This window comes from Carcharodon carcharias, chromosome 3, assembly GCF_017639515.1.
Source record: "Carcharodon carcharias isolate sCarCar2 chromosome 3, sCarCar2.pri, whole genome shotgun sequence".
NCBI classification, from domain to species: domain Eukaryota; kingdom Metazoa; phylum Chordata; class Chondrichthyes; order Lamniformes; family Lamnidae; genus Carcharodon; species Carcharodon carcharias.
This window is the reverse complement of record NC_054469.1, coordinates 110,051,276-110,195,454: the sequence shown is the minus strand read 5'-3', so window position 1 is coordinate 110,195,454 and position 144,179 is coordinate 110,051,276. Positions and strand designations below refer to the sequence as shown.

Below are 144,179 nucleotides of genomic sequence, written 5' to 3'. Positions count from 1 at the left end.
TACACCCTCTGCTTCTTTCTTCTATCTGGAATATTTATGAAATAATTTACTTCACTCAATTTCTTTTCAATCCTGTAAGGTCCACTAAATCTTGCATTTAATGAATCACCTAGTACCAGTAACAAAATGAATACTTTCCGGAAACAAAACTGCAAGCTTTAGCTTTCCTATCTGCCTTCACTTTCAGCACTTGCTGTGATATCTTTAAATGTTCCCTAGCCAACTCACATGCTCTGTTCAATCTTTCTCTGAAATTTGATACGGAATCCAAGAGAATAGTTTCTGAATTTTGATCCACCAATTTCTCATTAATTAATTTCAGTGGTCCCCTTACCACATGACCATAAACTAGTTCAAAAGGGTTAAAACTAGTTGATGCATTAGGAGCGTCCCTAATTGCAAATTATGTATCCCAATCCTGTGGATAATCCTGACAGTATGCTCTCATCATAGTTTTTAAAGTTTGACACCATCTTTCCAAAGTTCCTTGTGACTCCGGATGATAAGCTGTTGACTTCAACTGTTTTATCCTCAAACTGTACATTACTTCCTTAAACAGCTGCGACATGAAATTTGACCCTTGATCTGATTGTATTTCCTTAGGTAAATCATATCTTGTAAAAAAAAATAACTCCTCCATAATCTTCTTAGTTGTAATATTTCTTAAAGGCTTTGCTTCAAGAAACCTAGTAGACACATCCATTATTGTTAGTAAGTACTGATTTCCGTTTTTAGTCTTAGGGAGGGGTATCAATCAATCATGACCCTAGTAAAAGGTGCTTCAAATGCTGGTATTGGGATTAAAGGCCCACTGCTTGTGGTTTCCCTGTTACTTGACATGTATGACAGATTCTACAGAATTTGACTATATCCCTTTGCAATCTTGGCCAAAAAACCCTCTATCTTTTCCTATGTTTTCCTAATGTCTAAATGTCCCCCCATTGGAATTTCATGAGCATTCCCCAGTACCTCATTTCTATCCCTAATGGGATAACAATCTGATGCACCTCACTCCAGCTTTCATTTGCTGAGACATGATCCGGCCTCCATTTTCTCATTAAAATATCTCCCTTAAGATAATAACATACTGGAATACATTTTGCTTCTGTTTCTGAATAAACTTTCTGATATAATTGCTTTAATTACAAATCATTTTTCTGTAACTCAATTAACCTCCTTGAGTTAAACACTTCAGCTGAATTGTCCTGTGGTCTTTCCTCCTGAACAATGTTATCAAACACATTGCCAGCTAATTGGATTTTGACACCTTTTTCTTGCCTCTGTTTCAACCTGTGTGCCTGTGATTTTATTATCACACAATCTGGAAACAATCTAGGATGCTCTCTCTGTAACACCTCTGTTGAAAACACTTCTACAGGCTGCTCAACTACCCTAGGCATCACCCACATTTGTGATCCAGCTATATCATTACCCAGGATAAGTTGAACCCCTGCAATGGGCAATTTTTCCACTACCCCAACAATAACTTCACCTATTTGATCTTTAAATTTACCTTCCACAATAGAATAGATTTAGCATCTTCATGCACCCTACTTTATTATCACCTTCTCCTGCAATATTCCGTTTGAACAACAAATATCACTATCCCACAACATTAAAAATTGACTAGCTCCTGTGTCTCTTAAAGTTTTAACATATTTACCTACTCCATCCCGTACACAAGGAAAAACTTTCCCTTCACACAGCAAGTCTTTAAGCCTTTCTGCAACCTGCTCCCCAGAATTTTCTTCGGTAAATTGTGAACATATTCTCACTTCTTTACCTATCATTGATTTGCTCTGTTTTACCTGTACACAAACCATTGGTTTTTCCTGTGCCGGAACCTCAGAACCCACAGTACTTTTACTTCCAAAACTTTTCTGTACCTCAATAATTCCAACAGATTTTTCCTGAAATTTCCAACACACTGACTTTGTGTGCCCCACTTTATTACAATGAAAACACCTCAATTTTCAAATGTCACACCTTAGCACTCTCCTTTTTATTATGAGAAAAAAAAACTTTCTGGGAATTCTCAGCTGCTCCTGCTCATCCCTGACTACCTTCCTTTCACTTTCCCATTTTCTATCCTTTTCCGATTTGAAAGGGTGATGAAAAAATGGTTTAGCTCCATGAACTAACTCATAATGATCATCTATCTCCGCTACTTGTCTTACAGTTTGAACCCTCTGTTCCTCCACATGAGTTCCCACTACTGAAGGGACTGAATCTTTAAATTCTTCCAAAATAATTACTTCCCTGCATATGTTGTCTCTATTTTTAACGCCCGTATCCGCTGGGCAAAATTACTTTGTTTTACTCTCTCAAGCTCAATATAAGTTTGCCCAGGCTGTTTTCTCATATTCCTAAATTTCTGCCTGTGTGCCTCAGGAACAAACTCATATGCACTCAGAATAACCTTTTTAACCACATCATAATTCACTGATACTTCTTCAGACAGTGAAACATATAGCTCATGCGCTCGACCCAGCAACTTAGACTAATAATAACATCCAGTATTCCCGTGGCCATTTCATCTATTTAGCTATCTTCTCAATTGAAATAATGCTTCAACACCTTTTTCCACAAACTTTGGAAGAACTTGTACAAATCTAAACATCTCCCAATGGGTTTTAGGTTAAAGGTTTCTTCATCATCAGAACTATCCTGAGAATCCGAGATATATTTTTTTAACTTCCAGCCTTTTAAGCAGGTATTCTCTTTCTCTTTCTCACTTGCCTGCAATTCCAGTTCCAGTTTCCTTTCTTTTTCCGACCTTTCTGCTTACTTCCTTTTAAATATCATTTCTCTTTCCTTTGCTTCTAATTCAAGTTTTTCAGTTCCTTTGCTTGTTCAAATTCAAGCTTCTTCATTTCAAACTGAAGTCTCACTACCTCCAGCTGTGATTCACTAGTGCCAACTGTAGATGCTGTGCTATACTTTTAATTATATCTGATTTCCTAGCCCCCTACAGGCAATCCCAATTTTTACTTATCTGCCAACTCTGTTAACTTGGTTATTTTTTGCAACCAAATCAGAGTTATATCTTCTACTCCCAGACAAGTCTTAGCAATTTCCAAAGCCATCTTGCAGTCTCACCACTTCTAAAATACCTCACCAACTCCTGAATTCAAAATGCTTCTCGCACTGGTAACCTTAAGATTCACCAATTTCAAACCAAATGAGGAGTTACAAATATTATCCCACCAAGAGCCCCCAATTGTTATGACACAGCAGTTGGTAAAGGCTGAGTTATTTAAAATCCCAGAGGGAAACTTTAAACAACAATCATAACCCATATTTTCAATTGGTATGTTTGAGATGCAGCTCTGAATTCAGAAATAGAAACCACCAAGCCTCCAGAGTTTTTTAAAATATAAATTAAATTAAACATTTATTAATTTAATGAGGAATTAAACACATACACATGTCTACAAATTACTACCATAATAACTTTAAAACAAATCCCCAAATTAATCATTCCCAGGTAATCTTCCCCAAGGCAACAATAACCCATAGACTTTAAACAGACACCAGGCAAAGCACATTTCATCTTACAAATTCAAAATGAGATTCCTTTCAATTTGTTTCCTTAGCAGACAGTTGTAGGCTTACAGGCTGCTTAGATCTTACATGTCTCTGACTCACACAGGAACCTCTTTTCTGTATACACCTAGCCTTCCCTTTGAATGTAAATTCTCATTGTATCACCAGGCCCTTTGAACTCCACCTCTTCTAACAATAAAACCCTTTTCATAGTACCAATTTTATTAATAATATAAACATATTGCTTGGTGTCTCCTAGTTGGGTGCAAAGTTCACCCATAGTCTTTGAATGGTTTATTCAACAAAATGCAAACGTATCCTCTACCTTACTGTTTAACATCTTAAAACTACTGTACACCAAAGCACCCAGAATAGCTGGCTTTAGTCCAATTAAGACACACACGCTCACACCCACAGACATAGACCCTACAAGTCTAATTGAAATTAATTTCCAATAACATTATATACATTAATATCTTCATGATGCACTAAAGGTGAGATTATTACACAAGTAATCTTCCTTCTGCCATTCCATTTTTCCCTCATCCCTCTACCTCCTCTGGTTTACAATCTGCAAATGGTATAAGTATGTACTTCTTACTTTCTCCTCTCCATTTACCACAACCTTATCCATTGTCTCTTTTTCATTTCAGATATGAAAGAACTGAAAACTGCCCAGGCAGTGATTGAAGAACAGGAAGACAGTAATGATGAAGCCACATAATTACGCAGATTCACAATTGCAGGCATTGGCTCAGATACACCGGGCATAATTTAAAGGATAACATAGAGGCAGAATCTGCATGTGGGGGTCGGAAGCAAGGACAGGAGGAGGCTTTCAGCTGCTGGAGAGAGGGGGTTGGAAGTAAGAGCAGGGGTTGACTTTCAGCGACCACCCCCTCCCACCCCATGCTGATTCTCCTAACCCTCCATAATGCCTGCTCTGGTGGGCTCTGTTAAATTGTGCCATTTCTGTGGGTATTTCCTCTTGTTGAGAGCCCTCTTCTGCTTCTCTCTTCAAGTAAACAAGCCTACTCTGTGTGCTGTCTGTCTGAAGAAGAGTCATACGGACTCAAAACGTTAACTCTGTTTCTCTCTCCACAGTTGCTGTCAGACCTGCTGAGTTTTTCCAGCATTTTCTATTTTTATTTCAGCATTGTACACTGATTGATGTTATGATCTTCCTGCTCTACATGTTGCCTGCAATTATTAGGCATGTGTGTGCAAACCCCTTCATGAAGTTGGTTCCAATGCACTTCCCACCAGGATCTTGTGCACCCGTCACAGATTTTGTTTTGTTAGTTTCAGAGGCCCCATAATACCTAAAAATTGGGAGCTACAGAGTCCAATTTCACCCTCTTGGAAAAGAGATATCTGAGAAGTGATCTTATGGAAGTTTATAAAATAATTCAGAGAATGGAATAAGATTAATCTGGAATACTGTGGGAGTGCAATCCCAGGATCCAGGTCAAACGACTGAAAGCAAATTTTTGGATTAATATCAAAAAATTCTTCATGCAGAGAGTGGACTTCCTGGAATCATTTAAGAAACAATTAGATACAGAAATTGTGGAAATGTAGAGCCTTTCTGGATGGATCAATCAAGATGACCAAAATGGCCTTAATTAATTTTAAGTATATTGTGACCTGCTGAATTTGAAACAACATCAGATTTCTGACGGTAGAGCCACCATCATCAAAATTAGTGTCAAATATGGACCTACTGATTTTAGCTTGCTTGCATATGGCAGTGCCACAAAAAGTTGCAAATCCACTGTTGTGTGTACAACTGAATGAGCGTGGCCTCTTCGGTTACTCTCATGATGTTACTGTCCATTTTCATAGTTCTTTTATTCATTTTTTACAGAAATAAAATAAAAGCCACAGTGATATGATTGGGGTCTGGCCTCCTTACCTTACTTACCCCCACCCCTCCCAGCACAGACTTCGAGTCCACCACCATGTTATTGGACCGCGGAGCAGTTGGACTGCACACATTGTACAATCTCCTCACCAAGGTTTGCCATGTAGCAGATCCTGCTGGAGGCGCTCACAGTCCCTTGCACTCACAGCATCCTGATTTGGACCAGTGTCCCCCATGTTGCAGGTTGACAGGGCATACATGCAGTGCTACGTACAGCCATGACAACCATGTCTCTTTCTCTTTCATGCTGCTGGAGGACTGTGTCAGGATCATGGATCCTGGTGACCTTGCTGTATGCCTCATGGCCTACAGATACCATAGAATATGGGGGAGAGAGTGGCTGAAGCACCTGGCATCGCAAAGGCAGGAGCAGCAATGTCATGAAGAAGGGGCAGCAGGGGTTCCCGCACATGCTGCCACGAGCGACAGTGAGCCATGGTTGGTCGGTGCTTAGCAACACCCAGGGTCTATAGACACTGCCTGCCATTCCTGCAGATGACTGAGAACCAATGTTGCCGTTGACTGCGCATGTCTAGGGTTCTGGTGGATCATATCTGCCACTTGCTGTAAGAGTTGGCGCCAAGGGGACATGGAGGGTATCCACTGCCAGTGGCTGTGAAAGTGACCATGGTGCTCAATTTCTATGCCAGTGGCTCCTTTAAGGGCTCCACAGGTGACCTCTGTGGGATTTCACAATCTGCCACCCACAAATGCATCCATGAGGTCACGGATACCATCTTCTCCATGGCACACAACTTTGTGTATTTCACCCAGAACCAGGACAGCCAGGATGCAAAGGTCATTGGATTCACCCTGATGTCGGGATTCCCACAGGTGAGGGTACGATTAACTGCACTCGTGGTGCTCAGGTCTCCATTGCTACAGTCAGTCGACTTCATCAACTGCAAGGGCTTCCACTCACTGAATGTGCAGCTGGTATGACTGGTGCAACTGCAGGTATGCGCACGGTTTCCAGGGAGTGTGCATGACGCCTACATCCTGAGTCACTCGCAGATCTCTGCAGTCTTCCAGGGTCCACAGAGGCTGCAGTGTTAACTCCTTGGGTACATCCATGTGGCGGCCTCAGAGTGCAACAGAGTGATGGTATAATGAGGCTCATGCAACAGCTTGCAACTTGGTGGAGCAGACCATTGGGATGCTGAAGATGTGGTTCTGGTGCCTAGACCGGTCTGGTGGAGCCCTGCAATGTAGTCCACAGAGGATGTCACACATCGTCATCGTCTGCTGCACCCTTTACAAACTGGCACTTCAAGGAGGAGAGGAACTGGCTGAGGAGGAGATGGAGGAGCTGCATGTCTCCTCCGATGAGGATGCCAACAGGGATGAGGGTGAGGGGGTCCTCGGTGGTGACAACGACGGGGATAAGGGTCTTGCACTGGCTAGACGAGGCAGACGCACTTGGGAAGCCCTCATAGCTGCCAGATTTGTGGAGGATGATGACGACATGCAGTGAGGATCCCCCTGGATCCTCACATCGCAATTGTGAATGTTTGACTCCAGTCTGGATTACGGCAGCACCAATACCTTCTGAGAGAATGCTCCTGACATGGAGATGCTGTGGAGGCCTTAGTCACTCCATCGCAGGAGGATGATGACAACATGCAGTGAGGACACTCCATAGATCTTCACATAGCCTCTGGGAATGTCTGACTCCTGTCTGGCTGAGGGCAGCTCGCTTGCGCTTTGTGATCTCAGAGACGCAGCCCTGAAACTTTAGATGCATCTGATGCTGTGTCTGCCTTCAGCACCTCAGCCCTTCAGGAGGTTGTGCACGGCATCACTGGTCGCAGATGCTAGTGTGTTGGTGGCCAGCCTCACCTTAAAGGTTCTGAACACACAGAGAGTATGAGAGAACTCTGAGGCACCTGCCCACTACATTCTGGCAGCAATGACCAGCACTGCTGAAGTGCAAGCATCAGTAATGTTTCCAGGGAGTGTGGGGCTGGACCATTACTGTGGTCTGAAGGCTGCATAGAGCACAGGGAAGAGGCCCTGGACTGAGACACCTGCCTTTTATCAGCTGCACAAAAGTTTCACATCTGAGTGACCAGAACACTGTTCATCGGAACAAGGAGCCATAGGCAGGGAGACATTCTTGGGAGTTTATTGACAATAGTGAACATTATGTACAAGTGATTAGTGCCCGTGCCCAGGCTGTGCAACTAATTCTCCTTAACTGTCCTAACCCTGCCACTACATCTTGGTACTCCCTGGACATCCACAGTGGAGGTGAAGGCAGCCTGCTGACTGTGACACTCTGTCTGTGATGACTTCGGCGGTTGTCCTCTGGAGGGCCGAGACTTGGAGGACACCGGCCTGCTTTCAGGGTCCTGCTGCATGGCACTTGCACCCTCCTCGGCCTGTGAAACTGGATCTGCAGAGGCCACAGGAAGAGGAGAGTCAGATGGGTTGGTCACTCCCAGAGTCACCTGGGTAGATGGCCCAGGAGTGTGCACCTGCTGATCCTCCTCCCTATGGGTGCCTGAGGACCCCTGCCTAACTCTGTGAGTGGAAGGGTTAACTGGAGTGAGATCGAGCTGCCCAGCCGTCTCTCCCATACACACTTTTGGAGGCCAACTATGGCATCAGCAATTGAGTTAAGCCCACGCAGTAGTGCAGGAGTTACGTACTGGACCAAGGTCTCCATGGCAGCCGCCATCCTGCCGGTATTAACCTCGGTGCGTCGCAATGCCGGCACTATCACCTCAGCCTGAAGATGGACGGACTCCTCCATCGTGCCTTGCAATCTGAGGAGTGCAGCCAACATCCTTTCCTGATGTTCCCGAACTTGCCTTTGCAGCTCCAGCAACTGTGTCATGATCGAGTCCAGAGGCTTGTCATCTGACTCGGACTCAGCAACATTCTGGCCTCCAGCAGTTCTCTGAGTTCTGGGGACTTGGGAAGTCCCTGCCGCTGCCTGCTGAGGACCAGAAAGTGCAATGTGCTCACCAGATTGTGGTCCCAAGGCTACTCTAAAGCTAGGTCCACCAAGGTGTGTGCATCTGCGCTGGTGAAGGGTGTGGGTGAGCGCTGTGAAGGGATTTCAGGGAGATTGCCTTCAGATTTCTCTTCGGAGGTTTCCTCGGAGCTTTCTTGGAGGCTCGCGGCTGTGAACTCTGTCTGCTGCTTCCCAGATGTGCTTGCAAAAGCAAGGGGGGATAATGAGTGCATGGCAGTGGCCTGTGAAAGGGGACACATCACTCACAGCATGGTTGTCTGATGGATGTTGCACTGCTGGATCCTCACTTGGTAGAGCAGCGTCGACCTCACCGTCAGCACAGGACCGGCCCCGGTCATTGCCGGCCAGCTGGATGGCTCTGTTTTCAAATTCTGTCAGAATTTGATTTCCGGCGTCCCTCCACCTATCTGCAACCTTTCTCTCCTGTTGTGAGCCAGTTTGTCCTACATGGATAGAGATGGGGAGAGTGGATCAGGATGCCTGCTGGGCCAGATGATAAGTATGCCTGGCCTCTGTGGGTGGTGAGTGGTCCCATCGATAGGATAAGGATAATAATGGTGTGTGTGAAAGAGTGAATGGTGATGTTCCTTGCACTGGCAGTGAGTGAGGGCCCTGTGGGTGTGTAATGGATTTGTGAGTGTGAGAGTTGGGAGTGAAGGAAAGAGTGACTTACCCTCGCGGAACGGAGGAGATCATTCATCATTTTGCGGCACTGGGTGGCTGTCCTCTTCTGAAAGGCGTTGACGCTGACCACTGCTGCCACTGCTGCCCAAACCGGGTTGGTGACATTGCTACCCATTCTGTGGCCAGATTGGGGGTCGAGCACATCCCAACGGGCCTCCACAGCATCCAGCAGCTGCTTGAGGGACCCATTGTTGAAGCGGGGGGCTGCAGTCCTTTTGCCTTTGCTGGCCATGTCTCCCAGGCAGCAGTGGTGAGCTGATGGCGATGAGCACTTTGTCTTTTAAAGATGGCAGCTGGCTTCATGCAATAGTGGGTCGATGGCGAGCTGGCGAATGAGAGCCAGCCCACCATGGAAATGGCATTTTTTGCAGGAGTGAATAAATAATAAGGCAGGCTCGGGATGATATGATGTGAAAGCCCGCCATTTTCACAGCAGGTAGGATTCCATTTTACCCACCCAATACCGCACTTAGTGTAATTCTGGGAAAATTCAGTCCTTTGACTTCAATAAACCTACACAGTGGAAGCATAAGCTCTTCTTCACTGTGGTAGATAATGTGGTAGATAATGAGTACCATAGTCACAGTTAGCAAGACAAACTATCACAAAGTAAACACCTCTTTCAGTAGCAATGAAAAACTCTATCAGATCACTTGTTTCAGCAAAGTAATGAGTCAAGCTTTAGAGTAACAGTTCCAACTCTTCACAGTAACCCATTCTTATTGGAGGCAGCTTATTGTGCACAGCTTGTGACTGCAACTGTTCATTGTATTTTCACTGGGGCCTTTCAGTAAATTCAGTACTTTTGAGTTTGTTGGTCTCCATGAGGATTTTAACAAAATCCACAACATTAGAAATATCACTGGCAATGTCCTACCGGTAAAACAATACTGGTGCATTTCTATATGTATGTACTTAGCCATTTCTCCAACTGTGCCAGAATTGGGGAGGCCTCTCTGTACAGACCCTACCCTTCTCTGACTTAACTGAGGAATCGCAGGACAGAATCTGGGACCTTGCTGAGCTGTATGACTCAGTTATGCATCACATAAATTCACTGAGTTCTCAGTGATGGCTATAGGATCTTTCTGATATGGCCACTGCTTGTAACTAAGGAAAAGTCTCACTGTGACCTAAGTCTTAACAGAATACGGTAAATATGTCACAGTGAAAAATGTTTGCACACTTTCCATTTTATCTCTTTTTAAGCAATAGAACACGGGGATGCTACAAAGACACAAAAAGGAATGAAACGGAAGGACTACCGACATCGGCCTAGGCACCGGAAATGACAATAGCAATTGCAGCCCTGTCGACCCTGTAAAGTTCTCCTTACTAACATCTGGGGGCTAGTACCAAAATTGGGAGAGCTGTCTCACAGACTAGTCAAGCAACAGCCTGACATAGTCATCCTCATGGAATCATACCTTACAGATAATGTACAGAATCCACCATCACCATCCTTGTATGTCCTGTCCCACTGGCAGGACAGACCCAGCAGAGGTGGCGACACAGTGGTACACACTCGGGAGGGAGTTGCCTTGGGAGTCCTCAACATTGTCTCTGGATTCCATGATGTCTCATGGCATCAGATCAAACATGGGCAAGGAAACTCCCTGCTAATTACCACTTATCGCCCTCCCTCAAATGATGAATCAGTGCTCATCCATGTTGAACATCACTTGGAGGCAGTGAGGGTGGCAAAGGTGCAGAATGTACCGTGGTTGGGGGACCTCAATGCCCATCACCAAGAGTGGCTCAGTAGCACCATTACTGACCAAATGACACAGCTGCTAGACTGGGTCTGCAGCAGGTAGTGAGGGAACCAACAATAAGTAAGAACACACCTGACCTCATCATCACCAACCCGCCTGCCGCAGATGCATCTGTCCATGACAGTAGCAGTAGGAGTGACCACCGCACAGTCATTGTGGAGACGAAGTCCCGCCTTCACATTGAGGATACCCTCCATTGTGTTGTGTGGCATGACCACCATGCTAAATGGGATAGATTTTGAACAAATCTAACAACTCAAGACTGGGCATCCATGAGGCGCTGTGGGCCATCAGCAGAATTGTACTCGCGCAAAATCTGTAACCTCATGGCCCGGTATATATCCCACTCTACCATTACCATCAAGCGAGGGGATCAACCTTGGTTCAATGAAGAGTGCAGGAGGGCATGCCAGGAGCAACACCAGCATACCTAAAAATGAGGTCTCAACCTGGTGAAGCTATAAAACAGGACTACTTGCATGCCAAATAGCATAAGCAGCAAGCGATAGACAGAGCTGAGCGATCCCACAACCAAAGGTTCAGATCCAAGATCTGCAGTCCTGGCACATTCAGTCGTGAATGGTGGTGGACAATTAAACAACTCACTGGAGGAAGTGGCTCCACAAATATCCCCATCCTCAATGATGGAGGAGCCCAGCACACCAGTGCAAAAGATAAGGCTGAAGCATTCACAACAATCTTCAGCCAGAAGTGCCAAGTGGATGATCCATTTCAACCTCCTCCGGAGGCCCCCAGCATCACAAATGCCAGTCTTCAGCCAATTCAATTCACTCCACGTGATATCAAGAAATGGCTGAAAGCACTGGATACTGCAAAAGCTATGGGCCCTGACAACATTCTGGCAAGAGTATTGAAGACTGGTGCTCCAGAACATGTTACGCCCTGAGCCAAGCTGTTCCAGTATAGCGACAACACTGGCATCTACCCGGCTATGTGGAAAATCACCCAGGTATGTCCTATACATAAAAAGCAGGGCAAATCCAACCAAGTCAATTACTGCCCCATCAGTCTACTCTCGATAATCATTAAAGAAAATAATGGGAGGGGTTATTAACAGTGCTATCACGCGGCACTTGCTTATCAATAACCTGCTCACTGATGCCCAGTTTGGGTTCTGCCAGGACCACTCAGCTCCTGACCTCATTACAGCCTTGGTTCAAATGTGGACAAAAGATCTAAACTCCCGAGATGAAGTGAGAGTGACTGCCCTTGACACCAAGGCAGCATTTGACAGAGTATGCCATCAAGGATCCCCAGCCAAACTGGAGTCAATGGGAAAAACACTCCGCTGGTTGGAGTCATACCTAGCACAAAGGAAGATGGTTGTGCTTGTTGGAGGTCAGTCATCTCAGCTCCAGGACATCACTGCGGGTTTCTCAGGGTAGTGTCCTTGGCCCAACCACCTTCAGCTGCTTCATCAATGGCCTTCCTTCATCATGAGGTCAGAAGTGGGAATGTTTGCTGATCATCGCACAATGTTCAGCACCATTCATGACTCTTCAGATACTGAAGTAGTCCATGTCCAAATGCAGCAAGACCTGGACAATATCCAGGCTTGGACTGACAAGTGGCAAGTAACATTCATGCCACACAAGTGTCAGGCAATGACCATCTCCAACAAGAGAGAATCCAACCATCGCCTCTTGATGTTCAATGGCATTACCATCACCAAATCCTCCACTATCAACATACTGGGGGTTACCATTGACCAGAAACTGAACTGGACTAGCCATATAAATACTGTGGCTACAGGAGCAGGTGAGAGGCTAGGAATCGTGTGACGAGTAACTCGTGTCCTGACTCCCCAAAGCCTGTCCACCATCTACAAGGCACAAGTCAGGAATGTGATGGAATATGCCCCTCTTGCCTGGATGATTGCAGCTCCTACACACTGAAGAAGCTTGATACCATCCAGAACAAAGCAGCCCACTTGATTGGCACCACATCAACAAACATTCACTCCCTCCACTACTGACACACAGTAGCAGCAGTGTATACCATCTACAAGATGCACTGCAGGAATTCGCCAAGACTCCTTAGACAGCACCTTCCAAACCCACAAACACAACCACCTAGAAGGACAAGGGCAGCAGATGAGTGGGAACACCACCACCTGGAAGTTCCCTTCCAAGCCACTCACTATCCTGACTTGGAAATATATTGCCGTTCCTTCACTGTCACTGGGTCAAAATCCTGGAACTCCCTTCCTAACAGCACTGTGGGTGTATCTGCACTACATGGACTGCAGCGGTTCAAGAAGGCAGCTCACAGTACCTTCTCAAGGGCAACTAGGGATGCTGGCAATAAATGCTGGCCCACACCCTGTGAATTAATAAAAAAAAATATTCCTAGTAGTCTTAGCCTCGTCAGATCACCTGTTGAGAATGCATGTCATCGAGGGATGGATTTTTGCTACCGTTTTGCATGATCAAGTTCATTTAAATAATTAGCACAAGCTCAGAACACAGTTTTGGCCTTGAGTCAGCAATTTGACTAATCGAGCAGGCAGAAAATCTATCCAAACGCTCAAGTTGAGTGGTATGTGACTGCATGGTGGGATTGCCTGACTGCTTACCCATACTGTACCATAACCTCCCCTTTCTGCGCTGACAGTGCATCAGAACATCAGGTAACCCCTCGTGGGCTAGTACTCAAAAATCTACCTACTATTCCTCCCTTTATAAAAGTCCGAATAGATTAGAAATATTTGTCAGCTTTTGCTAAGGCTGAAATGCAGGAGGGAACGAAACACCAGCCGAAGGTGAAGTGAAAGGAAAACAAGTATGGAGGCACGGAACAGAATCTGCTGGCAAGTGCCAGAATGAGGTAGCACCTGATAGTTTGTCTGATAGCTGACAAAGTGATTGTGTAATTGCATGAAGTAGGCGGGATGAATAGTGTTCTGTTTGGCGGCACAAGCCACCCTCTTTAGAGGGCAGCAATGCAACCTAAATGTCAGCTGGTTGGGGCTACATTCGATAATCTGTACTGTACATGGATACCATCTGCCATACTGTATTCTCAGTGCAAACTATTCGACACAATGTAAAGCTAATGATTCTAGTTCACAGGGAATGTGATGAATATGTAGCCCTTTGCCAGAAAGATACATGTGGACTGATTTGGCATATCTCACCTTGAAGTAAGAGTTTAATGTAGTAAGGATTCCATATCTACAGGAAGAGTTGTCCCTATGGTGTAAGTTGGCTCCAGGTCTGCCTCCAAGTATGGTATAGATTTATGGTAACGTCTATTTGCGACAGAGGCACTGAAAATAAATCTCTGAAATGCCCAAGAAAGATTTCCTGGGATAAAGACTGATGTCTACATAACACATGAGACACAGTCAAGTAGTATGTTAGTCATTATCCCCTTAATTTGCTCTTCCTCCTCCAAATCTAGGAACATCATTAGAACCTCCAAAGGAATTCTTACCCTACCCACTTTGGTTTGTGTAAGTGAAATGGCTTCTGGAAACAAGATTCTTAAATAAAAGTCTTACAATACAAAATTGTCAAGCATAGAAGCAACACAAGTTAATGAGAAAATAAAGTAACAGTGATGAGTTAAAATGATATTCAGTCATTGATCTTTTAATTCAAGACACATACCAGCCTAAAGTTAAAAGAGTGATATGATACATGGCTTTGATGAAAGATGCAAATTCTGATGAGCCAAACCATTCACACACCCTGCACCTCTCAACTGAGTGAGCAGTGCTGCCAACAGGCATGTAGTAAGTAGTAAGCCCCACTGTGGGTGCCATTACACAGATTGCACTTGACAATCTTGGAATGCACCGTGAAGCAAGCATGCCAGAATGTACACAGATAAGCCCATCAGAAAAAGAAAGTAACAGCACTGTTTTGAATGGGAGAAGACCCTTGGGTGATAAATAGTGTACATTTCCAAGCCACCTATCTTCTTTACTGTTATTCTGAATTTAATGCCTCTATCTAAAAGAAAATCACGCTTTCCTTTTTAACTTCTGCTATAGGTTTCTGTTGGAATGCATTGACTCCCAGTCTCCATAAACCTTAAGTTTACAATTCTCATCATTGTGTTTAACTCCATCCATGGCTTCGCTGCTTCCCATCTTTGTAACTTTGTTCAACACTAAATCCCACACTGCAAACTCTGCATTCCTCTCTTTCTGCCTCTTGTGCTGTAGCTGTAGTTTGTGGGAACTGGTGGACCTGTCTGATCAACAGCAACCACATCTGCAGTGAGTATCTGCATCTTTGACTAAGAGTTGTTGAGCTGGAGTATGAGCTTTGGACACTGTGATACATCAGGCAGGGGGAAAGTTACCTGAACACTTTGGTCCAGGAGACAGTGACACCTCTTAAGGTGGAAACTTCAGATTTGGTCAGGTTCAGAGACAGGAGAAGGTGACTATGAATGAGGCAGATATGGGGATTCAGAACATAGTACCTGAGACCTGAGGAACCCCAATCCTTGCACTTGTTCAACAGGTTTGAGGTTGTTGCAGCCTGTGTGGATAAGTGCAGGGACTGTAGGGAAGATGAGCAAACTGATAATTGCACTGAGGTCCAGGGGGCCATTCAACCAGAGGGAGTAAAAAAGAATATCACAATAACAGAGGTCAGTATAGTTAGGGGGGTAGATATCATTCTCTGCAGCTGAGAGCATGAGTCCCAAAGGCTGTGTTGCCTGCCTGGTGCCATGGTTAAGGACATCTCCTCAGGGCAGGAGAGGAACTTGGAGTGGGAGGGGAAGGATCCAGTTGTTGTAGTCCATGTGGGTACCAACAACATAGGTAAGACAAAGACATTCTGCTAAGGGAGTATGAGTAGTTAGGAGCTAAATTCAAAAGTAGAACCACAAAAATAATCTCCACATTGCCACCTGATCCATGAGCAAATTGACAAGGGTACATAAGGTCAAAAAGTAGAATACATGGCTCAAAGATTAGTGAGGGTGAAATGGGTTTTAATTCATGGGGCACTGGCTTTAGTACTGGGGAAAGAGGGAGCTGTACCATTGAGCCAGACTTCATTTGAACTGCAATGGGATCAGTGTCTTTATGAATTGTATAACTAGGGCTGTGGATAGGGCATCAAACTAAATATTGGGGTGTGAGGATCCAGTTGAGGGGAGAGTTAAAACATTAAAGGGAAAGGACAAGGCAATAGTGCAGGGTAGGAATACAAGCCATTATAACCAGAGTATGACAGGAAGTCATAGAGCATAAAAACATGAGTACACCAGCAAATAGGTTAAGAATAAGGGAAAATGGTAAAATGAATTAAAGGCTGTTTATCTGATTGCACACAGCATTTGTAATAAGATAGATGAATTGATAGAACAAATAAAAATAAATGGGCATGATTTGATAGTCATTACAGAGACATGGTTGTAAATTAATCAAGGCTGGGAACTGAATATTCAAGGGTATTTGACATTTTGGAAATATAAGAAGGAACGAAAAGGATGTGGAGTAGCTCTGCTAATAAAGTATGAGATCAGTACAGTAGTGAGAACTGATCGTGACTTGGATGATCAAGGTATAGAAGCAGTTTGAGGTAAGAAATAACAAGGAAAAAAGTAATGTGGGATTAGTTTATAGGTTCCCTAACAATAGCTACATTGTAGGATAGACTGAGTAAAGAAATAATGGAGGATCTTAAGAAAGCTATTGCAATAAGTGTGGGTGATTTTAATCTTCATATAGATAGGACAAATCAAATTGGCAAAGATAGCCTTGAGGATGAGTTAATAGAGTATATTTGTTTCTTAGAACAATGCATTCTACACCCAATCTAGGAACAAGCTAATTTAAACCTGTTGATGTGTGCTAAGACTGGATTGTATGGGATCCTCTGGGCAAGAATGATCATAAAATGAAAGAATTCCATATTCAGTTTGAGGGTGAGAAACTTGGGGCAGAAACTAGTGGCTTAAAGTTAAACAAAGGTAATTATAAAAAAATGAAGGCAAAGTTGGCGACAGTGTGCTGGGAAAATAGATTAAAAGGTAAGACAATAGATAAACAGTATTTACGATCAGTTGAGAAGGGGTAGAATGGCTCCCCTCTTTCCCCACTAACTGCAACATTTTTTAAAGGACATACTTGCCAATCTCATGAGTATTTAAGTATTTATGTGGTGTGATTGTCAAAGAAACATACAGACAGGGTTTCTTGTAAGTTCTTTTTTTAAAAGAAAAGAGAATAGTGCTTATTGCATTCAACACCTGATCTAAATAAAATATCATAAAAACATTCCAACTCTCACACACACACAAGTTACAAGGTGTGAGGATAGATCAAGTGGCCTTTAAAAGTCCAAAAGAAGTCAGTTCTATATGGATTTGATAGATTGATACCTTGGGTGGTTTCAGACTGGGCCCAGGGGTCTTTCTGAATTCTATGACTGGCAATTCAAAGATATTGATGGATGATTTCTATTTGGTCTCCTGGGGTCAGCAGCTGCTGGATTGATTCTTAAAACACTGCCTGCAATGTGCAGATAGTCAAACAACAGGCTTCTGTTTTCTTCTTCTGTTCTCTGGTCTGGAGAAAAACAGTTTCTTAAGACACAAAAGAGAGTTTATGGGCTCACCACATGATTCCCTCTCATCAAATGACCAGTTACCCAAACATGGTCATAGCAAATTGATTCCAGATCCATGGTTTAGATATGATTAGGGTTCCCTTCTCTGCCAGGGCTCATTGTTCGAAGTGTCTAATGGCTTGTTCCCAGTTCAACACACAGGTGATTGCCTGAATGTTTTGTGAATGTTTCAGGAGATGGGCTATTCACATTCCTCTAAGGTGATTGTCTCTCATGGGTTCTTCTAGACAGTCTGGCTCCATTACAGCAGCTTTGTAATTTGCAGGGTACAGCAATATTAATGTTTGACCATCTTAGAAGATGCTCTTTTAAAACACTGAAATGCTGAAGTTCAGTTTCTTAAAACTTAAACAGCGGTTTCAGGCCAATAAATACATCACACCATTTTTCAATATAGCATGGCTTTATGACAAAAGACAGACTTGAAAGGAGATTTTTCATAACTTTCAGAAAGTTATGTTCCATTGAGAAAGGAAGTTTGTGTAAGAAGGATGCACCATTCATGTCTAACTATGGATGGTATCAACTTGAAAAAGGCATACGATGTTGTGAAGGTTGGTGGTAGGCCAGAAGATTGGGACAATTTTAGAAACCAGCAAAGTTTGATTTAAAAAAAAAGAGGGAGAAATTAGAATATGAAAGTAAACTTGCAAAAATATAAAAACAGACAGTAAGAGCTTCTTGAAGCATTGACAAAGGAACAGAGTAGCTAAAGTAATCATTGGTCTCTCAAAGAATGAGTCTGGGGAATTAATAATGGGAAATAAATAAATGGCAGGGACTTTGAAAAAGTAATTTATAACTGCCTTCATAGTAGAAGGCAAAAAAGTACCCCAAGAAGAAAATCAAAGGCAAAAGGGAGGGAGGAATTTAAAATAATCACTATCACTAGAGAAAACTGGGAAACCTAATGAAGCTAAAGGCCACCAGGCCCATTGGACCTGATCACCTGCATCCTAGGGTCTTAAAAGAAGTTGCTGCAGAGTTGATTGGTTGTAATCTTCCAACGTTACCCAGATTCCCATGGAAAGGTTCCAGCAGATTGGAAAAATGCAAATGTACACTTCTATTGCAAAAAGGGGGGAGACATAAATTAGGAGACTATAGGCCAGTTAACTTGTCTGTTATTAGGCAAATGTTGGAATCCATTATTAAGGAAGTAGTTGCAGAGCATTTAGAACATCATAATTCAGTTAGAGTCAACATGACTTATGTAGGGGAAATTGTTTGACAAATTTATTAGAGCCCTTTGAGGATATAAACAAGCAAGTGGATAAAAGGGAACCAGTAGTGTATTTGGATTTCCAAAAGACTTTCAATAAGTTACCACATAAAAGGTTACTACACAAGATAAAAGTTCATAATGTTGGAGGTATTACATTAGCATGGATACAGAATTGGCTAACTAACAGGAGATTCGGGATAAACAGGTCATTTTCAGGTTGGCAAACTGTGGCTAGTGGTGTGCCACATTGACCAGTGCTGAGGCCTCAATTATTTACAGTCTATATTAATGGCTTGCATGTAGGGACTGAGTATATTGCTGCCAAATTTTCTGATGATACAAAAATGATAGGAAAATAAGTTATGAGGAGGACACAAAGATCTGCAAAGGGACATAGGTTAAGTGAATGGGAAAAAAAATGGCAGATGGGAGTATAATGTGGAAAAATGTGAAGTTGTCCACTTATGTGGGAAGAATAGATAAGGAGATTATTATTTAAATAGAAAGTGACTGCAGAATGCTATGTTAGATGTCCTTGTACATGAATCACAAAATATCAGCACACATGTGAAGCAAGTAATTAGGGAGGCAAGTAGAATTTTAGTGTTTATTGCAAGGGGGATGAAATATAAAAGTAGGGAAGTCTTGCTACAACTATACAGGGCATTGGTGAGATTTCACCTAGAGAATTGTGCAGTTTTGGTCTCCTTATTTGAGGAGGGATATGCACTGGAGGTAGTTCAGAGAAGGTTCACTAGATTGATGCCTGGGATGAAGGGGTTTACTTATGAGGAAATGCTAAGCAGGTTGAGTGTATACTAACTGGAGTTTAGATGGTTAAGAGGTGATCTTATAGAAACAGATAAGATTCTGAGGGGACTTGACAGGGTGGATGCTAAGAGCATGTTCCCCCTTTGATGGAATCTAGAAATGGGGGCACAATTTCAAAATGAGGAGTTTCCAATTTAAGATGCAGATGAGGAAAAGTTTCTTCACTCAGAGGGTCATTAATCTTTGGAATCCTCTACCCTAGAGAGCCGTGGAGGCTGGGTTATTGAATGTATTCAAGGCTGAGTTAGACAAATTTTTGATCTACAAGGCAGTCAAGAGTTATTGGGGGGATGCCGGGTGAGGGGGGGCGTGGGGTGGTGGGTTGCAGCTGTGGTGGGTGAGAGGTCAATCAGGGAAGTAGAGTTAAGGCAACAATCAGATCATCCATGATCTCATTGGATGGCCTATTCCTGCTCCTATTTTTAATTCTTCCCCTAAATCTGTTTCTACACCAGCCTTTCCTCCTTGAAAATTATCATTAAAACCTATGATCAAGCTTTTCATCACTCATTCTATCTTCTCCTATTTTGGTTCTGTGTCCATACGTCAAAGGCACTATATAAATGCAAATCATTCCATCTTGCAGCAGTTAGTCTTCCCTGCAGTGAAAGAGTTACATTCCTGGCCCAGCATACAAGTTTACCACGTTAATTTTGGTGAGAACATGATCCAATAGCACAATTAACCATTAGATGGAAGAACTGCCCTTCTAGCATTAATGTACTGTAAACATTAGGCCTTTGGATCTCACATAAATTTTTTTAAGAAATTGAAGCAATACTTGCGATACTTGGATTGCAAAATGGCTTTACTGTATTCCCACCTAAACTTGAGCAAAGATCTGAATGTGTGTTGCATAGTCAATGATGTTGCTATATGGATCCATGAAAGTAGGAAGGCAGGGTAAAATGGGAAATTAACAGTGCCAATTGTTGTTGCAGAGTGGGGAAGTCACTGAGGCTTGGATAATGATGTGCTAATGTTTTATAGCTTCTTTCAATGCAGCAACAGCTGAAAACAAATTAGACCGCTGTGATATTCCCATTGTTCACCCTCAAAGTCCAGAACCTCTACGCTGTGATGTCTCAAACACCAAGGCCTGGATTTTCCTATGGTGGGAGGGCTGGGCGGGAGCGGAACCAATCGCCGTCCGCGATTGACTGCATGTCACCATTTTACACAGGTGAGCCAATTAATGCTTGCCCAGTGTAATGCACAACCGGTTGCTCTCAGCGCTACCTGTGCAGGCGGAGGGAGGAGGGAAAGTTGGGGCCCACGCTCTTTCATGCAGGTGCACGAATGAGTGCCGCAATCTCCTTGAGGCATGGAGCTGCCACGGGGAGATTGAATAGAGAATAAAACATTTTAATAAATGATGTGAAAATTATTTAAACATGTACCCTCATGTGACAGTGTCACATGAGTTGGGACATGTTTGTGAAGTTGGGAAAATTTATTTTTTTATTTCATAAATGCTTCAAGAAATTTCATCCTACCCGTGGATGAGGTTTCCTGAAAAACGTGGAGGCTTGGGCTTTTCGGCTGCCCGCCAACCTTATTGCGATAACATTGTGAAGAACGTCCGACATCATTGCGCGTCAGCGTGTTAGGTCCGCCCCTGGATGCCAACTGGAAGATTCAGCCCCAACATCTGGGAAGCAACATGCCTTTTCTAGAATGCTGTGCGGTTAGATGAAGTAGAGCGAGATAAGGCTTGTGTGGAATATAAACACTGACATAAACCAGTTGTGGGTTAAATGGTCTGATTTTGCACTGCAAATTCTATGTAAGATTGATCTTTTAGCTTTACAGCTAATGAGTTAGTGGTTTTATTGCGGAATAAAAGTATGGCAAAATAAGCAAGTGTAACTTAACGTAACTTTTTATTTACATATCCAGCTCCTGGATTATTGTTTAAGTGAATTTTGGATACAGATAGGGAGTAAATTTCTGTGCTTTTGAGTCCATTAAAACAAACGGATGGAAAACGTGGGCAGCTGTGTTCAAATTGCCACAATGTGCTCTGAGCAAATTTCTGATCGGTGAGGCAGCTTCAGAAAGTAGCAGATTAAACGTTATACATCTGCACTGATGGTCAGTTTCATACTTCTAAAGCAGCTGAATAGTTAACTATGAATTGTTAAAAAAAGTTACAATGTATGCAGTGTACACAGTGTAATCACAGTTCCATGTGGTCATTAAATGTATATACTGTTACTTTTTTTGGAGCAATTCTTAGTTAATTGACTAATCAGCTACTTTAGAAGTGTGAAACTGACCATCAGTGAAAATTGGGCAGTTTCAAACAGGTCAATAACGTGAAAGGACTGGAACCCACTCGGAAGAAACCATCAGAAAAATCCTGGAAGCAGCCTGTCAAAAGGCTTTTTTTTAGTCATGGGATATGGGCTTTGCTGGATGGGCCAGCATTTATTGCCCATCCCTAATTTCCCTTAAGAAGGCAGTGGTGAGCTGCCTTCTTGAACCTCTGTAGTCCATGTGGTGCAGGTACACCCACAGTGCTGTTAGGAAGGGAGTTCCAGGATTTTGACCCAGCGATAGTGAAGGAACGACAATATATTTCCAAGTCAGGATGGTGAGTGACTTGGAGGAGAACTTCCAGGTGGTGGTGTTCCTATCTATCTGCTACCCTTGTTCTTCTAAATGGTAGTGATTGTGGGTTTGGAAGGTGCTGTTGAAGAAGCCTTAGTGAATCCCTGCAGGTGCATCTTTTAGATAGTGCATACTGCTGCTACTGTGCGTCAGTGGTGGAGGGAGTGAAAGTTTGTGGATGTGGTGCCAATCAAGTGGGCTGCTTTGTCCTGGATGGTGTCAAGCTTCTTGAGTGTTATGGGAGCTGCGCTCATCCAGGCTAGTGGGCAGTATACCATCACACTCCCAACTTGTGCCTTGTTGATGGTGGACAGGCTTGGGGAGTTAGGAGGTGGGTTTCTCGTCGCATGATTTCTAGCCTTTGACCTGCTCTTGTAGCCACAATATTTATATGGCTAGTCCAGTACAATTTCTGGTCAATGGTAACCCCCAGGATGTTGATAGTGGGGGATTCGGTGATAGTAATGCCATTGAACATCAAGTGGCGATGGTTGGATTCTCTCTTGTTGGAGATGGTCATTGCCTCACACTTGTGTGGCGTGAATGTTACTTGCCACTTGTCAGTCCAAGCCTGGATATTGTCCAGGTCTTGCTGCATTTGGACATGGGCTGCTTTGGTATCTGAGGAGTCACAAATGATGCTGAACATTGTGCAATCATCAACAAACATCTCCACTTCTGACCTTACGATAGAAGGAAGGTCATCGATGAAGCAGCTGAAAATGGTTGGGCCGAGGAAGTCCTACAATGACGTCCTGGAGCTGAGATGATTGACCTCCAAAAATCACAACCATCTTCCTTTGTGCTAGGTATGACTCCAACCAGTGGAGAGATTTCCCCCCCTGATTCCCATTGACTCCATTTCTGCTCGGGCTTATTGATGCCACACAGTCAAATGTGGTTTTGATGTCAAGGGCAGTCACTCTCACCTCACCTCTGGAGTTCAGCTCTTTTGTCCATGTTTGAACCAAGGCTGTAATGTGGTCAGGAGCTGAGTGGCCCTGGCGGAACCCAAACTGGGCATCAGTAAGCAGGTTATTGCGAAGCAAGTGCCGCTTGATAGCAATGTTATGACCCCTTCCATTACTTTACTGATGATTGAGAGTAGACTAACGGGCCGGTAATTGGCCGGACTGGATTTGTCTTGCTTTTTGTGTACAGGACATACCTGGGCAATTTTCCACATAGCCGGGCAGATGCCAGTGTTGTAGCTGTACTGGAACATCTTGGCTAGGGGTGCGACAAGTTCTGGAGCACAAGTCTTCAGTACTATCGCCGGAATATAGTCAGGGCCCATAGCCTTTGCATTATGCAGTGCCCTCGGCTGTATCTTGACATCATGTGGAGTGAATCGAATTGACAGAAGGCTGGCATCAATGATGCTGGGGACCTCTGGAGGAGGCTGAGATGGATCATCCACTCAGCACTTTTGGCTGAAGATTGTAGCAAATGCTTCAGTCTTATATTTTGCATTGCTGTGCTGGGCTCCTCCATCATTGAGAATGGGAATATTTGTGAAGTCTCCTCCAGTAAGTCATTTAATTGTCCATCACTATTCACAACTGGATGTGGCAGGACTTAGATCTGATCCATTGGCTGTGGGATCGCTTAGCCTTGTCTATCACTTGCTGCTTATGGTGTTTGGCATGCAAGTAGTCCTGTGTTATAGCTCCACCAAGTTGATGTCTCATTTTTAGGTTTGCCTGGTGCTGCTCCTGGCATGCCCTCCTGCACACTTGATTGCACTAGGATTGATCCCCTGGCTTGATGTTAATGATAGACCATGAGGTTAAGATTGTGTTCAAGTGCAATTCTGCTGCTGGCCCACATTATTTTTGAAAATATGACTTTTCAACTTTCAACTCTCTGGAAATTTTGCAATTTGAAATATGACAGAACAAACTACTTAAAATGCAAGGCCACCTTCCAAGGTGGATGTGAAAAAGCAACCAAGACACCCTCAGGGAAGTGTGAAGAGAAAGACATTTCCTACAATTCGGAGACCCACTGAAACGCATCACTGTCGAAGGAAGAAACATTAAATTGCAGGATATTGAAACAATGGCTGCCACAGACAGACCCACCCAAAATTCCTTGGAAATTACAATGGGTGAAGTATAACAAGCCAGACTGCATCCACTTTAGAGAGATTACAAGAAAAGCCTCAGCAGAAGAGAAAAGCTGGAAGGTCTCTCTCTTTCTCCCTGCATCTCTCTTTTGGAACAAGTGTATTACCTGGTTCGAAAGGCAACCTTACTAGAAATCTACCAGTGCACTGAGATTTCGTAATAATTACAACATCCTCTACATCTGATCGCATCCTCAAAACTAGCTAATCCAAATTGGCTGCAATGTTTAAAAATCTCGGCCTCAAGGACAATCAAAGGATGCTTAACCATATATTCTTTTAATATTTTTTATTGGACTCTAACTTCACTTATCTGTGATACCTGTGTATGTGTGTGTGGCTCAAATGACTGCATGAGAGCCAAATGCTTGATGTCGCATTTTTATTATTTGTTTTGGTTTTATTGGTTCTTTAAATCAAGAAAAATTTGATTGGCCTCTTATTGCTCATAGCTTAAACAGTTAAATACATTTGGATTTGGAAAAGGCATATCCTCACAAAAAAGAAACAAACCTTTGTTGCGATCAACCGAGGAAGCTGAATAGAGGAGAGCCAGTTCACTCCACCTCACCTGGTCATAACAAACCACAAAGCCTCAAATTTATATATTAAGATGATGGCTAAAAGCTTACTTACAGTGGCATTGCAAAGGGGAGAAGAATTGCCAACTGAAGACATGGAGGAGCTGCTAACCTCCTCACTTGAGGATGATGGGCAGGAATATGAAGGCGGTGACAGAGATTTCGCAGCAGCTCTCCTGGATGCCAGGGCCACAGTGAGACGTGCCAAGGCTGTCAGAGACAACCATATCTTCAATTGTTTTGACCAAGAATGATGCACCTACCTGGCCATTTCCTCACCTGCAAACTTTTGCCTGTTCCAATTGTGCACCCACCTCTGCCAGCTTCCATTTGCAGCTACTTCACTACACATATTCTCTACCCCAAGAAGACCAAGGGGAATGGTCTGTTTCACATGGGTTGAAAAGAGATGACTCCCCCGAAGATGCTGGCTTTGCACTGAAACTCAAGTCAGTGAAGCTATCATGAACCATCTCTTTGCTCCTTGCCCAAATTGTTAAGGCCAACGATTGCATGAACAGTGATACTGCATGTGGAGCCTTGTTGCATTGCCATTCCGAATACAAATCAAATCACACACATTACCATCCAAAAAATAACCTCTAACGCCCCACCATATAGCTGCTTTCATAGGTAAGATGTCCCTCAGCTTCCTTCAGTCAGCAACGACCGCCAAAGATGAGGCATGCAGTACAATATGTCCTTCAAAGGTGGGTATTGCAACAAATGCACATAATAATCAGGTGAACAAACTAGATTGTGATATCTATGTACATGTGCATACCATAACAGCTCCCATGACACCATTCTTCCCTCAAGACTGCTCAATTTTTCTTTTACAATCCCTGCACCTTGTTACAACCTGACATCAGCAGCTGGTGAGGAGGCAGGCTGCTGAGAGCTATCTTTGCCATATGATTGTACATGGGACATGTGCTCAGTCTATGCACTTAATATTTGGATTGTGACTATGTGCTTTGCTGCTTCCGACAAGTAAGCGAAAGTGGTGCCTACTTCCTGTCTCAGCTTCAGGAACTGTACTCTTATTAAGTTTCACTTGTAGTGTTCAATTGTTCTTTGTTTGATTGTGAGGGTCTGTTTACTATTGATGCTCACTATGCTTGATTGGTTAAGCCTGGCTGTGAACTCAAGGGAAAAATAAACAAAGCTGTAGAAACAGCTGGAAGCCAGAGTTGAATCATGGAGTAGACATTGTGACCATAAATAAGGCCTGTTACACACACAGAAACTAGTGCCATATTTTCATTGGTCCAAGATGTAAAACATACCGCATGCACAGGCTTGGAAGGCTGAAGGGCCTGTTTCTGTGCTGTACTTTTCTTTGTTCTTTTTCTATACCCATCACCAAAAAAAAGCATTTTTTTTAAAAAGCTTGGTATGGAGCCAAGTGCAGGGCTGCACTTCTGGCTCCTGAGCGGTCCAAGGGCTACTGCTGCTCCACTTTCAGCTCCCTCTCAGAACTTACCTGAGGGCTACTTGCTACCCTTTTCTCCAAACCTTTGAAAATGGGCAAACTGTCTCTAGAGATAGTTGCCCAAAGTATTCAAATCAGACCCATGGCCCAATTTAACGTGAGCCTCAAGCTCCCAGCTCAGGAATGTGTCTGTAGCTGTTGACACACAAAAATGGGTCAGAATTCATTTCAGTCTCAGTAACTTTTTCCCTAAACAGCAGAGGGAATGGTGTCGTATATTTTCCTTTGCTGCATTTATAAAACGGTCAGAATTTACTGTAAGCGGAGAATGTCACCCAGCATATTAGAGTTGCCCTTGCCAATATATTTTTTGTGCACTTTTTCATTGAAAGTTCCAAATGGTGCAGCTTCCTCTAAAGGGAATCTGAGACCCATGTGAACAGGGCAAACAATCTCCCTCACCAATCAGACTGACAAATCATTAGTGAACAGCAGAATCCGAACAGTGAATTAGAAATAAGTTAAACTACCAAGTTCAATATCAAATCAGATGGAAGGTGAAATAAATGATATGGTTTTTTTCAATCAGTTTTAGATTGCATAGGGGTTTTTCGTTTTTCTTTAAAAAAATCATTTTTGAAAGTAACTAATCAGTTCAAAGCCAAAAGAATCGTATTATTCATACCAAGTTTTTACTTGCCACGAAGGAGAGATTGTACATATTACTATTTTAAATTAATAGTTTCATTTATGTTTATGTGCTACTTGAAAGTAAAGAAAGAAACAAACAAACTTTACTGAATTTATATCAAGAATTGGAATTTATTTGGTGCTGTCTAGTAGGATCAGGAAAATGTCAATGTTTTATTATGCATATATTTATAATTCTTTTGGTTGGATGGTGGAGATTCCATCCACTGCTGCTATTCTCTTTTACAATTTTTGCTTGTGAACGTATCATGGATGATCAACTAGTACATTTTTACACATAATAATTGATGATGTGCAATGTTACATATATCAATCAATATTACATAAAATTATAAAGTGTAATGATACACCAAAATCAGACATAAAGCCAGTTAGGTTACCAGTTCTGAGACCTTAAAGTAATAACCTAAACTATTAATGGCAAACATTCAGCTTTTGGCAAGTAACCAAAAGTGCTGATTACAGACCCTTCAAAACTTTTGCTCCCACTGCTCTCAAAAAAATGTTTTACCAGTGATTTCATGGGTTTAATTTTAGCCATATTGTTCCCAGTCACCACCTCGCCCAGCTGCTGGAATTCCATTTAATGGGAGATCTCAATAGAACTTTGGCAATAAAAGTTGAGTCATAGATTCGGGATGTTTATGTCTGAACAGCGAGTTTCAAAAAAATCCAAGGTGTGAGAAAACTAGTTTAAATGGTGTAAAAGTCTGAGGTGAGCATTTTCTGTAAAAGGTTCTTCCCATAGCTTTCCCTTAGTAACTTGAGGCTTGTGCCATTTCTAGCTTCACAAAGATCCACAATACCAAACTATCACCCTTGTTCAGCCACTTCATGTTGTATGTGTCTCAGAATTACTCTATTCACTTTCACTGCCGTCTGAATCTAGGTCTGGCCTTGGAGCTGCTTGACCAGTAGTATGTGTCTTTCCCCAAGGTTGGAAGACACTGGATTGAGTGTCAGGTGTTTTAAATTGCTAACTCTCACTAAAGTGAATATTGTCATGCTGGTACAAGTCCAGGCTCTTTTGAACATGTATCACAGAGTTTAAGCTGAAGAGTACCTGAAGTGCAGCAAGTCAATGAGATTACAAAATCCCACATATTGTATAATAGGTAACATATGACCATATAGCTTTACAGCACATTGGGACAAATGGTCCATTGTCACTTGTGGGCTCTTACCTGGAGTAATTTAAAACTAATCCCTTTCTTTCTATGCCCTGAATTTTTCTCTGCTTACATATTTATCTACTTATGCCATACTATAGCAAAGCATCTCATAAGTTGAGAATTCTCTGCCTAATGACATTTCTCTTAATGTCTCCCCTTACTTGAGTGAAGATTTTAAATGGATGAAATCCCAATCAGAAGCAACAATCCTTTTCTACTTCACCCTATCTAAATGTTCCTAATTTTTAAAAAAAGCTGTTAAAACTCTGCAGATTGTTCCGTACTAGGGGGAAATAATTTTTTGTCTTTCCTCATAAGTTTCTCGTTCTTGGTATCGAATCAGAAAGGTACATATTGGGAGCTGGGTATCAGTACTTTGAACAGAGAGTAATCCCAGTCTTTTCACCTCTTTAGATGTGATGTTACATCAGATATTAAACCAGTACTAAATAAAAAATTGAAATAATCATTCATCATTCAACTTCCAAAATTCTTCTGTGCTTTTAAACAAATGATTGGTTATTTTATGTCTGCTGACAATAAGGTTTCTCCAAGGCAAAATAATTATAACACAGAAAGACATGTTAGGCAGTAGACATCTACAAAGCTAGGTATGCTTCTGTATGTTACCATTTTCCAAATATGTCATAAAAGCAATTAATGCAACAGAACATTGTTTTGTTCTTGTCCCTGGTGATCAATTTTATGATATCTGAATCAGTCATTTCTTTCCAGGAAGGGTCCCCATGTACTTGCATATGATGGACAGCATGACTTCATCTGCACCACCTCCTATTGACATCAATCTCATATCCCTCAAGGGTAAAATAAGAAAACACAATCATTCATTCACCTTACATAGAGAGATAAAAATGCTTACATTTTAACTGTATTTGGCAAATTCCACGCTGCGATATCCAGCCACGTGAGCAATGTTTCAAGAGTGAGTTATGATCCCCGTAGAGACCGATAACCTTTTTTTTTAAAAAGAAAGAAATCCCCACGATATCCATGGAAAGAAATCCACTGGGTAGGATTTCACTTTTTAAAACTTTTACTGTAACAAACCAACTAGAGTCAAAATAATTCAAACATTAATTAATAGGCAAAGGGTATTTCAAATGAAAAGGTAAATTTCACTTTAAATAATCGATACAATAGAGATATGCCTCAAACAAAAACAGACAATGCTGGAAAAACTCAGCAGGTCTAACAGCATCTGTGGAGAGAAAAAAAAACAGATTTAATGTTTCGAGTCCTTATGACTCTTCTTCAGAGCTCTTAAGAGTCATACAGACTCGAAACGTTTACTCTTTTTTTCTCTCTCCACAGATGCTGTTAGACCTGCTGAGTTTTTCCAGCATTGGTTTCAGATTTCCAGCATCCGCAGTGTTTTGCTTTTATCTTAGAGATATGCCTCATGTAGTTACAAGCACGCTCATTAATTCCCGTACAAATGATCACATGCAGTCTCACAAACTTTCTAACTTAGCCTTCGTTTTGTAGGATCTCCCACTTCTCGTCCATCTACTTTGGCCCTTGAGTCACATTCACCAGCAATCGCATTTCATCTGAAGTTCCCAGACACAGTTGCCACCGACAAGGCACACGTCTACAAACCCTCTCTCATTAAGGTCATGACAGATCTGATGGCACAGAGTCCTGAGACTTCTTTCTCTGATCCCTTTATACAGTCTGGTGGGCTCTGGTACCACTTCAACAACAGCATTGGGTATTTTCCAATCCACAATCCCTCATTCTTCCTGTCTTCAGTATTCTGTCCTTTCCAGCATAGTTTCTGCTCTAATCTCAGAGCCTTGCTTGAACACCTAGACGTGTTCTAATACTGCCAAACAGAAAACTGTTCCATTTGGAAAGAGCCTGGTCTATTCTCCCTTTGCGCCAATTCTTAATATTCTCAACTGCCAAACAGGAAAAACTGACCAAAATCCACGTCTGCTGCAAACAGCTTTCTATTGACCCTTTGCTTCTTAGCTGGTCATCCCCATGGCAACCCCTGGTCACATGGGTATTTCTTGGAACCAAATGATGCCACAATCAGGAAATCAATGAACCCTCTTTCAAAATACTCTCCAGCACATTTTGTTCTTAAAGAGTCACCACACAAAAAAGTGCAGGCCTTTTCCAGCATAAGGTCATGACAAGTGTCCTTTCGCCAGTATCTTGATTGATATATTTAAAAAAAAAATTCTGGGTATTAACAATATCAAGGGATATATGGGGATAGTGTGGGAAAATGTTGTTGAGGTAGACGATCAGCCATGATCTAATTGAATGGTGCAGCAGGCTCAATGAGCCAAATGGCCTACTCCTGCTCCTATTTTCTATGTTCCTATGATATTCCTTATGTACCTCTCTGTAATCTGTACCAGGTGGTATAACAGTCTCAGCTACGCATCAAACACAATGCTTATTCATAAAATGCCCAAGATAACAACAAGAACTACCTTTTTGTTAAATATTTTAGCCACTGGAATTATCCCTTTACAGGATCTTTTCTGTCTTCATAATTTTATACATCAAAAATTGTTTTAGGTTTATGATAAGAAGCAAACTGCTGAACAGTATAAGTTTACACAAGAAATTATATTGTACTTTTCCTTCAGTCCACATAGGATTCATTATTTTGAGAATAAAACCATTACTAACTCTGCTTCTCCATCACTAGTGGCAAACTTAAAATTAGTAACTTCCAATGAGAGGAACTTTTTTTATTCATTCATGGAGTAGGATGTTACTGGTGAGACCAGCATTTATTGCCCAACCCTAATTGCCCTTGAGAAGGTGGTGCTGAGCTGCCTTCTTGAACCACTGCAGCCCAAGAAGGCAGCTCACCATATGATGCCAAACAACATGGAGTTAAGCAAAACAAGAAGTCTACCAACTTTTTTTTAAAGGGTTTTGTGACCAATATTATAGGTCTTTAAATTAGAAAGGTTACACTTATCAAAATGTTCTCCCTTCTAACTCTGCAGGCATGAGATTCCATAGGCCCCCAGCTTTCCTTCTATATGTTCATAGATTGAGAATGAGTGAAGTCAATTTAAAACTAAGTGTGCACTTCAAATATGTAAGTTAACACTTAAGTAATCTCAGATTCAAAAATGAAAAATGGAAGTAAACCATGGCAGTTTCAGTCTCTATGAGCAGCCCAAAAACATATTAAAACACAAATACCATAAAACAGCCCATCTATGTTTTTATGCATTCCTTGCAATTTCAACTCTACTGTAACTGCCTGCCCTGCTTTTCTCCTTTCTACTCCTTCTCTCCTGCCCCTAATTTGTATGTTCATATGTAATTGCTATTTCAATACCTGTGCACTTCTGACGAATGTGGATGCAAAATCAAAGGAACGCACTAATAATAGAATCCATTTCTGTCAGTTTGACTAAAATAAAATAACAGGTATTCTATGGTCTGCTTATCTTCTTTAAAATACATTCAAATTATTTTTTAAAAAAGCAATATTGCTCCTTGGTAAAAAGTTATCAAAAAAGAACAGCATTCAAGGGCAAGAGAGCGTCAAACACAATCCAAATCCTGTAGGAAAAAACCCTAAAACTTCACTTTAGAAAATATTTCCTTTTATAATAAATGATCGATGTTAACCTTTTTTGACTATATTGATGGTGTATTTTTAAAACTTGTACTATTTGATCAGGATGCTGTCCAAAATTACTGAAATAGCACCAGTAACTGCTTTCTCTTCTATTGCAATTCCTCCCCTCCCATCCTCTCATTCTCAAGCCATTGAGTATTTCATGAGTATGTGTGACATGCCAAAGGATTCTGGCCATCATCTGGTACTGCATTCAAGTAGTTATTTCTCAATTGGCAATTATCATAACTAATTCTTATGAATAAGCCTCAGAAAGAGATTTAAGTCCAGCAGCACAAAGCCAAACTATTCCAATACTCTAAGGACTTAAAGCAAAGAATACTGGATAGCGATCAAGAACAGAAATTCTGACCAATTTTCTCTTTCTTAACCCCAGGGACACTGAAGGCAGCTAAAGTTCTCTCAGTGCCAGCTGAGATCTGCTACATCAACACAAAACAGTGATCAAACACGGAACCTTCTAGGTTTTGTGTGCTTGAGTCAATGAGACACCTGAATTTTATTAGATCTACTATTAATTCATTATATGAACAAACTTGAGAAAGCATTAGTTGGCATTTTAAGACAAGGAAATATTTTCTGGGTGTCTGCACTGGATCATTTGGCCACAGTGATTATTGGAAAATCCAATGGGTCAAGGGCACATCTGTAAAGGAACTCATCCAATGTTCTTTCCATAATGAAAGGAAAATTGGGTGGCTTCCTCAAGAAGCATGTGCTATGATCTGCCTGATGTTCATTTATTTACTGCACCAACACAGCCCAGGAAAATCTCCCCTATAAACAATTCATTGTCAAATGATATGGTTAGAAACCTTATTTAACCTTATATAGATGGTAATTTATATACTTCACAACCTATTACTGTTGAATATCTATTTTTCTGGATTACAGGTTTAATGGAGATCACATACATTATGCGTTGCTTTTAAAACCTGAAGAAACCATATTTGCAGTTAAACACAGTTCATATATGTGTACTTTCATTTTACTCACCTGTACAGTCTGCTGACTAGCACCTCATTAGTAAAACCCATTCCTCCCCAGAACTGGAGACAGCTGTCAGTAACCTCACGAACCAGGCGGGCTGCCTTCAATTTTGCCATTGAGGCTAATTTTGTTGTATCATTTCCTTGAATATACTGTGCTGAATGTAGAAGAGATAAATTTAATTATAACTATAAAATAAATCTTGTATGAATACAGCATGACACAAAGTTAACTGTTAGAAGGCAGTATCACATTTGGTGGTAGTGGGGTTGGGGGCGAGGTGGTGGTTGGTGGCGAGGGGTTTCACATGACAACATAAACTACGAGGTAATGCTTGGTTCAATAATATCACCTCAACCCCCTGAAATACTACTGCCTTGGACAAACTCCAATGTGTGTTGGCTGACAGTGACAGAAAGGTTCCCTGGGTCAAGTTAAATTGATTTGAAAAATAGTGATGTCATGCCATGTAGATGTGACCAGCAGCAATTTTGAGATTTATTTTGACAAATTATATTAGGAAATGTTTAGTCTCCATGTTACAATCATGTATACAAACAATTCAAACATCTGACCTTAATTGTGTGGCAAACTTCCAAAACAAATCTTTTTTTCATTTAATATGCAAGAATTATCAAAAAAACAATAAAGAAATTCAATAAAAAACATGCAAATATTTATATTAAATGCTAATAGGATCTAAAAAGTAGCTTATCCCAATAACTTGAGTTTAGATGTATATGTGAATTGAAGAATCTAAAATTGTAAAATCTGGAAGGTTATAACACCTTTATCACCATTAAAAAAAAGTTAAGCTCATAAATGATCATTAAAGCTAGCAAAACTAGCATAAGAACATAAGAAATAGGAGTAGGAGGAGGCCATTTGGTCATTCGAGACTACTCGCCATTTTAAATGAACATGACTGATCTTCTGCCTCAAATCAACTTCCTGCACTATCCCCATATTCCATGATGCCTCTGATCCAAAACGTCTTATTGATATCTGTCTTAAATATTCTCAATAACTCAGCATCTACAGTCCTCTGGGATAGGGAATTCTAAAGATTCACAATTGTTTGAGTGAAGAAATTTCTCCTCATCTCAGTCCTATATGGTCAACCCCTTATTCTGAGACTGTAACCCTAATGTTCTAGAAGCCCCAGCCAGGAGAAACAAACTCCAAACATCTACCCTTCAATTCCTTTGAGAATTTTATGTGTTTCAAAGAGATTATCTTTCATTTTTCTAAACTCTAGGGAATATAGGGCAGGATTTTTCAGTCAGCGTGTGGGGGCAGGCCCAACACACCGATGCGTAAAATGACACACGATGATGTCGGGCATGTATCCTGTCATTGCGCAGTCCCGCAATATTTTATTCAGCAGGTGTGCGGAGTCAGCTGCACGCCCACTGATATTTAAATGGCCTATTAAGAAAGTAATGGATGTAATTGTTAACACTGCCTGTCCAATCTTAAGGTTAGCCTTTATGTATTTAAGGAAACCTCATCTACAAGCTGGACGAGGTTTCCTAAAGCTTTTATTAAATAAATGTTAAAAATTTCCAAGGTTTAAAAACATGTCCCATCTCATGTGACACAGTCACGAGGGGAAATGTTTAATTAAACTTTTTCTCCATTTATTTAATTATTTCAATATCGATTCAATCTCTCTGAGGCAGCTCAGTGCCTCAGAGAAATTGAAGCGCTCTTTCATGCATATGCACGAAAGAGCATGGGCCCCAACTCTCTCTCCTCCCCCGCCCATACAGGTAGCGCTGAGACCTACAGTATTACACTGGGCAGGCCTTAATTGGCCCACACACGTAAAACGGCAGCGCGGAGCCGATAGCTGGCGGCGATCGGCTCCACAACTGCCCCCGCCCGTTCCTGCCGAGCCCACCCACCGCCGGAAAAATTCAGGTCATAGACTTAATTAACTCAATCTCTCCTTCGGGCAATCCTCTCATCCCAGGAATCAGTGTAGCAAATCTTTAAAGCAATCCCTCTAAGACAAGTATGTCCTTCCTTACTTAGGTAAGGAGATCAAAACTTCACACAGCATTCCAGGCTTGGTCTCCCCAAAGCTCTAAATTAAAATTTCTTTACTCTTGTACTCTAATCTCCTATTGTTTGCTGTTCCTGCAAGTTAACTTTTTGTGGTTCTTGTGCAAGAACAATCAAATCCTTCTAAATACCAACATTTTCCTGTCTTGCTATTTAAAAAATATTCTGTTTTTCCATTTTTCCTACCAAGGTTTCACATTTAGCCACGTTATTTCTAAATGCCATGTCCTTGTCCACTCACTTATCCCATCTATATCCCTTTGCATCCTCCTCTCATTTACTTTCCCTAACCTTGTATCATCAAGAAATCTGGATACATTATGCTCAGTCCCCTAATCAATACATTGATATAGATTGTAAATAGCTGAGATCCAAGTACTGATTCCTGCAGTGTCCCACTAGTTACAGCCGGACAACCGAAAAATGACCCATTTATTCCTACTCTCTATTTTCTGCTCATTAACTAAGCCCCAATCTATGCTAATATATTTTCCCAAATCTCATGAGCCCTAATTTCAAGCAATAACCTGTGTAGCACCTTATCGATTACTTTTTAAAAGTTGAAATACATTACATCCTCTGTTCCCCCATATCTACCCTGCTAGTTACAACCCCAAAAAAACTGATCTGTTAAGTACAATTTTTCTTTCACATAGTTGTGTTGACTCCACTCAATCATTTGATTTTTCAAGCAGTCTGTTAACATGTCCCAAGAGATTGTTTCATTTCCCTCCTACTGATGTCGGGCTAGCTTGTTTACAGATCACAGATCCTTGTTTCCTCTCTCCCTTCTTTCTTGGATAGAAGGGTTACGTTTGCTATCTTCCAGGGACCGTTCAGTGCATCCACTACCTTTGTAGCCATATCTTTTGAAATCCTAGGGTGCAGGTCATCAGGCCTGGGGTTCTAGGTTTTTAGTCACATTAATTTCTTCAGTGCTATTTCTTTCCTAGTAGTAATTTCTCTATGTTCCTCAATAATTAATAACTAAGTTCCATCATTCTCTTTGAGAAATAATTCCAAGTTTTTATAAGCCAGTGGTTTTAACAAAAGGGAAACTGTTATGACAAAATAGCATCAACACTTTATACAAAGAAAAACTAATGTAAGAGGTATAGGTCCTGATTTTAACCCTCCCTTCTGCCCTGAGGAAACAGAGTTGGCAGTGCAGATAAAACGAAGGGAACAACTTAACCCATTATTCTGCTGCCTTTTATTAGGTGATGATGTTAATCAGATCATTTGATTAGTTGAACAAGACACCAGCCACAGGCTGACAGGGTCTTCATTAACTATAGAGATAAAAACAAAAAAACTGCGGATGCTGGAAATCCAAAACAAAAACAGAATTACCTTGAAAAACTCAGCAGGTCTGGCAGCATCGGCGGAGAAGAAAAGAGTTGACGTTTCGAGTCCTCATGACCCTTCGACAGAACTTGTTGTTCTGTCGAAGGGTCATGAGGACTCGAAACGTCAACTCTTTTCTTCTCCGCCGATGCTGCCAGACCTGCTGAGTTTTTCCAGGTAATTCTGTTTTTGTTTCTTCATTAACTATGCCGCTTAGATCCCAATGATGACTGAGCTTCTCCCCCTACCTCAATCACCTTCACCCTGACTGCCTGGGATTAATCCTGCAGGTGCCCAGTGGCAGCCTTCTGCCTCTGAACTCCCATTCCTGCTTCCCATGGACAGCGTATCTGGTTGCATTCCAGCAGATTCTAATGAAGCAGATTCCACTTATCTTGAAATGATGAATATGCTTGATTTTGAAAGTGATATCAGTTATTAAATCACCATACCGACACAACGATAAAGGAGAGAACGAACAAGTTCAATCTCAGTCTCAAGTTCAGCAAGCCGGAAGTGCACTGTCTGGTTGTGTAAGACTGACTGGCCAAAAATTTTGCGTTGGCGTGTATATTCGATTGTTTCCTGTATGATGTTCTGCACTGGAGCCAAAACTGCAAAGAGAAAAATAACATTTTTACACAACTGCTAATATTGTGGTGTGTTAATTGTGCACAGGTCACACATTGGAACACAAACATGAGGCCAGATTTACCCATTCTGATGTGGGACCAAAGCACGGTAAGCATAGTTTAAAATGGCAGGCAGAATCTGAACCCAGGATTCCAATCCCTCCATTCACAGTGTCAGTGCTTTACATCAGTGCGGATAACAGGGTTGCATTCTGCTGTCCCAACATTACCTACACTATAGTGGATGCGGCCATTTCAAAATTTCCACAATTTTGATGGCGAAGGCTGGGCTTTGGTAGGTGACATGAATCGCACCAGCAGAGATGTCATGATTATGGTTTGGAGGCAGGAACTGTATGAAAGCCAAGTACAAAAGGTGTTGCCTACTCCACATGTCATAATGAAACATTGCAGCACAAATTATGCCTGTTTTTACTACAGTCATTGATCATTGTGTTTTGTTTGAAAAGGTAAGTGATCATTAAATAATGTGGTTGCCAGGTTGTTACTTCTAACAACTAACAAGCTGTCAAGGGAAAGAATAGCACTGTGAAAGTGGAAAAGTTTTCAGATGTATTAAAGAGTGCATTATCAACTTGATAAAGCGCTATTCCATATCATACTCCTGAAATCCAGATCAGATTATGTAAAGTTTCCTCAATGCTTTAACCTTTTCCTTGTAATTCAACTCAGCCATCTGTTTGGCTATTTCAAAGCTTTGGGAGGTGGGTGAGCTTTCAGTAAAGTATTGAATTTCAGCCATCTGTTAGCTGTTTCAGAGCTTTGATAAATAGCTGAGCTTCCAGCTGTGTTCAATAGCTCTATTAGATTCCGCTCAGCAAAGTTTGTTGACAAAGTTGCCAAGGGAAAGGTGAGTTTGTTTATTTTGACAGATTTATAAGCATGTAAGAGGATAATGTTTGTTAAATGCTGTTCGGGTAATATTTGTTTATTTTAACACATCATCTGTCCACAACTTTTCTGCAGTCTTTGGTTCACCATTCCATTATCCTGCAATGTCACTCCCTTTTGTCCAGCTCAATAGGACTGTCTTTACTTGGTTCCACTTTCCTATTCAATCATAGCCAGAGCATCTCCTGCAACGGCTTCTGTACAGGCCCGACACCTCTAGAGTCCCCCAAGGATCTATCGTTGGTTCCCACTTCTTCTTCATCCACATGTTCTTCTTTGGAACATCATCTACAGCCATATACGCTGACAACATCCAGCTCTACCTATCTCTACCCCTCCAATGCCTCTATGTCAGGCTGCTTGACCAACATCCAGTCTTGGATGAACCACAATTTTCCAGATAAACATTGGGAAGAATGAAGCCATTGTTCTTGCCACAAACTCTGTACCTTACTACCAATTCTAACCCTCTCCTGGCTAATGTCAAAGAATGAACCAGACTGATTGATACCCTTGTGTTCGATTCAACATCTACTGACCTTCTAAGTTCACATCCTCCTCATCACAAAGACAATGTAATTCAATCTCTAACATCATAAGTGCTGTGGAATGTCCTGAGGTTGTGAAAGGCATTCTCTAAATACAAGTCCTTTCATTCTTTTGCTCCTTGGAAGATCTGTCACAGGTGTTTTCTTTATTATTTTACTTTTGACTATTACGTTAATTCATCAAGGTTCGTACCTGATCAGCAAGAGACTTACTGCATTTAGGAACAAATTTGTTTTGCAAGCTGAATGGTATGTTTTTAAAGATGTTCCACTTTTCTTCAACTGCAGCGTCCTCCAGCAATTTGTTACTCTGTTCTTTTATTGCTCTGAAACAGGCTCAATAGCTATATACTGAACTCCTGGGGTGGAATTTAATTTGATTGACAAGGATCAGCCCACCAGTTGGAGAATCGGTGGGAAGTGTCCGTTGCTTATGAGTGGAAGACCCAACCAGATTCAGGCACTTAACCGGCCAGTGTGGACCTTCCCTAGGATTCCACCTGCTGAGAGCTGCCAGCCAACCAGGAGCAGCGCCATTGGAAGCAGTAGCTATTGCCGGTAATGTACCCAGGGAAGGGTCTAGGATCACAAAGGAAACTAGGCCATAGGTAAATGAGGGCAGGATCGGTGTTGTTGGTGGAGGAGGCTTGGGGGCAAAGGCATGAGGCTTTCAGAGACCACCCTCCGGCCCAGTGCTGGGTCCCTTGATCTGGCACTAAGTGCTTTTGAAAGGGGGACCCCACACTGGAAGGCTGCAGGCAGCAGCATTCTGGAGACACAGAAAGCTGTGCCACTTGTATGTAATCCCTGAGCTACTGCTAAAATCTGGTGGGCTCAAGGATAATTGGTGTTAACTGGCTCAATAACATGCCTAATTGACAATTTGCTGCGAGCAGGCAAGTTTCCCTCATGGGCCTGTTCCTTCCTCCAACTTAATTGCGGGAGGTTTTCCTGCCGTGGAGGGACTGATGTGCAGCCTCTCCCTTGATTAAGTGGGCCAGCTGCCATGTTTCCCACTACGATGGGTTGCACTTACTCCAGTTGCTAGATGTTTTGTTTTACTGAGTCCCATTGTAGCAGATTAAGCAGTGTTTTGCTTTCCACATAACATATGGCTCACGTACAGTATAAATTACCCACTTGCTGCAACTGCCCACATGCGCTCTTCCTGGAATTGCAACATCTGATAAGTGAAGCCCATTCCTTCTTCCCCAATGAGATATTTTCTTGGAACCCTGACGTCTTCAAAAAAGATCTGTGCTGTATCTGATGACCTCATGCCCAACTTATCGATCTTTTTAGCCACATGGATTCCTGAAATGTAATTCATATGGTTAGCAAATTTAACAACACTTTGAATTAAATTTCCTATTCTCAACAGAAATATTTCCTTCATAAAGACAAACAAAAGAAATAAAGTACCAGAAATAAAGTTCTCCATCAGTCAACTGCAATAAGGTTATGACTTCTAAATCTCTCTACAAACATGAGGACAGGATCTGGGCTGACATTTTGGTGCAGCACTGAGAGATGCTGCTGTCTTTTGAAGGTATATAAGGCTCAAATGCCTGTTCAGTTAGACATAAAAATCCCATGGAACTTTGTGAACAACAAGGAACTCACTCAATTCTCTGGCCACTCACAGGCAGTGAGTGGTACTGAATGATGTGACAGGAAAAGGAGCCACCAATGGTTTCAGGCTGCATTTGAAGTGGGGTTGTGGGGGAAAACATGGCCCTTGTAGACATGCCTTCTTTACTCTAATAACTCAGGCCTCCTCCCATCTTTCTTATCATTTGCATCCCTATCTCTTTACCTTTCTACCATCGCCTGCCCTTCCTATTATCATCACATTCTCATCACTATTCCAATTCCAATCCCTTTTCATTGAACCACTTAATTAAGCTTTGTATCTTCCCCTCATCCTTGCTCTACAGTCATTCATCTCACCCTAAAGAATCAACCAATCCACCGCTACCTCACTTACCTTCTCCAGTATGGGTGGCAAAAGGCCATAGCCCATCCCTCACTGTACCCCTATTTTCCACCTCACCTCACTTATTCCTTTTGTTTCCTATCTGGTTCCTTTAAAGGAGCAGTGTTGGCTCAATTTACTTATTTTTTAATAAATCAGATTAAAAAACGAGGAAAAAAAACTGTTTATCTTTCCCCCTGTCTCATTGCTATAAGGAATTCACAATCACATTTCCTGTCAAAACATAGTGGTGAACGGTTAGCTTCAAAATGCAATATTTTTTAAAAATTGAACTAACAAGGCTTCCGCCTTTTCCTACCCTTCTCTTGTTCTTTCTCTGCCCGCAGTCTCTTGCCTTCATCACATGTATTTCCCAAATTTACAGAACACACAAAAGCTGCAAAAGTTGAAAGCTAGAAAGGAGGAGCAATGTTCCAGCAGTGCAGTTTGACTGATGCATCCTGGGAAATTAGGTACAGTGTCCACACTTTAACTGTAAAACCCAAATTTAGATCACAACTTTACAACTTTGGGCAAAAATATCAAGCCCAAGTCCAGACCTTGGGAGAGGGTGAAGCCTTCAAGTAAAAACTTCAGTGAAGACATTAAAATATAATTCAGCGGATACATTTACTAACATCATGGAATGTGTCATTTTTGGACTTATTTATTTTAAGTGAGAAATTTCAGTTGTTGAGGAAAATTAGATGAAAAATGAATGATTTATGACTTGTCAGAATAATTTATTTTCACTATAAAATAACAGCTGTGGGATATCACACAGTATGTCGCGTTTTATTACATTGAAATTCCCTATAGAGTGCCATCTACAGGAATGACAGGCACTTCAAGTGGCTATAATGGGTCTTCAATTAAACTGATTTCACATACTCCCTTTAATTTATAGTAGATGGTTGAAATCTATCAAAATTCAGCAATTATGGAGAATTGAGAGGCTGAATTCACACTGAATATATGGGAGTCTAATGCTTCACAGATTTCTTCTGATGTCTATTTATTTGTTAGCAGATATGACAGTAGGATCTTCCACAAACCTCTCAGGTCAGCCTATGTTTTGTGTTCACTCTAATTCTTACCTGGTAATTTCATGGGCAGACATATGAGAGACTTGCTTTTGTGAACAGACCCATCATCAGTGTTTGCTAAAAGACACATCCAATCAGCTTGACAACCATTAGTTATCCACATTTTCTCTCCATTTATTATGTAGTCATCTCCATTCTTGACAGCTTTGGTCTTTATGTCTGCAAAGATGAACCATTTTCAAGATATAAAAGATAATAAGACCCATGAAGCATAATGATCAAAACTCTTGAGATTCAAAACGTTCTTTTGTGTTTTAACCTTTTCTTTCTGATTGAAAGAAACATTCCAGCCAGATCTCAACAGGTAGCTCTCTAAAAATTCTAGATTTGACAGCAAAACTGTTAATTACTTGTCCAACTTTGTATTGTAAAGGGATATATGAAGCTATTAGCTTATTAAAATAAAAAATGTACATTAAATCTGGCAAGAAAAATATCTGCTTGTCATGATTAATGCTGATTTATATACAATTAGATTGTATTTCTCTGCATTTATGATGGTGGTTGGAGTGGGGGGAAACCTAAGAAGTTCTTATCTCACTAGTCCAACAAATAATGTTTATTTTCACCTGATGTACTGTGAAACTGAACCGAGCACCAATATTACAGTAGTAAATCTACTGTGATATCAAGAGCAGGTTTATTGCTATTATATTACACTTTTAAAACCAAAATATGTTTTAAATTGAACACCTTCTCAAGAGCAATTAGTTATGGGCAATAAATGCTAAAGTAGCCAGGGACACCAACATTCTGCAGAAGAATTAAAAGTAAACAATTCCATTTGCCCTGTTTTAATCCCAATGTTTCTTCATTCCCATTTCTATCTATCTTATCAGGTCTGGCAGCATCGGCGGAGAAGAAAAGTGTTGACGTTTCGAGTCCTCATGACCCTTCAACAGAACTGAGTGAATCTTAGGAAACGGGTAAAATATAAGCTGGTTTAAGGTGTGGGTGGCTGGGGGGGTGGGGGGGTGGTGGGGTCTCTCCTCTACATTGGAGAGACCAAACGTAAACTGGGCGACCACTTTGCAGAACACCTGCGGTTTGTCCGCAAGAATGACCCAAACCTCCCTGTCGCTTGCCATTTTAACACTCCACCCTGCTCTCTTGCCCACATGTCTGTCCTTGGCTTGCTGCATTGTTCCAGTGAAGCCCAACGCAAACTGGAGGAACCGCACCTCATCTTCCAACTAGGCACTTTACAGCCTTCTGGACTGAATACTGAATTCAACAACTTTAGGTCTTGAACTCCCTCCTCCATCCCCACCCCCTTTCTGTTTCTTCCCCCTTCCTTTTGTTTTTTTCCAATAATTTATATAGATTTTTCTTTTCCCACCTATTTCCATTATTTTTAAATCTTTTATGCCCTGCTAGCCTTTCCACCCCACCCCCACTAGAGCTGTACCTTGAGTGCCCTACCATCCATTCTTAATTAGCACATTCGTTTAGATAATATCACCACCTTCAACGCCTCTGTGTTCTTTTGTCTGTGACATCTTTTGATTATCTGCTCCTATCACTGCTTGCTTGTCCCTACAACCACAACAACCCCCCGCCACTTCTCTTTCCCCCCACCAACTTAAACCAGCTTATATTTCACCCCTTTCCTAAGATTCACTCAGTTCTGTTGAAGGGTCATGAGGACTCGAAACCTCAACTCTTTTCTTCTCCGCTGATGTTGCCAGACCTGCTGAGGTTTTCCAGGTAATTCTGTTTTTGTTTTGGATTTCCAGCATCCGCAGTTTTTTGTTTTTATCTATCTATCTTATGTTTTACTTTTTTCTACTTTATTGATCTTTCTTATTTTCTTGTCTCAAAAAATTTGAAGGGCCAATCTTAACTTTTCCTGCCCAGCAGGAATGGGGCAGGCAAGTGCTTAAAATAGTAGTCACGTGCTTTTTGCTACATTCCTGAAGCATTCAGGCTAGTCACCATTCCAATGGCATTGATTTTGGCTTTGGGAAAGGTATCAATCAAATAATGAGCTCCCACACTTGCCTATGTAAAAGTCAGGGCTCTATGACACAATTAGGATCTTAACACTATTTTTAATCTCAAGCTATGCAAGATACACACCTGTGGCTGACCTGACCGTGAAATCTGACATAAGTTGTAGCATAGCCAGGAGAGGCTCAGCTAAGTTTAATTTTTAAACTTTTTCATAGTTTCTTTCAGGGGTCAGAAAAAGCAGAAGTACTTCTCCGAGGTCCATAATGAAGTCTTTTAACTTTATTTTTTTTTCTGCCTATCCTGCCTTGATTATCTCTTTTTCCTTACTTAAATTTAATTTTTTTTTTTTTACAATGTTCATATTTTGTATTGCCTGATCCCAACTCTCTTTTGGACATATAGGGCAGGATTTTCCCTTCGTCGGGTGGACATGGCGGGCGGGCCAGCCAGCGTGAAACACACTACTGTGGTGGGGGCGGGAGGAGCGTGAGTGCTAAAGTCTACACATGCGTGGGGGAGCATGCACTGAAAGCCCCCTGAAAGCACAGAACAGCCTTAGGGAGCTGAAGAATTTTACAATGGAAAACAAAGATTTTAAAAATAAGGGAAACATGGCCCCACATGTGACTCAGCCACATGAACAGGAAAATATTAAAAACATTTAAAATTAAAAAAAGAATTACTGTCAGAAACCTCATCCCGCCCATGCATGAGGTTTCTTAAAACATGCAAAGGCCGTCTGGCCCACTTGCCCACCCGCCAACTGTAAGGTTAGGCGGGCAGCAAAAAACACAAATTATTTTCTGGTTTAATAGCCTTAATAGGCCACTTAATTGTTGGCAGACACACTGCTGACTCTCACGCGTGCCTGCCGACCGAAATATCGCGCAATGACTTCGGGATGCTCGCCTGATGTCATTGCACACAATTTTACCCCCAATCGGGTCGGCCGCACGCCTGCCCACGGGACGTAAAATTCTGCCCACGAAAATGAACATGAAGATGAAGACGACGAATCCAAGAGTCATACGGACTCAAAATGTCAGCTCAGTTTCTCTCTTCAGAGATGCTGCTAGACCTGCTGAGATTTTCCAGCACTTTCTGTTTTTATTTCAGATTTCCAGAATCAGCAATATTTTGCTTTTATTTTATACCTGCTTTAGTGACTGGAAGCCAGTGTCCAGTGGTGTACCACAGGGACCTGTGCTGGGTCCTCTTTATTTGTCATTTATATAAACGACATAGAAGACTATGTGGGGGTTAGGATTAGTAAGTTTGTGGATGACACAAAGATTGGCCGGGTGGTTAACAGTGAGGTTGAGTGTCTTGGGCTACAGGAAGATATAGACAGGATGGTCAAATGGGCAGATAAGTGGCAGATGGAATTTAACCCTGAAAAGTGAGAGGTGATACACTTTAAAAGGAGTAATTTGACAAGGAAGTATTCAATGAATGGCATGACACTAGGAAGTTCTGAGGAACAAAGGGACCTTGGCATGTGTGTCCATAGATCTCTGAAGGCAGAGGGACATGTTAGTGGGGTGGTGAAAAAGGCATATAGGACACTTGCCTTTATCAATCGAGGCATAGATTACAAAAGTAGGGAGGTCATGTTGGAGTTATATAGAACCTTGGTGAGGCCATAGCTGGAGTACTGTGTGCAGTTCTGGTCGCCACATTATAGGAAGGATGTAATTGCACTGGAGGGGGTGCAGAGGAGAATCACCAGGATGTTGCCTGGGATAAAACATTTAAGTTATGAAGATAGGCTGGATAGACTTGGGTTGTTTTCGTTGGAGCAGAGAAGACTGAGGGGCGACCTGATCAAGGTGTACAAGATTATGAGGGGCATGGGCAGGGTGGATAGGGAGCAGCTGTTCCCCTTAGTTGAAGGGTCAGTCACAGGGGGGCATAAGTTCAAGGTGAGGGGCAGGAGGTTTAGGGGGGATGTGACGAAAAACTTTTTTTACCCAGAGGGTGTTGACGGCCTGGAATGCACTGCCTGGAAGGGTGGTGGAGGCGGGTTGCCTCACATCCTTTAAAAAGTACCTGGATGAGCACTTGGCATGTCATAACATTCAAGGCTATGGGCCAAGTGCTGGTAAGTGGGATTAGGTAGGTAGGTCAGGTGTTTCTCACGTGTTGGTGCAGACTTGATGGGCCTCTTCTGCACTGTGTGATTCTGTGAAACCTACTTGAAGCCAGGTGAACATCCGTATTTGAAGACTGACATTATATTCAGTGCAATCACTATTGGAAAACACTGCATCAAAGTTAGTAACTGCCTCTCATTGAGAAATAAAGCAATTACTAATTCTGGGAACTCAAAAGTAACCTTACAAATACGAGTGTTTATTGTGCTGTGAGTTCTGGGATTGAATTTAACCAGGGGGAGGGGAATGTATTGCTTATGCACCCTCCTCCCCCAATTACAAAAGTCAATTTCCAATTCATTGACTTTAAAAAAAAGGTCACCCCACAGCAATAACACCCTGCAAGTGGCCTTGGCGAGCAGAGAGAGGGACTTCCACATCTCAAAAGAAGGAAGTCCTGCCCTCAACAGCTGCTGGCCAATCTGATTGGTTGGTAGCTCTAGCAGTCCTAGCAGTGCCAGAACTCAATAGTGGCACCGCTGGGACTGCAAGCAGGCCCTGGGAAAAGAACAATGGATCCTGGACGAAGGTAAGTCAGAGGCTTTTAGGGCGGGAAGCGATCAGGCACCCTGTGAGGGGGGGGGCGTAAGGACAGGCTTTGCAGGCTAGTACAAAAGGACAGGTGCCCTGAGGTGCACAGGGCACCCCAAAAGGTGCATCACCCCTTCCTTCCAGCTTTTTCATCTCAGATGGTGAAAAATGGACTTCCCATTCTCATCCGCCCGCCCATGCCAACACATTATGGAGAGGAAGGCGTAATATCTGGGTCAACTGGGCTTATTAACAAGTTCAATTGCTTGTAAATGAATTTTTTTCAAAATGGCAGGCAGGTTGCTGATTTCAGTACCTGGCCACCTACTTTATTATGGGCACAGGGTCAGGGTTGAGCAGGAAAGCAGTGGGCTAAACACCCATCATATTTTACATGTCTCCTTCCCCCCCGCCAAAGACAAGCTCAGCAGGGTGCTATAAAATTCATCCCCTGATGTGCTACTAAGCCCGATTTTGGAAATTGATGTGCTTGGTAGAGTTTCAAATGTTACTCACCAGCATTATTAAATTTCAAAATATTAAATTTAGCCCTTATTCTACAATGCCTTAAAATAACTTATCGAATTGTTTGTACAGATTTAGCTTTCATAATTATTTTACTCATAAATATATCTTATGTACTTGCAACATCAGATCCAGCTCCAATTTCACTGATTCCCAAACAGGCTACCATGTCCCCAGCAATGGTAGGTACGAGGAATTGAAGTTTCAGTTCATCTGACCCAAATCTGGGAAAGAAATTACACCAAATTTTGAATGTTTGTTATTATTTTCTTACTCTTAGTCAACATTTTTAGTATACGGTTTAGAGACTTGAACAAAATTAAACAAAGAGTTGGTGTGCTTTGCTACAAGAAATAAGGAATGGGACTTTAGGCTCGTTTTAATTTGTTTACCAAGAAAAATGGTTTTGTTTTCATGGGATATAGCAAGAATATATCTTAAGTAAAATGTTGAGCAACCTGGCCTTAATCTTTCACAAACATGTCTGTTGATGGAATAAATCATCCAAAACGATTTCAGCTCTGAAATTCTTGGCCTCTTGCTCTTCTGGCGGAAGTGGAGTAGGGCAGGACCTCCAGCTGTCTTTGCAGATAACGATAATGATCCTGCCTGAAATCCTGATGTTAGCTCGTATGAATACCATGAGGAATGACAAAGGTAAATGTTGTCTCAGCAATAGAGCATTTACATCAAAGCAATCCCAGAAAATTTGAGAGAAGGGCAAAAGTCAAGGCGCAAAGCAAGATTTAAAGGATTGCAATAAATTAAAGACCTTGAGAAGGCATAGAGATTGCATCTGCAAAACAAAGAAGAGGGACGTAAGGAAATCTGAGTTTTGACGGTATTTGGGAAAAACAGAATGAAATGATTTAAAATTGTAAGATTGCCTGGAACACTGGATTCACCTTAAACTTTTACAATTGCCAGCAGGCTTTTCCAATCTAACAAGTATTCTGTTTACTCCTTTGTCCCAAACTTCTTTGATTTGTTTATATTGTTTATAATGAGCCTTAGTAGATTACTTCTAATTTTTTTAGCTTTGATAGGCCACGGTTACATTAATTCCTGTAATTAAATAAGTGATGATGATGATGCTTAGAGAATGATTGCAGTTGGTAGGCAGTTAGTTTAAAGGTCTGCGCGATGGGTCATTAACTCAGAGATAACAGAGCATTTTGATGAGACAGGGGACAGAGATAAGAGCGGCCCTAGAAGTATCTGTGGCTGTTCATGCACATGTCGTTAATATGATCGGGGGAAGCATAGGAGAAAACATGACTGGACAAATTCTGCTGCAACTTCTCTTTCTTAGGGTATTGACTAGGAAGCTTGGGACCACTCAGTGTAGAAGATATAACAGTGGGGACCTGGAGGTCAAACGAGGGTGAACTGTAGCAGGAATGTGGAACAGGATGTCATAACTTCTACCTAAGGACTTGGGTAATGCAATTCTCAATTGAGTTCTCAATTGTACCTAGTAAATTGCTGCTCAATCATGTAATAGGTTGAGTCCCACTTATACCAAACAAAATTCACAAGTTACCAATACGGCCTTAAAGTCAGACAATTGAAACGAGTCCAAAAGGTCTATAGGATCTTTTACATCACAGCACAATTTGAATCTACCAACAGATGAAATAGGTGTCGACGCAATGACGTTCTCGGTTCTGGAGGAAAGAAACCTGCTAATGCAACTGCCTGCATGATGTGAAAGGACCTTGCCAAAAGCGCATTATTTATATTATTTCTTAAAAATAATAATCTTGTTGCTTGGGTTTCTGCAACACTTCACGGCCACATGAACATATAACATGAACCCAAGCCACTTCCTAAGTTAAGATAGAATTAATTCCTTGAAGGAATGGACAAGTTGATCGGGGAGTGGGATGACTTGTCTGGAAACTTTCCTTCGCTACCTATGGGCAAATGTCTGACTTCTTCTCAATAGAAGGCTGACAATTCAGGGGCGAGCCCACCTCCATGTTGCTAGGAAGGCCCGATCTGACTTAATGGCGGTTAGGCTGTTAATTGGCTGAGGTGGAGACTTTCGCCCCCATCTTGGAAGCAGGACTTATTACCAATCAAATGGCTACCAGCTTTCCAATCCCAGCAGCGCCAGCAAGAGTAGTGACCGCTGCTGGGGGTGCAGCCAGTACCCCCAGGCGGAGTGTTGCTGGAGCTGAGTAACAAGGTGAGTGAAGAGGGTTTCATCGGGGCCAGTCAGGCAGGGTCCACCAAGGGGAATGGGAGACTGCCACTGGGAACGCGACAACAAGATGTACTATGGGGTGGCGTGGGCTCTGTTGGCTCTCTCACGAGGGACATTAATTGGTCACTTAACAGCTGCAATTAGCCCAAAGGCAACCAGCCACCTGACACCTCCCCCGCTACTGTTAAAATTACCAGAAGTGGGCAGCCGATGGGCAAGGCACCACCTGCCATGTCACTTATTTTATGCCCTCCTCCCACCTGCCAGCCTGCTCCTGGTGCGGGGCATAAACTTTTGACCAATATCTCTCTCTAATAGAATAACATTAGGGATCCATAATACTGTTAAGAATAAAGTCATGGTATTTTCGATTAATTCAACAGAAAATTTACACTTACAAAAGACTCTAATTGAGGTGGCGGTCATATGAAAGAATATCTAAGAAAATGAGAGAAAAAAACATCAGGGCCAGGATTTTCCAGTCACTGGGCGGGCGGGAGGGGCTGCGGCTGTGAAACGGACCGCCAATTAATGGCCAGCCAGCGTGAGCCACGCACTGTAGCGCTGCCGGAGTGGGTTGGGGGGGTCAGGGGAGGAGGGTGAGCACAGACGTTCACGCATATCCGCTGTAAAAGCTCCCTTCAAGGAGCTGAAAATTTTTAAAATAAAAAATAAAGAAATTAAAAATGTTAAAAACATGTCCCTGCTCATGTGACTCTGTTACATGTTAGAAATTAGTTTGAATTTTTTTAATATTTTTTAATCACTGATTGAAACCTCATCCTACCTGTGGATGGAGTTTTGTAGAAAAATCTAAAGGCTGCCTGGCCAAATCGCCAACCCAGGCAATGGAAAATTTATTTTCATTATGACTTTAATAGGCTGCTTAATTGTCGACGGATGCACTGCCTACTCGCACGTGCCTGCTAACCGAAATATCGCACAAGTGCGCGATGACATTGGGATGCTCACCCAATGTAATTGTGCGTCATTTTACGTTCATTCGGGTTGGGTGTATGCCCGCCCGGCGAGCAAAATATTCTGCCCCATGTTTATTTGCTCAGAATTGTGCTGGGAGACTGTGATGAATGCATAATGACCCTGTCTCAGCAAACATCAGGGCAATGAGGAGAAGGCCTGCACCTCAGGGCCCAGGATCAGGGAAATCCAGACCTGTGATCCCAATCTGTTATATTTAATGCTTAATCGTTTTTACTTGACTATTCGTAAGTACATATGTAAGTTCAATTGAATGGGATATAATTACAGTTAAGTAGCAGTGAAAGGTCAAATTGCATACAATGCTGTTACTTTGCAAAGTCTGGCAACAAATTATTAGTTCTGCCTTAACTTATTTGACAGCATCCCTAATTTGCCTTTACCAAATAACTGTCCAAATATACCTGCCACACTGAAAAAAAGTCAATACCTGGCGAGAGCTGGTGTTGTCATATCGCTCTGGACTCCGATTGCCATGGGAATTCCACCACATGGTATGTTTCCCAGTTCTTCTGCCACTGCTATATTATAGCTGAAATCCAAACCAAGCCCGCCGTATTCTGGGGAAAGAAAGGAAAAGTCTTTCAGCTGTATCAATAGGCATAAGGCCAACATGTTGGGTTTTATCTTACCTCCCAAAAATGGGTGGGTTGGGATTATATGGGGTTAAAACTCAAAACATCTGGAACAGGAACCAAAGCCATTTTGACCACACCCATTTGTACTTTTAATGGACAATGGGAGGTGACTAAGCTGTTTGCAGAAAGCAGGTCAGTCATTCAAATATTGTAATGAGGTTGCCTGCCTTCATTTTAACATTCTATTTTTAAACCACAGGTGGCCAGCTTTCTGGGGCCTCAGGAAACTCAGCAGCTTAAAAGAGACAAGAGAGGGTGAACCCATGAAGAGTCTTTTCAGCACTACTTGTGGGCTAGGAGTAGCAAGGGGTGTGCGAGGAGACAGGTAATTATGCCCAAGTGAGGCAGAGAGGGAGTGAGTAGTGAATTAAGTTCACGTGGGAATTCAATGCATGGAGGAAAGAGGTGTTGCATACACAGGAATTACTCTAAATTAATCAGGTGAGTAATTAAATTAAGTTAATTACCATAAGTAACAATGGCAGGACAGATTTTATATTGCAAATGTGGAATGTGAGGACTTTTGGACTCCAAGGCGATCCAGGACAAGCAGAAAGCGTCAGCGGCTAGAGGAATTCTGGATCAGGGTTATTGATCTGAAAGCTGAACTGCAGACACTACGCAACATAAGGGAGGGGGAGAAATACCTGGACACTTTATTCCAGAAGACGGTCACACCTCTTAGAACAGGGTCATCTGTTTTGGTCAGCAGTGAGGGACAGAAGAATGCGACCATGAGTGAGGCAGGTAATTGGACCGAGCAGGCAGTAGTGGAGGAACCTCAGAATTTGCAAATGTCAAACAGGTTTGAGGTGCTTACAAGCTGTGGATGAAAGTGAGGTCTGCAAGGTGGATGATCTGGCTGGCCATAGCACCATGGTACCAGAAGCCATTCAAGCAGAGGGAGCAAACAGGAATGTAGTGGTTGTAGGGGATAGTATAGTGAGAGAGGTTGACACTTTTCTCTGCAGCAAAGAGCAAGAGTCCAGAAGGCTATGTTGCCTGCCTGGTGCCTGGGTTCAGGACATCTGCTCAGGGATGGAGAGGAACTTGCAGTGGGAGGGGGAGGATCCAGTGTCGTGGTCCGTGTTGGTACCAACAATATAGGCAGGACAAGGAAGAAGGTTCTGCAAAGTCAGTATGAGGAGCTGGGTACTAAATTAAGAAGCAGAACTTCAAAGGTAATAATCTATGGATTATTACTCGGGTCACATGCAAATTGGCATATGCCAAATAAGATGAGATAAATGCATGACTCAGAGACTGGTATGGGAGAAGTGGGTTCTGGTTTATGGGAGAAGTGAGTTCTGGTTTGTGGGACACTGGCACCAGTATTGGGGAAAGTGGGAGCTGTACCGTTGGGACAGTCGAACCTAAACATGCTGGGATGAACGTTCTTGTGAACCACATAACTAGGGGAGTAGAGAGGGCTGTAAACTAAACAAGGTCGGGGGTTGGTGGGGATCAAGCTTGGGTAGATGTAGCAAATCAAGGAGTGAATTCAAAGCAGGAGGCCATAATGGTAATATAGGAAATGAGGGTTGTAGAATAACAGGAAGGAGCAGAGAGGTAAAATCTAGGGATACACCAACAGTCAATACTAGATGTTAACAAGGTAACAAAAAGACAAAACTAAAGACTTTGTGTCTGAATGCGTGTAGCATTCATAAAGTAAATGAATTGATAGTGCACATTGAAATAAATAAATATGATCTGATAGCCATTACGGAGACATGGCTGCAGGATGAAAAGATTTGGTCCTGAATATTGATGGGTATATAATATTCAAGATGAATAAGAAGCTAGATAAAGGTGGAGGGGTAGCACCTTTGATCAAGGGTGGCATTGCTGCAATAGTTACAGACAACTTTGGTTCAGGAGATCAGGATGTAGAATTGGTTTGGGTGGAGATGAGGAATAACAGGGGTGGTCTACAGGCCCCCTAACAGTAACCAGAATATAGAACAAAGTATACAAGAAGAAATATTGGGTGCTTGTGATAAAGGGATGGCAGTAATCATGTGTGATTTTAATCTACATATAAATTGGAAAAAGCAGATTGGCAGTAGTAGCCTGGATGAAGAGTTCATAGAATGTTTTTGAGATGGTTTCCTAGAGCAGCATGTTCTGGAACCAACCAGAGCGCAGGTTATATTAGACTTGGTATTATGAAATGTCACAGGATTAACTAATGATCTCAGTGTGAAGGCACCCTTAAGTAGCAGCAACCACAATATGATTGAATTTTACATCCAGTTTGAAAGGGAGAAGAGTGATTCTGAGACTAGTATTTTAAACGTAAATAAGGGCAACTATGTGGGCATGAATGCTGGGCTAGCTGAAGTGAACTTGGAAACTAGGCTAGAGGATAGATCAATTGAGAAGCAGTGGCAGATTTTAAGGGAATATTTCAGGATACTGAGAATAAGTATATTCCTACTATAAAGAAAAATTAATATGGGAGGACCCACTATCCGTGGCTAACTAAATAAGTTAAAGAAAGCATCAGACTTAAGGAAAAAGCATATAACTAGACAAAAATGAGTGGCAGGTCAGATGATTGGTCAGAATATGAAGAACAGCAGAGAATGACTAAAACGTTAATCAGGAGAAAGAAATTAGAGCACGAGAGGAAGCTAGCTAGGAAGGTAAAACTGAATAGTAAGAGGTTCTACAGGTATTTAAAAAGGAAAAGTGTAAGTAAAGCGAATGTTCGTTCTCTAGAGTAGGAATGGGGAGATGAAATGAACACATATTTTTGCTTCTGTCTTCACTCTAGAGGATACAGAAACATTCTAGTAATAGCTATAAATCAGGAGGTAAAAGGGAGAGGGGAACTTGGTGAAATTACAACAACTAGGGAAATGGTACTGAACAAATCACTGGAGCTGCGGGCTGACAAGTCTCTGGGTCCTGATGGACTTCATCCCAGGGTCTTACAAGAGGTGCTAATGAAGTAGTAGATGTGTTGGTGTTAATTTTCCAAAGTTCCCTAGATTCTGGAAAGGTTCCATCAGACTGGAAAGTAGTAAATATAGCCCCTCTATTCAAGAAGGGAGGGAGGCAGGAAACAGGAAACTATAGGCCAATTAGCTTGACGTCTGTTGTGGGGACGGTGTTTAGAATCAATCATTGAGGAAGTTATAGCTGGGCATTTAGAGAAACTCAAGGTAAATCTGGAAGAGTCAGCATGGTCTTGTGAAAGGCAAGTCATGTTTAACCAACTTACTGGACTTTTTTAAAGGAGTAACATGCTCTGTGGATAAAGGAGAGCCTATAGATGTACTGTACTTGGGTTTCCAGAAGGCATCTGATAAGGTACCTCATCAAAGGTTATTGTGGAAATTAAAAGCTCATGGTTTAGGGGATAATGTATTAACATAGAAGGTTGGCTGGCTGGCAGATAACAGAGTATGCATAAATGGGTCTTTTTCTGATTACAGGATGTGACGAGCGGAGTCCCACAGGGGTCTGTGCTGGGCCCTCAACTTTTTACAATTTATATCAATGACTTAGATGAGGGCTGTGAAGGCATGATAGCTAAATTTGCAGATGACACAAAGATAGGTAGGAAAGTTTGTTGTGAAGAGGACATAAGGAGGTAGCAGACAGATATAGATAGGTTAAGTGAATGGGCAAAAATATGGCAGATGGCGTATAATGTGGGAAAATGTGAAGTTGTTCAATTTGGCAGGAAGGATAAAAAAGTAGAGTATTACTTAAATGGAGAACAGCTGCAGAATTCCAAGGTGCAGAGGGATCAAGGTGTTCTTGTGCATGAGTCACAAAAAGTTAGTACATTGTATGCAGTTTTGGTCTCCTTATTTAAGGAAGGATGTAAATTCATTGTAGGCAGTTCAAAGGAGGTTTACTAGATTGATACCTGGAATAAGCGGGTTTTCTTATGAAGAAAGGTTAGACAGACTGGGATTGTTTCTACTGAAGCTTAGAAGAGTGAGGGGTGACTTGATTGAAGTATATAAGATCCTGAATGGTATTTGACAAGGTGGACATAGAAAGGATATTTCCTCTTGTGGGTGAGTCAAAACTAGGGGACATCGTTTTAAAAATAGGGGTTTCCCATTTAGGATGGTGATGAGGAGAACATTCCGCCTCAGAAGGTGGTGGAGGTGGAGTCAGAATATTTTTAAGGCGGAGGTCGATTTATACCCTTGCCTAACAAGAATCTAAAGTTATCGGGAGTAGATGGGAATGTGGAACGCGAAACACAAACAGATCAGCTATGGTCTTATTGAATGGCAGAGCAGGCTCGAGGGGCCGAATGGCCTACTTCTGTTCCTATTTTGTATGTTTCTATGTTAAGCACAGTGTTTCCTCCAGACCCAGCAGGCTACCTGTAAACACTCCACCAACTCCATTGCAGTCCCTCCAATCTGGAGGAAGTACATGGAGTCAATCAGTTCACGGTCAGGGACAGGAGGGTGTAGCTGCCAGAGACACAGATCTGAAGACACAGCAGGTAGCACTACAGGAGCCTCAGTCCTTTCACTTCTCCAACAATGTTGAGGTTCTTGCAATCTGTGTGGAGAAGAGGCATATTGACCACAGCACTATGGTACTGTTGGTTGGAGGTGGGGGGAAGACACTCAAGTGGGAGAGCAAAAAGGAATGTAGTAATAATAGGGGGCAGTATAATTAGGGGGATAGATACTATTCTCTGCTGCCAAGAGAGAGTCCTCAAGACTGTATTGCCTTCCCAGTTCCAGGGTTAAGGATATTGTAAGGATGAGAGAGTCCCTTATGGAGTCTTACTTAGGTTCGAGCTGTACTCTGAACATAACAGGAATGAGTGGCAATGCCAAGTAATGTGTTAAAGCAACATTGTGACACCTGGCTTCACTTAATGACTACTCATTGCGTTTAACTGCAAAGACTGTTGCTTACCAAATTCCAAGCCAATGATACCTCGACTGCTGTGGATCCCACTCCTGACATCAATCTATGAGATTTTTAGATTCAGGGCCACAGGTACCCAAGATAGGCAGTCGACTATTCGTAAGTAATTTGAGATAGTTCATTAAGTTTATTAAGAAGCAACAGTTTAGATACGATGCATTAATTAATTAGACAGAAAAATTATACAGCCCACGGCTGTATAACAGGTGGCCAGCTTTCTGAGGCCTCAGGAAAATTGGCAGCTTAAAGGAGACAAGAGTTGAGTGCAATTTACTGATCCCAGAGAACGAATGGACAGTTGGCACAGTGTGTTGCTGTCAGTAGCTTGTGATAGCAGCATTCTTCTCTCTAGTGGAGGTGCTGGGAAACTCTTCCCTCGGTCTTCCTCCTCCTCCCTCTGCTTGACAAGCACTGGCACCTCACCTGGACCTGGCCCCTGTCCTTGAGTACTTGTTAATGTACCCTTTTTCTGAGGGCTGGTAGCTTATCCAGTGTCAATTATCTATTCAAACTCTTCTGACTAATGGCTGGGGATAGGTGCCCAAAATGTCGGGGTGGTTACCTCCTCCTTTGTTCATTACCCTGCTCGAGGTCAGCTTTTTAGTTTACACTGGCCGTTTCTAAACACTTGCATAGATCGAGGAGCACACAAGATGCCATCCTACCAACTTGAGAATGTCAACATAGCAGGCTGAATCAAGTGACCTTGCCATTTCCAGGAACTATTTCGAAGTCAGAGTGTTTAGAAATTGCCTTTCTAGAGAGAGAATCATGGCTATTTAGCTAATCCCATAAAAGTTCCATACTACGCAGAAAGTACCAGTTTATTAAAGACCCAAATTTCTTACATCACCACCACAGGCTGGAGAGAAACTTGGAGTGGGAGGGGAAGGACTCAGTTGCCATAGTCCAGGTATGCACCAACAACATTGGTAGAACTAAGAAAGAGGTTCTGCTAAGATTATACAAGCAAGTAGGGGCTAAATTAAAAAGCAGACCCCAAAAGGTGCCAGTCTCTGGATTACTACCTGAGCCATGAGCTAATTGGCGTAGCGGAAATAAGATCAGAGAGTTGAATGTGTAGTTCAAAATAAAATTTTGGAGAAATAGGTTTTGATTCACAGGGCAGTTGCGCCTATGCTGGGAAAGAGGGAGCTGTACCATTGGGATGGCCTTCACTTAGATCATGCTGGGGCCAGGGTCTTTATGAATCGAATAATCAGGGCTGTAGAGAGAGCTTTAAATTAAATAGTGGGTTGGAGGGGCTCAAGTGAGAGAAGATTTAGAAAGCTAATGAGAAAGGGCAAGGCAATAGTGCAGGCTTGGGGTTCAGGTAAAGATAACCGGAGTGTGACAGGAAGGGACAGAGTGTACAAACAAAGAGTGCACCAGCAAAGAGGATCAGAGCAGGAAAAATTGTAAAAGAAAGAATTAAAGCCTCTTTTCATCTGAATGCATACAACATTCATTACAAGATGGATGATTCAATAGCATAAATAGAAGCAAATGGGTATGATACGAGAACCATTACAGAAACATGGGTGCAAAGTGACCAAGGCTGGGAGCAGAATTTTCAAAGATATTTAACATTTTGGAAGGATAGGGTGACATAGAATTAGTTTGGGTGGCGATTAGAAATATTAAGGGAAAAAAGTCACTGATGGAAATAGTTTAAAGGTTCCCTAACAATAGCTAAACTGTAGGACAGAGTATATATGAAGAAATAATGGGGGCTTGTAAAAAAGAAACTGTAATAAGTATGGGCGATTTTAATCTTCATATAGATTGGACAAATCAAATTGGCAAAGGTAGCCTTGTGAATGAGCACATACACACAGTTGGTACAGTTTCTTAGAACAGTACATTCTGGAACAAACTAGGGAACAGGCTATTTTAGGCCTGGTAATCTGTCATGAGACAGGGTTAATTAACAATCTCATGGTAAAGGCTCCTCTAGGCAAGAGTGATCATAACATGATTGAATTTCACATTCATCTATTTTTAAATAACAGGTGGCCAGCTTTCTGAGGCCTCAGGAAAATTGGCAGCTTAAAGGAGACAAGAGAAGCTGAATCCATGAAGCAAGTGTCTTTCCAGCAGTGCTTGAGAGCTAGGAGGAGCACAGTTCCTCCAGATCCAACAAGCTACTCTGTATGTACCCCGCCAACTCCATCACTGCCCCGCCAATCTGAAGGAAGTACAATCAGATTTAAGAGTTGAAGGTGATAAACCTGGGTCTGAAACTAGTGTCTTAAACTTAAATAAAGGCAATTACAAAGATGTGAAGACAAAGTTGCCTATAGTGTAATGGGTAAATAAGTTAAAAAGTAAGATGGTGGATAAGCAGTCAGACATTTAAGGAGATATTTCATAACTCTCAATAAAGATGTATTCTATTGAAACAGAAACACTATGAGAAGGATGCACCATTTGTGGCAAACTAAAGAAGTTAAAGATGCTTTCAAATTTGAAGAAATGGTGTTTACTGCTGCAAACTTCAGTGGTAGGCCAGAAGATTGGGAACATTTTAAACACTAGCAAAGGATGACCACAAATAATAAAGGGAGAAAAAGGGAGAATAAAGGGAGTAAACTAGCAAGAAATATAAGCACAGACACTAAGAACTTCTGCATGTATATAAAAAGGAGACTGGTGAAAGTAAACATTGGTCCTTTAGAAAATAAGTATGGGGAATTAATAATGGGAAACAAGGAAGCGTCAGAGACTTTGAAAAAGTATTTTGCATTTGCCTTCACGGCAGAAGACACAAAAGGCATCCCAAGAACAGTCGAGAATAATGAGCAAAGAGGCAAAGAGAGAGAAGAACCTAAAATGATCTCTATGACTAGAGAAAAAGTACTATGTAAACTAATGGGACTAAGGACCGGCAAGTCTCCAGGACTTGGCTTGCAACCTGGAGTCTCAAAAGAAGTGGCTGCAGTGATAGTAGATACATTGGTTGGAATCTTCCTAAATTCCCTAGATTCCGGAATGGCCCCAGCAGATTGCAAAACCACAAATTTAATATTTCTGTTCCAAGAAAGGAAGGAGACAAAAAGTAGGGAACTATAGGTCAGTTAGCCTAACATCTATCATTGGGAAAATTCTGGAGTCAATTATTGAGGAAGTAGCTGCAGGGCATTTTGAAAATTTAATACAACCAAGTAGAGTCAACATGGATTTATGATAGGGAAATCGTGTTTGACAAATTTATTAAGAATTCTTTGAGGATATAACAAACAGGGTGGGTAAAGTAGATGCAGTGTATTTGGATTTCCAAAAGGCATTCAATAAGGTGCTACATAAAAAATTGCTACAGAAGATAAGGGTTCATGGTGTTGCTGGTAATAGATTAGCATGGACAGAGAATTGGCTAACTCATAGAAAAGCCATTTAAGTTCAGTGCTGGGTTCAGACAGACCCCATTTTGGCTGTTGCAATAGCCTTAGCCTGCAGCGTGGGAGTCACAAATTGATGGAGTAGACATAAACAACTTTGAAGGCCAGATAAAGTCATGATCTGAAGTGTTTTCAATCCCCTGCTCATTAAACTTGAAATAAACAGGCTGCAGCTATCACAAAGCTAAAAAAAAATGCTGGACTGCTTTGACTGACAGGTAACCTGCTACAGGTTAGAAAAAAATAGCACCTGGCAGTGCAGTTTCAATGAGTTCTTTGTTGACAATTCCTCAAAGGTTATTATTCAGTCATTACGGATGCTTTGCTGAGTTTCAAAAGCTACAATTATCTCAGCAGGTGTTGAGTTCACAGTTTGATTGACAGTTTAAAGAGGCAACTAAAGGATTAGCTGTCTTTGATATGGTGCCCAAATAAAAATGTATTTGTTTTCATAAGAGATTAACAACTTGAGAAGATTTAAAAGCTATAAATGGATTTTATGAATGGGAGTTTTTTTCACTATCAAGTGCACAGAAGTGAGAGCTATTTAGATTGTTAGAAGTTTAATTTTTTCATTCTGACATGGCACCAGAGGCTTGCCCATGGTGTGCACTGGATGAGTGGCTATGGAGGTGCAATGGAGAGTCTGAAGTACCATGCTGGCCTGGGGGCCTGAGTTGGCAATGAGTTGGCACAGAGAGTATGATGAGTCATGGGGATAGGTGGGGTGAGTTGGCATGGAGTAATGAGGGCCATTGTTGGGTAGTGGGCTTGAGTTGGCATGAAGGGTATATGAAATGGGGAATGGATGGGGAGTGAGGACATGAGAGTGGTCAGGGCTACAGCTTCTGATGATGTCCCAGTGAACCGAGGTGGGCTTTCAGACCAGCCCATGACAGCACTTGCTCACCCCTGTGGCTGTCTATGCTCTATTTCCAAGGTCAGTGGGTCCAATTCCATCCCACACCCACCACCACCCCTTCCCCCAGAGCAGAAATCGCACAATTTGGGGTACTGAGGCAAGCCTGGCAAGTTGGGAAATCTTTCAACCTGAGCTAATTGCAAATATCCAGCCCAAAGAATTTAAAAAGGAACTTACATAGATTAAGGAAGTGAATAAAAATTGGGCAGAAGGCCCAAAATGTGAGAAAACGTTGGGCTGACCCCTTTGGTGGGAATAGGAAAACAGCATATTATTTAAATGGAAAGAGACTACAGAATGTTGCAGTATGGAGGATTCTGGAGGTCCTTGTACATAAACCACAAAATGTTAGCTCACAGGTACAGCGAGTACAAGTGAAGGGGGCACTCAATAGAGTGCAAACCTCCACCACTCAATGTTAACTCAATGTTATTACAATTACACAGCTCTTCCTTGAGGCCTAGCCCTGTTTGTTTGATGCTATGTAACATCAAAGCTGAAAAAATAAATCTTTTTATTAAGAGCTTCCATCTCAGAGGTTTCAGGTCAATCCATATCCAACAGCCTGCTCTGAAAACTGTGCTCACATTTTGACAGCTGTGACAAATTGCATCAAAGCAGCTGAGACAACAACATTCTAAATAAAACAACCCAAACATTCCAGCAAAGGTTAATTTGCCCTATCTCCCAATGTTAACGGATCCTTTAAAAAATTCCAGTATCCAGATCCAAATTTGCATCTCAGCCAAAAGCTAAGTTTATTCTTCCATGGACCATACCCTGACTACCAGGTGCATTGGCATGCCCATTCTGCAGCCACAGCGGGGACAGAGGACATTGTGGCAGGCAGGCCTCCATGGTATCGAAAAGATGTTCCGGTGACGCATCCAAAAGGTACTAAACGTGGGGGCTGCAGTCTTTTTGCCTTTCGTGGTCACCTTCCCTGCAACAGTCGTGGGCTGGAAGCACTGAGTTGAGTGCGCATGGCTGGACTTTAAATATGGCGCCCAGTGTACTGTAGCGGCGAGGCGATGGCATGGGGGAGTGAATGCGACCCCGCCTGCCATGGAAACGACGTGTTTCCCAGGAATGCGTAAGTAATGCGGCAGGATTTTGGGACGATATGGCATGAAAACCTGCCATCGTGGCCAACGGGTAAAACGTCGCTTTACCCACCTGCTACCGGACTTAAGTGCAAATCAGGGATGATTCTGTCCACTAGGTTGATTCCTGGATGAAGGGATGAGGAAAGGATGAGCTAGTTAGGCCTATACTCATTGGAGTTTAGAGAATGAGAAATAACCTTATTGAAACATGTAGCATTCTGAGGGGACTTGACAGGGTAGATGCTGAGATGATGTTTTCCCTTACAGGAGAATCTAGAACTGGGAGGCACCGCTTCAAAATAAGGGATTTCCCATTTAAGTCAGAGATGAGAAGGAATTTCTTTTCTAAGAGGGTCCTTAATCTTTGGCATTCACTGTCTCAAAGAGCTGTGGATACTTAGTTCAGCACATTAATGATAGCGATCGATAGATTTTTAGGCACTAGGGGAATTAAGGGATAAAGGGATAGTACGTAAGTTGGGGTAAGGTAGAAGATCACTCTTGATCTTATTGAATAGGAGAGCAGGCTTCAAGGGCTATATGACCTACTGTTGCTCCCAGTTATGTGGAGGCTGAAACAACACCAGCACCTTTGTCAATTACAAGAGCCATTTTACAGGTACAGTGGATATTTTCTGTTGATCAACCAATGTACTCTTTATGCCAACAATTCTCCTCTCATTTTATGCATGCCCAGTAATAAAGCATCAGTTTCAGCATTTGTACTGCTACCTTACTTACCAGCCAGAATACTGCTCTGAACTAGAGAATTCCAAAGATTAAGGCAAGAAATTTCCCCTCATCTCAGTCCTAAATGGCCTACCCCTTATTCAGAGACTGGCCCCTAATCCTCAACTCCATAGCCAAGGGAAATATCTTTCCAGCATCTGTCCCTGTCATTCCCTTTAAGAATTTTACATGATTCAATTAGATCACATCTCATTCTACTAAATATTCAGGAATATGGGTTTCATTTACTCAATTGCTTCTAATACGACAATCCGCTCATCACAGGAATCGGACTCATGAACTAAGCATCTAGCATTTATGAACAAGATCAAAATAGGACTCATTGGCCAACAATATCTACAAAAAAAAGCTTGCATCAACTGGCTGAAAACTAAATCAGCTACAGCATTTGTTTCCAAGCTGTGAACAAATGGTGAAGGGCATTCATTATCAGATTCCAGGAATAATTATCTGATAAAAGTGCCTCTGTGGGTGACAGCTCACACACTAAGATGCCTAATTTATCATTTATTATCTTGACATCTTAAGGTTCTGCTAATAGTGTGGCTCACTGATTCATAGGCTGTCATATAGTACATTTGTATTACTAGTAATGAGTCAAGCTGCACTTTTCATTCAAATTCCTTTTGCTATATCTGAAACAAAACTGTACACCATCAAAAATCTAATATTTTAAACACATCAGTCCCAACTCCACTTTTAATCCAATCATGTTGAATGACATAAAACTAATATATTCTGATAAAAAAGGTGATTATACAATACAATACATTTTGTATTGCTATTTAAATGCCATTTAAAAAATAAACAAACTAGCTTAGATTTCAAATAGATTACAATCGGATGTTTTCTTAGCCACTGTGATGTTTTTAGATACTGTGGATTATCCAAACTTGAGTACACCCAAGAATATGTGGAGGAGTTGGGATAAACTTTGCATTAACCAGCTAAAATGAAATTAAACATTAATTGATGCTTTTCACATAATCTAAGTTCTTGATTCATCAAGAAAAAATGTTTTCAGTTATCCAGTACCTGGTAGGATTTACTATTTATACAACATTCCATAAAATTGTATCTTCTCAGGAAATGTCCTAAATTTATGTTTGGATCAGGAGTGTTGTCTTGCCTCTGAGCCAGAAAGTTGTGGATTCAAGGCTTACTTCACAGACTTCAGCACGTAATCTAGGCTAACACTTCAGTACAGTACAGAGGAAGTATTACATCATCAAGGATGCTGTCCTTTTGATGACATGATAAATCTCCTCAGGCAAACATAAAATATTGGAGGAAGAGCAGTGGAAGTCTCCCAGGTGCTGGCCACCATTTATTCCTCGACTTAAGTTTCAAATGGATAATTGGGTTATTTATTTTCATTTATCACGCTTTTATAATTTATTTCATTGCTGTTTCTGGAACATTGACTACACTTCAAAAGTAATTACTTGGCTGCAAAGCAGTTTGGGACATCCTGAGGTTGCAAATGGTGCTACATAACTGCAACTTATTTTTTCCTTTCCATAGGCAGCTGAAGGCATGTCTGAAAATTGTGGGGTTAAAGGAGTGGGGGATGGCAAGAGGCAGGCCAGAACTAATGAAACACAGGTCTCAGAGGGTTCTAGGGCTGCATGAGGTTACAGAGACAGGGCAGGGTGAGGACATGAAGTGGTATACTTTGGCAGTAAAACGAATCACTAGAGTGGATGTAGTCAGGAATATGACCTTTGAATTAGGCTGGGATAAGATGTTGCCTAATCTCAGGAGGGCCAAGATAAGTGGATAAAAACAAAAAAACTGCGGATGCTGGAAATCCAAAACAAAAACAAAAACAGAATTACCTGGAAAAACTCAGCAGGTCTGGCAGCATCAGCGGAGAAGAAAAGAGTTGACGTTTCGAGTCCTCATGACCCTTCAACAGAACTTGAGTTCGAGTCCAAGAAAGAGTTGAAATATAAGTTGGTTTAAGGTGTGTGTGTGGGGGGTGGGATAAGTGGATGACTGGACAATGTAGTCAATCAGCAGGCTAAATAAGCAAGCTCCTGTTTTTGAATAAACTTTTGGCGTTGTTTGTATTAAAGGTCAGGTCATTCTGTAACTTTTTGTGACTTCATCTGTAATTATGGACATACAGAACAATCAGTCAATGATGAAGTGTCACAAGAATGGTGTAAATATATGGAAGAAACTGTGTAATTTTGAGTAGCCTCTTGGAGCAATCTGAGAATGCTGTCCCGCGTATGCATACCAGTATTGAATAAACTGCTGCTTGATTCACCTACAGCTGACTCTGTATCACCTGTCTTTAGGTGCTCCACAACAAGCCATGAAGGGATTAAAGCACAAGGATGAATATTTTAAATTGGACCGACTTGGGGGACCAGGAGTCAGTACAGGTCAGTAAGCAAATGTGAAGGATAAACAGGACTTGCTGCAGGTCAGGACATGCAAAGCACGGTTTTAGACAAAATAAAGTTTATAGAAGATGGATGCTGGAAGACCAGCTAGGAGAGCATTGCAATGGTTGAGTCTGCAGGTGACAGAGATAGAGATGAAGTTTCAATACCAGATGGGCTGAGGTGGGGCAGAAACAGGCAATGTTATGAAGGTGGAAAGAGGCAGTATTTAAAGGGCTTGCATCCTGATCATTAAGGGGGACCCCAATGCAGCTATCAGTCAGACTACCAAAGGGAACCTGCATTCTAATCCAGGAATTTAGTCAGCAGCACTTGGGTGGGAGGTTTACGAACTAAAGATATTATTCCCGGTCGAAAGGGGCGATTGTAAATGCTGATTAAAAAACCATTGTGATGCTAACAAAGTAAATAAGCTTTGATAAAAAAAATCATTTGTTGAAATTAAATAAAGAAGTGCTGATTAAAAGACATCATAGTAGGGTGTGATTGTCTGTGTTCTAGTAAGGATCACAACTGGAAGGCGAACACTCAGACTGATATTATAAACCATTTCATAGCCTTGGTGTACATGTATGGCAGGTACAGATTTCCTTTACATCAAGAGACATTAAATTATTTTTAAGTATATTCTTTCAATTCAAAATTGGATTAGATAGGAAGGAAAAGTAATTCTAGGAATGTGGGAACTTGATGGATAAATGTGATTAGATAAATGTGTTTGCTGCTTCGACCCCTTCCAATTCCTCTTTAATGTCACACTGCTTTATCCCTTTATCCAACATCCAGTACTAGATAAGGAGAAACTTCCTCTAATTAACTGTTAGGAAGATCAAAGCTTCAGCCCTTGGCACAAACTCCATTCCCTAGCCACCAATTCCATCCCTATTCCTGATCACTGACTCAGGCTGAACCAGATTGTCTACAACCTCACCATCCTATCTGACCGGGAATTGAGCTTCTGATCATATATCCCTCCGTCACAAAGATTGCCTACCTCTATCTATCTGCCTACTTCTATCTGCCTTCTTCCACCAACCCTCCTGTCCCCTCCCCCCCAACCCAACCCCTCCCACCTCAGTCCATTTGCTGCTGAAACTCTTAGCTATACATTGGTTACCTCCAGACTTGGCAATTCCAATGCTCTGCTGGCCTTTTAGTCTGCCGTCCTCCATAAATTTGAGGTCCTCTAAAACTCATCTGTAATCTGGTGAGATCGTTTGTCTCCCAACTAACTCCATTGCTCATACCCTAACTTAGACAAAATCTCATTCACTTATTGCTGACCAATATTAAAAAAATCTCAACCTACGTTCCATTTTCTTCCAAACCTCGTCCCTTCCCAATATCTGTAACCTCCTCCAGTCCTATTATCCTCTGAAAATTCCAATCTTGGCCTTTTATGTATCTCTGGCTTTCTTTGCTCCATCACCGCTGTGCTTTCAGCTATCTAGGGCCCAAGGTCTGGAATTTCCTCCATAAAATCTTTTACCTCGGTCCTCCTTTGCCACTCCTTAAACCTACCATTTAGTCACATATCCTAATATCTCCCTTTGGCTTGGTATTAAAGTTTTATCTGATTATGCTCCAGTGAAGTTTAGGCATTACATAAACGCAAGTTAATGTTATTACACGGACTAATTGGGCCAAACAGCTTGTTTCTTTGTAGTAACTTCCAAGAATTTCCAAAGGGTGCTCTGGCTACAATTGGATAGGTTAAGAACGAGTTGTATGATACTTCATAGTGCAGCCACTATTGTAAAGTCAAAAATACAGCAACCTATTAATGCACAGCAATGATCCACAAACAGAAATGTTATAATGACCAGATAATGTTTCAGTGTTGTTGAATGAAGGATAAACATTGGTCAGGATACCAATAAGAACTCTCCAGCTCTTCTTCAAATAGGGCTATGGGATCTTTAATATCTACCTTAGAGGGCAGATGACCATAGAAGATTGGCTTAACATCTCATTTGAAAGATGTGCAGTTCTGAAGGGGTGTTGCACAAAGTGTCAGCCTGGATTATAGGCTCGAGGTGCTGGAGTGGGGCTTGAATCCTCAACCTTCTGACTCTGAGATGAGACTGCTACACATTGAATGAAGACCAACTTTTGTATTCTTACTCATAAATCTTCAGCTCAATTATTGATTAGAATTCTTTTAATACCTTTTTAAATTACACATGCAGCAATATAAATGTGAGGTGTGACATACAAATCTGAAAGATTATATTCTCTGATGGGAGGGGAAGAGTGGGTCTGAATCTGTAATGAATAGGCCAATCTTGCCATTTCAATTATTGTAAGTGAAGGCAGCCACCCATTTACCTGTAGTCACCACTGTTGTGAGCTAGACTTGTGTCGGGAATTCCTTGCAGGTAGTGAAGTGGGCTCCGTAGGGAATTCCAGACTGGGGTCAAGGTGAAAATGTGTTTTGTTTTTAAGTATGTGTAGTAAAACTATATAGAAATATAATTTGAATCTGTCAGCATACATCAAGCATCTAAGGCTAAAATGGAAATTCTATCCATTAAAGAAATAGAGCAAAAATACAAATCTGATCAAATCAAGCTGCAATTGGTGATAAATCTGAAGTGGTTTATTGTTACAATGAAGTATACTTTGATATACATTGGTCCCTTTTGCTTAATGTTTATAGGGAATGGAGAACAGTTGGCTATTTATAATTAATTTTTAGCAAAGGTTACAGTGATGTGCCTCAAGATGATTCTCTATTCAGCTGAATAATCAAAACAACAAAAAATAGTAGTTCTGAAAGAAAACTTCAAGGACATGCAGCAAAAATAAACAAAGAGAAAGAATGTAAATTAGCTTATAACAATTTTACTACATTTAGTGAATAGGGGAAATTATCCACATTAAGTGCATGCCGGCATGGTTTATGAAAACAAAAACTTGTCTGGTTAATGATGTTCACCAAACAGCGCTCACCAATATTATGGGGTAAATTGGACAGCAGCTTTCAAACTCTACCAATGTGCAGTTAAACGTGCAAATCTGGAAGTTATCTTGCTCCTCCACAAGCCGCATTATAACAATACCATGGCTACAGACTTGGCATTAAGATCAAACAGTATGAATCTGTGGTACTTATCCATTTGTTATCCACAACACACAGCAGAAAAAAAATCATTGCTGGCACATTCAAGTGCAAGTGAATTTTTAATTCTGTAATAAGTCATAATTATTGGCATGTAACCTCTTTGGTCCTTAAAGTTTAATTTTACAGGAGTTTCATTCCTTCAGAACTTAACCAATTCTGGAGATTTTACAAACATTGGCTCTTACTTTTTCAGCCTTTTTAATCTCCTTCTCAATCCCACCTTTTGCTCCCAATTTTTATTTTGCTCTCTGTACAAGATTTAAATCTAATTTATAATTCCAGTTTGGTCTCTGCGTGACTCAGTGAAGATTCTTCAATCTGATTGGTTAATCTCACTGATCTTGCTCCAGCCAGTACTAGGTTTTATCAAGAACATGACTTAGTGGAATAATGCTGTTGCTTCCCACAGACAAACTCACAGCTTGTTTAAAATACAGAGAGGAATGTCAGTAGCAAAATGGAAATAAATATAATCCAACTTTCAATAACTAGGTTATTAATTACTTACTTTTCAATTACAAAATAATTGAGGTTCTTCTAACAATCATCTGTCGCTGGTTGGTTGCTACTTTACAATACTGGTGGTTAGCGTACTAAAATGTTGCATAGTTTGGCAGCAAGTATTCAAATCATAAAAAAGCTTCTTTTGTACAAGGTGTTAGTACAGAATGACGACTTGATCTTGTTAGTCTTTTGCAGAATGCAGCCTCTAAAAATGGTCAAATTAAGCATGCAAACTAAAATAAAATCTAAGACCCAGGCCTGCTCACAGTGGTGTTTGCTGCTCTCTGCATTTCTCTTGAAGCTGACTTAAGGATAAGAACATGTATACCATAACCACTTTGTGGCTCTGGGCATATTCTGTTGGCTAGTCGATGAGCCTCATTTAAATGACTCCAGCAAAGACCTTCCCAGTGACAGTGAGGAGCAAGATGCCCAAGTCGTTGTTGCGATCCCCTCGATCTCCTTTGTTCTTGTATAATGTGATCATGCATATCCTGTGGCACAAAGGCCTCTCTTCAGCAAAAGAGGTGGTGGTATTGGAAGTAACGGTAGCAAGTAGGGCTTTCTATACTTGAGTAGCCCAGCTTGTGCTTTGTCCTTTCCAACTGCTCTCCTTGTTACAAGGGAGGCAATGCAAAAGCTTTTCAAACGCAAGTAATGAGGATTCTGCATCAAGCTCATCTATGATAGGTAGCTGCATAGGCAGGGAGATATCCATCTCAATTTTTTTTTATTCACAGGATGTAGGCATCACCGGCTGGGCCAGCATTTATTGCCCATCCCAAATTGCCTTATTCAGACGATATTTAAGAGTCAACTACATTATTGTGGATCAGGAGTCACATGTAGGCCAGACCAGATAAGGACAGCAGATTTCCTTCCCTAAGGGCATCAGTGAACCAGATAGGTTTTTACAACAATCGACAATAGTTTCATGGTCATCATTATACTCTTTAATTCCAGGTTCTTACTGAATTCAAATTCCACCATCTGCCATGGTGGAATTCGAATCCGGGTCCCCAGGGCATTATCCTGCGTCTATGGATTACCCGTCCAGTGACAATACCACTAACCCACCGCCTCTCCTTATACATAGCTCAGTGTAGTGCTCTATCCAGTGGGCCATTTGCTGTTTGTATCAGTGAGTGCTTCCCCAACTGCAGATTTCAGAGGAAAAACTTTGGTGATGAGGGGGCTGAATGCTCTTTTGATACCAACATATATAACGTGAAGGTGACCACATTAGCAGATTGCATTTCTTTGCATAGATTGATCCAATGTTTGTTAGCACAGTACCTTGCTGTATTCTCTCAACTGCCTTAGCTGGTATGAGATTCTCACGTGCTTTAGGGGTAGGGAATAGGTTGTAAGCCAAGTGAGCTGCACTTTTCGCTTCAATGACAGGAGTCAGTTTTGCAAGATGGGTGTTGAACCAATGAATTTGAACCTGTTATTTTCAACTGCATATTTCTGACATGAAGCCCTGTTTAGCCAAACTATGAAAGCAAATGGAGATGCCTCTTCTATAAAAAGCTGTCACCAAATTCCACTGACTGTTACAGACTTTGTAAATCGGATTTTCTTCCTTACATTTCTTCGGGCTGATTCCGTGTATTCTTGTTGTGAGGAGTAGGCACAATTGAGGACATTGTAACAGTGATCTATTGGAGTGTAGCTACCATCACAATGCTAGTTACTGTTTTGCATTTAGATGGTTTTGCATTTAAAGTTTCTAGTCTTGGATAATCCCAATCAGCATCCAGGTCCTGTAGGTTATCTTCTTGTCTGGTCAAACTGTAAAATTGTTAGTATAAGTGCTGCAAATCATGTTTCTTCTTCTCCTGAGATTTGGTCTGGTTTCTTCCTATTATTCTGGAGATATAGGGCTGGATTTTATTGGGGACGGGGTGTGGGGGTGGAAATGTATTGCTCCCCCACCCCCTGAATGGAAAGTCGGGTTCTGAACTGACTAACTTTAAAAAAAGGCCGACCTGCAATGATAACATGCTGCCGGTGGCCTAAACAAGCTGAGGGTCAGAAATCCATGCCTCACTAGAAGGAAGTCCTGCCCTCAAGAGCTGATGGCCAATCTGAGCAATCCCAGCAGTGCCAGAACTCAGTAGTGGGTGCTACTGGCACTGCAAGGAGGACCCATGATGAAGACGACATGGTCACTGGAGAGAGGCAGGTCTAGGGATTTGCTTGGTGAAGGATTGGGTAACCCTGGGGTGCGGGGTGAAGAGGGGGTGACAGGTTTTAGAAGCCATCCAAGAAGGAACAAAGCGTTGGGGTGGGGGTGGTGGTGGTGGAAAGAGATACATCTTGGAAGAGCGACATCTTGGGGGTAGGGGTGCCCCTGATGTGCAACCCCCAGAATGATGTGCACCCCCTTCTTTCCCACTTTTTCAACAAAGTTGTTTAAAAAATGGCCTTCTCACTCTTGCCCACCTGCCACCACCCAACATTTTATGGCAGTGGAGGTAGGTTCAGGGCCTGAAGAATGGAGAATAACTGACCATTTAGAGACCACAATAGACCCAAGAGCAGGCGGACCAGTGGGTGCCTTACTCACACCACCCCCACCCCCCCACCCCCTCTTATATTTGGTACAGGATCATGGGTTGATGGGAAAGCGGTGGGCTGGCTACCCAACATATTTTACGTTCCCCCTGATAAAAACACACTAGGCAGAGGACCGGAAATCTAGCCCATAGAGAACTATATATTGAGAAGATCTTCAAACCAGTGAACTACTTCAAATTATGCTATATTCATAATAGTAGTATTTACTTCATCTACCCAGTGAAATTGAAAGCTCAGACAGAATCAGGAATTACTTCTATCCCATTGGGGGTGGAGTTTGGGGTTTGGAGGAGGCAAAATCACAGACACGAGCCCTCGAGTCTCCAGATCGTCAGAAACTGAACGTACGACTGAAGATGTGAGTCAGGACTCTGTAGAAGTCCTGACAAGCGAACCTAAACATGCTAACGTCTGAGACCTGGGAGAGATCCGCGGCACTTATCTGATCGACCCCAGGAAATGATAGACTGAGTAAAACTTGGTCTAACACCTTGGTAACTCCACAACTGATCCCCCCAATCACCCCACTGACCAACCGACCCTAATAATCCCCTGACCCCACCTAAACCCAGATCACTTGACTAACCCCAGACCCAACCATGAACGCTCCTGCCCCACCACCACCTAACACCACCCCTCCTCCCCAACCGGATCCCACTATGCCCCGGCCTATGACTATACTCTGGACCACCCGACTGAATCCCAGGCCTGTCCTGACTATCCCACAGACTTGACCCAACTACCCGATTACTCCCCCAACCCAACTACACCCTGGGCCATCCGATTATCCCCTGGACCCAACCCTACAACCCCTAGACCCAATGTGACTACCCCATTGACCAGACCCGGCTATCACCAGACTTCCTGACTTCTAACACCCAACCACCCCCACAACCGGACCTGACTACCCCCAGTCCGCCAACCACCCCCAACATGACTTCCCACTCCTGACCTGACTACCTACCCACCGACTTGTGGGTACCCACTCACCCACCTACCCGCCCAGTCATCTAATTCATCTACCTAGTCACCCATTTCATCAACCTAACTCAGCACCTATGCACACATCACACCTACCCACCTTAACCATCCCACCCACCTATCCATTCAACCATCTACCCATCCACTCATTCGTTCACTAACACACAAAGGCCAGACAGAATACAGCAGCTAATGCTATAAAAATGACGCTTGTTCTGTCTTCCCCTAACTCTACTCCGCTCCAGAGGAGTTCCCCAGAGAATGCCGAGTCGCACATTTCTTTGACAGCTGGGACTGGAAGAACCTGGAAGGAATGTACAAAAGCGTCCTGTTGGCAGAAACTTTGCGTGCAGTGGCAATGCGCCCAGCATTGCTGCTGCTTGGAAGATTCGGACCACCATCTCCCTTTGAAATCTTTGAATCTCCTTCTCCTTTATACATTTCATGGTGCATTTACCTTGCCTTCTACTCCTGAATTGATCCTGGCACTCTGTTCCCCCAAGAAGCATCATTCCTACCTTCTCAACTCTCTCAAATTGATGTTCCTAACTCAGAAACAACCTTTGTTTTCTTTATCAGAGCCCAAAAGAACATTTCTGGCTCTCAGCACTACCCTCCTCCTTGAAGCACTGTTCGTGAGTTTTTACCTCCTGTTCATAGTAGATAAAATGGGAAATAATTTCCTGTAGCAATGGTCGCAGCTTCACAATGCTGAAGAACATCTTGCAGTTTGTAAAAACTCCTTGGGCTGGATTTTACATTTTTCGGTGGGGTAAGGGGGGGGGGGGGGGGGGGGGGGGGGGGGGGGGGGGACATAAACTGAGTGGTCCGCTCACTCCCACCCCTGCCATCTCAGCTTGTTGAGTCAAGCGTCGGATAGCCAATTAGTGTTCGTCCAGCAGGAAGGCAGCCAATTAGAGGTGGAAAGGGAGGGCTCCACGCCCAATCAGGAGTCTAGGCCGGGATGTCATGTGGCAGAGGGGTTACACCTCAAACAGGACGTGGGTCAGGGCTACAAATTTGAAGGCCCCGTGGTCACAGAATTTGCTTTTTTATTGAATGTGCAAAATTTTTTAAAAGTTAAAAAGTATACAGATGCTGCCACCTTCCCCAGCAGAATCTGCTACTACATTCAGCCATGGTCTCAGTGGCAGGCCTTTTCTTCCACTCTTGTGCTGTCTTGCCATAGCTGCTGTAAAACACTCCCAAATGTTTTCACATCTGATGTCCAAAAAAAATGCAGTGGGCAAAAAAAAATTGCGGGTGATTGGGTTGTTAACAAGCTCAATAGATAGTTAATTAGCAATTTTAAAATAATGGCCAGGCTTCTGATTTTCACGCCCACTCACCTTCTGTCATTTGGGAGACTGGCGCCGCCATTCTATCCCCATCACCCCATAAGCTTATTTTCCAAAAATATGCGTCTAATTTTCCTGTTGAAATCATTTATCGTCTCTGCCTCCATCACCTTCATAGGTAGTGAGCTCCAGATCATTACTACTTGCTGTATAAAAAAAAATCTTCCTCACACTCCCACTGCATTTCTTGGCTAAAACTTTAAACCTGTGTCCCATAGTCCTTGTACTATCATCTAATGATAACAGTTTATCTTTGTCTACTTTATCTAAACCTGTCATAATCTTAAACACCCAAAATCTCCCCTCAATATCCTTTGCTCCAAGAACATCCCCAGCTTCTTCATCCTAACCTTGTAGCTAAATTCCTTAACCCTGGTAAATATCTTCTGAACTGCTCAAGGACCCTCACATCCTTCCTAAAGTGTGGTGGCCAGAACTGGATGCAATATTCTGGAGCTTTATACTGGTTCAGCATAACTTCCCTGCTTTTGTAATCAATACCTGTTTACGAAGCTCAACATCCCTTATGTTGTGCTAATTACTCTCTCAATATGTCTTGCCACCTTCAAAGATCTATGCACCTGAACCCCGATGTCCCTCCATCCCTGGACACTCTTTAAAACTGTGCCAATAGTTTATATTGTCTCTCCCGATCCCTGTGCCAAAATGCATCACCTCACACTTCTCTGCACTAAATTCCATCTACTTCTTGTCTTCCCATTCTCCTAGTCTATCTTTGCCCTTTTGCAGTTAATTAATATCCTCACTGTCAGCCACACCTGTGGGGATCTAACCACATAGACAAATTCTCCTGCATGCTCATTCTGGCTACTGTCATCACAGGGGAGATTTACATAATTGTTTACCCTCCACACAAGCCATTTGGCACATGCATTTTGCATTTATGTGCAGTGGGCTGAGAGAGCCTGATTATGTCACCAGTAGGAATGATCCAGAGGCAAAAGGTTTTGGGGGGGGGGCGGTCTATGATTTTCACAGTTACTGGAATGCATGCCACCAGGTCCAAGAGGGAGCAGATCTTCCTGTAAGAGGTGAAAACGCGGAAATACTGCTCTCAGAGGTCAAGGAAGCTGTCTGCAAACTGTGTGGGAGAAGTGCCTTCTGCCATCTAGATCCCTCTTCAGTGCATGTGCTGATCCCACCACATTACATCATTGCAGTCATGAATGCTGTTGGTCTTCCTCTTCTGATGTGCTATCAAAATCACATCAAAGGTGCTTCCCATCTTGATCTTGTCAAGTTGAAATAATCAAGAACTTGTACAGAGCTGCATACACACATGTAGGCTCTGACAAATATTTGCCAGACAGAATAAAGCCACCAGCTGCAATAAGTAAGTTTTTATTCAGGTGGGCAAAGATGAGTTTAAATACACACCTGAACTGCTGGTTAAACTAGCCTCCATTTCCCTGGTCAGTTTCTTGAGCCCCAGGACATCATGCTGCTCAGGTTAACTTTAGAGCCAAGTTAAAAATAATTTGAAAATAACTTATTTGCATGAACTAAAGATGTTAACTGAGCCAAGAGTACTCCCAGGCATCCAATTATTAAATTCCCAACTTTATCATGCAGATTTTTCAGCAGCATCCGCAAGTGCCTCCCTTGAAACCAGGAGTGGACACGTTGGAGCTGGGTTGTGGTCCTGTTCTAAAAATCACAAATTTTCACCCCTAACCTGACCACCAACACCCCCCCCCCCCCCCCCCCCCCCCCCCCCCCCCCCCGCCCAACCTCCTCTCAACCTACACATTCTGGGAGGTTAGAGTTCTTCCTTTTACTATCTATAGCTTTCCATAAAGTCACTGAATTGTGCGTGCCATTTTTGAAATATAAGTTTGAAGAAATAGCTATAGCTTTGGCTATACTTTTCTCATTTTCTGGTTCAGCTGTACAGAAATAAATCTTGCATTTTATTTGTCAGGAAATTTAGTCTGCCAAACACATATTGGGAACGATAGAGGACAAGAGCTTATCAACAGTTTCTCTCTCCAGTTGTCACAATACATGGAACTTGGCAGAACAAAACTCTAATCATCAAAAACTTCCTAACGTCTGTACTGGGCTTTACAGGAACCAAAACACCACACAATAAACAACTAAAATCTTAACCTCCAACAGTTCAAATGAGTTTCAAATTAATGATGTTAGTATTTCTTCATTCTTAGCAGTTTCCGCCCCAACATTCTGGATTTAAGACAAGGAACTGAATAGCAATGAATACATTCCCACCATTCCCAAAATATAACACTGGGAGTATGGCTTGCATACAAACTTACGAATTTGGAGCAGGAGTAGGAGTAGGCCACTTGACCCATGCTCCACCATTTAAGATGATCATGGCTGATTGAAACTGCTTGCCTACGCCTGATAACCTTTCATTCCCTTGCTTGTCAAGAATCTATTTACCTCTGCCTTAAAAATATTCAAAGACCCTGCTTCCACTGCCTTTTGAGCAAGGGATGCCAAAGATTCACTACCCCCGGAGGAAAAAGTTTCTTCTCATCTCTGTCTTAAATGGGTGACCTCTTATTTTTAAATGGTGATCCCTAGCTCTAGATTCTCCCATAAGAGGAAACATCCTTTCCACATTGACCCTGTCAGGAACCACCAGAATCTTAAAGGTTTCAATCAAGTCACCTCTTACTCTTCTAAACTCTAGTGGATACAAGATTAGCCTGTTCAATCTTTCCTCATAAGACAATCTGCCCATTCCTGGTATTAGTCTAGCAGACTTTCTCTGAACTGCTTCTAAACACAAATATATCCTTCCTTAAATAAGGAGACTAATACTGTGCACAGTACTCCAGGCATTGTCTCACCAGTGTCCTGTACAACTGAAATATAACTTCCCTACTTTTATATTCAATTCCCCTCGCAATAACCATTGATATTCTATTAGCTTTCCTAATTACTTGTTGTACCTGCATACTAGCCTTTTATGATTCATGCACTAGAATGCCAGATTCCTCTGAATCACAGAGCTCTGCAATCTCTCACCATTTAGATAATCTGCTTCTTTTTTAACTCTTCCTGCCAAAACGGACAATTTCACATTTGCCCACGTTATACTCCATTTGCCAGGTCTTTGCACACTCACTTAATCAATGTACCTTTTTGCCTCCTTATGTCCTCTTCACACCTTATTTTCCTACCTATGTAGCTAGGAAAGTATGCAGCAACCATACCTTCAGTCCCTTCATCCAACTCATTTATATAAATTGTAAGAAGTTGAGGACCCAGTACTGATGCCTGTGGCAGCCCACTTGTTACATCCTCTCAACCAGAAAAAGGCCCATTTATGCCTACACTGTTTCCTGTTAGCTAGCCAATCTTCTATCCATGCCAACATGTTACCCCCTACACCATGAGCTTTTATTTTTCACAATAATCTTTGATGTGGCATCTTATCAAGTGCCTTTTGGACAGCACATCAACCAGTTCCCCTTTATCCACAGCACGTGATTCCTCCAAAGAACTCCAATAAATTGGTTAAACATGATTTCCCTTTCACAAAACCATGCTGACTCTGCCTGATTGCCTTGAATTTTTCTAAGTGCCCTGCCATAACATCTTTAATAATACCTTCTAATGTTTTCCCTATGACAGGTGTTAATCTAACTGGTCTGTAGTTTCTTGTTTCCTATCTCCCTCCCTTTTTGAATAAATGAGTTACATTTGTTATTTTCCCATTTAATGGAACCTTCCCCAAATCTAAGGAATTCTGGAAAATTAAGACCAATGCATCAAGTACCTCACTAGCCACTTCTTTTAAGACCCTAGGATGAAGTTCATCAGAATCCAGGTATTTGTCAGCCCGTAGCTCCTTCAATTTGCTAATTACAACTTCCCTGGTGATTGTAATTTTCCCCGAGTTCCCCCCTCCCTTCCAATTCCCGATTTAGTTATTTCTGGGATGTTATCTGTATCCTGTATAGTGAAGACCGATGCAAAATAACTTTTCAATTAATTTTCCATTATTAATTCCCCAAGCTCACTGTTTATAGGACCAACACTCTCTTTGTTAATTATTTTCTTAAGTAAAGGTGAACAGAAACTCTTATTACTTGCCCTTATATTTCTAGTTATCTTTCTCCCATACTCTAATTTTTTCCTCCTTATTAATCATTGTCATCCTTGGTTGTTCTTTATATTCTGTCCAATCTTCTGATCTGCCACCCGTCTTTGCACAATTATTTGCCTATCCTTTAAGTTTGATACTGTCTTTAACTTTTTTAGTTAACCACGGATGGTGCGTCTTCCCCTTGGAATTTTTCTCTATCGTTTGAATGTATTTGTACTTTGTATTCTGATCTCTAGCCCCCACTATTCAGTTTGAAACCCTACTTCCCTAGTTATGCAGCTCACTAGAGTCCCAGCCCCAGCACAGTGTCACAGAATATTGGAACAGCAGTACACACTCACTGTGGGGCTCTTCTTCCTACACACCTGGCAGCGCACTGATGCTGCAATTCATATACCACATTACTCACTTCTGTAGTAGGCAGGACATCTTTTTGGCTTGACGGCAGTGTCCTATTAGTGGAAACCACTTGTGTTCTCACTGAATAGTAGCAGCATGAAATGGCTAGCTTCAACTGTTGCTCAAATTTTTTTTTGAGATAAATTACCCAGAAAGGGTAAAGTGAGGCAGACAGGGCACTTTTCAGGTTCGAATCTGGCAACCTTACCCCATTCATGAATATGTGCAATACAAAACGAGGAATGATCTGATAAGGATAGTCATTGTCCCACAGGATAGCTTTGATGTGCCCTATTTCAATGTCAAGATTTCACAGCGAGAATGGCTTGGGCTCTATTTATGAGATTGTTGATAAAGTCAATCTTGTAGCGCATGGAGTTGTAGAATTATGACCAGATTCACTTACTTCCTTGTATCATAATACACGGTAATAAATGCAATATATCACCACATCAGTATGTTACATTGCTTTGCTTAAATAACCTCCAACTACCTTTCTGAATTCTAAACTGCTAAACCTGGCAAAATCTTGCGTTTACAGCTTTCCGTTTGAAAACCTGCACATGTACATTTCTGTCTCTGCTCTTAAATCTTTGTGTTCATTGCCCAAGGGAAAGGTATATGCTCGAAGGCCCTTGCCAAGCATCCAGGCTAAGTACCTTCCATACATTGGATGTAAGCTCATTTACTGAGACAGTCCAATGAATTGCTTTTTTATAAGTCTGTAAGGAAAATTAGTATTTTAATTAACTTTTATTGGCCTTTTTTTTTAAAGTGAGAATACACCTTGATTTAAAACCCCGATATTTAAATGGAAACCTTTTCCAAATCATTTGTGAAAAAATATGAAACTGTTGCACCGGGTTACTGTTTGACTGATCACAAAATTATGAGTTTCAAAGCTTGTCTTTTACATTTCAAAGCAACAGGAATGCACATACAATACATGCTGCTATCTCAGCAAAATCATACATTATTATTGCAGAGAACTACAGTTTTTGATCTTGACAGGGCCCTAAACCGTGTCCGGCCCATCTCCCGCGCATCTGCCCTCACACCTTCCTCTCCCTCCCAGAAACATGATAGGGTCCCCCTTATCCTCACTTATCACCCACCCAGCCTCTGCATTCAAAGGATCATCCTCTGCCATTTCCGCCAACTCCAGCATGATGCCACCACCAAACACATCTTCCCTTCACCCCCCTGGCGGCATTCCGCAGGGATCGTTCCCTCTGGGACATCTTGGTCCACTCCTCCATCACCCCCTACACCTCAACCCCCTCCCACGGCACATTCCCATGCAACCGCAGAAGGTGCAACACTTGCCCCTTTACTTCCCCTCTCCTCACCATCCAAGGGCATTTCACTTGCACTTCCCTCAATTTAGTCTACTGCATTTGTTACTCCCAATGTGGTTTCCTCTACATTGGAGAGACCAAACACAGTCTGGGTGACTGCTTTGCAGAAGACCTTCGTTCTGTCCGCAAGCATTACCCAGACCTGTCGCTTGCCATTTCAACACTCCACCCTGCTCTCATGCCCACGTCTGTCCTTGGCCTGCTGCATTGTTCCAGTGAAGCTCAACGCAAAATGGAGGAACAGCACTTCATCTTCCGACTAGGCACTTTACAGCGTTCCGGACTGAATGTTGAATTCAACAATTTTAGATCATGAACTCTCTCCTCCATCCCCACCCCCTTTCCGATTCCCCCCACTTTTTTTCCCAATAATTTATATATATTTTTCTTTTCCTACCCATTTCCATTATTTTTAAATCCATTGTTTTATCTCTTACCTTTTAGCCTTTTTGATTCCTTCACCCCACCCCCACTAGGGCTATCTGTACCTTGCTTGTCTTGCTTTCTACCCTTAATTAGCACATTCCTTAGATAATATCACCACCTTCAACACCTCTTTGTCCTTTTGGCTGTGAAATCTTTTGATTATCTCCACCTATCACTGGCCCTCTATCCAGCGCTGCTTGTCCCACCCCCCCCCCCCCTTAAACCAGCTTATATTTCACCTCTCTTCTATTTTCACTTAGTTCTTTTGAAGGGCCATTCGGACTCGAAACGTTAACTGTGTGCCTCTCCGCAGATGCTACCAGACCTGTTGAGTTTTTCCAGGTACTTCTGTTTTTGTTTTGGATTTCTAGCATTCGCAGTGTTTTGCATTTATATTAGAGTAGTGCATTTTGTTAGTTGTCAGTTATATAATTATAAATTAATAATAAATGTGCATCAAAACAACAGAATAGATATTTTTCTTCATGTGAATCCTTTTTTATTCTTCATACAACAATTGTTTCAACTGTGAATCTCAGAATTTTAACTGCAGAGGGGGTCATTTGGTGCATTGTGTCTGCACCCGCTCTCCAAGCGAGCATTATGGCCTAATGCCATTGCCCTGCCTTTTCAACGTATCCCTGCACACTGTTTCTTTTCAACTGCCCTCTTGAATGCCTTGATTGAACCTGCCTCCACCTCACTTCCAGGCAGTGCATTCCAGACCCGAACCACTCGTTGAGTGAAAAAGTTTGTTCTCACGTCATATTTGCATCTTTTGTCTGCAAATCACTTCAAATCTGTGCCCTCATTCTTGATCCTTTCATCGTGGGAACAGCTTCTCCCTATCTACTCTGTCCAGCCCCCTCATGATTTTGAACATCTCTATCAAATCTCCTCAACCTTCTTCTCTCCAAGGAGAACAACCCCTGCAATCTATCTTCATAAGTTTCTAATCCCTGGAACCATTCTTGCAAACCTTCTGCACTTTCTACAATGTGCTCATATCCTTCCTAAAATGTGGCGCCCAGAACTGTACACAATACTCTAGCTGAGGTCTAATAAATGTCTTATATAAATTAAGCATAACCTCCTCACTCTTGTACTCTATGCCCCTATTAATAAAGCCTGGAGTACTATGTGCTTTATTAACTGCTCTTTCCACCTGTTCAGCCACCTTCGATGATCTATGCACATATACATCCAGGTCTTTATGCTCCTGCACTCCCTTCAAAAGTTCACCCCTTATTTTATATCGTCTGTCCACATTCTTCCCACCAAAATGCATCACCTCACACTTCTCTGCATTGAACATCATCTTCCATCTGTCTGCCCACTCCACCAACTTGTCTATGTCCTCTTGAAGTTCTACACTGTCCTCCTAGCAGTTCACATTTCCAAGCTTCGTATCATCCGCAAAATTTGAAATTGTCCCCTGTACACCAAGATCTCGATCATTAAATGTATCAGGAAAAGCAAGGGTCCCAATACCGACCCCTGAGGAGCTCCACTACAAATCTTCCTCCAGCCTGAAAAATATCCATTGACTATTACTCTCTGCTTCCTAATTTTCAGCCAATTTTGTATCCATGTTGCTACTGTCCCTTTTATTCTATAAGCAATAACTTTTCTCACAAGTCTGTTTGTGGCACTAAATCAAATGCCTGTTGAAAATCCATGTACACCACAACAACAGCATCGACTTTTTCTGTTACCTCTTCAAAGAGCTTCAGCAAGTTAGTTAGACACTATTTCCTCTTTAGCAATTCATGCTGGCTCTTCCTTATCAACCCATATTTTTCCATGTGACTACTAGGATATCCTGAATAATTGTTTCTAGAACCTTGCCCACCACTGAAGCTAAACTGACTGGACTGTTATTACTGGGCTTATCCTTATAACTTTTTTTGAACAAGGATGTAGTGTTTGCAATTCTCCAGTCCTCTGGCACCTCCCCGGGTCTGGGGAAACCTGTAAAATTATGGCCAGTGCCCCTGCAATTTCTACTTTCACTCCCTTCAATATCCTTGGATGCATCTCGTCCGGTCCCAGTGCCTTGTCATCACTTCCTCCTTATCAATTTTGAACCCTTCTAGTTACAGAGTTTCCTCGTCTGTCACATAGCCTGGGTAGCATCTACCTCCTTGGTAACGATGGATGCATAATATTCATTTAATATCTTGGCCGTGGCCCCTTCATCCATGTGTAAATTCATTTTAGGTCCCTGATCATCCCTACTCCTCCTTTTACTATTTATATGCCAATAGAAGATTTTGGGATTCCCCTTTATGATGGCTGCTGGTCTTTTCTCATAATCCCTCTTTGCTTCTCTAATATGCTTTTTCACCTCCCCTCTGAACCTGCTGTATTCCTCTTGGTTCTCAATTCTATTTTCTACCTGACACCTGTCATAAGAAAATTTTTTTTCCTTACCTTAATTTCTATCTCCTTTATCATTCAGGGAGGCTCTGAATTTATTTTTCCTACCTTTCCCCTTCAATGGAATATACCTTGACTGCGCCCGAACCAATTACTTTCTTTAAGGTAGCCCATTGTTCAGCTACAGTTTGTCCCATCAACCTTTAGTTCCAGTCTATCTGGCCCAGCTCAGTTCTTGCCCCATTGAAGTTGGCCCTCGTCCAGTTAACTATCTTTACTCTGGATTGCCTATTGTTCTTTTCTATCATCATCCTAAAATGTACAATACAATGATCACAATGATATAATTAATAATTGAAAACAATAACCTTTCCAACCCCCTCTCTTCTTCACATACTATTTTCTGACCAAAATGGTCTACAACAGTAATGTTCTACAGTTTTCGCTTTGCATTTCTCAGAATGTGCATGACAATTCAGAATGTGAATGTTCTCTTCCTATTCCACTATCTGTGGAAAAGCTATCAGGTGCTCAACAACCCCACAAAGATTTACCTTTCGACTTTTCTTCCTTCCTCGTAGGCAAACAACTAACTTCGGCTCTGTACTTTCATCCAGTTGTTCAGTGTGGTGTGAGGAAATCACAAACTCAAAGCCTATCAAACTTAATCACCACTATAACATATTGAATGCTATGTTCTTTGTAATTGAGAAGAGTCATTTCTTAAACAATCCAAGGCCTAAAATCACAGGCAGGCAAACCGGCTGTGAAAAGACCAGACGGCCTTTGGACTTATTAGGAAATCTCGTCCATGTGCGGAATGAGGTTTCCAACATTAATTTAAAGAAATATATTTTGGCAGCATTTTATTATGTTTATGTTCATGTGAGTGAGTCCTTTGTGGTTCACATTTTCAAAATTTTTATTTTTGTTTTTACATTTCTTCAGCTCCCTGCCTTCAGGGAGCTTTCAGTGAACGCTCCCATGCACATTCACACACTTTTGTGCTTGCACTCCTCTGCCCCCCTGCCCCATCAGCGCTGAGCTTCTCAGCGCCCTTTCACGTCCGAAATTGTGGTCAGGGGCCATTTGTGGGCGGCTGATCATTTCCTGGCCACTTCCGGGCGTGCCCACCGTGCTCGTCCAACAATCAGAAATCCTGCCCATGAAACCTGGAATCTTCTGTGTTACAATATTACGCACTCAGAATTCTTTAAAACAAAGTAGCACGCAATGATAAAAGACTTTTTGGCTCACCAAGCTTGGTACTTGGCCAGATATTATAGCTTTATCTATCATTTTATCCACCCAACCCACACAGTTATCAAAAGTTTCAAAGATAATAGTGAAAATCTCCAGAATATTTATCTAACCTTATAACCTCCATTATTCAGTTCTGTTTTGTTATTTTCCATAATCTTGTTATGTTTTAACAGCACAGAAATTATTGGACTCAAGTAGAGTATTTGATGGTCTCTGTATCTTTATCCTTGTAGCGTTTCATCCTGCTTCTAACTTTCCTTTTTTCTCTTTATTTTCTGCTTTTTCTTTTCATTGTCCCTCTCTTATGTTTCCAGATGTTTTCTCATATGTTATCTAAATCAGTCTCCAGCTAAGAATCTAAACACTTAATTTCTGTAATATATTTTACTATGGTAGACTTTAAAACTGAATGCAATTCAATGCTCACCCAAAGTCCACATTTCCACCAAAAATATTTCAGAACCTTATTTTGCTGACAGTTGCCCAAGAAAAAAAGATATTTTTCAGCTTGGCAAAAAACAAGTCAGTTAACTACTTAATACATCTGGTAACTGCAGATTGTCCAGTATCACTAGTGTCCCTCTGATAGTTTGGAAAGGATCAGCAAGGTGAAAGTTTAGGCTGTGGTGGTAGGGCTGCCAATTTCGATTAAATGTATTCCTGGAGGTTTCATCACATGAATTGCCCCATGCTGCTGCCATTAGTCGGCCAATACATCCATCCTCGTGAAATATAGCCTTCCTATACTAACTGGAAAGCAGAAAGACTCATTACCCAATTGGATTATGCTTAATTGTCAACCAACCAGCTTTTTTTTCCCCATTTTCAATATTTTTATATCAGGTAAAAAGAGAATTGTTCAAAGAAATTTTAAAAAATATATATATTTTTTAATGTCCGAATGGTTTTCCTCCAGAATTGCACACTAGTGCCCTGGAGATTGATCTTTAATTCCTGGGGACTCCAGGCCAATCCTGGTTGGTTGAAAACCCTATGTGGTGGCATTGATAACCAATGTTGTATATTGGAGCTTGGCTAGAGGTCAGAGAGTCTGGCACAACACTAAGTGTCCTTGGTAAAGTGGGGCTGTGAAAGTGGTTCAACTCCGACAATCCAAGGCAGAATACTTGTGTGTGCAGCATGGGTTCTGTATAATGATGAGTAAGGGCAACCTATCTGATACAAAATGGCCTGCCTTGTACCCTTCTTTTAATTCTCCTCTGCATCCTCAAAATGACAAAAAAATAAGTAAACCCTTGCTTTCAAAATTATGACTGACGACTAAAAATTTGGAAATCAACACTTTTGCAAAACGACCACAAAAACATAGCAGAACAAAAATTAGAAACGAAAGTAACAGCTAGCACAGAGCATTCCTACCAAGAATTACAATGATTGTATTTCATGACAATATGCATCCAAATAAAATAAATTTCTTGACTGTTAAGAACAGATTAGATATTTGTTCCTGGCACGAATGGATGATCCAGTGAGATAAATTTCCATCTTGCCTTTGGACCACCTCCCCATTCTCATTCTGCTCCAGTGCCATCAGCGATAATAAATGTTTTCCATTGTGTACACAGGATTGTGCTATTTGTTTTAACTCTGAGCAACACTGGCATTTCCCAAAGACATTTTAAATCCATTTTCATTGAAAATTATAAATAATAACTTAAGACCTGTTTTGCTGCTGCAATGTGTAAAAAATAAATTTAGATGTAAAACAATCAATTTCATTTGAATATTTCTAAATGGTACTTGATTATGTTTAGCAATAACATAACATTGCTGCAAGATTGTTTATTATTCAGTTTCATTTAAATAATTTATGCTTTTGAGGTGTCATTCCACACTCCTTTTTAAGGTAGTAAATAATTAAAAGCTGTCCATTCTGCCAGGCTTAAATGCTTATTCTGAAGAATTTGTAACATAATTTCCATTACTATAATATTTATTTCCATGCGCTATTTTTACATTTCTAGTCCTTAATTTATCTAATCCATTTGTTCTGCACAAGTACAAACTTGCCCCATTCTTTCAGTTAACTCTAATTTTCTTTTGATCATTACCTGCATTCTCTTTTTTAAAGAACAGGTAGATTTACAGCACAAGAGCAACCATCCAGCCCATTGTGTGTCTTGAGTGCTGACAGTTTAAATTACAAACCCATTTTCAAAAGATTGAAAATTTGTTTTATTAATATTCCATATATTTTGAATCCTGTAGTGAATATGGTGACCTGATCGCCAGAAGTTTTGGCAAGAATCAAAATCCTATTGAAAATACAGGTCTATAGTATACTCCTAGCAGTATGATTGTCCATTTTTTGTTTAACCCATATGGCTTCATTTGATGCACATCATCCCTTCTCACAAATATAATTGTTTCTTTAACCAATATTGCTACCCTGCTGCTTTTTTACCACCCCCCCCACTTTTAGCCTTTCCAAAAACACTATTACAAGGAATATTAAGCTGCCATTCCTTACCCTCTTACAGCCACAATTTAATAGGTATTGTAAGACCTCACTTAAAGTTAAGGTTGCGTTCCTGAAAATCAGGACTTTAGGTGAAATAACTAAGTGAATCATGGGTTCCCATTGAATCAATGTTAAAGCTGGAGTTTGGTTCCTTTAGATATTTCTCATCCGGAAAAAAACAATGTAGAAGTTGAAATACTGTACCACATGTGTAGTACTGTGAATTCCTAGTTGAAATAATTTGCAAAATTAAATACATCAGTGGATATAAAAGAATTATTGTACAATACAGTATATAATAAAAAAAATATACTCACCATACTTTTAGATTGACCAGGCTCCATTTAGTTAGTTATTTGGTGCAATTATCAACTGAAAGTCCCAGAACTACCTGCACTGACCATCTTCTGTCACAAGATGGAGCGCAGGAGTTCAGCACAGGAAAAGCCAGAAGCGAATACAGGGGTGGGGCCAACAGCGAGGGCAAGAACAAACAACCCTGGGGGCCTAAGGCAAGAACAGAGGATGGGAGGCAAGGCCTGGGAAGGAAGCTGAGGCCAGGGGCCAAGACACGGGAGGGGAGGCTGAGGAGCATGGGTGGGAGGCAAGGCTTGGGAGCCAGGGCAGGAAGCAACGCTGGGCAGAGGCAAGAGAAGAGGGACCGAGGGCAAGAGTGGAAGCACTGAGGGAAATGTTTTGTACCCAGGCAGATCACAGAAGAGGAACAATGTTAAAGTGAAACTGACAACATACTCCCCAACATGTGATTCATCTCCTGATGCCTCAAAGTCTCCTCACCATTTCAAGGTTCAAGTCAAAAATGGGACAAAAAGTACACGACTCACCTAGATAGATTAAGTTATAATAGTAATCAAGAAGCTCAACATCATCCAGGACACAGTAGTTCACTTGACTGATGTGTTTACCACCAGACTCATTATCTAACCTCACCAAAGGCACAAAGTAGGTGCAGTATAAGATCTACAAAATCCACTGTAACTCTAAACTCTGGAATTCCCTCCCTATATATCTCTTCCATTCTCTATTTCTCTTTTCCCCATTAAAAATGCTGCTTAAAACCTGCTATTTTGACCAATTTTTTCATCCGCCCATAGATCTTCATGTGGCTCAGTGTCAAATTTTATTTAAGCTTCTGTGAACTGCCTTGGGACATGTTACAATGTTAAAGACAGTATATAAATACAAGCTGTTGCTGCAATAACTCAAGGTTACTTTGACAACACTTCATTGCAAACTTTCCCACCAAGGAGGAGAGCAGAATGTTGTGATTACATCATCACTTCCAAGTAGGAGGCAGGAGTTTCTGGGAGTAATTTAGGAGACGCAGCAAAAATTCATCCTTAGGAAGAAGAAGCTTACTAAAGGGAGGACGATGCAATCATGGCTGACAAGGGAAGTCAGGGTCAGCATAAAAGCTAAAGAGAAAGCATACTATGCGGCGAAGAGCAGTGGGAAAACGGGGGAATTGGGAAGCCTATGAAGACCAACAAAGGACAACTAAAAAAGAAATAAGGAGGGAGATTAAATGTGAGGGTAAACTAGCCAGTAATACAAAAGAAGATTGCAGGAGTTTTTTTTTAGATATATAAAGGGTAAGAGAGAGGCAAAAGTGGACATTGGGCCGCTGGAAAATGACGCTGGAGAAGTAGTACTGGGAAATAAAGAAATGGCGGAGGAACTGAATAGGTACTTTGCGTCAGTCTTCACGGTGGAAGACATGAGTAACATCTCCAAAGTTCAAGAGAGTCGGGGGGCAGAGGTAAGTATGGTGGCTATTACCAAGGAGAAGGTGCGAGGAAAACTGAAAGGTCTGAAGGTGGATAAATCACCTGGACCAGATGGATTACACCCCAGAGTTCTGAAGGAAATAGCTGAAGAGATAGTGGAGGCGTTAGTGGTGATCTTTCAGGAATCACTGGAGTCAGGGAGGGTCCCAGAGGACTGGAAAATCGCTAATGTAACCCCCTGTTTAAGAAGGGAGTGAGGCAAAAGACGGGAAATTACAGGTCGATTAGCCTGACCTCGGTCGTTGGTAAGATTTTAGAGTCCATTATTAAGGATGGGATTTGAGAATACTTGGAAGTGCACGGTAAAATCGGGCAAAGTCAGCATGGTTTCATCAAGGGGAGGTCATGCCTGACAAATCTTTTAGAATTCTTTGAGGAGGTAACGAGAAGGTCAGACAAAGCAGAGCCAATGGATGTTATCTGCTTGGACATCCAGAAGGCCTTTGACAAGGTGCCACACAGGAGGCTGCTCAGTAAGATAAGAGCCCATGGTGTTAGAGGCAAGGTACTAGCATGGATAGAAGATTGGCTGTCTGGCAGGAGGCAGAGAGTGGGCATAAGGGGGTCCTTCTCAGGATGGCGGCTGATGACTAGTGGAGTTCCGCAGGGGTCAGTGTTGGGACAACTTTTCATATTAATGATCCAGATGAAGGAACGGAGGGCATCCTGGCTAAGTTTGCAGATGATATAAAGATAGGTGGAGGGACAGGTAGTTTTGAGGAGGCAGGGAGGTTGGAGAAGGATTTGGACAGGTTAGGAGAATGGGCGAAGAAGTGGCAGATGGAATACAACGTGGGCAAGTGTGAGGTCATGCACTTTGGTAGGAAGAATATAGGCATAGACTATTTTCTAAATGGGGAGAGAATTCAGAAATCTGGAGTGCAAAGGGACTTGGGAGTCCTAGTCCAGGATTCTCTTAAGGTTAACTTGCAGGTTGAGTCAGTAGTTAGGAAGGCAAATGCAATGTTGGCATTGATTTCGAGAGGACTAGAATATAAAAGCAGGGATGTGCTGCTAAGGCTTTATAAAGCTCTGATCAGACCACATTTAGAATATTGAGAGCAATTTTGGGCCCCGTATCTCAGGAAGGATGTTCTGGCCCTGGAGAGGGTCCAGAGGAGGTTCCCGAGAACAATCCCAGGAATGAAAGGCTTAACATGAGGAACGTTTGAGGACTCTGGGTCTATACTCGATGGAGTTTAGAAGGATGAGGGGGGAATCTGAAACTTATAGAATGCTGAAAGGCTTGGATAGAGTGCACGTGGGGAAGGTGTTTCCATTAGTAGGAGAGACTAGGACCCGAAGGCACAGCCTCAGAGTAAAGGGAAGACCTTTTAGAACAGAGATGACGGAGAAACTTCTTTAGCCAGGAAGTGGAATTTCTATGGAATTCATTGCCACAGACGGCTGTGGAGGCCAGGTCATTGAGTGTATTTAAGACCGAGATAGAAAGGTTCTTGATTGATAAGGGGATCAAAGGTTACGGGGAGAAGGCAGGAGAATGGGGTTGAGAAACTTATCAGCCATGATTGAATGGCGGAGTAGACACGATGGGCCGAATGGCCTAATTTCTGCTCCTATATCTTATGGTCTAAGTATTGTTCAAGTTACACACCATCCCGTCTTGCAGTTCCTTCATGGTTGCTGTGTCAATATTTTGGAACTCCCTATTGTGAAAGTGCTACCATCGCAGTGGTTCATGAAAGTCAAGCACAATGTTCACAGAGCAACTGCATATAGGGATATGCAGCAAAATGCTTCCCACAACCCAAGCACAAAATAAAAAGTAGTTTGAGTTGGATTCAATTGCTTCTAATGATTCCTCAAGAGAACTGCTATAAAACACTACAACAGCAAGATTTCAGGGAAGAAAGAAAGATGATGAGCAATATTTAAGAGATGATGGGAGCCTCGCCTGCTGGCTGAAGAGACAATGGGAGCCCTGCACTGCCTCTTTTAGTAATGGCCCGCCACAGTAAGTGCCATTCAGCTGGACAGCAGTGGACCTTACCCAGGTTCAAGGATCCTTGGCGCAGAAATCCTGCCTGCTGAGAGCTGCCAGCTCTTGAACGGCAGTGCTGCGGGGGAGGTGGTGATTGCTGCCAGAAGGACACCCACCCAAGGCCTACTATTATTGCTGTATCCAAGACACAGGTGAGTGACGGCAGCAGGGGTGAGGGCGTAGGGCAGGGGGTTAGCTCTCAGCTGGCCCGCTCCTTCCCGATGCTGGGTCCCCTGATTATAGACCCCCTCCCTCCACGAGCCCACAAGCAATCATGCATATGTTTGCTTATCGTGCTCCATGCATGGCGAGCCCCCCCTACTGCTGGATTAATACCAATGGCAGGGAATGAAGCCCTTTAGATGTCATTAATAGCCCACTTAAAGACCTCAATTGGTAGCAGGGCTGGAAGGCAGTCAACTGGCCTTCCTACGTGGACTGAGTCAGGATGGAAATGGGCGATGATGGTGTCCCCACCACCCCCCTCCACCAGATTAAATGACCCTCTCCCAAATCACCAAACTCACCACAGAGGAGGGCATTAATTTCCACCCGATGTTCTTGGTTTTACAAATAATATGTGATGTATGCTTACAGCTATACATTTTTATATGCTTTACTTACCCCATTTGTAAAGAAATTCTAATCTATTCATGATATTAAAACATTTATTCTACTGAAATAGCATATAGTCCAGAATTATAATCATAAAATCATAAATATGAGTTACCTATTGGCTTGTTAACACCCAGGAAGCCAGCTTGTCCAAGAATTTTGAAGATTCTATGGGCTGGGAATGTCCCTGCTTCTTCCCATTTGTCAACAAAAGGAATAATGTTCTTCTCAATGATCTGTTAAAATCAAGACCAATAAGCTTTTATTAGCATCTTTCAACAAGGCTGAATCAGTAAGATCTTATAACAGATAAACATTTTTTCATTTAAATAAAAATTGTCATTTGACGCATTTCTGGGATAGCATTTCTGGGTCCACTGCTCTGTAGGTGTTCCGTGAGCCTGTAGCCCACAGAGCAGACTTCACCCAACAATAAGATCAGTGAATTTACTTATATTTGTAGTACTCAAGAGTGTTTACAACATAATGTGATGGAAACATCATAAGAATCAGTGTCAGGATTTTGAACAGCAGTAGTTAGTGAAGGGTTACTGTTGGTCACTCAATCACTGCCATTTGTATTTTAGTTAAACAGTTTGGAACATAATGGCCATTAATCCATTAGCCTATAGAGGGCAACTTAGTGAGCTTTAGCAATGAAGGAAAGCCGCAAGTCTACTCTAACCTCATAATGGGCTTTAGTACAACTTAAATCAAATCAGGGGTTGCTAGGGGGTTGGTGGGGTGATATTTAATGTGCATAAAGCCTTTGCTTTCTATATCACGACGAGGGTTCAACACTTGACAGCATGGAGCTAGGCGCCTAAAGCATTACAGCATCACTTTATGCATCAGCCCCACAGTAAATTACTATATAGTTTTTGTTCAGTAGAACAATTTTTCATACAATTTGAAAAATTAGTGCAATCCAGTTATGGAGAGATATTTAAATATTTAATTGAGAATGTTGTTTAAAATTATGTGCTGTTTACAAAACCTGGCCAATCAGCAAGTACAAATCCGATACATAGTGCACTTGGGTCCTTCTAAGATTCTCTGGCCTTAATACATTACATTAATTACGCTACAATGTTAGTGTTGCACTACTCATGTTGAAGTGATTAGCCTTATAAAAGTGTTTAGTCTGATGCAGTTTTGGGCTGTAATTGGATTAGACTTAAGCATCTTAAGCAGTTGTGGAGGTCACAGTTTAAACAAAAACCTTAGCTAGTTATTGGAGGTGGAATTGTAACAACAACTGTTAGGAGGCTGCCTTCTCTCTACCTGTCAGCATCGGCTGATTTAAAGCTGCATGACCTAAATTTCCTGAAGATTGAGCACCCATCCTGGATTGGTTTTGTGGCGGATGGGAAATATAGAGGCAAACCCTTCTGCTTGCTCCATCGCCATTATCCAACATTTTCCATCAGAAGCGCTGGTGGACACTATATGCAAAGAATAGGTAACAATAAAATCATGTCATCTAAACATAGTAATGCCGAGCATCAGGAATACAAAGGAGGCTAGGCTTCGGTGAGGGGAAATCAAAAATGAAAGGATTACCTAGTATAAGGTACATCACATCATCACAGTGTGATTAACCACACTAGGTAACATGAGAAATTTAAAGATATTTATTTAAGGGTCCCATCAGCCTCTGCCAGCAGAAAAATGCAGGGACCCAGCTATGCCACACCAAATTCCCAGTCGGCCATGTAAAAATTTGAGCCAACCGTTTTACAAAGCTAATCAGGTTGAGAGAAGACTAATGAGCCAAGGCCAGAGATTCCTTTCACCAAGTTCTCACCAGGCTCAGATGGGACTAGTGTATCACTGTAGGATGTATGCTAAAACATGCTGCTTTCAGATAAGTGTAACTGGGCCCAATTTTGGGGAGGATCCAGGTAGGTAGAGTGATGGAACCCCCAAGAACGGTAGGAACATTTTATTGAAAACTTTGGATCGGCCACCAAAGGAGTATAGGCTGTAGAGAGGGCGATGGTTTCTCACCACATGGAAAACACATATCAACTTTCCCAGGGCCATAACATAGACAAGCAAACTAGAAGTGTGCCTATAATGGTGCCAGTGGCCCCATGCAAATGCAATATCCTCCTGATAATCCCACACCACTGACCCTCAAACTCTGTCAGGGTAAGTTTTGGTGGGCACCAGCAAAATTGTAGTCTATGGATTTTAAGGACCACAGATATTTCTTCTTCTCTCCTCTCTCCAGTTCTATCGTTCTGTGAAGGCAAATAATATGGCAGCATCAGAAATATCACCTAATGCCATTCACAAACACTCAAATAACCTGAAAGCCAGGTCTGCTGGGATTAGAGGGTGGGGAGATGATTGAGCACAAAAGTCTGCAATGTCACCAATTCATTGAATGGAAAATGCTGGCCATGTGTTTATGAGCAACCAATCATGACTCGACCAATTGTAAGATACTTCCCAGGCTAAGATTTAGCAGCTTTATCTCCCCCCTTTCCCAGATAAAGCGACAAGGGAATATTATTAGTAGTTATCTCATGTTCCAGACAGAAAGTGAACATGTGATATTAAAACATAACAATTAGTCCAACAGTTTGATTGCTCTCCTTGCAGGAAACTCTCTCTGCACAGTGGCGCCACTTGAATCAACTCACTGAATGGTGAATTCACAGGCACAGAGCCACATATGGTGAATGGAAAATGTTCAAGTGCTCCACGAATGGTTCCATAGAGCTGTACCATCGACATGCTCCTTTTTCCAGGAGAATCCCAAATAACTCAGTTCCTTTTCAGGCAAGTCAGTCCCATGCTAGACTTAGATCCCCTTACGTTTAAGCTGTGTGCTAAAGTTTCTTGAGAAGGTAAACAATTTATTGAGGTAAACAACGGTTGGATCTGTGAACCTCAGAGAATATGTTATTAGGCAAAAGGGAAGGAAAGTTAACCTGACAAGCTTTCTTTTCTCTCCATTAAATTGTGGCTACTAACATGTTCACAAACATGTTATACTACTAGTACTTATGGACACATTTGCAGCTAAATCATCTATTCTTCATTTTTCTCACCTCTTCCACAATGCACAGCATCAATAATATTTTGCAACTTCACAGGCCAATTAAAGAGACACAAAACAAGTCAATATCCAGTAAATTCAAAAGGGATACCTCTGAAGTGATGCAATCATGGCCAATAAGAGTGATTAGCACTAGGGTGCAGTGGCATAGTGGTATTGTCAGGGATCCAGGGTTCAAATCCCACTATGGCAGATGGTGAAATTTTAATTCAATTAAAATCTGGAATTAAAAAGTCTAATGATGACCATGATACCATTGCTGATTGTTGTAAAAGCTCTTTAGGGAAGGAAATCTGTCACCTTTCCCTGGTCTGGCCTATATGTGACTCCTGACCCACAGTAATGTGGTTGACTCTTTAAAAAAATTACGGATGAGCAATAAATGCTGGCTAGTGCCCACATTCCATGAACAACTTAAAGGAAAAGTATTAAATAAAAAAGGAAAAGGTTATTTAAAGAGCCAAGATAAATAGTATTCTTCAGACTTGAGGTATTATATAAGTTATAGAATGTGACCAAGAAAATATTAAGGCAGGCAAAAAAATGAATGGTCTCATTCGTTCCACCAAGGTAATTCACTCTTCTCATCACTCAACTCTCTCACTCTCAATCCCATCACACATCCACAGGAATCTCACACCTCAAAGGGGAACTCCACTAACTCCCACACACACCCTAACATGCCCATCAAGCTCATACCCTCTTGAGTTCACATCCTCATCCTGTCTATGGCTCCGCTAAACAAACATTCCATGCAGTGCCCATGTGTCCTGCTCACGCTCTCTCCATCTGTTTTCATGCAGAAGAAGCCTACTCAGCAGGAAGAGATACCAGACTAGGAATGGAGTAGCTCACATTAGGTCCCTCACTCGCTTTGAGGAGCGTACCATCACGCTGACTGGTGAGGATGTGGACCATGCCTGCAACAACAGTGAGGTTAGCAACAAACACCCTCAAAGATCCTTCACCACAACATCCTTCTCTCAACGCAAATGGAAGTGTTCTCTCTCCTGCTTTTAACACTGCTGCCAAGCACTACTTATCTCTAATCCAGTTCACAGGGAGCTCTGCCAAGCGACCGACAACCTCAGCCAGACATTCCCTCAACTCCATCCATGTCCTCACTTCCCCAAGAGGACATCTCCTCCACTGAAGAGCTGGAAATAAGCAGCCTGGAAGGCTATCACAGCTCTTATCCACACCCTGCACCAGTGCAGAGAAACACACCCCGGTGGGCCTAGATCTAGAGCACGCTTGGGTTCACAATCTGGTGGTCACTGCACGGACACGTCAGCAGCAGCAGGAGGCAGGTTCGTGAGAGCTCCCAGGCACTCAGAGGATTGCTGGGGATCAGGCATCTGTGAGGTCCCAGTCAGATGACAAGCCTCTAGATTTGGCCTTCCAACTCATCCTGGAAAGTCAGCAGGAAGCGTGGGAACATCATGCAGAGCTGTTGGAAGCCCTCAGCAGAGTGGCATGCGAGTCGGAGGGGTGCGTCCGCCTGCTGTCTGATAAAGTGGTGCCCACAAGTGTGTATGGAAGTCTCCATGGGGAAGATGGCGGACACCATCAAGACCCCGGTCCAGCAGAACGTGGAGATGTGTGCAGACCTGCACACCATCGCGGGGGTCATGGGCGAGTTCCTGCAGTCCAACTGAGTTGACACACATCTCTGCCCACCCAATGATCACACTCCCACGCGGCACCTGATCTCGCCCACTACGACTCTTGTTTCACTTCGATTTGGACAGCATAGTCTGGATTTGGTTCCTTGTGCGCTTTCCCATTTTTACTCCTCCCCCAGTCACCCATTTCCTTTCCCCCATCACTGTTGACTCTGCTGACATTACCTTCCACCTCCCCTCCATGACCTACCAGCCACAACCCTTTTTCTTCTGGGATGCCCAGGTGAAATTGCACATTCCCTTCCTTCCTGAAAGTCCTACCCCCATTGACATTCACCTCCCTGATATCATCCTTCCCAACCCCAGGGTCCGTATCTACGTCCGAGTCCCCACCAACCACCCTCACTGTACCTTCTACCTTTCGGAAACTCACCCTCCCCCCCTTACCGCCTCGCTCTGCCCTCAGTCATTCTCACCATTCCCTCACACCAGGCCCACCCTCAGTTCTCTCCTCAGGAGGCAGTCATGGACCCATCAGACCTCTCCCTTGCAGCTGGACATCCCCCTCTTCGGGCCCCTTCCCTCTCTGGAATCCTTTCCCCCTCTTGGCACTCCTTCCCCCATCACGGAACCACATCCCCCACCCTCCTAGGACCTCCTTCCCTGGCCTCCCTCACCCACCCCGGGATTCTTCCCTCCATCTCTGCGAAACCCATTCCCCCACCTGGCCCTCCCAACACTCCCCGGACTCCCCCTTAGTCCTTCCCCCTCCCGACTCCTTCCTGTGACCTTACCTCTTCCTCCAGACTCACTTCTTCCTCCAACTTTAGTCCTTCCCCCTTCCCGATTCCTTCCCCCACCATTACTTCTTCCTACACCCTTACTTCCCCCGCCTATGTACTCCTTCCCTTAAACCCACCTAATAGCTACCTCTCCAGCTGCCATCTTCTCCCCCGTTGCTCCCTCCCAACCTCACCCCTCCGACACCTTCATTCCCCCTTACCAACCTCACCCCGACACCTTCATTCCCCTCCTCCCAGCCTGTGACCCCATGATACCTTCATCCCCCCACTCTAAACCTCACCCCCTAACACCATCCTTCCCCTTTCCAACCTCATTCTCCCGGCACCTTCATTCCTCCCTTCCCAACCTCACACCCGTCAACACCTCCTTCTCGCCTCCCCCGCACCCACCCCCCCCCGCTACCTCATCCTGACACCTCTTCCTCTCCCAGTCAGTCCTAGGCCTTCCTCTCCCACTCCCTCGACCATCATCCATTGTGAGCATCAACAATGACTTTCCAACTTCCGTGAGCTGCTTCACAGCAGAGCCACGTCAATGAGAATCTACTCAGCATGCCATGGGTGTTCTTCCAGGATCCCGTTGGTGTTGGACTCCAGCATCTTTTATTCCTCGGATATCCACAACGTGAGCAAGGCCCTGGCGGTAACTCCCAACTTCTGCACGTCACAGTCGTCAAGACATGTTCTACACCGGCGTGTTTTCCAGCCTACGATTCAGGACCGATTCAGGATAAGTCGGGCGGGCTGGCCTTATAATGCTATGCTGATGTATTATGACGAGGTTTCCGATGTCTGATGGCGGGGAATGCAGCCCGCCATTGGTGGGTTGAGCAGACGATCACAAACTGGTTTCACAATGTTGTGAAACCGATTTTTGACCTTTTCGTCATATTATCCGCTCATGCCACCAAACACGCTCGACGCCAGTGGGCTCGGAAAATCCCAACCTGTGTTTTCACAATCTTTGTCACTGCTAGTACTCGCGCTCACCCCACTCCTCCTCAATTAATGCTGACAATCTCCCCAAGATACCAGCCGCTGTCCACCGTTAGCAGAAACTTATATTTTCGCATGAATTCCTAATTACCGTATTCATCGGCTGGGGCAAATAACATCGAAAATGTGGGGCTTTAGCAAGAGTCAGGTATTAAGGTAGAATAAGTGGAATAAAGGTAGTAGTTGGGGGAGCAAGAAGTTGAGTGTGAGCAAAGAGGGGCCATAAAGGAGGAGAAGCCTGGATCACATTGATTTTTGTCAGCAAATGCTGGCACTCTTGTGTAAACGTAAACACAAACCCTCAAAACACTAACAGGGTGACAGCTGGCATGAGTGTAGAAAGGAAACCATTCAGTGGTACAGGTATATAATCAAAGAATACCTTATTGTGTTATTTTGGTGGCATCGTAAGTATTTTTTTAAACTTGTTACTGCTCTCATCTAATTGTATCACATCAAACTTTGTGTTTAACATATGAAAAGAACAAAAGTGCTTCCTTTTCCATTTAGTAAAAAAAAACATGAAATTTCAGACTGACCTTTCATGTGGGTGTTTGGCAGTTGGGGAGTGATTCTACATTAACCCTGTCCAGTGCTCATTATGGAGGCTTCTCCAGGATCGCAGAGAGGTAACAACAGTGAGACCAAACAGTGAGAATGAAGGGTGAGCTGACAGTCAAACAGGAATAAGTTCCAAGACAGACAAGACAAAGGAACAAGGCAAAAAAACAAACATGGTACTATACAAAAACAGGCTGAACAATAACAGGACTTGAAGTAGGCAAAATCTTTCTTAAACAGTTCCAATACCTGTAGATGGCATGAATGATCCTCAAGTTACAATTGGATACCACTACTGATAAACCCTCATATAGAAAATGAGTCATTCAAATACAAACATGAATTTGGAACTGGCAGAAAGGGGTATACTTGTTTACATGTTCTTACAATATCTGGACATAATTTAAACCTTATTCTTTTTGGTTTGGAACTATCATTTGAATTTCAACAGCTCTTTGCCTTTAATAAATAAAAATGACATGGTCTTACTGTCACACCATTCTATTTTTACCTTATATCAGTCATATTGTTAATGTGGAACACCTTGTCCACTGACAAGTCTTCTCAAGACTGATCCATTAAGGAGAACAGTCATCTAAAACCTATATATCCATTTAGTGTGACCTAAATAGCTTTCCAAGCTAATTAATTTAACCTTGAGTATTCACCAGGTATTCTTTTTAAAACTGATGCTAGTACCTGCCGATTTTTAAATAGCAAAATATTTGTGCAATTACATTGTGACATTGTACCAGCACTGGAGAGAAGCTCAAAGAATGTCAGAATTCATTAAATGTGAAGCAATTTTCCTGATTACCACTTTAGAACTCATATACTCAAGGACACCTCAAAGCATATTACAAGGCTGAGACAAACAATGCACAATAAGCCAAGTGAAACAAGGGTAGAGAGCGGCAGGGGTGCAGTGATAAAGGTACAGTTAGAGAGAAGAATATATGGAGACTTTTGAAAGCAGGCAGAAAGATAGAGGGACGTTCTCAGAAACCATTCCCAATTTATAATAATCATATTAAAGTCACTCACTGAAAATCATGCCTTCACCTTAGTATTGAAGACATTTTAAATTGTGTAATTGTTGTTCCTCAAAGTAAGCACAATTTTAGGAAGAAACCCATTAGAGAAATTGTGTTTTCAGTTCAAAGCACTATCATTGAAGTAAGCCTTAACAAGTGCATAGTACAATTGAGAACCAGACTGAATATAGAAGGGTCAGAGAGGAAGTGAGAAAACAAATAAGAAAAGAGAGAATATGAAAAAAGACTGGACGCTAACATTAAAGGGAATCCAAAGTCTCCTATAGACATATAAATAGTTAAGGGTGTTAAAGGAGGAGTAGGGCTAATTAGGGACCTTAAAGAAAATTTATGCATGGAGGCAGGAGGCATGACTGAAGTACTAAATGAATACTCTGCTTCTGAATTTACCAAGGAGGAAGATGCTCCCTAGGTCATAGTGAAAGAGGAGGCAGAGACACTGGATGGACTAAAAATTGGTAAGAGGGCATATTAGGTAGGATGGCTGTACTTAAAGTTGACAAGTCACCAGGAACAGATCAGGTGCAACCAAGGATACTGAGGGAAGTAAAGGTGGAAATTGCAAAGGCACATCCTCCTTAGAAAAGGGGGTAGGGGGTGTGATGTGGTGGCGGCTGGAGAATTGCAAATGTTATTTGTAAGGATAAAACCAGCAACATCAGCATAAATTCATGGAATAAAAGGGATAGTAGTAGCTTGGATACAAAATTGGCTGAATGACAGAAAACAGTAGTAGTGAACAGTGATTTTTCAAACTGGATGAAGGTATACAGTGCAATCCACCAGGGGTTAGTATTAGAACTATTGCTTTTTGTGAGATATATTAATGACCTAGTGTGCTTCATGCTACTACTGTCCCTTTTATTCCATGAGCTCTAACTATGTTGACAAGCCTATTATGTGGCACTTTATCAAATGCCTTTTGAAAGTCCATGTATACCACATCAATCGCATTATGTTCATCAATTTGCCCTCAACAAATTCTTAACATTTTCTTAATCCACATTTTTCCAAGTCACTGTTAATTTTGACCCAAATTATCATTTCTAAAAGCTTTCCTATCACTGATGTTAAACTAACTGTCATGTAGTTGCTGGTTTTTATGAAAGGTCACAGACCTGAAGCATTAACTGAAGCATAACTCTCCCAGGTGCTGCCATACTTGCTGAGTATTTCCAACATTTTCAGTTTTTTATTTCAGATTTCCAGTGCCTGCAGTATTACATGTTTGCATCGTTGGAGTAAGGTTTCTTTTAACTGTTGTGGACACTACAGAAATACGAGTGTCAGCCATAGCTTTCTTGCCTCTGAATCAGAACCCTGTGGGTTCAAGACCCGTTACAACGCCTGAGCACAAAAAGCAAGGCTGACATTTCACTGCAATACTGAGGGAAATGTCGTCCTTCAGATGAGATGCTAAACTGAGGCCTCATGTGCACATTCCGGTGGATGTAAAAGACCCAATGGCACTATTTTGACGAGGAGCAGGGGAGTTATTCCCATTGTCTTGGACAATACTCACCACTAATCAACATCACAAGAACAAATTAGCAGGTCAATGTCACATTGTGGAAGCTTGCTGTGTACAATTAGCTGCCATGTTTCCTACAGTATAACAGTGACCATATTTCAAAAGTACTTTATTGGCAGTAAAATGATTTGGGATGGCCTATGGTTGTAAAAGGCACTACATCATAAATTTCTTTCTACCATGCTTAATTACAGCAGCTTCACCATTCACATTTTGAGCTGATTCCTTTCCTCACCGTGTACATGACAAAAAAAACAAACAGTACAGATAATTTTTGGTTGACGTAATTGTCACTGATGGCAGGTATTTATAAGCTACTTAGTCTCACATCATTGGAAAACTGCTAAATGCTGTAACAATAGATAATGAATGTATCAAAAAGAATCATGGACATTCAACACAGATTTGTAAAGGGCATGACTAATTTATTTAAATTGTTTGAGATCATTACCAAACATATGCTGTACATGAATGTAGAGGATATGATACATTTGGACATTCAAAAATGCAAGTCATAAAGTGCACATAAGACGTTTATGGCAAATATTAAAGTTTATGATATAAAGTGACAGCATTGATAGAACATAAACTTAAGGAAGAGATGCTCTCAGTGTGGCAAGATGTAGCCAGTAGGGGCTGGTGGAACCATGCTTGAACTATTCATTCTACACACAAAAATAATTTGTTTAATATTGAGAATTATTGGCAATAACAAGCTCAGAGCAGGACGAATGATAAAGGAAAACGTGAGAGATGGGAGGATACATACAAGTTGTGTCCATATGTGGCAAATATAAGTCAATGTAGATGAACATAAAGTAACATATTGTGAGGAAAAAGAAGAGAATGAAAATATAACCTATTGTGTAAAATTCGCAATAAAGTGCAGAATTATCCTGGATTGCTGACACAGGAATCTTTACAAGTGGGATCTGAAGTAGGAAAAAAAAACTATGGAAAAGATGAATGTGGTACTGAGATCTATATAGATGCAAGGGCTAAGGAAAAAAAGACTACTTAATTAGCACCTTTTCACAGGCTCAGGCCATCCCAAATCCTTTTACAGCTACTTTTAAGGTATATGAAATGCAGCAGTCAAATTGCACATTGCCAGGCACCATCGCAGCAGTGAAATAATCTGTTTTTTTTAAAGCGATGTTAATTGAGGGATAAATATGAGACAATACACTACCAGGAAGAACTGACTTGCTCTTTGAATAAATGCCATGGGATTGCTAACATTCACCGAAGGTAGCAGATAGGGGTCACAGTTTAACATCCCATCTGAAAGACAGCACCTTCAACAGTGCAGCACCCCCACAATACTGCACTGAAGTATCAGACTGGATTGTGCGCTCAAATCTCTGGAGTGGGTTTTGAATCCAAAGTCTGTCTGACTCAGAGACAAGAATGTTCTACTGGGTCACAGCTGACAATGATGACATCTCAGCAAGACATAGGTCAGGCCACAGTTGGGAGCACAACGTGCACTTTCTGGCCCTTCCATTACAGAAAGACTATCGAAGACATTGTAAAGTTGTTCCATGGATTTACTAAGCTAATAGCTGGGATGTGAGGCTATTAGTTATGTTGAAAGACTTGGAAAATCTGGAACATATTCAGTGGTGCATAAATCATTAAGAGAGCGTCCAATAGAGGTACTTATATTTACGACAGGGTCTGACAGAGCAAGTGGTGAAAAATTATTCCTGTTGGTCAAAGAACTGATAACAAGAGGGAGATACGAATTTAAAATTGGCAGTTGAAGCATACAGTGGAAGTTTAAACAAAAATTCTGAGGATGATAGTGAATGAAATGAATTGCTATAAGTCATGGCTGAAGTCCTGTCAATTATAACATTTAAGAGGGAATTAGATAGGATTTTGAATAAAGGTACTGAAAGGTAGAAGGAAATGATACTTGAATATGCATTTTTTTATTCGTTATTCATTCATGGGATATAGCCATTGCTGACGTGGCTATCATTTATTGCCCAAACTTAAATGCCCTTGTGAAGGTGGTGCAGGTACACCCACAAGCACGTTAGTTAGGGAGTTCCAGGATTTTGTCCCAGTGATCAGGAAGGACAGCAATACATCTCAAAGCCAGGATGGTGCCTTGGAAGGAAACTTGCAGGTGGTGGTGGTTTAAGGTGGTTGACTCAGTGCCAATCATGCGGGCTGCTTTGTCTTGGAGGGATAAAACTTCTTGAATGTTGTTGGAGCTGCACTCATTGAGGTGAAGCATTTTCAATTGAATTCCAGAATTGTGCCATGTGGACAGGCTTTGGGGAAGTCAGGAGGCAAGTTACATATGGCAGAATACCCAGCTTTTGACCTGCCCTTGCAGCCACAGTATTTATGTGGGCTGTTCCAGGTTTCTGGTGACCATGGATGTGATGGTGAGAGAGTCAGCGATGGTAACATCTACCATGCAATGTTAAGGGGAGGTGGTTAGACTCTCTTCTGTTGGAGACAGTCATTGTTTGACATTTGTGTAGCATGAATGTTACTTGCCACTTCTCAGTTCAAGCCTGAATGTTACTGCAAGTGCACAGGCACTACTTCATTATGAGGGTTTGTAAATGCAAGTAACACTGTGCAATCATCAACATACATGCCCACTTCTGGCTTTATGATGGGAGGGGAGGTCAGTAATGAAGCAGATGTAGATGGTTAGGCCTAGGACCTGAGGAACTTCTGCAGCGATATTCAGGGGCTGAGATGATTGGTCTCCAACAACCATAACCACCTTCCTTCGTGCTAGGTATGACTCTAGTCAGTGGAAAGTTTTCCATTGACTTCAATTTTACTAGGGCTCCTTGATGTCACACCCCTAAGACACTGGAGCAGAAATTAGGCCATTCGGCCCATCGAGTCTGCTACGCCATTCAATCATGGCTGCTAAGTTTCTCAACCCTATTCTCCCCGTAACCTCTGATCCCCTTACCAATCAAGAACCTATCTATCTTGGTCTTAAATACACTCAATGACCTGGCCTCCACAGCCTTCTGTGGCAATGAATTCCATAGATTCACCACTCTCTGGCTAAAGAACTTTCTCCTCATCTCTGTTCTAAAAGGTCTTCCCTTTACTCTGAGGCTGTGCCCTCGGATCCTAGTCTCTCCTACTAATGAAAACACCTTTCCCACGTCCACTCTATTCGGGCCTTTCAGTATTTTGTAAGTTTCAACCAGATCCCCCCTCATCCTTCTAAACTCCTTCGAATATAGACCCAGAGTCCTCAAACATTCCTCATATGTTAAGCCTTTCATTCCTGGGATCATTCTCGTGAACCTCCTCTAGACCCTCTCCAGGGCCAGCACATCCATCCTGAGATATGGGGCCCAAAATTGCTCACAATATTCTAAATGTGGTTTGACCAGAGCTTTATAAAGCCTCAGCAGTACATCCCTGCTTTTATCTTCTAGTCCTCTCGAAATAAATGCCAACATTGCATTTGCCTTTCTAACTACCGACTCAATCTACAAGTTAACCTTAAGAGAATCCTGGACTAGGAGTCCAAAGTCCCTTTGTATTCCGGATTTCTGAATTCTCTCCCCATTTAGAAAATAGTCTATGCCTATATTTTTCCTACCAAAATGCATGACATCACACTTCCCCATGTTGTATTCCATCTGCCACTTCTTTGCCCATTTTCCTAACCTGTCCAAATCCTTCTCCAGCCTCCCCACCTCCTCAATACTACCTGTCCCTCCACCTATCTTTGTATCATCTGCAAACTTAGCCAGGATGCCCTCAGTTACTTCATCTAGATCATTAATGTATAAAGTGAAAAGTTGTGGTGCCAACACTGATCCCTGCGGAACTCTACTAGTCATCAGCCGCCATCCTGAGAAGGACCCCCTTATCCCCACTCTCTGCCTCCTGCCAGATAGCCAATCTTCTATCCATGCTAGCACCTTGCCTCTAACACCATGGGCTCTTATCTTATTGAGCAGCCTCCTGTGCGGCACCTTGTCAAAGGCCTTCCGGAAGTCCAAGTAGATAACATCCATTGGCTCTCCTTTGTCTAACCTACTCGTTACCTCCTCAAAGAATTCTAAAAGATTTGTCAGGCATGACCTACCCTTGATGAAACCATGCTGACTTTGCCCGATTTTACCATGCACTTCCCAGTATTCTGAAATCTCATCCTTAATAATGGACTCTAAAATCTTATCAACGACCGAGGTCAGGCTAATCGGCCTGTAATTTCCCGTCTTTTGCCTCACTCCCTTCTTAAACAGGGGGTTACATTAGCGATTTTCCAGTCCTCTGGGACCCTCCCAGACTCCAGTGATTCCTGAAAGATCACCACTAACGCCTCCACTATCTCTTCAGCTATTTCCTTCAGAACTCTGGGGTGTAATCCATCTGGTCCAGGTGATTTATCCACCTTCAGATCTTTCATTTTTCCTCGCACCTTCTCCTTAGTAATGGTCACCATACTTACCTCTGCCCCCCCCTGACTCTCTTGAACTTTGGGGGTGTCACTCGTGTCTTCCACTGTGAAGACTGGCGCAAAGTACCTATTCAGTTCCTCTGCCATTTCTTTGTTCCCCAGTACTACTTCTCCAGCGTCATTTTCCAGCGGCCCAATGTCCATTTTTGCCTCTCTCTTACCCTTTATATAATCTAAAAAAACTCTTGCAATCTTCTTTTGTATTACTGGCTAGTTCACCCTCATATTTAATCTTCTCCCTCCCTATTTCTTTTTTATTTGTTCTCTGTTGGTCTTTGTAGGCTTCCCAATCCCCTGGTTTCCCACTGCTCTTCACTGCATTGTATGCTTTCTCTTTAGCTTTTATGCTGTCCCTGACTTCCCTTGTCAGCCATGGTTGCCACGTCCTCCCTTTAGTATGCTTCTTCTTCCTAAGGATGAATTTTTGCTGTGTCTCCCAAATTACTCCCAGAAACTGCTGCCATTGCTGTTCCACTGTCTTTTCTGCTAGGCTCGTCTCCCAGTCAATTCTGGCCACCTCTTCCCTCATGCCTCTGTAGTTGCCTTTATTCAAGTGTAATAACGTTACATCTGATTCCAGCTTTTTCCTCTCAAATTGCAGGGTAAATTCTATATTATGGTCATTTCCTCCTAAGGGTTCCTTCACCTTAAGCTCCCTTATCAAATCTGCCTCATTACACATCACTAAATCTAGAATTGTCTGTTCCCTAGTGGGTTCCACCAAAAGCTCCCAGTACTGATCCCCTTGCAGCCCTGTCTCCGTAATGCCCACCACATCATACCTGCCAATTTCAATCTGCGCCACAAGCTCATTTACCTTATTTCGTATACTGCGTGCATTCAGGTACAACACCTTCAATCCTGTATTTCCCGTCCCCTTTCTCATTTTTGTCCCTTTATCTGATGTGCTTAAAGTTAGATTCCTAGCCCTTTTCAAACACTCTGTCCTATTTTGTGTTCTGGAGACTTTAATAGCCTCTCCTGGGCTCTCCTTTCTTTTCAGTTTTTTCATAATTTTCCATGAAGTTGAATCCACCCCCCAACACGCAAACCTGCTGCTTTGTTTCTCATTAGTTATACTTCTTGGAGTTTTACCCTTCCCTCCACCCCCCCACTACTTTCTCTAAACTAGAAAGTCAAATGCCACTTTGATCAAAAGGATAGCCACTCTCACTTCACCTCTGGTGTTTAGTTGTCTTGTCTATATTTGGGCCAAGGCTAGAATGAAGTCAGGAGCCAAGGAGTCTTGGTGGAACCCAAACTTAGCATTCGTTAACAGGATTATTGGTAAGTGCCACCTGATGGCACTGTCAACTAAACCTTCCATAACTTTGCTAATGATTGAGAATAGATTGAGGAGCAGTAGTTGGCTGGATTGAATTTGTCCTGCTTCTGCTGCCAAACTTGATATTGAGTTAGGATAGACATAATGGTGTCCAGTGCTAAAAAACTTATAATTCTAAGGGGTGAAATTCAACTTCGGCAGGGACACAAAACTGACTGCAACATTACCAATGGATAGTTAAACCAGGCGGGATGTATAATGGGATTGCAAAAATGTTAATGTCCATTTGCACGCCTGACAAAGTAAAATTTTACTGCCACTTAATTTGAATTGGAATCCACTTTTTTTTTCCTCCAATTTATGCTCTCAATTTTCTCCTCTTAAAGCAGTGACTCATGCTGGAGTACTATTCCAGTGGTAGCACCACTTTAATAGTTCATCCAAGTGATGTGTAATTATTGACGCTAAGTGCTGTAATTACATCCTTCCAAGTTTGTCTAGTGACATTTCATCATAAATATCGTCGCAGAAACTTATGATAGAAAAAAATGGCAGAATTGTGGATTGATCTGCCTAGATTTCAAGGATACTTCATTACCACGAAAAAAAAACGGTTTCTCACAAAGAGTTGTCTCAAGTAATCTTATATATATCTAACATTTTCTGGAAATTATACAATTGTTAGGCACTTTCCCATTTGTGGAATAATTATGTTTTTAAAAATGATGAATGCAGAGTCTATTTTGTTTTAAATATAAAGATCCAAGTGTTTACAAATTAATGTTGTATTTAGTACACAAATAGTGCAAAATGCCTGATTTCATAACTTAGACTGCATCTAAAATGGAATTTTGACGTTTTGATGGGGATTAGAGACAAGGGCAGAATCTTGTGGAAGCGATGGGTGTCTCACTTGCTGGCTGGAGAGTCGGCGAGAGACTAGCGTTGACTCCTTTGGCACAGGCCCACTGAATCATGAGCCAATCAGGCAGTTTAGAGGCCACTAGCAGGCCTTCCACAGGATTAGGACCCCCAATGGCAGGACATCCTGTCCACTGACAGCTGCCAGTCTCTGACTGTCCAGCAGCTCCTTTGCGCAGCAACATCGTCAGGGAGGTGGTAGTTGCTGCTGGAATGACAGCTACTGGAGACCCAGGATCAAGGAACAACCCAGGCCACAGGTAACTAATGGCGAGGGGATTTACAACGGATGAGAGTCATGGGGGAAGGAGTTTGAAGGGGATGGTTCTCAGTTAACCTTATCTTCCCAATCAAGCAGTGAGCGTCTTTGATTGAGTGACCCCTCCCCCTCCAAGAGACCACAAGCAACCTTGCACAGGTCTTTCTCCCTGCATGGCCAACCACCTACCCGCAAAAGGGTTAATGCTAGTAGCAGCAGGTCAAGGCCTTTATGTAGGCATTTATTTCCCAGTTAAGGGCCTCAGTTGGCATCAGGGCAAGAGGCTGTTCATGGTCATGAGCACTCTTCCCGCCATGGACCTAATTGGGGTGGAGGCGGGAAGGTGGTAGGGTTCCCACCCACCTGCCTGATTAAATGCCCTCCCAACCTCTGAACATGCCACAAGAGAGGGCAGAAGATTCCATGCAAAGTTTAAAATCTCAAGTAGGAAAATCTGTTACATGTACTGCTCTCTGCAAAATAAATACTGTAACAACGAATGCTGTAATAGAGCATAGCAAAAAAGTTGCCACACAGATTTCAGATTTGTAGATGCACATTTATAACAGAATTCTACATTTAAAAGAGGTATCTTTATGGAACGAGCTTTCTAATACTTCTACTGTTCAACCTGGACCAGTCATGTAAAACTCTATTATAAGAGTCATAAATACGATTTAGCAATGAAAAGACTCAGTTGACACCTAATCATTTAAAGTATCAAACAGCATGAGTTCTTCCAACTACAATCATCATCCTTCAGTTTTGATATCCTCTGAAAGAGAAATGAAAACAAGTGCAGCCTTGTGGAATTACGGAAATAGACTTTTCCATCAACACTTTATTGCTGTAAATTTAGCCAAGTCCATGAAGTCCAAAACAGCATGGTAACAAAAATTTAAAAAAGCAACTAATTCTGTTTGTGGCCAATAAGTGCAGCAAAAGGAAATGACAGACCACAGAAGAGAAAATGGTTGACAATAGATATTGCTAATTTGTCCACTGGGGATTTACTACTCATGTAACTTAAACAGTTAAGTGAAGCAAATTACAAAAGGTGACCTTGGATAACAGCCTCAAAATATGCTACAGACCTTTATTTCATGAATCATATTAGCACCAGAACAATGCATTTTTAATTTCATGCCTGGACAATATAGGAAGGAGCTCAGTTAACATAAACAAAGATAAAACATGGCTTGGTTATATGCTCAGTTCCAACCGTGTCTTAATCAGTACCCTGACATTGTCTTATTCAGTAACTTTTCCTAGTCAGCTGCACTATAATTTATGGCACTTGTCAACCTAACAACAATATTCAATAGTGATGCATGGGGAAAAGATGAAAGATGACCAGTTTTTAATAAAAGTTAGATTTCTAAAAGTATTACAAGTGATGAAAATTTTTAATAATTGTTGGTTAGACAAAGCCTCATTCACTAGAGATATTACCTGAATACAATAGAAAATAGTTCTCCTATAAGAAAAAGATATCAAATGACTCAGGAAAGTCAAAACAACTTTGTGTTGGTGAAGCAATTTGAAATTGTATTATTTGAAATTCTTCAGCATATTATGTATTAATATAGTTGACATGTACAGGACATTAAACTGGAGCAGTTATTGACACAAAGAAAGAACCTACAAAATTACATAGTTGCACAAATAAGTACCAGATGAAATTCATTGTAGACAAACACAAATTACACAATGGCAGGAAAAAGGATGCAACAAGTATATGATGGAACATGCAGAAAAAAAAACCCCAAAGATAAAGCAGAAAGGGATGTAGATGTGGTAGTACATTCAACATTAAGCATGTCAGGTCAGTGGTCACCAAGGTTAGCAAACTCAATTAAAAATGTTCTGAAGGGTCATCTTGGACTTGAAACTTTAACTCTGTTACAGACGCTGCCAGACCTGAATTTTACTTGCACTTTGTTTTTATTTCAGATTTCCGGCATCTGCAGTATTTTGCTTTTATTTTCAATTAAAAATTAGTCTCTTGGAAGCACATAACTTGAATATTGCTGAGAAAAGAGACATACTGTCAAAGCTTTTCAACTTGCACTCAAGAGGACAGAATGTCAAATTTCAAAGGGAACAACAATTTATACTGCATGAGAAAAGGGATGCTGATTGGTTGCAAGTTGGCTCTGATTGGTTGAGACTTCACCATGGTGAGTGCACCAGGAAGGTATTGACAACCGTGCTTTTGTTTATTCAAAAAAGATGCAATGTCTAGACGTATTCCTTTTGCTTGCAGAGGACAGGTCCCTGCATATGAATATATGCAGCTTCTAGCAAGCATAAATGAACTGCATTGCGAGCCCAACTGATTATCTTAAATTGGTTTAGTGTAATTCTTAGCACACTCAGGATTGTTCAGCAAGTGCAGAATCACATCTAGCATTAGACGTTATGTTCTGACTTTTGCAAGCATGGGTTGGTTGAGTACAGTCAGTACTCTGCCTATTGTAACCAGCCAAAGCGATGTGCTGCTTGATATGAACCACCAGTCACTGGTACATTCAGTTTACGTATCTGGCATTGCACCAGCACTGAAATTCATATACCACATCACTCATTTGTGTGGTAGGCAGAACCTCTTTTTGGTTTGATGGCAGCATCCTGATAGCATACAAAAAATATTAAATAATTATGGGGCCAAAGGCAGGGGCAGGAAATAAATACAATAACTATCATTAGAGGAAAAGTACTAGGGAATCTAATGGGGCTAAAGGCCGATAAGTCACCTGGACCTGATGGGTTACATCCTAGGATATTAAAGGAAACAGCTGCAGAGATAGTGGATGCACTGGTAGAATCCTTAGATTCTGGAAAAGTCCCAGAGATTCAAAAACTGCCAATGTAACACCGTTATTCAAAAAGGGAGGGAGACAAAAAACAGGTAACTAAAGGCCAGTTAGTTTAACATCTGTCATCGGGAAAATGTTGGAGTCTATTATAAAGGGTGTAATAGCAGAGCATTTAGAAACGCATAATATAATCAAGCAGAGTCAGCATGGCTTCATGATGGGTAGGGAAATCATGCCTAACAAATTTATTAAAATTCTTTGAGGAGGTAACAAGTAGGGTAGATAAAGGGGAACCAGAAGTTGTAATATATTTGGATCTCCAAAAGGTGTTCGATAAGGTACGGCACATAAGGCTATTTAATAAGAGCCCATGGTGTTGGGAGTAGTACATTAGCATGGATAGAAGACTGGCTAACTAATAGAAGACAGAGTTGGGATATGGGGGGGCATTTTCAGGATGGCAGCCAGTAACTAGTGGAGTGCCCCAGGGATCAGTGCTGGGGCCTCAATTATTTACAATATATATTGACGACTTGGATGAGGGAAATGAATGAACTATCGCCAAGTTTGCAGATGACACAAAAATAGGTGGGAAGGCAAATGATGAGGAAGACACAAAAAGTCTACAAAGGGATATAGACAGGTTAAGCGAGTGGGCAAAAATATGGCAGATGGAACATAACGTGAGAAAGTGTGAGGTTATGCACTCTGGCAGGAAGAATAGAGGAGCTGAATATTATTTAAATGGAGAAAGACTGAAGAAAGCTGCAGCACAGAGGGATTTGGGTGTCCTCGTGCATGAATCCCAAAGAGCTAGCATACAAGTTCAGCAGGTAATAAGTAAGGCAAATGGAATGTTGGCCTTTATTTCAAAGGGAATGGAGTATAAAAATAGGGAAATCATGCTAAAACTATAGAAGGCACTAGTCAGACCACACCTAGAATACTGTGAACAGTTCTGGTCCCCTTACCTAGGGAAAGATATACTGGCATTGGAGGCAGTCCAGAGAAGGTTCACTCAGTTGATCCTGGGTTTGGAGGGATTTTCTTATGAGGACAGGTTGAGTAGGTTGGGCCTGTACTCATTGAACTTTAGAAGAATGAGAGGCGACCTTATTGAAACATATAAGATTCTTAGGTGCTTGACAGGGTAGATGCTGAGAGGTTGTTTCCCCTTATACCAACCCTGTCTTCTATTAGTTAGCCAGTCCTCTATCCATGCTAATGTACTACTCCCAACACCATGGGCTCTTATTAAATAGTCTTATGTGCGGTACCTTATCAAACACCTTTTGGAAATCCAAATGTATTACAACTTCTGGTTCCCCTTTATCTACCCCACTTGTTACCTCCTCAAAGAATTCTAATAAATTTGTCTAGGACCAGAGGGCATAATCTCAGAGCAAGGAGGTGCCCATTTAAAACAGAGATGAGAGGAATTTCTTCTCTCAGAGGGTAATCAATCTGTGGAATTTTTTGCAACAGAGGGCTGTAGAGGCTAGGTCGTTAAGTATATTCAAGGCTGAGATAGACAGGTTTTTAATCAGTAAGGAAATCAAGGGTTATGGGGAAAAGGCAGGAAAGTGGAGTTGAGGATTATCAGGTCAGCCATGGTTTCGTTGAATGGCGGAGCAGCCTCAATGAGCCGAATGGCCTACTTCTGCTCCTATGTCTTATGGTTTTATGAAAACACCAGCCATGTTGCCACTGCAAAGTAGCAGTGTGAATCACTAGCTTCACCTATTGCTCAAATTTTTGAGACACCCTTATCCTCCCAGGGTAGTTTGACGCAGACTGGACATTTATCATGTCCAAAAGTGGCGGCCTTAGGCCTATTCGTGAACATGTGGGATATGCAGTGAGCAATGATCTGATTGGGGCAGCCATTATCCCAGATAGCTTTGATGTACCCTAATTCAACGAAAGGCTTGCGTGGTGAGCAAATTGCTCATGCCCCATTTATATGAATGCCAATACAGCCAACCTTCCACTACAGGGAGCTGTAGAAATCTCAACACATATACTGAAGTATGTTTGCGGTAGACAGTAGTAGAAAATGCTTCAGCGGATTTCTCAACTAGCACGGTAAGGAAAGACAACTCATTAGACTGCTCCATTTTGAAGATGAATTTGCTGTTCATATGCAGGTCACATGTGGGACTAATTGGATACTTCTTTCAAAAAGCCAGCACAGGCATGATGGGCTGAATAGCTTCTTTCTGTGCTATATTGTTCTATGATATAAAAATTTTATCATGTCTCAGTTAGACTGCTGTGTGCAGTGTTGGACTCGACATTATAGTTTCTGATAGGTTACAATGCTTATTCACTAGGATGATGCCCAAAGAGGAAAAACAAATACAAAGAAATATTTGAAAAACTCTGGCATTTATTTTTAGAACAGTGCATTTTATGGATAGTAGAATGGAAATATTTGAAATTTATGAAAGGATGGAACAAGGTAGGTAGAAGCAGCAGAGTGGCCTAGAACATACATTTAAGAAAGGAAAAAAAAACGAACATGTGCTGATGTAATGCATTTCATAACTTCAGGATGTCCCAAAGTGAAGTTTTTTTTTAATCTTTAGGTACAGCAACGATTGTAATATAGGGAAATGCAACAATCAATTTGTTCCACAAACAGCAATGAGATAAATCTGTCGGTTGAGGGATGAATGTTGGCCAGGACACTGGGAGAACTCTCATGCTTTTTTTCAAATAGTTCTATGGGATTGTTTACGACTTTATGTCCACCTGAAAGGACTCTTCCACGGACAGCACTTCCATCATGGCAGCATTCCCTCAAGTACTGCACAAAATTCTAGTCTAGATCATGTACTCAAGTCACTAGAATGGGACTTGAACCTACAACTTTCTGGCTCTGAGGTAAGAGTTAAATGTAAGAGATTTATAACAGACCCAGAGGCACAGTTTTTGAGCTGTGGGATTTCTCTCCAAGTTTACTGGTTGAAATATTGTGTCAATATTCAAGTTTGGATAGGTGGATGAAGAAAAAGGGGACAAAGGTATGTGGGAACAGAGCTGATAATATGATGAGAACTTTTTATTCATGTGGAGGGTAAAACATTGACAGAGTAGTTGGACTGAAAGGCTTGCTGAGTAATTGTACACTTTCACAACACAATGTGAAAGCTCCTTAGTGAGGCTCTAACTACCCATGAAGCTAGTCATGGAAGAACTGCATTTAGAGTGGTAGAAGTATAGTTGCCTGCACCTAAATGAGTTGAAAAGTGCATGAGTGCATTTTGTTCAAAGTCTTCCTTGTTCTTATGGAACAAAGTAAATTTGAAAAATCTTTCATCACCGAGACTCTCAAGAAAGTCCTCTCTCCCCATTAGCCTGCTTACAGTGACATGATTACAGCTCCAATGTAAACACCAATGCACAACTTTAAATTAACCCTCTGAACTGGCCAATTCTGGAAAATCATGCTAAAGAGTGGGAATACAGGATTCCCGCTCAGTATAGTGGTTTCCAGCATCAAGTGAGTAGCGCAGTCTCAGACTTGGGTTATCATCCTCCGAAGACTGTCCTCAAATCTCCAAGAATTGAAGATTAATCTTCTGGACACTCTTGTAAGCAACCTAGCAGAAACATCATTGGGGCATCAAAATAATGATTTTTGAAATTTTCTTTGAACACTTTCATTTGTTAGTTCTATAAGTTTAGGAGATGAAGAAAAGGCTGTTCGATGGGGCAGGACAATTGCAGGTCATGTGTTGGAAGCTGCTGTATTATAGCATATCCAAGCAAAGGCAAGTTTAATGTTTTATGCCCAGCTGATTTCACTGAAACCTTTGTCACTGGAGTGGGACAGTTCTGTTGTATGAATTGAGTATGAATCTCCCCAAAAGCATGTCCACCATCTACAAGGCACAAGTCAGGAGTATAATGGAATAGTACACTTGCCTGGATGAGTACAGCTCCAACCACATTCAAGAAGCTCGACACCATCCAGGACAAAGCAGCCTGCTTGATTGGCATCCCATCCACCACCTTCAACTTTCACTCACTCCACCACTGACGGACAGTGGCAGCAGTGTACACCATTAACAGGATGCACAGCTGCAACGCACCAAGGCTCCATCAACAGCACCTTCTAAACCCACGGCCTCTACCACCTAGAAGGCCAAGGGCAGTAGATGCTTGGGACCACCACCGCCTACAAGATCCCCCCAAGTCACATACCATCCTAGCTTGGAACTATATTGCTGTTCCCTCACTGTTGTTGGGTCAAAATTCTAGAACTCCCTCCCTAACAGCACAACGAGTGTACTGACACCACATGGTGCAGTGGTTCAAGGCAGCTCTTCACCACCTTCTCAAGGGCAATTAGGACAATAAATGCTGGCCCCGCCAGCAACACCCACATCTTGTGAAAGAACATTTTAAAAATCCAAAACATCAGTAGAAGTTCTTCTCTACAGAACTTTTTTAAAAATCATATTTTAAATGGCTGCATCATAATGACAGAATTATATGTAGTATTGAGATTCTATGACCAAAAATAACAGAATACAAGGGTATTTTAGATTTAAGATTGATCAACAAATGTTATGTCACACAAATGCACGCTTACAATCCCAAAAACTGCTTTCATAAGCAATAAAACCAACATAATAATTCTGTAACTTTTATCCATTTATACTGATGACACCACTGAATTTGGCAGCAAACTGATGATGCAAGTTCACCCCATCCCCAGTACAGTGTATATCACATGCTACAGACACTAACATTTCATAAGTTTGTTCTCACAGTATGGGTGAAGCTGGGAATGCAGCAATCTTTGGACGTGAGCCTTTTTCCAGCAATTGTTTTTATAACTAACTAACCGGCTTGTCAGAACATTAAGAATCAGTCAGGAATGAGGGACTTCAGAAATGTAGAGAGATTGGAAAAATTGCAGCTGGACTACTTACAGCAGAGAGGGTTCAGAGGAAATTTGATAGCGATGTTCAAAATCTTGGATAAGTAAATAAGGAGATCCTGTTTTCACTGGCAGAAATGCTGATAAGCAGAAGACCCAGGTTTAATATGATTGGCAAAAGGACAAGAAGTAACATGAAGATATATTTTCCTTTACACAGTGAGCAATCGTCATCTGGAAAGATAGTCGAAGTAGATTTAATAGTTATATTCAAGAGAATGGAAGTGAAAAAATATACAAAAAAAAATTTGGGGTGTGAAATTAATTGGATAGCTCTACCAAACAGTTAGCACAGGCACAAGGGTTAGAGAGTCCCTTCTGTGCTATATTAGTCTATGATTCTTTGATGATTCGAGAAATTTAATCAGTTGGGTCAATGGACTTCATGAAACTCCAGGGATAAGGAATTCAGTTACGTGAAGAAATGAGAAAACCTGGGATTGTTCTTAGAGCGGATAAGGTTAAGGGGAGATTTAATAAAGAAGCACAAAACTGAGAGAAGTTTTGATAGAGTAAATAAGGAGAAACTGTTTCCACTGACAAGAGAGTCAGTAACTCCATGCAAGTGAATACATTTTGAATTGGGTAAAATCAAACCCTTTGTGCCAATGGGCCAGCGCTTCCAAGGACAGGCAGTCGGATTGCCACTCCGTTCTTTGTCTCCCATCTTAGCGGGGAGCTGCAGCTTCCTCGCCTGACCTTCCAACTCAGGCTGGCTGAGGATAGTGCAGTACAGTGGGTTCCTGAGGTCTTTGCGTGAGTGCAGCAGAATCAGGGAGAAAGAAAGCCATGCCTGCATTTTACAGCACTCACACAGCCATCGGGTCATAAGAATAAAGGTCCAGCCACTATGAGAAATCAGGGAGAAAGTAAGTGTGTAAGGTGGTTTGTGAGTAGAATTGTGGGGTGGTGGCCAGGTGCTCAGTGACAGGGTCGGGTATTAGGAGGTGGGACAGGGGCCGCAGCGGCAGGGATAGTCAAGGCTGCAGTCAGGGAATCAGGAGATTTTGAGGAAGAGGGTTCCAAAGACACTCAACTCTTAAGAGAAAAATTTTTTCCTCATCTGTCTTAAATGAGTGACCCCTTATTTTTAAACAATGACCCCTCATTCTAGCTTCTTCCACAAGAGGAAACATATTTTCCACACCCATCTTGTCAAGCCCCCTCAGGATCTTATATGCTTCAATTACCTCTTACTCTTCTAAACTCCAGCAGATACAAGCCCAGCCTGTCCAACCTTTCATCATAAGACAACCTGCCCATTCCAGGTATTAGCCTAGTAAACCTTCTCTAAACCACTTCCAATGCATTTACATCCTTTAGCCACTTAATCTGGTGGCAATTTAGAATACAAGGTAGCAGTCATGCTACAGCTATATAAAGCACTGCTTAGTACATGTGAAACACGGTGTTCAGTTCTGAGCATCAAACCTTAGGAAGGATATTTTGGCCGTAGAGGAAGTGCAGCATAGATTCCCTGGAATTCAGAAGGTTAAGGGGAGATTTAGTCAAAGTTTTCAAAATATTAAGAGGAGCAGAGTGGATGGATAGAGGAAAAACTGTTTCTGCTGAATGGGGACTAGAGGACTAGGGCTTATAGCTTAAAAATAGAAAGAGCCACATATTTCAGGAATGAAGTTAGGAAACACTTCAACACAAAGTGTGACATAATTTTGGAACTCTTCTGTAAATGGCAGTTGAAACTAGATCAATTGTTAATTTTAGAACTAAGATTGATAGATTTTTGTTAACCAAATGTATTTTTTAAATTTGTTCACGGAGTGGGGGTGTCGCTGGCTGGGCCAGCATTTATTGCCCATCCCTTTTTGCCCTTGAGGTGGCGGCGGTGAGCTGCATTCTTGAACCACTGCGGTCCGTGTGGTGTAGGTACACCCACAGTGTGGTTAGGAAGAGAGTTCCAGGATTTTGACCCAGCGAAAGTGAAGGAAAAGTGATATATTTCGAGTCAGAATGGTGAATAACTTGGAGGGGAACTTCCAGGTGGCGATGTTCCCATTTATCCACTGCCCTTGTCCATCTAGATAGTAGTGGTCATGGATTTGGAAGGTGCTGTTTAAGGAGCCTTGGTGAATTCCTGTAGTGCAGTGTTTTAAGCGATAGGGGACAAAGGATCTAAGCTACAAATCAGTTATGATTTCACAGAATGGTGGTGGAACAGGCTCAAGGGGCTAAATGGTCTACTCTCTTCTATATTCTCAAATTAATTTACTATTCTCACTTGCTTCTTTCATTGACATTACTTTCCAGCAATTGTTGATTTTTTTTTCTTTTCTAGAAAATATTATGATTTTATGGCTCATTACTTTTTTTTTGCTTTCTTTGTATCTGCTATCCCTTAGTGACCTCATCCATTGGCAGAGTCGGGTTCCATATCTATGTTGACAACATGCGACTCTACCCCCACCACCACTTTCCTTGTCCCCCATGCCTTTTCAGCATTGTCAAGTTGTCTGTCCAGCTTTACACCATAAATGAGTCAGAATTTTCTACAATTTCAAACAAAATTCCCTCTCCCCTGTCACTGACTCCATCCCCCTGTCTGGTTACTCATTCAAGCTGAACAGATTGTGTGTGCCATTTCAGCATCCTGTTCAATCTAAAACTGAGCTTCAATCTTTACCCTACCCTTCACTAAGGCTGTATAGTTATACTTTGCAATATTGCCCACATTTATCTTCACTGCTACCTTCAATGAAACCTTCAATCTTTTCATTATCTCTAGTCTCAATTTCTCTAATGCTTCCCTATCAGCCATCTGGCCTCCACTCACTATAAATTCTAAACTGTCCAAAACTTGTAACTCATATTTGTCTCATACTAAATCCGACAGATACATCACTTCTATCCTCGCTTATTAACATCGCCTCTGTCCTCCAATACATCAAAAACAAAACTGAAAAAATCCTGCCATAGCATCACCCCACCTACTTCAGTAGCCTTATTTCCTCCAATCCTCTAGCTTTCAGTACACTCTCTCCTCTCTCTACTCCACAATTAGAACCATAGAAAAGTTACAGCACAGAAGGAGGCCATTCGGCCCAGCTTGTCCATGCCAGCCCGAGGACACCCAGGCACCCTTTCTAATCCCACCTTCCTGCACCTGGCCCATAGCCCTGCAGCTTACAGCACTTTAGGTGCAGATCCAGGTACCTATTAAAAGTTTAGTGTTTCTGCCTCTACCACCAACTTGGGCAGCGAAATTCCAGACACCCACTACTCTCTGCGTAAAAAACTTCTTCCTCATGTCCCCCCTACACCTTCTGCCACTTATCTTGAATCTATGTCCCCTGGTTCTAGAATTCTCCACCAAGGGAAGCAATTTTATCCTGTCCACTCTATCTATTCCCCTCATAATTTTGTACACCTCAATCAAGTCACCTCTCAGCTTTCTTTGTTCTAAGTGAAATAACCCCAACCTATCCAATCTCTCCTCGTAGCTACACTTTTCTAACTCTGGCAACATTCTTGTAAACCTCCTCTGCACTCTCTCCAGAGCTATTATGTCCTTCCTGTAATGTGTGACCCGAACTGCAGACAATACTCCAGTTGTGGCCTCACCAGTGTTTTATACAATTCCAACATTATATCCTTGCTTTTATATTTTATATCTCTGCCAATGAAGGAAAGCATTCCATATGCCTTCTTTGCAATCTTGTCCACTTGAACTGCTGCCTTCAGGGACCTGTGTACTTGTACGCCAAGATCTCTCACTTCATCTACCCCTCTTAGTATATTCCCATTTATTGTGTAATCCCTGTAACTGTTTGACCTCCTTAAATGTATCACAATTCTCTATGTTAAAATCCATCTGCCACTTTACTGCCCACTCCACCAACCCATCGATATCGTTTTGGAGATTATGGGCAGAATTTTGCCCTAGGTTGGAGGGCGGGCAGCCGGGCCCTACCACCATTTTGAGTGGGCAGGTCAATTAAGGCCCACCCAGCGGTCTGCCCAATGGGAAGCGCTATGCGCATCCTGTGCAAAGGGGTGGGGGAGAGAAGGATTCCCCAACTATCAAAGTGCACTCTTTCGCACGTGTCTCAGGGAGATCATTGACAGTGCTTCGAAGTGTCAAAATAGAAAAAATTTTTAAAATTAACATGTCCCCTTCATGTGACGATGTCACACGAGATGAGACATGTTAATAAATCTCACAAAGTTTATTTAAGATTATTAAAACAGACATGAAACCTCATCCAGCCAGTGGATGACGTTTCATGTTTTATAAGAAGCCCGCTGGGGCTCTTGGACAGGCAGGGCCTTTAATTATCCTGTCAATGGCCATTGACAGGTCGGTGGGCAGACAGCTAATTTCACTGTCTGCCCGCCTTCCTGCATATTTAAATGGGGTGGGATGACATCCCACGTCATTTTCCCGTCGGCAAGCGGGCCCCGCCCCCAAATCGTCAATGGGAAAATTCAGGCCTATGGCTATCCTCTACACTATCCACTACTCGGCCAATCTTTGTGTCATCTGCAAATTTCCCAATCTTGCCCCCCCACGTTCATGGCCAAATTGTTAATATATAATACAAACAGCATTGGTCCCAACACCGAGCCCTGTGGAACACCACTTGAGACAACTTTCCATTCGCAAGGGCATCCATCGACCATTACCCTTTGTTTCCTGTTACAAAGCCAACCTTTTATCCAGTTTGCCACATTACCCTGAATCCCATGGGCTTTTACTTTCCTGACCAATCTGTCATGTGGGACCTTGTCAAATGCCTTGATAAAACCCAGGTACACAACATCCACTGTGCTACCTTCATCAACCCTTCTTGTCACTTCCTCAAAGAATTCAATCAAATTTGAGGCAAGACCTTCCTTTAACAAATCAATGCTGACCATCCCTGACTAGTCCATGCCTTTCCACATGACAGTTAATCCTATCTCTCAGGACTGATTCTACTAATTTGCTCACCACTGTTGTAAGACTAACTGGCCTATAATTGTTTGGCATTTCCTTTGACCCCTTTTTAAACAATGGAACTACATTTGCATTTCTCCAGTCCTCCAGCACCTTCCCTGTATCTAGTGAAGATTGAAAAATCATCCTCAGAGCATCTGCTATTTCCTCCCTGACTTCCTTCAGCAGCCTCGGAAACAATCCATCTGGCCCTGGTGACTTATCAACCATCAAGGATTTCAACCCTTTGAGTATTTCCTCTCCCTTTATGACTATTCTGTCCAATATCTCGCAGTGTTCCTCCTGGACTACTATATCTACATCCTCCCTTTCCTTTGTAAACACGGAGACAAAATATTCATTCAAAACCCTTCCCACAGCCTCTGCATTTACACACAAGTTTCCATATTAATCTCTGATAGATCCCACTTTTTCCTTAACTAACCTTTTAGCATTAATGGTAAAACATCTTTGGGTTATCTTTAACTTTACTTGCTAATCTTTTTTCATGCCCTCTCTTTGATTTCCTTATTTCCTTTTTTACTTCATCCCTGCACTTCCTATATTCGTCTAGGCTGTCTGCAGTGCTTAGTTCTTTGTGGCTATCGTACACTTTCTTTTTCTGTTTGATCTTCCCCCTTTTTTCCTCTAGACAACCAGGGGGGTTTAGATTTGGCAGTACCACTCTTATTTTTGTAGGGGACATGTCTACTTTGTACAATTAGGATCTTGCTTTTTAGCGTTTCCCACAGGTTTTCCACTGTTTTATCCTCCAGTAGTGTTGTCCCATCCATCTCAGCCAAGTCCCTTCTTTCTGCAAAATTCGCCTTTCCCCAGTTCAAGACTTATCTCTGTCCTTTTCCAAGGTGATGCTTGCAAGGTGAAAATCTAACTGAATTGTGATCACCGTCCCCGATTATTGTCGCCAACTGTCACTTCACCCACTTGTCCTTCTTCATTCCCCAAGACTAGGTCTAGAATTGCATCTCCTCTCGTTGGGTTTGTCACTAATTGGTTGAAAAAATTTTCCTGGACACACTGTATGAATTTTTCTCCTTCAGTGCCCCTTATATTGTTTGAATCCCAGTTGATATTAGGATAGTTGAAGTTTCCTACCATTATTGCACTCTTGCTCTTACAAGCAGAAATTTGCCTACATATTTGTTCTTCTATCTCCCTTTCACTATGAGGGTCTGTAGTATACACCCAGTAGTGTGACTGCCCTTTTTTTATTTCTAAACTCAATCCATAATGCCTCATTTGTTGACCCATTTCGTATATCATTCCTTCTCACAACTGGATTGATTCTTTAACCATTAGTGATACCCCCCTCCTTTTTTATATCCTACTCTATCGTGTCTGAAGACTCTATAACCAGGGATATTAAGCTGCCAGTTTTGTCCCTCCTTTAGCCAGGTCTCCATTATAGCAATGACATCCTGCTGCCATGTGTCTACCTGTGCCCTTAACTCGTCTATCACCTACCTTGTTTGTAATACTCCTTGCATTGAAGTATAAACAGTTTAACCCTGTCAATTTCCCTTGCTGGACACTGTAAACCTTGCTTCTCCTGTAACTCCATGTCTATCACAACGTCCCTAACTAATGTTCTACCTCCATTTTTCTGATCTGAATCTCACCTATCTGATCCTACTCCTGGGATCTCATCCCCCTGCCACACTAATTTAAATACTCCCTAACAGAGCTAGCAAAAGCCCCCGCAAGGACACTGGTCCCAGCTCTGCCTGGGTGTAGCCCGTCCAGTTTGTACAGGTCCCACCTTCCCAAGAACCGGTCCCAGTGCCTCAAGAATCTGAATCCCTCCCGGCTACACCATCTCTCCAGCCACATGTTCATTTCATCTATCCTCTTATTCCTGCTCTTGCTAGCACGTGGAACTGGGAGTAATCCTAAGATTACTACAATTGAGGTCTTGCATTTTAATTTATCTCCTAACTTCCTGTACTGAGCTTGCAGGTCCTTATCCCTTAGTTTGCCTATGTCGTTGTGTACCACGACCACTGGCTGCTTACCTTCCCTCCCCAGAATACCCAGCAACTGCTCCATGACATCCTGGACCCTGGCACCATGGAGGCAACATACCATCCTTGATTCACGTTGCAGCCACAGAAGCGTCCGTCAGTGCCCCTAACTATTGAATCCCCTATCACTATAGCCCCGCTACTTGTTTTCCTCCCACCCCTCTAAGTGGCTCTGCTGTGAACTTGGCTGTTGCTGCTTTCCCCTGAGAGGCCATCCCCCCCAACAGTATCCAAAGCAGTATATCTGTTAGAGAGGGGGGATGACCACAGGGGACTCCTGCACTACCTTCCTGAGTCTTTTACTGTTCCTGATGATCATCCTTTCCCTTTCTGCCTGTGTAATCTTCACCTGCGGTGTGACCACCTCGCTAAATATGCTATCTACAACTTGCTCAGCATCGCAGGTGCTCCACAATGAGTCCACCCGCAGCTCCAGCTCCTAAATCCAGTTAGCTAGAAGCTGCATTTGGACACACCTTCTGCACACATGGTTACCAGGGACGCTCATTTCCCACGTCCTGCAGGAGGAGCATATCACGGGTCTGAGTTCTCCTGCCATGATGTCCCTCCCGATTAAGCTCGTTACTCCCTTCAAAAATACGCTAGCTTGGGGCCTTATTTATGTTAGCTATTCACGGGAGACTTTATTAATCCTACTTTCTGGAACTCTCACTAAGCCTCTCCACTTTTCAAAACTCCCTGAAAATGTACCCCTCCGATGAAGTCATGGATAAACTGCTCCTGAAAGGCCTGAATATAGATGGTCCAGAGGGTAAGTGATAAACAAGAGAAGGAAAGAGAGAGCATGAGAAGACACTGGCAGTTAAGATAGAAGGGACCCCAAAACTCTTCTATAGGCATATAAATACTAAAAGAATAGGAAAAGGAGGAGTGGGGTCGATTAGGGACCCGAGGGGATCTGCACATGAAGGCAGGGGGCATGGTTTCTTTAACATATATTGAAAGACCTAAACTTAGGTGTTCAGGGTTCAATTCCAAAATTTGCAGATGACACCAAACTTGGAAGAATTGTGTACTTTGAGGAGGACAGTAATAGACTTCAGGAGGACATACACAGGCTGGTGGGATGCGTGGACAAACGGCAGAAGAAATCTAATAGAATGACTCATTTTGGTACGAACAGCAGGAAGTTGCAATATAAAATAATGGGTACAATTCTAAAGGGGACGCAGAAACAGAGGGACCTGAGGTACACTTTTTTCAGCACAAGTTAAAAAATGAACTAATTAACTAATCAACAGACCCTTAAAGGGACACTGTAACAAAAACTTTATAAGAAACTTAAAGTGTTGTTTCTGGGGCTGATGGTGCACTCCTGCAGCACCCACCAGTCGTGAAAGGCCTCAAACCTCTCCAGGGAGACCCTGGTCTGAATATAGCCATGGAAGAGAGGCAGACAGTTGGGCCTAATGACCCCTTCAATCACCCGCTACCTGGACCTTTAAATGGCCAGCTCGGCTAGGCCCAGGAGCAGGCTTACGAGGAGGTCCTCCCCCTTCTTGCCTCCCTACCACCCCCACCCCCCGACCCAAAGCTTGAGCTGCCTCGATATCTCAAAAACCTGGAGGTTTTGAAAAACAAAATCAATAAATTAAAATAAAAATCAATAATCTGAAGAGGTGACAGCCTCTGATGAGGCATTGTAACTAAAACAAAAACTTGAAAGAAAGCTTACAAAACTAAATCAAAATGTAATTTCCAGGGAGAGTGATGATGCACCCCAACCCCTGCGATGCCCACCGATCACGGGAGACCTCTAGCATACCGGTGGACATTATATGCTCCCTCTCCAGGGCCACCCGACTGTAAACATAGCTGCGTAGAGGGATGGTCAGGCCAGATGACCCCCTCAACCAGCTGCTGCCTGGACCTATTGAAAGCCACCTCAACCAGGCCCAGAAGCAGGCTTACAAGGAGGTCCTCCCTCCTCCTTGCACCCCACCCCCCTCCACGCTTGAGCCATCTCGACAACTCAAAAACTTGGAGGTATATGTACACAAATCATTGAAGGTGACAAGGCAGGTTGAGAATTAATTAGTAAAGCATACAGGATCCTGCGCTTTATAAATAGGGATATAGAGTACACAAGCAGGTAAGTTATGCTAAACATTTATAAAACACAGGTTCAGTCTCAACTGGCATATTGTCTCCAGTTCTGGGCACCACACTTTAGGAAGGATGTTAAGGATGCGAAGGCATTCAAGATGGTGTGGAAAAGGTTCAGGACAACAGTTCCAGGAATGAGAAACTTCAGTTACATGTACAGTTTGGAGAAACTGGAGTTGTTTGCCTCTAAGAAAAGGTTAAGAAATTTGATTAAGTTGTTCAAAATCATGAATGGTCTGGACAGAGTAAATAGGGAGAAATTGGTCCCGTTAGCAGAAGGATTGGAACCAGAGGGCACCAATTGAAGGTGGTTGGCAAAAGAAACAGATGTCATGAAGAAAAACCTTTTTACACAACCATGGTTAGAAACTGGAATGCACTACCTGAGTGTGACAGTGCAGATTCAATCGAGGCTTCCAAAGGACAACTGGATTATCTGAAGAGAAAATATTTGCAAGGCTACGGGGAAAAGGTGGGGGAATGGGCCAGGTTAAGTTCCTCTCGTGGAGTCAGTGCACACATGACGGGCTAAATGGCCTCCTTCTGCACTGTAACCATTTTATGACCTGCTGTCCTCTTGTGAAGTGCCTGTGAAATTATTTTATGGTTTAAGGGAACTTTATAAATACTGTTCATTCTCAATTTGAACAACGCCGTGTGAGGGAGGTTTTGAGACCTCTCATTCCTAATCCCGGCCTGTCCTTAGTTAATTCAGCTCAAAAGTCTCAGAACCTGCGGCAAAATTACTCTGCCGTAAGCGGCCGGGCCGGGCCGGGCCGGGCCGGTCACCGCACCACCCCCACCCCCACCCCCACCTCACTCCTCAGGCCGGGGCCGGGCCGGTCACCGCCCCCTCTCAGCTCGGGCCCCGGGAGTTGAGACCGCCCCTCTCCCCCGGTACCTTTCGGAGAGACTCTCTCAGGCTGTAATGCTCTCGAGTGTAGATGATGTCCTGAGGAGGTGGAACCGAACTTGTTTCCCGGGCCGCTTTCTCGGAATAACACCGGGACCGGAGCACGGAGACCTGGGCCCCAAGCCGCATCCGGCTCCGGATGAACAACCGGGAACAGCTAGCGGCCATGGTGACAGTGAGTGCGCAGGCGCAGAGACTGCAGCAGGTGGGAAGTAGCAAAGACAGAGGGGGTCGGGGTAACGAGATATGGGAGGAGGGAGTGGGTTGGGTGGGGTGGGGGCACAGGGTCAGGGTAAAGAGATATGGGGGTAGGGTAAGGGCAACGAGATATTGGGGAGGGTCAGGGCAAATAGATATGAGGGGGCACAGGTCAGGGCAAATAGATATGAGGGGGCACAGGGTCAGGGCAAATAGATATGGGTGGGGGCATTGATCAGGACAGAGAGATGGCGGGGGGACATGGTCAGGGCAGAGAGATGGCGCGGGGACATGGTCAGGGCAGAGAGATGGGTGGGGGGACATGGTCAGGGCAGAGAGATGGGTGGGGAGACATGGTCAGGGCAGAGAGATGGGGGCAGGGGCAGGATTGGGGCAGGGGCAGGGTCAGGGCAGAGAGATGGGGGGCAAAGAGATGGGGGACAGGGTCAGGGCAGAGAGATGGGCAGGGTGGACATGGTCAGAGCAGTGAGATGGGCGGGGGGACATGGTCAGGGCAGAGAGATGGGCAGGGTGGACATGGTCAGAGCAGTGAGATGGGCGGGGGGACATGGTCAGGGCAGAGAGATGGGGTGGCAGGGAGGGCAGAGAGATGGGGTGGCAGGGAGGGCAGAGATGGGGGCAGGGAGGGCAGAGATGGGGGGGAGCAGGGAGGGCAGAGAGATGGGGGGGGTGGCAGGGTCAGGGCAGAGAGATAGTGGGGGACCGGGTCAGTGTAAGAACGATGATTTGGGGAGACATCACTCCAATTGCTGAGATTAGTGCATAGGGAGAACAGGATTACTGCATGAACTGATATCAGGATAGGGAGGTCATCAGAAAAATTCAGATCATAGGAAGAGGGTCTTTTCGACATCTGAGAGTCTGACAGGAGGGTTGTGGCCTTTTTGCTACAGCTTAGTACAGCAAAAAAGATTGTATCTGAAAGAGGTGAGGCACTAGCAGACACCGACAGTGAGACTTGTCATTTTCACAAGTGTAACTAGCTTTATTTATATCGGTCTTAAAAATACATGTTCATAAATGGGTTTATAATCTATGACCCAAAACATATTCTGGAATCATGAATTGTTTTCGTATTATTCTTGGGCAGCTCTTAGTATGAATCATAAAATATCTGGAAGAAAGTTCCAAAACATTTCAAAATCACCATCACATAAGTACAATCAGATTCAACTTTTACACATGTATCACAAGGTGCATCAGTACAATCAATGAATATTACAATCATTTCAATATGGTCAATGCAGACAATCAGACAATAGTATTGGAGTTATTAACATACATCATGTTGCACTCTGAGGTGCTTCAATACATTTATAATACAATTAGTATTCACTGCATACATTCATTTTGAGCTGTACAGCCCGAGGGGCTCTCAACAGTTCCCAGCCCCTCGGTACACTGTGTCAGAAAGGTCTTAGACAGCGACCTTTCCCCATTGCGTCTTTGCGGTGGCTGCCCTAAGCTTTAGTGCATCCCTCAGCACGTAGTCCTGGACTTTGGATTGTGCCAGTCTGCAACACTCGGTCAGGGACAACTCTTTACACTGGAAGACCAACAAGTTTCGGGCAGACCAAACAGCGTCTTTCACCGAGTTGATGACCCTCCAGCTGCAGTTGATGATTGTCTCGGTGTGTGTCCCTGGGAACAGCCCGTAGAGCACAGAGTCCTGTGTCACAGAACTGCTCGGGATGAACCTCGACAGAAACCACTGCATCTCTCTCCAGACCTTCTTTGCAAAGGCACAATCCACAAGGAGGTGAACAACAGTCTCGTCCCCACCACAGCCACTTCGAGGGCAACGTGCCGAGGGGGTGAGACTCCTGGCGTGTAGGAAGGATCTGACAGGGGGGGGCCTTTCTCACCACCAGCCAAGCTACATCTTGGTGCTTGTTGGAAAGTTCTGGCAACGAGGCATTCTGCCAAATGACTTTGACAGTCTGCTCGGGAACCATCCCACAGGATCCATCCTTTCCTTTTCCCACAGGGCGTCTAAGACATTACGTGCCGACCACTGCCTGATGGACTTATGGTCAAAGTTGTTTCTCTGCATAAATTTTTCCACGAGGGACAGGTAGTACAGCATGGTAACTCTGGCAGCAGGAATTTTTTTTTTCTTCTTTTGCAAAAATATACTTTATTCATAAAATATCTTCAACAACATTCCAAACCATTTCAAAATCACCATCACAAAAGTACAATCAGGTTCAACTTTTACAACATGTATCACGAAATGCATCGATACAATAAATGAATATTACAATCATTGGCAGCCATTCATTTTGAGCTGTACAGCCCGAGGGGTTCTAAACAGTTCCCAGTCCCTCGGTACACTGTGTCAGAAAGGTCTTAGGTAGTGACCTTTCCCCATTGTGCCTTTGCGGTGGCTGCCCCAACCTTTAGTGCGTCCCTCAGCACGTAGTCCTGGACTTTGGATTGTGCCAGTCTGCAACACTCGGACGGGGGCAACTCTTTACACTGGAAGACCAACAAGTTTTGGGCAGACCAAAGAGCGTCTTTCACCGAGTTGCTGATCCTCCAGCTGCAGTTGATATTTGTCTCGGTGTGTGTCCCTGGGAACAGCCCGTAGAGCACAGAGTCCTGTGTCACAGAACTGCTCGGGATGAACCTCGACAGAAACCACTGCATCTCTCTCCAGACCTTTTTTGCAAAGTCTCAATCTACAAGGAGGTGAACAATGGTCTCTTCTCCACCACAGCCACTTCGAGGGCAACGTGCCGAGGGGGTGAGACTCCTGGCATGTTGGAAGGATCTGGCGGGTGGGGGCCTTTCTCACCATCAGCCAAGCTACATCTTGGTGCTTGTTGGAAAGTTCTGGCGATGAGGCATTCTGCCAAATGACTTTGACAGTCTGCTCGGGAACCATCCCACATGATCCACCCTCTCCTTTTCCCACAGGGCCTCTAAGACGTTACGTGCCGACCACTGCCTGATGGACTTGTGGTCAAAGCTATTTCTCTGCATAAATTTTTCCACGAGGGACAGGTGTTATGGCACGGTTCAACTACTTGGAGCGTTCCGCGGCAGCATGGCCAGACCCATCCTTCACAACACCAGGGACAGGTAGAACCTCAGCACTTGGTGTTTTCGTACTGAGGGTCTATGCACCGCTTGATGCAGCCACACACAAAGGTGGCCATCAGTATGAGGGCAATATTGGGCACATTTTTTCCTCCTTTATCTAGAGGCTTGTACATCACGTCCCTGTGGACACGATCCATTTTCGACCTCCAGATAAAGCGAAAGATGGCTCGGGTGATCGCCACCACATAGGAGTGTGGAATGGGCCAGACCTGCGCCACGTACAGCAACAGCGAGAGTGCCTCACACCTGATGACCAGGTTCTTACCCGCAATGGAGAGGGAGCGTCGCTCCCACATGCCCAGTTTCCTTTTCACCATAGACACTCGCTCCTTCTAGTTTCCAACGCATGACCTGGGCCATCCGAACCATATCCACAGCACCTTCAGGCTGTCAGCCCTGAGGGTGAAGGGGACAAAGGATCGATCAGACCAGTTCCTGAAGAACATGGCCTCGCTCTTCCTACAATTTACCTTGGCTCCTGAGCCCAGTTCGAACTGGTCACAGATGTGGATCAGTCTGCGCACCAACAGTGGATCCGAGCAGAAGACGGCGACATCGTCCATGTACAGGGAGGCTTTGATCTGAGTGCCTCCACTGCCTGGGATCGTCACTCCTCTTATGTCCGGATCCTTCCTGATGGACTCAGCAAAGGGTTCTATGCACACACAAACAGGACAGGGGAGAGAGGACAGCCCTGCCTGACTCCAGATTTAATAGAAAAGCTATCTGATTCCCACCCATTGATTAAGACTGCGCTACTGATGTTAGTGTAGAGCAGTTGAATCTAGTTGTGAATTCCCTTCCTAAACCCCATTTTGGAGAGCACATCCACCATGTAGGTGTGTGATATTCTGTCAAAGGCCTTCTCCTGATCCAGACTGATGAGGCAGTTGACCACCCCACTGTCCTGCACAGAGGCAATTGTATCCCTGAGCAGCGCTAAGCTGTCAGAGATCTTCCTGCCTGGCACCGTGCAGGTCTGGTCGGGCTGGATCACCAATTCTAGAGCGGATTTGACCCGATTGGCGATGACCTTGGACAGAATCTTATAGTCCATATTCAACAGTGAAATGGGCCTCCAATTTCTAATTTCCTCCCTTTCACCCTTGTGCTTGTATATGAGGGTGATAATGCCTTTCCTCATGGATTCTGACATACTGACGGCCAGGATAATACCCTCGTACACTTCTAGCAGGTCTGGGCCAATCCAGTTCCACGGAGCCGAATACAATCCACTGGCAAGCCGTCGCTTCCGGGAGTTTTACTCTTCTCGAAGGACTCAAGGACCTTAGTCAGTTCGTCAGGAGTTAGTGGTTTTTCCAGATTCTCCCGTGCACTGTTGGTCTAAGATCTCCATGATAGAGGACAGGAAGGACCGGGAGGCCGTGCTGTCTGTGGGCTTCACGTCATACAATCCGGCATAAAATGATTTGCTGATCCTCAAAATGTCGGACAGTGATGACTTTACTGAGCCGTCTTCTTCCTTCAGGCCGTTGATCACAGAGCTCTCTCTGTGTACCTTTTGAAAGAAGAAACGTGAGCATGTCTCATCCCGCTCCATGGAGTGGACTCTGGAACGGAAGATGATCTTGGAGGCCTCCAAGGCAAAGAGCAAGGCTTGCTGGCTCTTCACCTCTTGGAGGTCCTCCTTGACATCGACCCCCATCGACTGCAGCTGCAGCAGATTTTGCATGTTTTTCTGGAATCAGGACATTTCCCTCTGTTCCTTTCTAGCTTTCTGGGTGCCTTTGAGGATGAAAAACCTCTTGATGTTTCCCTTGATCGCTTCCCACCAGTGTGTCAGGGACTCAAAGAGGGGTTTCACGGTTCTCCAACCTTTGTAATCCCTCTTGAGCTCCTCAATGTTCTCTGGGGTCAGCAGTTGCACGTTTAGCTTCCATGCCCCCCTGCCCACCCTCTGGTCCTTCTCTAAGTGGCAGTCAGCCAGTAGGAGGCAGTGGTCAGAGAAAAACACCGGCTTGACGTCGGTGGATCTGACTGCGAACGCACAGGACAGAAACAGGAAGTCTATCCTGGACGCGACCAGGTGTATCTACGCTGTGCTCCATCTGCAGGGTTGCTGAAGATGTCATGCAGCTTGGCATTCTTAACTGTTTCCATCAGGTATCTGGACGTAGCGTCCAATCTGCTGTCGGCCCTGCCGGATCATCCAGCCACATCGATGATGCAGTTGACGTCACCACCCAGCATGACCAGCCTGGAGGTTAGCAGCAGCAGTGGGAGCTGCTGAAAAACCTCCAGCCACTCGGCCCTTTGTGACGGGGTGTACACATTAATTAATCGGAGTGGAGCATTCTTGTACATTACGTCTGCTACGAGAAGGCGCCCGCCCACCACCTTCTTAACCTGGGAGACGGTGAAGTTGCCTCCCCGCAGCAGAATACCCAGGCCGGAGGAACGAGAGTCATTTCCGCCCGACCATATCGATGGCTCATGGGACCACCATCGTGACCATTGCCTGTAGGAGCTGAGGTGCAGTGTCGCACACTCCTGTAGAAACAACATGTCAGCTTTGACCTTGGCAAGGTAGTCCAAGGTCGCAACACATCGCGTAGTAGATTTAATGCTACGCACATTTATGGATACAATCTTTAAACCTATTTTAAAGCACTTATTCTCTTACCAAACAGGAAATACCTGCTTTAAAAAGATCTTCTCAATGTTGCAAACCTGGCAAATTTACATTGAGGTTGCCAATGGTTGAATGAGAACCACTCTTTAGGAGATGGTGGTTCACATTTTAATGAAAGTACAGTAAATCATGTATCACAAAACTTTTATTACAACTAAATGCATTTTAGTTTAAAGCTTAACCTGTTTGATGCAATTCGTTTTGACAAATAAATGCCATTCAGCCTGCTAAATTGAATGTAAATGAGTTCAAAGTCCATGTTACTCAGATAATTTCACTAATGTTGACAGCTCTATGTAGCAATGTGTTTGCTTGTTATTGTGAAAACAGAACAAACAGTGATTGCTAAATCTATTGAACTGCTACCGAAATGCCCATTTCTTTATTTTTCCAAAAGCATAATGGAAATAAATGTGATTTCACAAGCATTAATGGACAAACGTATTTTGATAAACCAGAGTCTTGGAAGGTAATTTTACTGAAGTTTGTAATTAGTCATGAGAAATTTATTCTGTGCCAGAATTGTTCCTGGAATTCTTCTGTAGCGAAAGTTTGATTTCAAAATATGCCTTTTATTATTTCGCATAAATAGCATATGACAAGAGTTCTACCCAATGCCTTGGCTAATGTTTGTTCCTCAAGCAATGTCAATTAAAAAAAAAGACAATTTGGTCATTATCATGTTTATGAGAGCTTGCTCTGTGCAAATTGGGTGCTGCATTTCCTACCTACAACAGTGACTACACTTCAAAAGCATTTTACTGGTTTTAAGGCACTTTTGGATGCTCTTGGTCATGAAAATTTAAAACAATTATAGCATTTTAAGAATCTTGCAGTGAGCTTTGTACAAAAAGTTCTTAAATGGAGAGTATTTTCTTTTACAAATAAAAGTTTCTATGCACACTCATACCGAAAGATGCTGTCATGAAGATGTGCTTTTTTCAATCCACCATTGAGAAACTGAATTGAACTTTTAAAAACAGACTTTTTAAAGATACAGAGACTAAAGTAACTTGAACCCACAGCCCAAAATGGCTAACCTCAATTTGCATTATTATATGCTTCACTTTATAATTCATTGAAGTGGAGTCAGTCTGTGCCCATCAAAAATAATGACTTCAGAGGAATGTGAAGGTCTCACATGCCCTGCCTCATTAGCAATACACCTATGGCAATCACCAGAGGTATTCAACTGTTGGATGTGGGCTACTAAAACTAATCACCTGTACAATGGGACCCTGGCCAAGTTAGCTTCCAGATATGAGTTAATCAAGTCATCTTGGAATACATGGACAATGTCTTTTTTTAATCATCTGGCAATTGGAAAATGAAGGTCACATGGCAATGTTATAAGCACATGTTTTCTCAGCAGAACTGAGGACAAGCTGCTTAGTAAGAAGACCTAAGTGGGGTCCCTCCTGTCTCCTTTCTTTCTCCAACCCACTTGGTAAAATTTGAGCCAAAAACAAAAATAGCTGGAAAAGCTCAGCAGGTCTGACGGCATCTGTGGAGAGGAATACAGTTAACGTTTTGAGTCCGTATGACTCTTCATCAGAACTGAAACTTTGAGCCCTGTTTGCTTACTATGATCATCCAGGGATGCCCTGCTATCGATAGAGATTTCTTAAAAGAACCAAATCCAGATCCACCATTTCCAGAAGAACAATAAACTCAGTTGTCTACATCTTTTAAATCAGCAGCAACAAGACCATCACATTCAGCCTGAAGCCAACCAACTTGCCAAACTACAAACTGTATATTCTAATTTTTTTATGGACTCTAATTTGGCCAACCCATCCTTCTCCACTGTGTGTGGTGTGTGTGTACGTGAGAGAGAAGGTTGATGCATATTTTATTATTTACTTAGAGAGTTTTAAGTATAATAAAGCTAACCTCTTTCTTTGTTAAACTCAAAATAACAATAGGACAGATTTTCTTCTGAATACAGCATGTATACAGTTAAGTGCCCACTGAACTGGCAAGTGTATACTTTTCAAACAAAAAAAGTTGTTGTCGTCCAATGAGTAGAGGGAAGTGAGGGAGCCATTCAACCCCTCCTCATCTGGTCGTAACAATGTGAAGGCATTTCAGTCACTAAATATGAAGATCTTCAGAAATAGATTGAAAGAGGGAATTTCTTTTCATTATTGTAGACTATGTTGATATCGCATGTGCCATAATAAATTGAATTATTGATTTATACTGATAGATACAGACTTTGCCATATTCTATAAATTATACAGCATAGGGTCATTGGTTTTACAGCTGCCACTAACAAACCACAAAACCAAATTGAAATTTTTTGGACATGACTACAAACTGTACAGCACTTATATTAAAGGAAACTGACCATCAATAAACCTAATCTTAGTTTTAAAAAAAATTGCTTGGTTTCAAGTTTTTTTTAAACATTTTTGTTAATTCCAGCATCCACATCAATAATGGTAATTAGGACTTGTCATGCTGTAATGTCACCTTCCTGCCAGTGATAACACTGTAGTGTCAGTTTTGTATCTGTCAGTTTTTCAACCTGCATTTCCCCAACCAGTCCTACTAGTCTGCATTCCAAATTGACATAAGTTCTGCTAGTTAACTGTAAATAATATAGAATCAAAAGGCAATTAGGCAATATGGAATTAAGGGTAGTTAGAGATGGACAATAAATGCTGGACTAGCCAGTGACACCCACGTCCCATGAACAAATAAAAAAAATAGATAAAATCAAGGTCAGAACATATGAATTTAAAATGGAGCCTGAGAAGCACTCTGACCTTGTACATGCTCCCCACTGAGGAGCACTCTGACTTGTACAATTTTATGCCTTAGGTAAATGCATTCATTGGCCAGCCGAAGTCTAACTGCATGCCTTCTTACGTTCTCATCAATTGCTGTTTTCAATCAATAACGGGGAGAGACTGATGTAAGAATAAACAGTGATGGTTTATTCAGACATAGGGCGAAGCACCAGATCATACGTGCTCACTCAGAAACCTCCAGAACTAAACTTATAAGGTAGGATTTTACATGTCAGCAAGTGGCTGGTATTTCCGAGACCTCCTTTTCAAGGGATAGTTGTCCACTAGATTCCTCAGTAGAAATTGGCAGGTTTGTCTCCATGACCCCCTCGGGTCCCACAGGCCTCACCAGCGCTTATAAATTGTGTGACATGTCCTCTACGTGCGGAACAGACTCAAGCCTAGATGAAGACTGCATTTTTTCTTGTGGAACTGGTGTTTTTTTGCAGAGATGATCCACGTGTCATCTAATTATTTGTCTGTTTACTAATACATTATAGGAGAGAGGTCCAGTTACTGCATTCACTTCGCCTAGCAATCAGTCGGGCCCATTTCCAAAGTTCTTCGCGAGGACTGCATCTCCCATCATGAAAGTTCTTTCGCGACCACGACCATTGTGCCTGGTTTTCTGCGCCTCTTGGCTTTTCTCCTTCCTCCCCTCTAAATTCAGCTGGATAAGAGTGTGGTGGCTGCGGAGACATCTCTTCATTAGTAGTTCTGCAGGGGCAGTGCCAGTCATCTTGTATGGTGTGGTCCAGTATGCGAACAAGAACTGGGACAATCTCGTGTTCATGCAATTCCCTTCCATCTTTTTCATCCCGGATCTAAAGGTTTGAACTGCCCGCTCAGCTATGCCATTCAATGCTGGATGGTAAGGTGAGGTTTTGATTTGGGTAATGCCATTAAGGGTCGCAAACCTGTGGAACTCCCGGCTGATAAAAGCGGTCCTGTTTTCAGACACGAGGACCTCTGGCAACCCATGCACTGTAACACTCTGCCACAAATGGTGTATGGTGGTAGCCGACGTTGGTGACTGGACTTTATAGTTGTCCATCCATTTGGAGTGGGAGTCAATCAGTAAAAGGAATATTGTGCCCAAGAAGGGACCCACGTAATCGATGTGGAGGTGCATCCATGGCCGCCCTGGTCATTCTCATGGGTGCAATGGAGCTAAGGGGGGAGCTTTTGCACCTGCTGGCATTGAGGAAAGCTTTTGACCAGAGTTTCTATATCCAAGTCCATGCCTGGCCACCACAAATAGCTGCGTGCGAGCATCTGCATTCTGCTAATGCCGGGGTGAGCGCTATGTAGCTCAGCTAATTATGGCCTTCACCCCCCTCAGGTGCACGATAATCTTTGCTCCCCTGAGTAATATGCCATCCTGGTGGGAGAGTTCATATTTGCGATCAGGCTTCATCTCCTCAGATTTAGATCCACCTGACCAACCGTTCAAGACCTGCTCCCGGATATTAGACAATAGTGGATCCCGGCTTGTCCACTCACAGATTTGTCTGGTTTGAGCAGGGGAGGAATCCAGAAAATTTAACACTAAAACCAGCTCCTGGGGAATTGGAGCCTCCCCGTTATTAGGTGGCAGAGGAAGGCGGCTTAGTGCGAGGGCATATGCGATTTGAGTTCCTGAACGGTGAACAAAAATGAATTCATAGGCAGCTAATATTAGAGCCCATCCCTGGATGTGACCCTATGCAATAGGTGGTATTGCTTTATTTTCTCCAAACAATCCCAGTAGAGGCTTGTAGTCAGATATAATATGGAAATGGTGACTGTGGAGATATTATGAATCTTCAGGATGCCGAACACAATAGATAAGCCCTCCTTTTTAATCTGTGAATATTGTCGCTCTGCGACACTGAGTGTGTGAGATGTATAACCAATGGGTCACTCAGAGCCATCCGCCATCTGATGTGAAAGGACAGTCCCAATTCCATAAGGGGACGCATCACATGTGAAAATTAATTCCTACTTGGGGTCAAAGTGGACCAATAAGGCCGACGATCTTAACAATTGCTTCACTTTCAGGAAGGCTTGCCTTCTTAAGCAGACCATACAATGGGGCCAGTACAGTCGAGAGGTTTGGGAGGCCATAGTAGTTTACCATGCCTAAGAAGGCCTTAAGCTCTGTAGTATTTCTTGGGGCAGGTGCCTCCCGAATGGCCTGGGCATTTTCTTTCACAGGATGCAGGCCCTGCACATCAACATTGTGGCCCAAGTAAACTACTTCCTTAGCTTGGAACAGATGCTTCTCTCGTTTTAAATGTACCCTGGCTTGTGAGAAGCATTTGAGCACCTCTTCTAGATTTGCTAAGTGTTCATCGTCGGTCAGTCCCATGACCAATATGTCATCCAAGTAAACAATAACTTGGGGCAATCCTTGGAGCAAGTTTTCCATTGTTCTTTGGAAAATAACACATGCTGAGGAGACCCCAAAGGGTAGCCATGTGTATTGATACAATCCTCGGTGCGTATTAATGGTGACGAATTCCCTCGAGTCCTTCTCGAACTCTTCCAGTTGGTAGGCATGGCTCATGTCTAATTTTGAATATGTGGTGCCCCTTGCCAACTTTGAATACAATTCCTCCATCTTGGGTATTGGGTGTCTATCAAGTTTGGCCACCTTATTGACAGTTAGCTTATAGTCACCGCATGAACACACGCTTTGGTCTGGCTTCAGTACAGATACAATGGGTGCTGCCCATTCAGAAAATTGTACTGTTGTAGGGTGCACAATTTTTCCAGTCTGTCCAGTTTGGTTTCAACTTTGTCCTGTAGAGCATAAGGGACTGGTCTGGCTCTTATAAATCTGGGGGTTGTGTTTGGGTCTATGTGGATCTTGGCCTGTAACCCTCAAATCATTCCTAACTCGCTGTTGAAAACGGAAGCATAGTTTTGCAACAATTCCTGTAAGCCTTTCATTAAAACTTGAAAAATTTCGGCCTATTCCAATTTAATCTTTTTGAGCCAGTTGCAGCCTATTAAGCTGGGGCCCTCTCCAGCTACTACTAACCAGTGCAACCTTTCAGATTGATCTCCATATGTTGCCGAGACTTGACATAACCCTTTCAGTCTTATTTCTTTGCACGTGTATGTCCTCAGCTTTGTGTCTGAAGCTTCTAACTTCATGGGATGGATTCCTTTACTCAAATATCTAAATGTATGCTCTCCAATGACAGACATCGACGCTCCTGTATCAACTTCCATCTTAATGGGTTTTCCTTTACCTGTAATGACTACTTGGACTGGCTCGGTTCTACCCACAATGAGGTTATATAACGAATAGATATCTGATTCTATTTCTTCTGGCTCTTCCATGAGGCATATTTCATAATTTTTCCTTCTGCCTTTATAGTGTTGTCTTAGCCTTTCTCTGCTGTGCCACCTTATGTGGCCATAGCGGTGGCAGAAAAAGCATTCGCCTTGTTTGAGTTGTCATTCACTCACTGAAGGTCTGGATGTATTTCTCTCATTCATTTTGTGGGTTTTCACTGCAGTACCATTATTTTTCAATGGTCTAGAGCTAGAGACCATTTCCCACCGTTCCGTGGAGTCTGAAGTTTTCACGCCTTCTGTTGCTGGATTGTCCTGCTCGACCAGATGGATGGCGCCATTTTGTGTATTTTTCATAAGTTCGGAATTTCTAATAGCACTCTCCATCACGGTGGCTAATTCTAATGCCTTACTGAAGTCTAGACTAGGCCCGGCTAGCAAACGCCTTTGGATAGTATCATCTCCAATCCCGCATGTCAGCTGGTCTCTCAACATATCACTAATGGATATTCAAAATTCGTAATGCTCAGTTAATGCCTCTAAAATGGCCACACAGTCAGTTATTGTCTCCTCTGGAAGTCTGTTCCTTGAATTAAACTTGAACGCTGCATAGTAACTGAGGGCTTTGGTCTCAGGTGGCTCTGTACAATTTTTATTAACTCGTCAAAAGTCTTTGAGTTTGGGGCGCTAGGTGACGTGAGGCTGTGGATCAGGCCATACATTTTGCTTCCGCATGAGGACGAAAGAGTTGCCCTCTTCTTCTCTTCCCCCACAATGTCGTTAGCGGTAAAAAAGAATGCTAGGCGTTCAACGTACTGAGACCAATCATCTGAAATGGGGTCGAATGGATTGATACGCCCAAACTGCAGCATTGTGAACAACTGCAAGGGGACTACATTTCCGATAAGCTTTCCAGATAATAACGAATTTAAGTGTTTGGCTTACCATGGAGTTGCCCTCTCTCTGGGATCTCTTGTTGTTTTTCACAAAGTTGCCATCCCTCTGAGGCCCGTTATAATTTTCTGCCCATAGCCATTTTCATGCATTTACCAGTTTAAATACATTGTTGCTTTAAGAGCAGTCGTCTTTTTTTTAACTCTAGCTCTGCTGCTGTCGGCTTTTCTCTGCTGGGTTTCTCAATCTTTTTGAGTTTTGGTGGGATCCCTGTGATCGCGATTCTGCAGGGTTTTTATTCAATTTGAAACTGCAGCACTGCTTTCTGCTCCAATTGCCCACTGTCACTCTTTCCAATGCTTTGCCCACCTGTCTTGTGGACTCACACTCAAGGGTCTTGCAATGTTTTTACCCTCATCGCCATTTTTATGTCTTGGGTAAATAAGTTCATTGGCCAACCAAACCCTGACTACATGCCCTCCTATGTTCTCATCAATTGCTGCTCGCAATCAATAATGGGGAGAGACTGATTTAAGAATAAACAGTGATGGTTTATTGAGGGATAGGGCAGAGCACCAGATCATACGTGCTCACTCAGAAACCCCCAGATCTAGACTTACAGTTTCCAGATGCCCATGTTGTACATTGATTCATCAGTGCTGTCACATGATCAGTACACATTCATTCTCTTAAAGGTACAGGGTACCTCACTTTACCACATACCCACTCCCCACTTAGGAGCACTCTGACATTGTGCGCACTTCCCCACTGAGATGCACACTGATTTAGTAAACATTCCCCCACGGAGAAGCATTTTTATTTTGAACATACTCCCTCACTGGGAAACGCTCTTTACTTTGTACACACTCCCCCACTGAGAAACCACATTACTTTGGAACTATGGATTCTAATGACTCCCAAGCCCCCAAGCAGATGCTTGGCCATCAGCACTGGCCAAACCAGGTGAAATATTTATCCCCACCTGTTTCCAACTGATGCCATCATTGCAAAAATGGCTCCAGAGGCTGGAATTTGGAAGTCCCGTCCCTGAACATGGCACCTACCATTTTCATGCTGTCCATATACGAAAGCAGCTATCTCTAGTCATGTCTGATTTTCAACAGCTACGAGTGGGAAACATGATGTGTGCAGATCAGACCTGTCAGAAGCAGGCCTAAACTTTGAAGATTTGCTTAGAAAGGTAGGGTACCGTTTTGGAGAGGTAAGGTATCCTTTTGAGTATGGCCTTGGAACATCTTTGGGGGAAGTCAGGTGCCCTTTGAGAGGGGGCGGTGTGTGCCCTTTCGGATCGTTAAAAGTAGATTTGAATATGCATTAAAAAGTGCAAAAATGCATGGGAACTGTCAAGCTCATTGAAACTGTTGAGAGAGCTGTCAAAAGTAACTGTCAAAAGGAACTGTTTAAAGGAACTGTGTCACAATGCTGTGAGTTACAAGTGAGTGATGTCAATCTGTAATTTCACTGGCTGATCAAACATATATTGAACTGTTTACAAAGGACTTTTTAAAAGCAAGAAATAACACTGACTTAAAATGGATGCCACAAGTCACCTGATGTCTGGTTTGATAGGTTGACCAGTTTTCTTGAAACTTCCTTTGTGAATTAAAATTCAGACATACCATGTCATCCTTCTCTGGAATTTCATACCTGATGATGCCAAGAACTACTTCAACAAGATTCACTGAAAATGGTACTGGACCTCACATTTGCATTTCTATAAGGCTACCTCTCAAGCAGAGACAGAGGGCAGAATCATCTTTGCCCACTGGCGTCAGGCATGCTTGTTGGCCTGAGCGGACAATTTGACAAGAAGGCCAAAAACTGGTTTCATGATGTCGTGAAACCAGTTTGAGATCGTCCGCTCAGCTGACGTCTGATAGCAAGCCATGTTTCCTGCCATCAGATGTCAGGAACCTCGTTGTAATACATCAGCATATCATTATAAGGCCAGCCTGCTGGAATTGATCCCCCCACCCCTCTGCCCCCGGGCCGGATCATTCACACAAGTCAGTGTGATTGCACGTAGAAATGTTTCACAAAAGCATAAAAATGGTGCACACTTGGCGGGATGCACTTCCAGGGGACCTCGGAGTTGACTGCATTGTAACATTGCAGAGCACTCATGAGGGGAACCTGTTAGACTTCAAGGTTGAGGTGCGTTGAGAGGGGGAAGGCAAGGACTGCCCTGCTGTTGAGGCAAATTTGGGTTGGTGGAGGTGGCAAAGCCTGGCCTGCAGTTGAGGCAACTCTGGGCTGGGGGAAAAAGGCTGCCCTGCAGTTGAGGCAACTCTGGGAAGGGGGTGCAAAGGATGCCCTGTGATTGAAGGTAGCGCACAAGCACGTGTGGGGTGGGAGACTGGTGTGGGTGAGGGAAGTGGCCAAGCATTAGAGGCACCGTATATAAAGTGATCATTCCCCTGCAGCTGAGACAGTTCAGGTGCAGCCACGTTGATATGGTTGGAGCCGGGCCTCTAGCTTCTCTGCTCACTCAAGCAATGCAGAGGCATCAAAGTGCTGCCATGTACTCCAGAGCGTTTCACCCCTTGGGCACAGACTGCAAACTAATGAGCATTTTAGTGGAATGCAGTACAGTTGGAAGACTGGGAACATTGTACAACCTCTTTGCTAAAGCTGGCCATGGTGCAGTCACTGGTGGAAGTGCTCACAGCCCCTTGCAAAGTCATCATTCCGGTTTGGACCAGCCTCCCCCAGGGTTCAAATAAAACATGCAGCTTTGCAGTGTGGGTTAGGAGAATGCCTGCACCAGAGCAGAGAGCACAGCATGCAGTCCAATGGGCAAAGCTGCCACCAATCGGTCAGGTGGAGAGGGGCAGACGTAGGTGGGGTTTCGGGCAGCCATGCAGGGCACTAATTTCTGGCCATCCAAGTAGTGGCCAGCACTCTCCAGAATGCATTAAGGGGCCTCCAGACTTAACCAAGAGAGGTTCTTAGTACACCCAGCTAACCCATGCATCTCTCTCCTTCATCCTGCAGGAGGAGTACATCCGGATCATGGAGCCTGGTGAATTAGCTGTATGGCTCATGGCCCACAGAGAGCGAAAACAAGGGAGAAGAGAGAACTGAGGAGCCTGGCTGAGCAGAGGGAGGAGCAGCACCTTCGGGAAGAAGGGACGGCTGGGACTCCTGCGCACGCCGCTGAAGAACCACTGTGGGCCTTCACTGGTTAACACCCAGCCAGGCCCAGGGTCCATACATGCTGCCTATCATTCCTGCAGATGACTAAGAGCCAGTGTAGCCAAAGACTGTGCATGTCTAGGGAACTAGTTAGTTACATCTGCCAGCTACTGCAGGATTTGGTGCCACGGGGACATGGAGGGCATCAACCGCCAGTGGCCGTGAAAGTGACAGCGGTGCTGAATTTCTATGCCTGTGGCTCCTTTCAGGGCTCCACAAATGACCTCTGTGGGATATCACAAGCCTCCACCCACATGGATGTCATCTTTTCGAGGGCACACAACTTTGTGCATTTCGCCTGGGACCAGGAGAGCCAGGATGCAAGATCAATTGGATTTGTCCAGATCTCGGGTTTCCCAAAGGTGCAGTGTTCCATTGACTTAGTGCTCAGATGTCCATCGCAACACACGGCCAGCTGTGTCAACCGCAAGGGCTTCCATGCGCTGAATATGCAGCTGGTGTGTGACCACCACAAACAGATCCTGCAGGGAGTGTGCATGACTCCTACATTCTCAGTCAGTCTCAGATCCCTGACATCTTCCAGGCTCCACAGAGGCTGCAGGGATGGCTCCTCGGGGACAAGGGCTACTTTGCAGAGGTGGCTGATGATACCCCTGTGGTGGCCTCAGACTGCAGCAGAGCAAAGGTACAACGAGGCTCATGCTGCAACTCACAATTTGGTGGAGCAAACCATCAGGATGCTGAAAATGGGGTCCCGGTGCTTGGTCCAGTCTAGTGGAGCCCTGCAATATAGCCCACAGACGGTGCCACGTTTTCTTCGTCGCTTGCTGCGTCCTTCACAACCTGGTGCTGCAACGGGGAGAGCTACAGGCTGAGGGGGAGAAGGAGGAGGTGGCGGTTTCCTCCAATGAAGAGGATGTCGATGGTGATGAGGCTGAGGAGCTCTTCCAAGGTGACGATGATGGCAAAGAGGCCTTTGCACTAGCCAGACCCTAATAGTCGCTCAATTGCAGGAGGGTGATGACGACATGCAGTGAGCACATTCCATAGATTTTCACATAGCTTCTGAGAATGTCTGACTTCTGTCTGGCCGAGGGCAGCTCACTTTTGGCCTGTGGTCAGGGTCATATCACAGAGATGCAGCCATGAAACTTTAAAAGCATCTGATCCTTTGTCCGCCTTCAACACCTGAGCCCTTCAGGAGCACAGTGTCACTGGTCACAGATGTTGAAGAGATGGGAGCCAGGCCCATCTTTAAGGTGCTGAGAGAGACTGACGGAACTCTGACCCCTGTCCACTACATTCTGGCAGCAATGACAAACACCATTGAGGTGCAGACATCAGTAACGTGTCCAGGGAGTGTGAGGCCGGACCATCACTTTGGTCTGAAGGCTGCACTAAATGCTGGGAAGAGGCCCTTGACTGAAATACCTGACTTTATCTTGTGCAGAAGAGTTTCACATGAGTGACCCAAACACTGCTCATCAGAACAAGGAGCCATAATCAGGGAGACAATTCTTGGGAGTTTATTTACATTATTGAACATTATGTACAAGTGATTAACACCCCGTGCCCAGGCTGTGCAAACACTGCCACTATGTCTTGGTGCTCCCCGGACATCCACAGCGCAGATGGAGGCAGCCTGCTGACTGCTACGCCCTTGGCGGACATCCTCTGGAGGGCTGAGACTTGGAGGGGTCCGGCCTGATTTCGGGGTCCTGCTGTGTGGCAGTGGCACCCTCCTCAGCCTGTGGAGCTGAAGCTGCAGGGGCCACAAAAAGAGGGGATTCAGATGGGCTGGACACTCCCAGTTGGATGGCCCCGGCGTGGGGGTTGGTGGGGGCGGGAGGGGTTACTCCTGCTGATCCTCCTCCCTATGGGTGGCCAAGGACCCCTGGCTAGCCCCTTGAGGAGAAGGGGGAGCTGGAGTGAAATCAAGCTGCCCCGCACCCCTCTCACGTACAAACTGTTGGAGGCCAACTATGCAGTTAGTGATGGAGTAGAGCCCGTGCAGCAGTGCAGGAGCAATATCCTGCACCAGGGTCTCTATTGTAGCTGCCATTCTACCAATGTTGGCTTCAGTGCGTTGGCATGTCGGCGCTATCACCTCGCCCGAAGGCAGACAGACTCCTCCATCATGTCTTGCAATCTGAGGAGTGCAGCGGACATCCCTTCCTGATGTTCCTGAGGTTGCCTTTGCAGCTCCAGCAACTGTGACATGACCGAGTCCAGAGGCTCGTCATCTGATTCGGACTCAGCAATGCCTGGCCTCCAGCAGTCCTCCAAGTCCGGACACCTGGGAAGTCCCTGCTGTCGCCTGCTGTGGATCAGAAAGTGCGATGTGCTCACCAGATTGTGAATCCAAGCTACTCCAAAGCTCGATTCCACCAATGTGTGTCTCTACTTTGGTGGTGGTTGTGGGTGAGTGCTGTGATGGGTCTTCTGGGTGGATTTCAGTGGATTCCTCTTCTGAGCTTCCCCTGGGGTTTGATTAGAGGCCCTCGGTCTTGGATTCCTTTGGCAGTCTCCCAGTTGTGCCTGTGAAAGCTACGAGAGTTAATTAATGCATGGCAGTGGCCTGTGAAAGAGGACACATCATTCACGGCATGGTTGGCTGATGGATGTTGCACTGCTGGATCCTCACTTGGTAGAGCACCTCCGACCTCACCATCAACACAGTAACAGTCCAGATCATCGCCAGCCAGCTGGATGGCATTATTTTCAAAGTCCACGAAGACCTTGATTACAGGCATTCCTCCACCGGTCTGCGATCCCTCCCTCTTGTTGTGTGCTAGCTTGTCCTGCATGAATAGAGATGGAGAGAGTGTAAGCAGAATGGCTGCCAGACCAGATGATAAGTATGCCTGGCATGTGTGGGTGGTGAGTGGTCCCATGGATGGGATGAGGCCAATGATGGTGTGTGTGAGAGATTGAATGGTGATGTCCCTTGAACTGGCAGTGAGTGAGGGCCCTGTGGATGTGTGATGGGTTTGTGAGTGTGTGAGTTGAGAGTGATGAGAAAAGTGACTTACCCTGATTGAACAGAAGAGATCATTCATCCTCTTCTGGCACTAGGTGGCTGTCCTTTTTTGCAGAGCATTGGTGCTGACCACCGCTGCCACCACCTCCCAAGCCGGATTACTGCCCATCCTGCGGCCAGAGCAGGGGTAGAGTACATCATGGCGAGCCTCCACTGCGTCCAAAAGGCACTTGAGAGACGCACCATTGAACCTGGGGGCTGCAGTCTTTTTTGCCTTCAAGGCCATGTCGCCTTTGCAGTAGCCATGGTCTGGAAGCACTGAGAGGTGTGTATGTGGTTATACTTTAAATGCGGCACCCGGCATGATGAAGCAATAAGGTGATGGTGTGTCCAGCGAATGAGAGCCAGCGCGCCATGGAAATGGCGTGTTTCCCGGGAACGCATTATTAATGTGGTGCGTTTGGGATGATACAGCTGGAAAAGCAACCATTGTGGCCAGCAGGTAGGACATCATTTTACCTGCCTGCTACTGCACTTAATGCACAGCTAGAATGATTCCGCCCAAAAAAATCCACTCGGACAATAGCTGCATGGAAAGGGTTTTTCCTATCTTATCAAGATGGATAATGAATCATTTAGAACCTAATGGATGGGAAATTATAGGCCTTGAAACAAAAACCATAGTCGGTTCAGACATCAGCTAAACAAATACCTTCTGCAATCATTATCAGGAGAGAAAAGTCATATGACTGAAGTAACCATTTTTGAAATCTCTTCAAAACAGTGCACAAGCTGATAAAACAACCAAGCTGGTCTGGAAAAGCTGCTAATGAAGCAGTAACAAACTCCCTTCTCTTCTCTGTCAAGTCAAGAATCTATCTCTGTTAGTTTAAAAATCCAACAAAGGGATAGTGAACTTCTGTCAAAAGGAAACTCAGATTCAAAAATCAGCAACTTCAAGAAGAAGACAGATTATGTTTTTAGAAAGAAATTGTCTCCAAAAATTGTAGTTATACATGGGCTCCAACTTCTGAAATCTCAAGATCATTGTGGAGAAAACATTGCAATGGCCAAGGGCTCAGAAACAGTGAACTCTTTTTTTGCCTTTTAGCAATGAAATTTAATTTTGCTAAGGGAGCAACTTCATTCTGTGTATTGTGTAATTCTGCATTCTTGTCTGGATATGTGTGTATGCTGCAAAGGTCAGATGTGGGTTTACCTTTTTAAATATTTTTATATCTTTCCCTGGGTCCGTTTTTTACTCAATTTAAAACTAACCCATCTTTGATTTAAACTCAAGAAAGCCCACTAGACTAGTTTCTTTACAAGCAGCACATAAATGGTTAAACACAAACAGTGAGTAAATACCTTCAT

General features: G+C 42.8%; 1 protein-coding gene across 1 annotated transcript; it reads right to left on the bottom strand.

The window, feature by feature from the left end:
• Window positions 1-27,137: 27,137 nt before the first annotated feature.
• Window positions 27,138-123,884, bottom strand: zgc:85777 (uncharacterized protein LOC405871 homolog). The gene is made up of 9 exons (XM_041183154.1): window positions 123,686-123,884; window positions 89,457-89,577; window positions 50,243-50,372; window positions 46,722-46,828; window positions 41,434-41,601; window positions 39,502-39,675; window positions 36,722-36,883; window positions 32,862-33,012; window positions 27,138-29,037 (listed from the first exon to the last, which is right to left on the bottom strand). Exons 1-9 carry the CDS (start codon window positions 123,863-123,865, stop codon window positions 28,944-28,946), a joined length of 1,287 nt encoding a protein of 428 aa, XP_041039088.1. The 5' UTR covers window positions 123,866-123,884; the 3' UTR covers window positions 27,138-28,943.
• Between the last annotated feature and the right edge of the window lie 20,295 nt (window positions 123,885-144,179).

What these genes read in the sequence shown, in the direction of transcription:
- zgc:85777 (XM_041183154.1), bottom strand. Translation starts at nt 123,865, where the DNA reads ATGGCCGCTAGCTGTTCCCGGTTGTTCATCCGGAGCCGGATGCGGCTT. An exon ending in TGAGAGAGTCTCTCCGAAAG is followed by an intron (nt 89,578 to 123,685) that starts GTACCGGGGGAG and finishes TGATTTTAACAG; the next exon opens with ATCATTGAGAAGAACATTAT. An exon ending in AGCTGGATCTGATGTTGCAA is followed by an intron (nt 41,602 to 46,721) that starts GTACATAAGATA and finishes TCATCTTTGCAG; the next exon opens with ACATAAAGACCAAAGCTGTC.